The following is a 144179-nucleotide window of genomic DNA, read 5'->3' on the forward strand; positions in this document are numbered from 1 at the left end:
GTATTATTGAAATTTAGACCCAGATTGGTCAAGGCATTGCCCTGAAGAATGAGTCAGTGAATGGCTTTGTCTCTGTGATTGCTTATGCACACAACTCTGTCCAACACCAGACTGACCTCAAGATGCAGGTCATGTGTTCTCTTACATCACTGTGTGGAGGGATGCTGTACTTAGTCCCATGTTAACCCTATATGTACCAGACCATTATGTTACATTTGTCATTTTTATTTACAGTTAATACTACCTGTCCAACATGATTCTCCCACATTTGATTTTTTTTTTGGGAGGGCATCTTTCTTGTCCCCTTTTCAAGTTACACTATTTTGCAAAATTCTTAGAAATTCTGCAAGGGCTTCTCAATCCCCTATTTAAGTTTAACATGAACTCAGAAGAAACTTCTGAGAAACAACTAGCCATGCCAGAATTCCAGCTAAGGAAGTACATAAAAATATATAATAATTCAGGGAAGGAAGTAACATAGTGCTAGTGTCACAGGACTAGTAATTCAGAGATCCAGGGAAATGCTCTGGGGATTGGATTTGGTTCATTAATGCCCTTTTAGGAAGGAAATCTGTCTTCTTTAGCTGGTCTACATGTGACTCCAGATCTGTAGCAATGTGGTTGATTTAATTGGCTTCATGAATGAATAATAAATGCTGGTTGAGTCAGCAATATCCACATCCCTTTAATGATTTTTTTTAAAAAAGCATATAATAAACATAAAATAAAACTAATCACAATAATAAATTTAGTGTGGTCTTCAAAAATGGAATACATTTGCTTCTCAGAAATTGAAGTAGCAATGATCAGGCAGCATTCAATTTTGAATTATACCAATCTGTGTAAATGGCATAAGTCCTGATATCATCAGGGGAATAGAGAAGAAGAGTGCAATGTTTTTACTGAAAAGATTTATTAAAGGTTTTTGTGCCTTTGCAGCATTAGCTACAGCACCAGTGACATTTGAGATGACTGTGAAATGAGCTTTCATCTGAAAAATAAATGTTGATCTTACTAATTTGCAGCTTGTTCAACTTGTAGCCTTGATTTTGCAAAGCTTTGCTCGTGGGCTTGAGCTGATGTGGATTTTGCATCGTTTTTGAAATCAGGCACAGATTGGACTGATTAGTAATGTGTGCTACTCATTAACTAAGCAAAATATCGGCTTTTGCAGTCCACACTGGTGATTAGAGCAACTATCAATTTACCAACATCTTTGAGGTTACATATCACCTTTAACATTGAAATACTTCCCAATATGCTGGATAGAAAATTGGCCATGTTTGCCACGAGCACAAATGCAACATGAGTGCAAAATCTCAGAAAACGAGAACCTTGCCAGGGAAATCTTGCAATGCCATCATCCCCACACTTCCACCAGTGATGGAATGAGGTCCACACCCAGGAAGGTCAAGAGCTTCATTTGAATGCATTGTTTTAGAATTAGCAGGTAGTCCCACTGTAACCTCTCACTCACTGTAAATTCTAACCGCACTCGTGTGAAATCACAAGCGCGCAGTTCACAACAGGATTTTAGAAATGTGAACCTGGTGACCTTGAGGTGCTGGGGAATGGGGAAGGATGGGGGTTGCTTGCAGGTTCAAGTACGGTGTTACCCATGGGTTCAAGAGTACCCACTGGGGGGGAGGAGGGAGTGGGTTGAGGGGGAGGGGGAGGGCAATGGAGTCTCCTGAATGGGAATGTCAATCTGGGTGTATTAATGGAGGCAGGGTGAGGGGGAAGCACTGGGTGAAGACCAAGAAAGGGGAAGAAGAGGGAGGAAGGTGGTGTCATTGGCATAGCTCTGTGAGAGGGGTATGATATGGCCCTATAAAAGGGGAAAGGAGATTCTCAACAAGGGGGCAATAAAGCCTTGAATAAATATCCACCCTGAGACTGGATCCACTGCTGAAGAGCCTGTGTAATCTTGAGGGACCCTGGCATGGGCCGAGAAGTCTGCGCAGCTGGGCTGTGTGAGTGGTTGTCACAATACCAAGTTTGTAGGAGCCACAGCTCAGGGGGTGAAGAGGTCTGCCAGTGATGTTACCTGATCCTGTTAAGTTTAATTTGGAGGCTTGACAACAATGAGCTCATCGTGGAGGTTTATTTTAGAATTCAAATTTAACCATTTACCATGGCGAAATTCAAACCCGAAACCTCAGAGCATTGCTAGGTTTAGTCAGTTACCAGTTCATAGACCTATACCACTAGCCCACACCAGGAACCCAAAACATTTTCAGCTCACTCATGCCTGCCACAATGGAGGATTTGTATTGAAACCATCTACCATGGGATTCGAACCAGGGACCCCAGACCATTGTCCTAGGTTTGTGGGTTATTAGTTCAGTGACTTATACCTTATTTTGAGGTAGATCAAGTAGCCTGTAAACCCAATCAAATAAACTGCACTGCAGCAATTCACCAAAGATCCCCAGACAGCACCTTCCAAATGCACAATCACTTTTATATTGAAGGGCAAGGGCAGCAGATGCATGGGAACACCTGCAAGTTCCCCTCCAAGCCACACACCATCCTGACTTGGAAATATATTGCTGTTGCTTTGCAGTCGCTGGGTCAAAATCCTGGAATGCCCTCCCTAACGGCATTGTGGGTCAACCCACAGCACATGGACTGCAGCCATTCAAGAAGACAACTCACCATCACCTTCTTAAGGGCAACTAAGGATGGGCAATAAATGCTGGCCAGCTAGCGATGTGCATGTCCCATGCATAGAAAAAAAAAGTAGGTGATGATAAACTTATATAAGACACGAGTTAGGCCACAACTGGAATATTGTGCACAGTTCTGGATGCCAAAAATGGGAAGGCAAAGAGGAGATTTCATAGAGATGTTCAAAATCATTAAACTGACTGAACAGAGTAGATAGGGAGAAACTGTTCCCCTCATTAAAAGATCAAGGATGAGAGGGCATAGATTTAAAATGATTTTCAAAAGAAGCAAATGTGATTTGGAAGGAAGCTTTTTCACACAAGTGGTTTGGGTCTGGAATGCACTGTCTGGAAGTGTGATGGAGACGCATTCAGTCAAGGCATTCAAGAGGGCATTAGATGAATATCCAAAGTGAAAGAGACTGTTCTGAGAGATTTCCTCTTTGCCACTGCACCCTGTATGCTGGCTCAGAGCCAGAGATGCAAGTCAGTGTGGACAAATTTTCCACGGCTTGTGACAACTTTGGACTCACCATCAACATTAAAAAGACCAAAGTCATGCACCAACCTGCTCCTCATGCACCGTACACAGAATCCATAATCACAATCAAAGGGCAGAAACTACAGGCAGTGGACCAGATCACTTATCTTGGCAGCACCCTCTCCCAAGCAATGACTATTGATACAGAAGTTAACTGCAGAATAGCAAAGACAGGTTCTGCTTTCGGTAGACTGTGCTCCACTGTATGGGAACATCAAGGAATCATCCCAGCGAAAAACTGAAGGTCTACAGTGCTGTGGTACTCACTACCCTCCTGTATGCCTGTGAAATGTGGACTGTGTGTCGAAGACATGCAAGACAGCTCAATCATTTCCACATGACTTGTATTCGCAGAATATTACGCATCCGATGGCAAGACAAAGTACCAGACACTGAAGTTCTCTCTAGAGCAATTCTACCATCAGTCCACACACTGCTGATGAGAGTGCAGACCCGGTGGGCAGGTCATGTCATCCATATGTCAGATGAGTGCATACCCAAGCAGCTCCTTTTTGCGGAACTGTCTGTTGGAAAACGCTCGCATGGAGGGCAGAAGAAACCAATCAAAGACATACTCAAAGCCACCCTAAAGTCGCTTGACATTGACACAACCACCTGGGAAACGCTGGCACAAAACCACCCTACCTGGCGCTGCCTCATCCACAAAGGCTGTCAAGCTTACGAAGCAAGGTGCATTGCTGAAGCACAGCTTAAGCGCAAGCTGCGCAAGTCGAAAGCCACCAGCACAACAACTACAGTGTCTACACAAGTCTGTCCAATATGTGCCAGGACAGTCCGTGCCCGAATTGGCCTGATCAGTCATCTTCGGACACACCGCAGCCAGTCTCAAAATGACTAATGGTGTCGAGGTCCTCATCGATGATGATGGACAAACAACAACAACAGATGAATATCTGAATAGAAACAACGTGCAGGGGTACAGGGATTAAAAAGGGGAATAGCATTAAGTAATAATGCTGATTTGGAAAGCCGGTGCAGACATGATGGACCGAATGATCTCCTCCTGAGCCCTAGCACACCTGTAATTTTATGATAGTGAAGCTTCAGGATATGAAGTCCACCTCAGACAGCAATTTCCTGATTTCCATTTGTAACTGAGACCATTATCAGAAGTTGCTCTTCTATTTACTCTTTAATAATGATGAATGCTGTTAGCCTTGCATTATTCTTGCAGCAAAAACTGGGCCAAATTCTCTTCTTATTTTGCTCAGTTCCTGATCATGGCCAGGATTTTCCAGTTCTAAATTCCTGCTGAAATTCAATGGGCCTTTTGCTTTTACCAAATTTTCAATCCAGCCAATAGTGGGTCCCTCCACAGGCAGGACTGGGAAATCTCACCCGATGCATGAAATGTTCTCATTATTTTTGGCCAAGTGTCATTTTGAGCAAAAAGTGAGTAACCTGCTGGCAGCATCAGTGAGTTTTCAGATCATATTTTTAGGCACTTTGGAAAAAGATTTGTACAAGTTTTACATTATGCCCACGGTGGGCTGACTCTGATTTACCTGACCCGGTATCACTGGAGCTCTTCAATCAGGGGACATCCTTTAAAATGTCCTCCCAGCATTTATTCCAAGTCCAGTCAGGACGAAGGCTGCTTGGAATGCTGCTCGAATGTTTTCTGAGGGAGCACTGACTCGAATGCTGGATGGGGTGGAGGTGAGGCAGGACATATTGTACCCTCAAACAGGATGAAGGCCCTCCAGTGTGGTGACCAACCCCACATGGGGAGGCATTGGCAGCATTGGTAAGTGTTATCTCCCTGCAGAAAAGGATGGGCATCCAGTGCAAGAAGAAAATGAATGACCTCCTCCTTCCAGCCACAGTAAGTCACTCTTCTCATTTTTCAACACTCAGCCACTCGCACCCCCATCCACTGGGACCTCACTCACCTCACAGGGCTCCACCACTCACTCTCCCATCCCCTTCCTTATTTCTCCTGTGACTCCTCTCCTCATCACAACCTAGCTACCACTCACCAGCGTACATGCCAGACATCTTTACCATCTGACCTGGCAAGCATCCTGTTTACACTCCCCCCATCTGTCTCCTTGCAGGATGTGCTGGCTCAGATAAAAAGAAAAGAGCACAGACAGGCAGAGGCATGTACAAACTGAAAATCCTCCCACTGTTTGAGAAGAAAGCCCTCAAACTTGCCAGGACAACTCCGAAGCTGAGGGCAAGGTGGACACAAGAGGAGAAAGTGATGACTCACAACACACTCATCCATTTGACCAGCCTCACATGAATTTTCTCTCTTCTACTCTTATGCCCCTACCATGCACTAATGCCATCTTCCTCTCTATGCAGGAAAATCATGGATCAGCCTTGTCCATCCACAAGGGCAGCTTTGGAGAAGGACAGAACAGCTCTGATGAATTCTCAGATATTCCCAGTGAAGAGGTATCATTCTCACCCTCCGCCAGGGCAGAGACTCATGCCTCGGTGGGAATTAATAGTAAACAGGCCTTTGGGTCACTCACTAGTGAGCTCCTTATTTCTGATGATCCACAGCAGGTGGAGGCTGGGATGTCCCAGGAAGCTGGCACTTGGAGGACTGCTGGAAGCCAGGAGTCTACTGAGTCCCAGTCAAATGATGTGACTCTGGACTCACTTATTTCCCAGCTTTTGCAGTTACAAGGTAAAGTTGTAACCCTAGCTCCTCAGATTACAAGGCCAACAGGAGGACCCCTATCATCTTCTGTCCAAGGAGAATGTTGACACTCTGAAGCAACCAATCCAACAGTACGAGGGTAGTGGCCGTAGCAGAAACTTTGATGCAGGACATTCACTTCATGGCGGGGAATGTCCACTCAATGGTTCAAACCATGGACTCCATGATTCAGGGCACTTGAGGGCATTTATGCATGTCAATGCCAGAGGATATTCTTGAATCTCTCGCCAGTGACCCCTTCACCCCAAGGAGGAAGCCAGGGGGCCTGGATAACCATAGGGAGGAGGAAAAGCACATGCATAGCCTGGAGCTTTTCACCCCAGAGACCAGGTGGAAAGTCCCAGGCCTTCTACCTGGTCTCTGGGGTGGGTGTCCAGCCCATTGGAGTCCCTTCTTCATGTAACTGAGACAGTTCCAACCCCACAGATCGAGAGACCACACCTGTGCTGTCCAAAAGCACTCTAAGGCCTTCCAGGTCTTGGCTCTCCAAAAGGAGTTCTCCACAGTCATCTCAGACAACACAGAGTGGCTGAAAGCAGTCTGCCTCCACCTCAGCTGCAGACCCTAGGGATACTCCAAGATATAGTGGCAGGGTTAGGAAGATAAAGAAGTCATGTATGTATGTAGGATGTATGCACATTTAGAATGGAACAATCTCATTAGTGACAGACAGCATGGTTTTGTAAGAGGGAGGTTGTGCCTTACAAATTTCGTGGAGTTTTTTGAGGAGGTGACAAAAATAGTTGACGAAGGAAGAGCCGTGGATATCGTCTGTATGGATTTCAGTAAGGCGTTTGACAAAGGGTATCAGTTGAAGGGTCTTTTTCTGGCTGGAGGTCTGTGACCAGTGGTGTTCCACAGGGCTCTGTACTGGGACCTCTGCTATTTGTGATATATATATAAATGATTTGGAAAAAGGTGTGACTGGCGTGATCAATAAGTTTGCGGATGACACAAAGATGGCTGGACTTGCTGATAGCGATGAACATTGTTGGACAATACAGCAGGATATAGATAGGCTGGAAAATTGGGCAGAGAAATGGCAGATGGAATTTAATCCAGATAAATGCAAAGTGATGCGTTTTGGTAGAACTAATATAGGGGGGAGTTATACAATAAATGGCAGAACCATCAAGAGTATAGAAACACAAAGGGACCTACATGTGCAAGTCCACAAATCCTTGAAGGTGCCAGCTCAGGTGGAGAAGGTGGTGAAGAAGGCATATGGCATGCTTGCCTTCATAGGACGGGGTATAGAGTATAAAAACTGGAGTCTGATGTTGTAGCTGTATAGAACATTGGTTAGGCCACATTTGGAGTACTGCGTCCAGTTCTGGTCGCCGCACTACCAGAAGGACTTGGAGGCTTTGGAGAGAGTGCAGAGGAGGTTTACCAGGATATTGCCTAGTATGGAGGGTCTTAGCTATGAGGGGAGATTGGGTAAACTGGGGTTGTTCTCCCTGGAAAAATGGAGAATGAGGGGAGACCTAATAGAGGTGTATAAAATTATGAAGGGTATAGATAGGGTGAACAGTGGGGAGCTTTTTCCCAGGTTGGAAGTGATGATCACGAGGGGTCCCAGGCTCAAGGTGAGAGGGGTGAGGTTTAACTCAGATATCAGAGGGACATTTTTTACACAGAGGGTGGTGGGGGCCTGGAATGCACTGCCAAGTAATGTGGTGGAGGTGGACACGCTGGGATCATTTAAGACACCTGGATAGTCACATGATCAGACTGGGAATGGAGGGACACAAACGAATGGTCTAGATGGACCAGGCTTGGAGGGCCGAAGGGCCTGTTTCCTGTGCTGTACTGTTCTTTGTTCTTTGTTCTCATGAGAAGCCAGCTATCTGGACGGCTCTGGCATCCTGGCTAGCCTGGTCCTGGTCAAAATTGTCAAGAAGAGCACATTGATTCACTTATGTGTGGAGGGTTTGGAGAGGTCACCAGTGGAGCCCTGAAAAGAGCCACTTGCTTGGAAAGTTAGTGTGACTGTGATCCTCAAGGCAACAGGCAAAAGTGGCCCCTGAGTCCATGTGGTGGTATGGAGAACCTGGTAAAGGTGAATGGTGCATCCAGAGTCTCATCCTGCACTTGTTTTCACTTACCTCTGGGTAACTCAGCTGGCCCGATATTGTAGCCTCCAAGTGACCACTCTCTGTGGACAGCCTCTGGCAGCTGAGAAAGCCCAGTCACCCCTTCCTCCACAGGGGTCTGCTTATACCTCTGGGAAACAGCACGTTGATGGTGCTGATGTCTCTCCTGCCTCATGGTTAGAAGGATTACCGCCAACTGTACTGGCTCCATATGTGTACCTGTGAAATTACTGAAAGAGAATGAGTGACCACTGAGGAGTCCCATTGCCTCTCCAACCCCCTGAGCATCCTATTGAGGTCAGTGACTACTGCAACTAACTGACACACCAGCTTTTATCACAATTAAATGCATGGACTTACTGGCTCATCCATAATGGCTAAGAAATGTTAACAGGCAAGTGGGTAAACACGATCAAACTTGCCTGAAAACACTCAATCTCATCAGATCCTGAAAGCTAAGTAAAGTTAGTCTGGTGAGTGCATGGATGAAAGACTGCTTGGGAATGTCAAGTGTAGTGGGTTCCCCTGTGGCCAGTTGGTATAAGTAACTAAGCTGGTAATCTACAAACCTACCTCAATACTCTAGGTCCCTGGTTTGAATCTCACCACAGTAGATGTTTGAATTTGAATTCTGAAATAAACCTCCTGTGGCAGGTGAGGCTCACCTGATTGCTTGGGAGTCAGGATGACCAAGTGTTCTCAGGTGATGTGTTCAGGATGCGAGTGGTCTAAGGAGCTGTGTTCAGGTTACAATCACCCCGAAGGTATTGTTAGTTCAAGTTCCACTTACTAATATTTTTCTTTGAATTTGGGTTCCTTATGTGGAACTTCACAGATTTTGGCCTTGCCCATTGAATGTAATAAAGCGAGTGTTGCACATTTTACCTTATTGTCAACAAATAATCATATGGAAAAGGAATGCAGTAATTTTTTATCCAACTTCATGGATTCTTGCAATGACTCTGGCAAAGTTCTCACATTGATGCTAATCCCCATAAGCATCCAATGTTGGCAGTTGTAATCATGCCACAAGCAACATCAATGGAAGGTGGGGGAGTAGTCATTAATTTGTGTTAAGTTTTCTGGACTTCATGCTCTGACTTTCCTTCCTAAATCCTTTCATATCATAGGAAAGATCATAAGAAATAGGAGTAGCAGTGGTTTATTCAGCCCATCAAGCCTTCTCCACATTTAAATAAGATCATGGTCTGATTGTGGCCTTCACTACACTTCCCTGCCTATCCCCCATAACGCTAACTCCCTTGTAAATCAAAAAATCTGTCTGACTCAACCTAGGGTATGTTCAATAACCCAGCATCCACTGTTCTCTAGGGAACAGAATTCATAAAATAGAACCCCAAAAGTGCAGAAAGAAGCCATTCAGCCCATCAATTCTGCACCAACCACAATCCCACCTAGGCCCTATCGCCATATGTTTACTCACTAATCCTTCTAACCTATACATCTCAGGACATTAAGGGGCAATTTTTGCATGGCCAATCAACCTAACCCGCACATCTTTGGACTGTGGAAGGAAACCGGAGCACCTGAAGGAAACCCACACAGACACAAGGAGAATGTGCAAACTCCACACAGACAGTGGCCCAAGGCCAGGAATAGAACCCAGGTCCCTGGAGCTGTGAAGCAGCAATGCTAACCACTGTGCTACCGTTCCACCCGAATTCCAAACATTAATGACCCCAGACAGAAGAAATGCCTCATACTCTCCATCTTAACTCAGAGACCCCTTATTTTTAAACTGTGTACCCTCATCTAAATTCTCTCACAATGGGAAACATCCTATCAACATGTACCTTGTCAAGATTCAGTAAGGGAATCAAGGTTTATGGGAATAAGGCAGGAAAGTGAAGTTGAAGATTGTCATATCAGTTCAGTCATGATCGCATTGAATGGTGGAGCAGACTCAATGGGCTACATCCGCTCCTACTTCTTATGGACTCCAAAAATAAGACTATCTCTCATGCTTCAAAACTCCAATGAGTATCAGCTCAAACTGCTCAACCTTTTTTCATAAGACGACCACTTCATCCTAGAAATCAATCCAGTAACCTCCTCTGAACTGTTCCTAATGCAAGGATACCCTCCTGATGTATGGAGATCAAGAACGTAAACAATACCTTAGATGTGGTCTCATACCCTAGATAATTGTAGCAAGATTTTCATGCCCTTCCCCCTTTCAAAATAGGCCATCATTCCATTTTCCTTCTTAATTGCCTGCTGCATCAGCACGCTAACTTTTGTTATTCATGTATGAGGATCCTAAGGTCCCTCTAAGAAGAATTCTGTAGTCTCTGTCCATGTAAATAATATTCTGCTTTTCTATTCTTCCCACTAAAGTGGACAGCATCACATTTTCCCACACTATACTCACCTGCTGATTTTTTTGCCGGTTCACAATGTACCTACATCTTCTTGCAAACTCTTCATATCTTCCTCACAATATGTTTTCCTACCAATCTTTGTATCATAAGTAAATGTGGCTACACGTAATTAATGTAGAACATAAATAGTGGAGGCATTGGCACTGATCCCTTTCATATTCTACTAATTACAACTTGACAAATTGAAAATGGTGCATTTATCCTGACTCTATTTCCTGCTAGTTAGCTTCTGTCCATGCTAATATATCAGCATGAGCTCTTATCTTGTGCCACCTCATCAAATGCCTTTTAAAAATTAAAATACACCACATTTGCTGGTTCCTTTTATCCACCTGCTTATTATATCCTCAAAGAGATTGAATAAATTTACCTAACATGATTTCCCTGCCTCAAAATCATTTTGATGCTATCCAATTGTATTATGATTTTAAGTTCTGTTACTACCTCCTTAATTATGTATTCTAGTATTTCCTCAATGGCAGAATCATAGAATTCTCACAACTGAGTACGGGCCTTTCGTATTCATTTTATATCCAATTCACTTACCTCCATCCCCGTGTCTTCTCATAACCCTTCATATTCTTCCTTCTCAGGTAACATAGAATCCCTACGGCGCAGAAGGAAGCATCAAGTCTGCACTGACTCACCAAAAGAATATCTTACCCAGGCCCACCCTTTGCCCTATCCCTGTCACCTATGGCTAATTTACCATGGCTAATCCATCCAACCTGCATGTCTACGAGGCCAGAATTGAACCCAAGTTCCCAGCACTGTGAAGCAGCAGTGCTAACCATATATCACCGTGCTGCCCTTACATTTTGAATGCTTCAATTGAACCTGCCCCACCACCCTCTCAGGTCATGTATTCCAGATCCTAAACACTCACAGTGTTAAAAATCTTTTCCTCATGTCTTCTTTTCACAATTTCTTCAAATCTGTGCCCTCATTTTACAAACGGGGTCAGCTTCTCCGTATCTACTCTGTCAGACACCTCATGATTTGAGTACCTTTAAAAACCTCCTTTCAGGCTTTTCTTTAAGGAAAACAGAATTGACTTCTCCAATTTACATTCATATCTGAAGTTCCTCATCCCTGGAATCACTCCTTGTCAATCTTTTTGATCTATTTATTTATTCATGGGGTGCAAGCCTTGCTGGCTAATCCAACCATTCTTAATTGCCTTGAGAAGGTGGTAATGAGCTGCTTTCTTGAATTGCTGTAGCCATGTGGTGTAGATACACCAACAATTCTGTTAGAAAGCAAGTTCCAAAACTTTGACACAGTGACAGTGAAGTATGGAGATATAATTCCATGTTACCATGGTGTATGGTTTAGAACGGAATTTCTAGGTGCTGGCATTTCCGTACATCTGCTACCTTTGTCCTTCTAGATGGTAGAGGTTGCAAGTTTGAAAAGTAGTCTCAAAAGAGCCTTGGTGAGTTTTTGGTGCGTACTGCTACCAAAGTGCACAGTGGTGGAAAGAGTGCAAATGTGAGATATTGCATTTTGGAAGGTGTAATAGATAGTAAATATACAGTAAATGGAAGAATCTTTAAGAGTGATCTGGGTGTACAGGTACACAGGTCACTGAAAGTGGCAATGCAGGTGGAGAAGGTAGTAAGAAGGCATACAGCATGCTTGCCTTCATCGGCTGGGGCATTGAGTTTAAAAATTGGCAAGTCATGTTGCAGCTTTATAGAACCTTAGTTAGGCCGCATTTGGAATATAGTGTTCAACTCTGGTCACCACACTACCAGGGGATGTGGAGACTTTGGAGAGTGTACAGAAAAGATTTACCAGGATGTTGCCTGGTATGGAGGGCATTAGCCATGAGGAGAGATTGGAGAAATTAGTTTGTTCTCACTGGAGCGATGGAGGTTGAGAGGGATCTGATAGGAATCTACGAAATTATGAGGGACAAGGACAGAGTGAACAAAGAACAGCACAGCACAGGAAACAGGCCCTTCGACTCAACGAGCCCGCACCGCCATTTTAACATTGTGAGTTCCCTCTTCCACCCATGACCTTTGTCTATACTTCTGGCAATCCACATTGGAAACCAGATTGAGAGGGGACAAATTTAGGGACAATTTGTTACACCAATCAGCCTAAGAGCACATCTTTGGGGTGTGGGAGGAAACCGGAGCACCCGGAGAAAACCCATGCAAGCAGGGGGAGAATGCGTAAACTCCCACAGATACTGGCCCAAATCTATATACCTGCACTGCAAACAGTGATAGTCACTGAGCTGTCGTGTTGCCCATCAGCTTGTCCAGTTTAAGCATACACTAACGACGTGAAGCACTAGGCTACTCTCGAAACATCCAAGAGCAGGCCTCGCACGACCCACCACATGTATGCCCCTTGTTGGACAAGTGAAGTGGATAGTCAGAAGCTTTTTCCCAGGGTGGAAGAGTCAATTACTAGGGGACATGGGTTTAAGGTGTGAGGGACAAGGTTTAAAGGAGATGTACAAGGCAGATTTTTTCACAGAGAATAATGGGTGCCCGGAACTCATTGCCAGGGGGTGTAGTGGAAGCGGATACGATAGTGACTTTTAAGGGGCATCTTGACAAGTACATGAATAGGATGGGAATAGAGGGGTATGGTACTCTGAAGGGTAGGGGGTTTTTGTTAAGTCAGGCAGCATGTTCGGTGAAGGGCCTGTTCCTGTGCTGTAATTTTCTTTGTTCTTTGTTGTTTTTTCTTTAAGTGAATGTTGAAGGTGGTGATAGGATGCCAATTAAATGGATTGCTTTGTCCTGAATGGTGTCCAGCTTCAAGTATTATTTGAACTGCACTCAGACTGACAGGTGGATAGTATTCCCTCACATTCCCTGACTTGTGCCTTGTAAATGGTTTACAGGCTTTGGGAACTCAGGTGGTGGGTTGTTTACTGTAAACTTCCCAGCCTCTGGACCTGTTCTTGTAATGATGTGGAGATGCCAGCGCTGGACTGGGGTAAACACAGTAAGAAGTCTGACAACACCAGGTTTAAGTCCAACCAATTGGTTGGACTTAAACCTGGTGTTGTCAGATTTCTTAGCCTGTTCTTGTAGCCACAGTATTGATATGGCTAGTCCAGTTCATTTGCTGGTCAATGGTAACCCCTCAGGATGTTGATTGTGTGGGATTCAGTTATGGTAATGCTATTGAATGTCAGGGAGAAATGGTTAGATTCCCTCTTGTTGGAGATGATCATTGCCTGTGTTAATATCAGGTGAGGAGTCATTGGATGGCTTCCCCTTTTGCCCTGAATATTGATATGGCTAGTCCAGTTCAGGTTTTGGTTAATAGTAATCGCCAAGATGTTGATAGGAGGAGACTCAGCAATGATAATGCCAAATGAATGTCAAGGGGAGATTCTCTCATGTTGGAGCTGGTAACTGTTTGGCACTTGTGTGGTGCAAATGTAAGATGCCAGTTGTAAGCTCAAGCCAGAATGTTGTCCAGGTCTTGCTGCATGTGGACACACCTCAGTATCTGAGGAGTTGCAAATGCTATTGAACATTGGACAATCATTTATGAACATCCCCATATCTGACCTTATGATCAAAGGAAGGTCGTTGATAAAACAGCTCAAGGTGGTTGAGCAAAAGCATTAACCTGAGGAACACCTGCAGCGATGTCCTAAAGCTGAGATGATTATCCTCCATAACCATCTTCCTGTGCTATATGTGATTCCAACCAGTGGAGTGTTTGTACTTAATTCCAGTTTTGCCAGGGCTCTTTGCTGCTACACTTGGTCAAATGTGGCCTTGCTATCAAGTATTGTTACTCTCACCTCCTCTTGAATTCAACTCTTTTGTCCATGTTTGAACCAAAGTCAAGATGCTGAGTGACCCTGACGGAACCCAAACTGAGCATCCATGAGCCGATGTTTTGCTAAGCGGCTGCATTTTGATAGTGTTATTGATGACCCCCTTCCATCATTTTAATTATGATCTAGAGTAGATTGATAAGGGGGTAATTGCCAGGTTTGACAATTTTCCACTTTGCTGGATAGGTGTCAGTGTTGCAGGTGTACAGAAACAGCTTGGCTAGGGGTGTAGACAGTTCTTTTCTGCACTCTCGCCAATGCCTTCACACCTTTCTTAAAATCTGAGTGAACTACTCCCACTGAGGCTGAGCTATGGCAGATGTTAGGCCAGCTGGCTATGGTTTCCTGCTTTCTGTCTCCCTCCTTTCTTCAATATGAGTGTTACATTTACAGTTTTCCAATTGGCTGGGGCCTTCCAGAATCTAGGGGCTGCCGCCCCCTGCCAGTGTATTTGAAGGGGGTCTTGTAAAATAGAATGGGTGGCCAGCCAGCTGCCTTCCCACCCACTCCGTTGAGGGAAATAAATCATCAAGCAGCCCATTTGCCCTTACACCTATTAAGGCCTTATGTGGACAATTAAGTGCCACTTAGGGGTATCAATGTGCCTCTGCCACTTGGCCTGCAGGATATTCACTGTACCCAGTGGGAGCATCCACACATCCACACTCCGCCCACCCCCCCCAAGATCATAACCCCCCCATCCCTCCCCCTTGGCCTCTCTAACCTGATCACCCACCTCCATTGGGATCTCCCAATACAGCTGCAACACTGACATAAACAATCACAACCTAACGTCAAGTCTGGAGACATCTTATCTTTAGGGACTGGTTACAGTTTCAGCAGTGGCCAATACCAACTTCTGGTGCTAGAGTCATGGAGGTTTACAGCATGGAAAGAGGCTCTGCGGCCCAGCTTGTCCATGCTGCCTGTTTTTTTAAACCCTTAAGCTAGTCCCAATTGCCCACATTTGGCTCATATACCTCTAAACTCATCTTACCTATGTAACTGTCTAAACACTTTTTAAAAGGTAAATTTGTGCCTGCCTTTATTACTACCGCTAGCATTTTGTTTCAGATACTCACCACCCTCTGTGTAAAAAAAAATTGCCCTTCTGGACACATATCTCTCCCCTCTCACCTTAAACATATGCCCTCTAATTTCCGACTCCCCTACCTTTGAGAAAAGATATTGACTTTCTAACTGATCAATGCCCCTTATTATTTTATAGAAATCTATCATAGAACCCTACAGTGCAGAAAGATGCCCTTTGGCCCATCGAGTCTGCACCAAACACAATCCCACCCAGGCCCTACCCCCATATCCCTACATATTATACCCACTAATCCCTCTAACCTACACATCCCTGGATACTAAGGGGCAATTTCTTAGCATGGCCAATCAACCTAACCCACACATCTTTGGACTGTGGGAGGAAACCACACAGACATGAGGAGAATGTGCAAACTCCACACAGACAGTGACCCGAGCCAGGAATCGAACCCAGAACCCTGGAGCTGTGAAGCAGCAGTGCTAACCACTGTGCTACCGTGCCGCCCATAAGGTCACCCCTCAGCCTTCTGTGCTCCAGATAAAAAAGTCCAAGTCTATCAAGCCTGTCCTTATAAATCAAACCATCAAGTCCCGGTAATATATATAAACAACTTGGAAGAGGGCATACGTGGTGTGATCAGCAAGTTTGCGGATGACACCAAGATGGCAGGATTGGCGGATGCTGAGGAAGATTGTCAGGTGACACATAGATAGGTTGGTATACTGGGCAGATAGATGGCAGATGGAATTTAATCCTGACAAATGCGAGGTGGTGCATTTTGGAAGGAATAATGCAGGGAGGAGTTACATGATAAAAGGTAGACCAATTAAGAGTATAGAAATGCAGAGGAACCTGGGAGTGCAAGTGCACAAGTCTCTGAAGGTGTCAACACAGGTGGAGAAGGTTGCAAAGAAAGCTTATGGAATGCTAGATTTATAGGAAGGGGTATAGAGTATAAGAGCTGTCGTCTAATGCTTCAGTTGTACAGAACATTGATTAGACCACATTTGGAGTACTGCATCCAGTTCTGGTCACCTTACTACCGGAAGGACGTGGAGACCCTGGAGAGAGTGCAGAGGAGGTTTACCAGGATGCTGCCTGGTATGGAAGGACTGGGTTATGAGGAAAGATTGGAAAAACTGGGGCTTTTCTCCTTAGAAAGATGGAGATTAAGGGGGGGATCTGATAGAGGTGTATAAAATAATGAAGGGTCAAATAATGATAGAGTCAACAGTGGCAGGCTTTTCCCTAGATTGGGGACAACTATCACGAAAGGTCACGAGCTAAGGGTGTGAGGGAAGAAGTATAATTTCGATACTAGAGGGAGGTTTTTCACACAGAGGGTCGTGGGGGTATGGAATGCGCTACCAAGTAAGGTGGTGGAGGCAGGCACTCTGGACTTGTTTAAGGTTTACTTAGATAGGCACATGACTGAAACAGGGATGGAGGGTTATATAAGACAGTTTTAAAAAGGGTCAGAGCCTCGGGTTGATACTGGAAATGTAACAGTACATGTTAATGTTTTGTCTCTTTTAATCCACAGGTGTCGGTCCACCTTGTTGTCTAACAAGGGGCATGCACATGGTGGGTTGTGCGTGGGCTGCTCTTGGATGTTTCGAGAGTGGCCTAGTACTTCGTGTCGATGTGTGTGCTTAAACCTGGACCAGCAGACGGGCACCACAACAGCTCAGTGACTATCACTGCTGGCTGTGCAGATACATGGATTTGGGCCAGTGTCTGTGGGAGTTTGCGCATTCTCCCTGTGGTTGCGTGGGTTTCCTCCGGGTGCTCCGGTTTCCTCCCACACCCCAAAGATGTGCTCTTAGGCTGATTGGTGTAACAAATTGACCCTACACTATTCTCCCCTGAATCTGGCTACAATAGGGGTACCATTCGCATACACACGGGGCAAGGTAGGTGTAGGAAAATGCTTTAAAGTGGCAGCGCGGGCTCGTTGGGCCAAAGGGCCTGTTTCCCGTGCCGGGTTGTTCTTTGTTCTTTGTTCTCTGTTCTTTGTTCATCCTAGTAAATCTCTTCTGTACTCTTTCTAGTTTAATTATATCCTTTCTATAATAGGGTGACCAGAACTGTACACAGTATTCCAAGTGTGGCCTTACAACTTGTACAACTTCAACAAGACGTCCCAATGCCTGTATTCAATGTTTTGACCAATGAAACCAAGCATATTGAATGCCTTTTTCACCACTCTGTCCACCTGTGACTGCACTTTCAAGGAGCTATAAATCTGTACCCCAAGATCTCTTTGTTCTGTAACTCTCCCCAATGACCTACCATTAACTGAGTAAGTCCTGCCCTTGTTCAATCTACCAAAATGCATCACATCACATTTATCTAAATTAAACTCCATCTGCCATTCGTCAGCTCACTGATCCAATTGATCAAGACCCCATTGCAATCTGAGATAACCTTTTTCACTGTCCACTATGCCACCAATCTTGGTGTCATCTGCAAACTTACTAACCGTGCCTCCTAAATTCTCATCCAAATCATTAATACAAATGACAAATAACAGTTTGTCTGAGAAAGAATGGCCTGCTGCAGAGACTACAGAGCTGCTAGCCAATTAGATTGGCTGGCAACTCTCTCGGGTAGGACTTCCTGTCCCTGAGGGGCAAGAGCCCCATTCTAAGCCTATTAAAGCTATCCCCAGCTTAATATTACTGTGGGGCAGTCAAATTTCTTGTCTGCGATGTGCCAACTGACCTTTACCTTGCAGGGAGGGGGGAGTGCAGGGGTTTGCGTGTAACTGCCAACTGCCCCCTCATAAGATGAATCCCTTGGAAATTGTGGAAGATTACAACCAAGGCATTCATTACCTCTGCAGTCACTATTAAGACTCTAAGATATAGGCCAGCAGATCCGAGGAACTTGTCAGCCTTTAGTCCCAACAGTTTTTTTCTCTAGTGACTGCAATTGTTTTAAGTTCCTCCTATCTGTTTTTATATTTCTTGCTGTTTTCTCTCATAATTTCTGGCTTACGATTAATCTTTACAGCATTGTACATCTTTTATTTCAGTTGAATATCATCTTCAACTTCCTTAATATTCATTCTTCCCCCTAATGTTGGATCATATGTCATGAGAAGAAACTAGGCAAACCTAAACATTAGTTCTCAATCTGGTGAAGCTACAACACCGGACTATATATGTTCTAAACAGTGGAATCAGCAAGCTATAAACAGAGATAAGCAATCCCAAACTAATGAAGCAGATCGAAGCTCTTCAGTTTGCCACATCCAGCCATGAATAATTGTGGATAACTAAACAGTTAATTAACATCCCTCTTCTGAACAGTGGCACAACCCATGACAGGAAAAAGCAATTACAATGTCTTCAGATAGAAGTGCTGAGTAGATGATCCATCTTGGCCTCATCCTGAAGACCTCAGCATTTCAGAAGGCAGTGTCCCTAACAAACCTGTTCCACTACAACTACAACACTGGCATAAACGCAACAATGTCCTTCGATCTTCTTTAAGGTCCATCCCTTTGACCATGCCGTTGACCATTCTTTCTAGTATATCTTTGCAGTACATAATTGATTATTATATTTATCCCTCTGAAGTGCTTTATGATAGTTTCAAACATTAAAGGTACAATATAAATGCATGTTTTGTTGATTATTTTTGTGTTCACATTGTAGAACTCTAAGAGTACAAATCTTTGAGAATGTCTATCTTTACTTTAAGATCCACAATTAAGATTAATAATATCCTCAGACGAGTGCAATACAAAACTCTACTATTAATTACTTTTTAGGAGTGAATGCCTTTTTAAGATTTCTTTGGTCTTTGAGGAATAAATATAACACCTATAGGCCTAATTTTAACAGAGCTTTCTTAACCAAAAAACATCATTATTAGCCAGTTACATGTTTAACAATAAATATCATTTCACCTAACACCTTGAGTGAAGAAATGAAAATTGTAATTCTATGTAATTGGCTTTCGCATTAGACACTACTTGAAAAAGGATAGAATTCTCAGTGTCCTGAGCACTATCCCTTAATCTGAAACAGATCATGTAGTTATATAACCCATTGTTATTTGTGGAGCTTTGTGTGTCCACATTTGTTACATTGTTCCCTAATCTACAACAATGATTATATTTCAAAAATACCTAACTGCATGAAAATCATGCATGTATTTTCTTTTGCTTAGTCCATTTTTTAGGCAGCTCTTCCTCTTAACTTTCCTATAAATGTAAACATCTGTATTTGGCTTGGACGTGTGAAGCAACTTTTCTTTATTTTCTCAGCAGTTTCAACAGACCAGTTCCTTTCTGCAGAGATTGTCAAATTGACCAGCAGATTTAAACAGAACAGCTTATAACAATACTGTGTCTTTAAGAAATGTATTTATATCATGTGTCCTGCGAGGAGTATGTTTAACATTCAGCTCTGTTTATACATGCTGACTTGTCTGCACCAGGCAACTCACATGCTGAGAATGCAGTCTAATAATCAATCTTAGCTAATGAGATGTCTGTCTTAATCTGAGTTAATACATTTTTCTTTATGTTTGGTTTTCCCCTGGGCTTTCAGAGTAAGTTTTGATTAGGTTAATTGACCAGAGACAGAATCATTTGCTAATGAGCAGATCTAAGTTTACAGGGAAAAACAAACAGTTTCTGCTTGGTCCTAAAAAAAGCTGGAGGTGTCTCTTCCTCTCTGTTTCTGTTTTGGACCCATCAAAAATCAGCTGTCTCTCTCTCTCTCTCTCTCTCTCTCTCCAGAGGTATTCAAAAGCTCTAGGACAATTAACAAATAAAAACGCGTACGCCTGTGTTGTTTGTTTATTGATTTTGAAGTGGAGTTTAAGACTGTAAGAGGAATATTGCTTGAATTGAAGTTAATAGAGATAGGTTAACAATTAAGAATTGTATTTTGTGATGTTTAAGTATTGCTGAATTTGGTAAAGTTAAGCTAATTCATTTGTTATAGTTAAACTGTATTGTTAAAAAAAGTTTGTTTTGATAAATGTTTCCTAGTGTGCCAATAGAATCACACCTGGAGTGAAACCCCTCACCCTCACAATAGTGCCAAAATAAAAAAAACTTGGGGTCTATTTGGGTTTCATAAAATAATTTGGGGTTTCTGATCAGCTATCCAACAAGCTACTTTTTTTTATTATATTCCAGAAGAGTTATAGGGACTTCCTGTTTTAAATAATTCACCACTCAAATGTAAAAAGAAACTATCCATCACTGATTATTGGAACAAATCATATAACATTGTTCGAGATTAAATTATTTCTCTGCCAAGACTACAACTGATGAAAATTGCAGATCTATATTAAGATAGGTTTGGTTTAAGCATCTGCAGTACAGTTTTTAAACTAGACTTCTCATGTGCTGTGGCTAGCTTTAAGCCACACGACACCAAACCAGGGTGTGTATAGCTGTAATGTGACAAATTCCCATAGGAGGTAACCAAATTCCCATAGGTAGTAATCACATGGGATTAATGATTTTTACTAGTGCTTGAGGAACTGAATTTTGTGATTGTACATTTTGCTGTGAAACACAAATGATTCTAACTGATCATTCTGCACAAAATGCAGTTGTCATTCTGTATCCTTGGCAGAGGAATAAAGGTAGTCAAATGTGTTGTTTAAAAGAAGAATCTTCTTAATGAGAATAAATAAAAATAAATATAACAGTAATAACTGAGAAAACAGGAACAACTAGCACACAGGTTTTGCTTACAGAACATTCTCTTGCAGACTGAAAAGCCATACATACTCAGACCCGTCAAAAGATAACATAAGATAATCACATTGGAGAAAACACTAACAAGAACACTCTGTAGTTAAAATGACACCCTGTAACAGTATAGAATTTATAATTGAAACATTTGACAAGAATCAGCCCTGGGTGGTGGTGGAGGGAAAATTTTCAGACTGGAGGCCAGTTACCACAGTGTACCACAGGGATCAGTGCTGGGTCCTCTGCTATTTGTAATTATTGTCAATGATTTGGAAGAGGGGGCTGAAGGGTGGGTTAGCAAATTTGCTGATGACACCAAGATTGGTGGAATAGTGGATGAGGTGGATGGCTCTTGTAGGCTGCAAAGAGACATTGATAGGATGCAGAACTGGGCAGAAAAATGGCAGATGGAGTTTAACCCTGATAAGTGCGAGGACAAACTTGAATGCGGATTACAGGATCAACAGCAGGGTTCTGAAGAATGTGGAGGAACAGAGAGATCTTGGGGTTCATATCCACAGATCTCTGAAGGTTGCCACTCAAGTGGATAGAGCCGTGAAGAAATCTTATAGTGTGTTAGCGTTTATCAACAGGGGGGTTGAGTTTAAGAGCCATGGGGTTATGCTGCAACTATACTGGACCTTGGTGAGACCCCATTTGGAATATTGTGTGCAGTTCTGGTCACTTCACTATAAGAAGGACGTGGAAGCATTGGAGAGAGAGCAGAGCAGATTTACCAGGATGCTGCCTGGTTTGGAGGATAGGTCTTATGAGGAAAGGTTAAGGGAGCTGACGCTTTTCTCTTTAGAGCGGAGGAGAATGAGAGGTGACTTAATAGAGGTTTATAAAATGATGAGGGGGATAGATAGAGTGGATGTGCAGAGATTATTTCCTCAGGTGGATGTAGCTATTACTAGGGGGCATAACTTTAAGATTCATGGTGGGAGATATAGGAGGGAAGTCTGAGGTAGATTCTTTTCTCAGAGAGTGGTTGGGGTGTGGAATGCACTACCTGCTGTGATAGTGGAGTCGGACACTTTAGGAACTTACAAGCAGTTATTGGAGAGGCACATGGAGTACACCAGAATGATAGGGAGTGGGATAGCTTGATCTTGGGTTCAGACATAGCTCAGCACAACATGAGGGCCAGAGGACCTGTACTGTGCTGTACTGTTCTATGTTCTATGTAATCACATGTAAAAATAATATTAATAAAAAAGAAATTGATGTGACCCATGTGTGAATGGTACATATATATATATGCATGTCTTTTAGACATATGAGTATTATTGATATTTTAGGGATCCAATTCTACTGTTATCTATTGAGAATTAGGACCAATGGTTTGTAGTGACAAATACAGAGCAGAGTGCTTCACAGTGGTAAGGACTCAAGTTCAATTCCAGCCTCTAAGCAGAGTTTGCACATTCTCCCTGTATCTGTGTGAGTTTCCTCCCATAGTCCAAAGATGTGTGGGTTAGGTTGATTGGCTGTGCTAAATTAATCCTGGGATCAGGGGGATTAGCAGGGTAAATATGTGGAGTTATGGGAAAAGGGCCTGGGTGGGTTTGTGGTTAGTGCAGGCTCGATGGGCTGAATGGCCTCCTTCCGCACTATACAGATTCTATCATCACATGGGATTTTATAATTTTTATTAGTGCTTGAGGAGCTGAATTTTGTGACTCTGTATATTTTGCTGCGAAACACAAACCTATCGTTCTTGCACAAAATGCAGTTGTCATTCTGTACTAGAAGTGACCACTTGGGGGCAGTATTCACACCTCTGGGTCAGATTTCTCCGTTCATTCTCTTTTTGTGAGAATATAAGTTCGAGCATGCTGAATTTCAGAAATCATGCATCTTTTAGAAAATATATATCACTAAGTATCGAGTATATCTTTCGAAAAGAACAGTTGGCTCACCAGCATAAGGATGAACTGTGCCCCAGTGTTTTAATACTTAAAGAATCTGCACATTGTGATGCATGTACTTTATTATTCAGCAAAGCAGAGAATGGGAGAACATTCCGACTTGCGTTTGTGACAATATAAATGTGGGAATTCTTCAGTTAAAGGATTGAGAATCCCACAATTGAAAGCTGGCCTCAAAGCTGCAAACAATAAAGTTTATTTGTCCACTCAGCCAACATTCAGGTGGTTTAACACTCACCTTTAAGGACTAAAGTTTCCATTCTCCATAAATCAAATGCATTTAACTAAAAATAACATCCTGCTCAGAACCAAGATCCCGGATACGTCGCAGTGCAGAAAAAGGAAGAATAAAATGCATTGGTCTGTCATCTTTTCAAAGGAAATACAACGTTTGAGATGCATGGCACTATGAAACTTCTTGCAACAGTTTCATTTATGTAATATTTCATATTACCTCGTAAAATTTCGAACAATTCATGTGTTATTTTCACCAGCTTGCTGATCAATCTCATCTTACCAGTCCTCAGACCTTGCAACAAGAAAGAAAAACAATTAAAAATAATTTTGAGAATCATGTTATTCTTCCAAGGGAACATTTCAGTTTTTGAGATCTCGCCTATGTAAAATAGGTGTGTGGAGTTCTTGGCATTTCTCCTGGAGCTGTCAGAAGTGGATAAGCTCACTTATTTCAGCAGCACTCTGAGCTGTCCATATAGATGACGTGACACATGCAAGAATTGCCAAAGCAAGTATAGCCATCAACAGACTCTGAACATCAGTCTGGGAAAGAGGAGGAGTGAGTGTTTCCACCAGACTAAACATCTGTAGAGCAATAGTCCTGCCCATTCTGCTCTATGCATGTGAGCCTTGAATTGTGTGTCAGCATCACGCCAAGAAGTTCAATCACTTTCAATTGAGTTGCCTTCAGAGGCTTCTGGAGATCAGATGCAGGACTAAATACCAGACACTGAAGGTGCTCCGCTGAGCTGGCATGCCAAGTATCCACACTATATTGAGACAGTCACAGCTGAATTGGGCTGGTCATGTGGCCAGGATGCCTGACGTTCACTTAGTGAAGCAAATCTTCTGTGGGGAGTTTGAGTCTGTGATGCGCTTTCAGGGCAGTGAAAGGACACTCCGATGGCTTCACTTGGGAGTTTTAATATTGACTTCAAGTCCTGTGAGAAGCCCACCCGGGATCACTGCACCTGACACAAGCAAGTGGAAAATGGTGCGGTCTCCTTCGAAAACAAGCGTTCTTCAGAGGCAAAGTGAAAACACAAGGAAAGATAATCCCAAACCAGTGACTTATCCAAAAACTCAATCTCGTGTAGCATTCCATCCAATTTGCAGCAGAGCCTTCTAAGTCGGATTGACTTTAACAGCCGCATGTGTACCCACTGGAACTGTACCATAAACACTCCACAAAATGAACATGGCCATCTTCACTCCCAAGGGCAAACCAGAAAGAAGCAATCATAAGACTGGGCTGGTACTCTCTCGATTTATTGATTTTATGTGATTTGATAAATAGACGTTTTACTTAAGAGGTACCATCAAACAGCTAAACAAATTCATATGTATTCCTTTCCAAGAGCCATCACAGAACTTGCATGCCGATTGTTTTCTTATATGGTTAGCCTTCAAAGGAATGGAATCTCCACAATGCAGATATTAATCCTTCAAACTTAATCTATCGCTGTAGAGAAAACATTGAACGCACTTTCGCAATGATTAGATTGGAAAATCGATAAATGCAAAAATTGTTCGGTTATCTTAAAAAAATAAATAATTAAACGAAGCATGTAAATAATAGATTATTCTGGGAGAAAGGGGAATTGTGCTGGAAGGAGTTTAACAGTTAAAGAGCAATGACTTTTGTTACCTTAAAGAAATCTTATTCCTACTTGGGATTTTGACCGTTTACATTTGTGATATAGCAGGGGACGTATGTTCTGTTATTTGGACTCAATTAAGATGCATTTGTCTGTGTGTTAGCAATCTTCAGAACTGAACTGAAGGATATAATGACAATAACGAATGGTTATTACTTTTGTTTTAAGGTCACACACACTAGCTTTTAAATATCAGTGAACCTCAGAACTAGTAATGCAAGTCGTAGTATATGAATGTATGCACAATGGTCCTGAAGATTTTTAACTTAATTCTGAACTCGCAAAATGGCAGTGGAAAAATACAAGAATGAATGACTCTGTTTTACTGAGGTCTGTACAGATTAGCATTAAAAGCGCACCTCAGAGTTTTAGGCGCAAATAGGAGCTGTAAACAAGACTAGGGATAAGGCAAACACGTGTTTAAATAGCCATTCTCATTTTCTGTTTGTAATCATGCGGTTCAATTGCAAATTCGCCATGCTGTTTGTGAGTTTAACCAGACATGGGATTTAAGGAAAAGTAAACAACCTGCAAAACCCCCTACTTTGCTAAATCAGCGACGTCAATAATTTTACTCCAGTGCCGCTGTGAGCTCCACCTCTTTCCCACATCAAAACAACAAAACTCCGGGGTTGAGTTCGATGCTAGGGGGCGGACTTGTTTTACTTTATATTTTGTTTACTCGTAACTAATATTAAACGGGCAGGCGGGTACAGAAACAACAATATCAACAAAACCCCCCTGCACAAATGTGTACAACAACTGTAATAGTATTAATAGTCTTTTCCTTGCTGCAAATTGACTCAAGGCTGAAGGGGTTTATCCCTAAACCAGCTGAAGTCAAGAGAACATGCCACAGGTTTCGGTATAGTCTCTGCATTTATATATATATGTGTATGCATGTATATATTTGTGCATATGTATGTATGTATGTCTATGTGTGTATGTATGTGTGTATCTGTGTGTCTATGTGTCTACGTGTGTATGTTTGTGTCTACGTGTGTATCTGTGTGTATGTTTATGTGTGTTTGCGCGCGTGTGTATGTGTGCTCATATGTGTGATTATGTGTGAATGTATGTGTCTCTGTCTATGTGTATGTGTAAATGCATGTGTGTGTGTGTATATGCGTGTGTGTGTACGTACGTGTGTACGTGTAGCTTGGCCAGAGAGCGGGCAGTTAGTTGTGACTTTGCTACGTGTTAAGAGTACAGGAGGCTGATTTGGCTGAGATGAAAGTGGGCCGCCAGCGTCCTGCTTTGCTCTTGCAGCTATGGTAACGCTATTGATCTGCAGCTCAATCTGACGCAGTGGTGATAAACAAGGAGCTCCCTGTCTCAGAACAGCAACCAACTGGAAAGTCAGTCCCACACAGTGTGCTCCCAGTACCTGGTATTAACTTAGAATCCCAGCAATAAAACTAGAGAGAGAGAGAGGAAATGGATGGGTATTTGTATCTCTAGAAACACGGATTCATTTATCTATTTAAGATCAGTGCACAATTGCTTTGTTTGGAATTTAAAGAAACGCGCTTTATAAAAAGACCCGACGTCTACTACGTGCCTTTTATTAACTGCCAGACAGAGCAACACTGAAGGCCAAAAGGTGCTGGCTGGGGCCTCCCTCCCCCATCCTTCTTCTCTCCCTTTACCCAGACCCCTTCCCTTCGACCCGCATCTCCCTGACCCCCTCCCTCACTCCTCTCCTCCCTGACCCTCTCCCCCACTTCCTTCTGACCCCCTCCCTCCCCTCTTTAACCCCTCACTGTAGCCTTCTTCTCCCTGACCCCCTCCCTCCTCTCCTCCCTGACCCTCTTTGACCACTTCCCTCTTCTCCTTCCTGGCCTCCTCCATTCCCCTGCCCCCACCCCATCCAGACACCCTCTCCTCAGACCACCTCCTGCCTTTTCCCTCCTCTATGACTTATCTCTTCCCCTTCTCCCTGACCCCTTCCATCCCCTCCTCTTCAACTTACTCCCTGACCCCCTCCCGTTCCTCCTCCCTGACAGACCCTCTAACAGACCTCACCCCCCCTCCCCCCAGCAACCCCAAACATCTAATCCCAACCTTCTAGCTACAGAAGGTGGACAACTCTCAGGGAGGGTACTGCCAACTAATTGTCCTGCTCTTTGTGTGGGCTTGTCTGTGTGTGCACACTGTGCTGACTCTGGATTGTGCATGCAGACACCAGAGATGCTCAGCAGTGGCATGAGGATACTGCCCAGAGGAATCTGAGACAATTAGTATCCTGGATAGCCCACACGCTGGACAATCTCTGAAAATTCAGGACGCTTAGTCACTTCGGCAGGGCAGTCTCTGCTGAATTGCTACAGAAGAAGTCACTTAACTACTCCCTTAACCTATCTGTGTGCTTTTGCGGACTCTTTGCCTTCTCTACAGGTTAACCCTCACCTCCCCTCTTATATTTTGAACCCTCACCTACCTTCTTATATTGTTAATCCTCACTTCCCCTCTTATACTGTAAATTCTAAAGTCTGATCCAACCCATCTGGATGGAGGAAATGGTCAAGGCTCACAATATTCCCACTGAAAACCTCAAACATTAATGTCCTGCTTCTTCAAGATAAATCAAAGCTAACAAATGCTGCCCCCTTAACATGTGAAATGCAACCATCCTGTTGATCACCCAGTTTATGTGCAGATGATTAATTTTGCCCCTGGTCACCTTGCAAGTCACTGCCCCATTCCTAAATACAAGTCTCCTCCAGTCAGCTATCATGCCCATGACAAATGATTGTTTGTACCTGCTTATATCTTGCAACAATCCCGCATCCTGCGGTTGTGGATAGCCTATTAACATATGAAAGTGCTTTGGTGGTGTAAATTCTGGTTCATCAGAATCATCAGATTGGTGGTTGAATTTCACTCCAATGAAACAGTTTCTGGGATCAGCATTCCAAAGAATATGGAAGCACCCAGACATACTAAACTCCGCAGCTTGTTAGTTTATAGATTCAATTTACAGTTCCATGATTTGGCCACAGAACTTCAATGGTCAAGCCCTTTTTTATATAAAAAATATACTTTATTCGTAAAATATCTGAAAGAACATAAACATTTCAAAATGGCCATCACACAAAGTGTAATGATATTCAGGTTTTCTACTGAGATCAAGTTGCACTCTGAGCTGCTTCTATACAGTCAAAAGAACATTAGACATTTAAATATGGTCATTACAAATGGTGCAATGGTATTTAAGTTGTATACATAGATCGTGTTGCAGTCTGAGGTGATTCCATACAATTGTGATACATGTAATAATAGCCCAGAGAGTTCTATACAATTCCATTCCTCTCAGTTCACTATGGCTGAAAGGTCTCAGACAGTTACCTTTCCCCATTATGCCTATATGGTGGCTGCCCTAAGCTATAATACATCCCATAGCAACTAGTCCTTGGTTTTGAATGTGTCAGTCAGGATAACTCTTTGTATCAGAATACCAACAAGTTTTGAGCAAATCAAAGAATGTCTTTTACCTAGCTGATGATCCTGAACTCAATGGTCAAGACAATTTTCTTTGTATGCCTTTTGGTACTTTATTTCCAATCAAAATCATGACAAGGCAGGCCATCTTGGGCTTGATCAAACAAGATCCAAGCTGACAGGATGAGGTATTTCACCTCCTCCTGGGCTTGGTCTGAACTTTATCTTAGCCAAAAGGTCCAGATGGCTTTTTAAAAAACTGCTTCAGGTGAAGAATCAGCATAACTGCATTGGCCAAGATCAGACGCAGTATCAAAACTGCACTTGATCTTAGCCAAAAGGCCAAGAAGCGATGTTCTTTGAGATTGCATTGAGCAGGCATGGATAAAGGGGAACCAGTAGGTATCTACTATTTGGATTTGCAAAAGGCATTCAATATACCACATAACACTGCACAAGATAAGAACTCATGGAGTTAGAAACAATATATTATGGATAGAGGATTGGCTAATTAACATAAAACAGAGAGTTCGGAGAAATGGCCATTTTCAGGTTTGCAAACTATAACAAGTGGAGTGCCACAGGAATTAGTGCTGGAGCCTCAATTATATACAGTCAATATTAATGGCTTGGGTGACGGAACCGAGCGTATTGTCGTCAAACTTTCTGGTGGTGCAAAGAATGAATCCAAATTAAAATGACCCAATGTTTAAAGTTCACGTGAGTTCCATTGAATAAAAAGACTTATCAATCCTTAGTTCCCTTGTACTTGTTCTCCCTTCCTTCTGTCCTTACTCGCTTCCTTCTGTCCTGGATTTCTATTATTATTGGGATGCTTTTTGTGTTTTCTACCAGTTGTCCCCAACTCTCTCCCTCCTTGTCCTTCCTCCTCCTATCTCGCTTCGTTCTCTCCTCCCACTTGTCCCACTCCATCCCCCTCCTCTATCCCCTCACTCTCTCCTTATTTCTTATCCTTTCTTGCCTCTCTCCCATCCTCATTACTCCCTCCCTCAATCTGCCACCATTACTTTCTCCTCCCATCCTTTGTGCCTCGGCTAACTGGTTCCGCTGTCTTCCCTTCTTCCTCTCTCAGACACTGCTCTTACTCTTGATTCTCTTTTCCCCTCACTCCCTTATCTCAGTCTCCTCTTTTTCCATGCTCCTTTTCTCCCTCCCCAGTGCTCTCCCTCCTCCCCCTCTCCCTACCCCATTTCCTTCCCTCGTCACCCTCCCCCATTCCCTTTCCTCCTCACCTTGCCCCATTTCCATCCCCTCATTCACCACTCCTCCTCTTCCCCATTCCTCCTCCCCATCATCCTCCCTTCACCATCTCTTCCCCTCCCCCCATTTCCCTCCCCTTTCCCGCTCCCTCCCTCCCTCCCTCTCCACCCCCTCCTTCCATGCCTCCCCCTACTTCCCCCTCCGCACTTCCTCCCTCCTTCCCCAACCCCTCCTTCCACCCCTCCTCCTCCTTCCCCCCTCCTCCTTCAGCCTCTTCCCTTCCCCTCTCCCATTCCCCCCCTCATCTCCCCCACCCTCCCTCCATCCCCTCTCACCTTCCCTCTCGCCTCTCCCCTCCCCCTCCTGCCCATCTCTCTCCCACTCCTTCCCCTCTTCCTTCCACCCCTCTCCCCCCTCCTTCCATCTCCCTCTCCCTTCCTTCCCCCTCCCTCCGATCCCTCCCCCTCTCCCTCCCTCTGTAAATTCCCCTGCCCCAGCCCCCTCTTGCCCCATTCTTCCCCTCCCCTCCTCACCACGCCCCTCCCCCACTCCCTCCCTCCCCCCTTCCCCTCGCGTTCCCTCTTCCTCCCTCTACCCCCTCCCTCCTCTCCCTCATACTCTTCCCTCCTCCCCTCTTTTCCTCCCTCCCCCTCATCCCTACCTCAGCCCCTTCCCCACTCTCCCTCGTTCCCCCTCCTCACTTTCCCTCATTCGCCCACTTTCCCCTCCCCCCTCTTCCTTTTCCTCTCCCTCTCTTCCCTCTCCTTTCCTCCCCCTCCTCTTCCCTTCTTCCGACCTCCCCCACCTCTTCCATCTTCCCCGTTTCCCCCTCCTCCTCCCCTCTCCCCCTTCCTCTTCTCCCTCCCCCTTTTCCCCTGCCTCCCCATTCTCCCCTCCCACTTCCCCTCTCTCTCTTGCCCCTCACCCCACCGCTCACCCCGTCCCCCTTCTCCCTCCCTTTCCCTTCCCTCCCTCCCCCTCCCCCTTCCCCACCACCCTCTTCCTCCTCCCCTTCCCTCTCTTGCCCCTTATCCTTTCCCTCTCTCCTTCCCGTCTTCCCCATCCCTCTGCCTTCACCTCCCCATCTCCCCTCACCCTCTGCCTGTCCCCCTCCCCCTTCTCCCATTCCCCCTCCCCATATTCTTGTCCTCCTCCTCTCCCCATCCCCCGCCCCCTCCCTTGTCCCCCTCCCCCCTCCCCCTCCCCCCTCCCCCTCCCCCCTCCCTTGTCCCCCTCCCCCCTCCCCCTCCCTTGTCCCCCTCCCCCTCTCCCCATTCTCTCCCCCCCTCTCCCCTCCCCCTCTCTCTCCCCCTCCCCATTCCCCCTCTCCTATTCCCCATCCCTCTCTTCCCCCTCTCCCCGGGCTGTGAGTTCTCTCTCTCTCTGTGTGAGGGGGTGTGTGTGAGGAGCTGGGTCACATGTTGTTTTGCTGTGCAGCCTCTCAGTGTGTGTTATTTACAGCTCTCACTTCCACTCTGCTCCCGGCACCGAGAGCAGCAGAAAAACAAGAGCAGAGCAGCAAATCTGTCCGCGAATTGCTGGAGGATTTCCCCTCTTTGAAAGGATGGCCAGTCCGCCTGTATTAAAGGGGGGGCTTGGGGGCTCCCCCTGCCCCGCCAAGGTGAAGAAATGCGGTTACTTGAAGAAGCAGAAACATGGGCACAAGAGATTCTTCGTGCTGAGGGAGCGAAGCGGGGACTGCCCGGCCCGCCTCGAGTATTATGAGAACGAGAAGAAGTGGAAAAATAAGTCGGTGGCAAAGAGGATCATCCCTTTGGAGAGCTGCCTGAATATTAACAAGAGAGCAGACGCTAAACACAAATACCTCATCGCCCTCTACACTAAAGAGGAGTACTTGGCGGTGGCAGCAGACAGTGAGCAGGAGCAGGAGAGCTGGTTCCTCGCCCTCACCGACCTGCTGAACAAGGACAAGTTGGTGCCTGATGTGTCCTCTGTGTCTGTGCAGCAGGAGCTGGCCTATGGGCTGCTCAGCCCCGCTTCTGCCCTTTACAAGGAAGTGTGGCAAGTTAACTTGAAACCCAAAGGCTTGGGACAAGCCAAAAACCTCACTGGCTTTTACATGCTGTGCCTTTCCAGTAAGAGCATGGGCTTTGTGAAACTCAATTCCGAGGTCCCTTCTGTCAACCTGCAGCTGATGAACATTCGGCGGTGTGGGCACTCAGAGAATTTCTTTTTCATTGAAGTGGGCAGGTCAGCATCTACTGGTCCCGGGGAGCTGTGGATGCAGGTGGATGACTCAGTGGTGGCTCAGCATATCCACGAAACCATCCTGGAAGCCATGAAAGCGATGAAGGAGTTGTGTGAATTCCGGCCCAGAAGCAAGAGTCAATCCTCAGGTTCCAATCCCATCACTGTACCAAGCAGAAGGCACCTGAATAACCTGCCCCCCAGTCAGACCGGTCTGCAGAGACGATCACGGACTGACAGCATCACAACCCCTTTGTCAGCCAATAAAATCACATCGTGCCGCATGAGGACAGCCAGCGAAGGTGATAGTTCCATGTGTCGACCAGAGTCTGTGACTGGCAGCCCCATCAGTCCCAGTATGGTGAGAACACACTTCAGTCGCTCAAATACTATGTATAGAAATTCAAGAGTGCTCCAGCACAATTCTCTTCACCATAGTCGATCAATGTCTATGCCAATGTCTCATTCCCCCCCATCTGCCACAAGTCCAGTAAGTCTGTCATCAAGTAGCGGGCATGGATCTGCTTCGGACACCATACCTCGGCCATCCAGTGCCAGTGCATCTGTTTCAGGTTCTCCAAGTGATGGTGGGTTTATTTCCTTCGATGAGTATGGTTCTAGTCCTGGGGACTTGAGACATTATGTGGGGAACAGAAGTAACACACCAGAGTCATTTACTGACACACCACCTGTTCGAGAAGGCAGTGAATTGTATGGGTATATGTTAATGGAAAGACATACTAGTGGTCTGTCTAATTGCAGCTGTTATCAGATGGCTAGGGATGAAAGTGCAGAACTTGAGAAGGGCTACAGGAAAAGAACTTGCTCTTTAACAACTCCATGCCGACAGAGAGTCATGTCGCAGGTTTCTTCAGTTTCATTAGATGAATATACTTTAATGAAAGCTACCTGCATGGGCAGTTCAGGACATCTTTCACATACTGCATCCCCCAAAGTTGCCTACAATCCTTACCCAGAAGATTATTGTGACATCGAAATAGGATCCCAAAGGAGTTCTGGATCCACTAACCTTGGTGATGATGGCTATATGCCAATGACTCCTGGCATAGCACCTGCACCGAACAAAAGGGATGACTACATGCCAATGAGCCCCAAAAGTATTTCTGCCCCAAAACAAATAATTAATCCCCGATCACATTCCCAACTGAATGCAAATGGATACAAGAACATTTCTCCAACTGAGAGCTGCTCACCAGACCCAAGTGGATACATGAGAATGTGGTGCGGATCAAAGTTATCAGGAGAAAGTTCAGATGGAAAGTTCACCAGTGATGAGTATATGAACATGTCTCCTGTTGACTGTTGTGCATCAGTTACTCCTCCAGACTACTTTTTCAACCCTGTAAGTGAAGAACTTACCAAACCCAGCTACTCATTTTACTCCTTACCCCGATCTTATAAACCTCAGTGTCAGAAGAATGGAGAAAATGATAACTATGTTCCGATGAACTCGCCAGGTAATGTGATTCTTGAAGAGCCGACATTTAATATGAAGTCTAGCACATCTTGTGCAGTCAGTCATGTTCATTCACCAGTGCGGCAAAGTCGGACTGACTACCTACTGTCAAGAGGAAGAGCTATGAGACCCACCAGGTTGTCACTGGACAAGCTAGGAGCAAGCACATTACCAAGTACAAACGAGCATCCTTTACCGGATGAACCAAAGAGCCCAGGAGAATACATTAACATAGATTTCAGCAACAAATTTGTCTATTCCCCCACACCTGTGTCACAAGAAGGTCCCTTATCTTCCATGGACTCTGGCAATGTTCAGGGGAGGCCCCCAGTGTCTGACTACATGAACCTCGATCTCAACTCTCAGTCACTAAAAAATGGAATTGTTCCCGTTGGTTCCTTTGATGCAGTGGCTGGATCACCAATGTCGTGCTCTAGCAGAAGTCACCCAGCTGATATATACCTGAAAGGTCAGGTTGGAACATCCCGCCTCCCCAACCCTTTGGAAAATGAGACTGATTATACAGAAATGACATTTGGAATCGCCACAACATCTCCACTACCAGTTTCACCAAAACACGAAAGTACACAAGTGGCTAGCTCAACCACTGGCGTGAAAAGACTTTCTCTGATTGATCAGATGCCTGGAGTAGAGGTTTTCCTGCTTCCGAGTCTGCCACCAGATCCCAATCGGGGGGCAAAAGTAATCCGTGCTGACCCCCAAGGAAGAAGGAGACATAGTTCAGAAACGTTCTCATCCACAACAACTGTCACACCTGTTTCGCCGTCATTTGCTCACGATCCCAAGAGGCACAGTTCTGCTTCATTTGAAAATGTTTCTCTCAGAAAGAGTGATGAAGCTGAAGAGGAGCAAGAAAGCCCAATGTGCCGCAAGACATCCACCGGTTTCCAGAACGGGCTGAACTACATTGCCTTAGATTTAATGGATGACGATTTGATGAAATGTGAGAAAATAGTACGATGTCGATCAACTCCTCAAACCAAAGGAAGTATTAATGGTACAGATGCAAACTCATATGCCAGAATAGACTTTGTGTCAAAGAATTTTGACCAAGTTGCTGCTGTGGAAGGTTTGTCAACTGTATATTTTTACTATTAATTTTATTTTCTACGCATTTATTACTATAGCTTTGAATGTGCTGGTAATCAGGAGGAGCCTCCTGATTTTACAAACATTCACAATGAGTTTTGGGTATGAATTTGGGATCTTGGTAGGTGGGATTTGAGAATTTAGAACTGTTTGGTTATTCCTGTGTCATTTTACAGAGGAGAATTGAATGCATGTTTGCACTTAAACCTGTCCCAGCTCCCCCCCCCACCCACAAAAAAATCTGCCTACACTTTTTATTGCTGAACTGACTGGAAGCACTTGGTAATTGCAATTGATTCTCAAAGATGAGGAATACAGATCAGATACAGCATGCAAGATAAAATATAGAAAATGAAACATCTTGTACTTTCAATATTCAGTTTTACTTTGGTTTATTTGCAAGAACGCTGCAGCATTACCAAGCATAAAGTTCTTCTTAAAATTAAGTATCCTAGTTCAGCTTGATAGAACTACAGAACAGCATTGGCTGTTGCTCTTTTATATTGTGTGAACTTGTATTTATCTTACCAGAGGAGAAGAGTTCAAAATACAAGGGGCAGAAAACAAAAGTCAGAGATGGAATACTTACTTTGGATTTAGCCAAGCAGAATTCATCTTCACCTGTTTAGAATTTAGGCACAGCATCAATTGAAAGGGAAGGGAAAGAAAGGGTGTGTAGGGGCATGGTGGCCTGAAGAGAAGGAGAAAGAATGTCTTGAGTGATCTGTTTCATATTGAAACCATTAACATAAGTGGAAAATGCAGATACTTTAATGCAAAGTTTGAACTGTGGTGTAGATTTGTGACATTTTGTGTTGCAAGTATTCATAAGGGTATTTGTTAGTTTATATTTGTCTTTGGGACATGCAGAGTCTGAAGCACAAGTTCGATAAATGAAAACAAATCAGTTGGTTTCTCATTACAGATTGATTTTTTTATTTATTTTGGGTTTTTCGGTTGTGCTTTTTAGATAAACTGAAAGCAAAAGCTGGAATAGCAGCTGTCTTTTTGGGTTTATTTTTATACTTGGAAGCCACTACGATGATAGCCTAATTTCATAGCAATTGTGCATGCGTGTTAGGGAAGAAATTCTAGATGTTTAGATACACAATTCTAAAAATAATTGAGAAAGTAAAACGTGTCCAGCTAGTGGTTTGAATGTTTCAACATTGCTGTATCAGGATATTCCACATTTTTAAAATTAATATCACAGTTCATATGCTTTTCGTTAAGGTGTATGACATAAGCAGTACAACGGATTTAAGAACATAAGATTTGTGAGATTAACTACTGTGGACTTGTCTCCAACTCTGCTGAAATATAGTTACTTTGGTTATTTTGATGGAAAAACACACAATATCTCGTGAATATACTTCTGAAAGCAGTTTCGTTGGGTTAACAATAATACTAGGACTTCCTATCAGGATGTTCACATTCAGAAATGTGGAACACTGGTGACATTATTGAAGTTAAAAAAACACACAAAGTGAAATGTTTTGAGTTTGTTCGTGGACTAGTTGGCACAGGTATTAGATGAAAAGAAAATCACTCTCGACAAGCTGAGTCTTGTTCAACATGATGTCAGTATGTTATTGTAAGATTCCCAGAACACATTTAATCAGGAAGTTGTATTATTTTATATAGTGGTTGAATTGATCAGGGTGTCTGATTAGTCACTGGAGTGATCTGTTGCAAAATTGGATCAGCACCACCCTAACAAAAAGACACCACATTCTGTTCATTCATGTTAAATAGCACGTTTGGATGCCAAAAGGCACTGAAAAATGTAGCTTGTTTGTAACTGGTAGTCTAGTACAAGCTGCCAGCCTGTCTGTGATTTATTTACTTTATTAGCTGATTTTGCTACGGGCAACAGGAAAGCTGCTCATTTCTGTACGTGGCACTAGTTGGCGTGTTTTCAAGAAGTCATTGAAATATATACAGATAAATTGCCTCATTTTATAGAAATTAATATGAGAAATAGATTGTTGCTTGGACATTGATAGATTGGAATGTTAGCCACTTTCTGCATTAAGGCTCTTTTGTTAGTCTGTTAATCTGCTGAGAACAAAACGTACAAAGTACATGAAGTGTGTGCGTGAGTTCCAGGGCAGTGCTTAATAACTTGTTTACGAAAGATTCCTGAGAGTATTAGAAAAGTACTAAGGATGGAAGATAGTAACCAGAGGAGTATTCTGAAGAAAACTTAAATCAGTTGTATTTAGATTCGCAATCGTACGAAGAAGAGAGAATGAACTCACCACTCCACCTCACATAAAAACAATAATTTCATAAAAATTTAAAGAAGCTTCTCTGTCTAGTCTCTCATATTTCCCCCCTCCTGCCACATTCGTTTTCAGCTGCCACACGCTGCAATTCAATCTCTAAAACTTCTCCACTTTTTTCAACCTCCAAAACCTCTCCACTTTTTTCAATCTCTAAAACCTCTCCACTTTTCTTTCCTTTAGCACTTGATTAAAACCCATCTTTTGACCAACTTTTTGACTACCTCTCCTAAACTCCTCTTTGACTCGGCATTTATTCTTTGACTCCACTTCAGTGAAGCACCTTGGGACATTTTTCTTGGTTAAAAGCAATGTATAAAGAATGTTTGTTGAAAGGGGTATTTTAACTCATTCATTTCCAGCATATTTTGAAGAGTTGGTAAAATAAATTTGAATATGTTGACTTTTCACAATTAGAAAATAATTTTTAAAACACATTCTTGGTCTAAGGACAATTTTAATGCATAATCTTTTCATAGATAAGATAATCTAAATCTAACCAAAAAATGTTAATTTTGTTATCAAAAGCAAAGGCAATTTACTATAAACTGAATGATAGGCCTTAATTTACAAACATGACAGTCTAATAGCACTCAAAATGGAGGGTTTTGGGGCATATTTAGACTGATGTGTTGCCTATCCCAGAGCAGAATTAAAATCCCCTATTTTAGTTTTGTTAGCCTGTGGAAGAGACTCAAGAAGCCAAGTGTATTCGGGTCAACTATTGTATTCAGAAAGGCCTGTGCCTCGCTAACACAACTATGAAAATATCAGTAATAACATATATTTCCGCATTCGTGATATTTTTCTGACACCGACAACACAGTCTGGCAGCCTGAACTAGTAAGGATTTTAATCCTTCTGCTAGAATCTCTCCCTATCGAGGCCCCATGCATTTGATGTTTAAAAATCTTTAGATTCTTGGATCCCACGATCCACAAAGGAATCAATATCACTACCGGTAATCATCTCTGTGCAGCAGCTACTGAATTGAAGGTACTGCTCTATTCCAGTCCACTCAGCATCCAATACCACCCACCCCCCCCTTAATAGTGTTGATTCAGTGAATCAAGAAGTTTTCCGAGTCCTTTGTCTGTGCATTTTGCTGCTGCTGCTTCAGAAACACTTAGCTTCCCCTGGTAGCTCAGTAGGGATTCACACCAAGCAGTCTGGTAGTGAGATGGACAGGAACACTGCACTGGCTGTAATGCCCCCGAACTGGGAGTGGTAGCCAAAATTCCTACTTCTGAACATTATCCAGTAATTCTAGCTCTGCTGGAGAAGTGCCAGTATGTGGGTGTCAGATGAGGACAGACACAAGGCTAGCTGGGTGATATTCAAATTCCTCATCCAGGCTCTTGGTATTGCCTCTCGGCACAAGGAGAGCAGCAAGCCATTTAAATCTGCTGTCAACTAGCCAATGTGATGGAGAAAAATATGTGGAAATTGTGAAAATGCGATTGGCAAACTTTTAGCTGAAGGAGAAAAAGAAAAGCAAGTGACACAAAATGTCTTAAGGCTTTTTTATGTTATCTAAACACTTGGAGGAAAAACAAGTTTTTAATGAAACATATATCTTTTGATCTTAAAGAAAAGACGTGTAGAACACGTGTGTTTCACATCCCTGGGATGTCCCAATGTTGGCTCACAACTAGTGAATTATTCAACAGCTATGGGGTATGAAAAGAGCCGATTGGTAAACTATGAAATACAATTTTTATAGCCATTAAAGGAGTCTCTGTAATTAATGACTAGTACTCTGGAGCTGTCAGGCCTTAAGTTATTTCAAAATATGTCAACTGGGTTTATCCCCAGTGACTCAGCACATTGTCTCTGGCCTCTGTAGTGTTAAGCAATGCAGGTGCTTAACACCACAGTTGAATTTCCCACTTTGTGCATTTTGCTGCTGTTTCAGAAATATTTAGCTTCCCCAGGGATTCACACCAGGCGGTTTGGTACTGAGATGGACCGGAGCACTGCACTGGCTGTAATGTATCCAAACTGGGAGTGATAGCCAGAATTCCTATGCAGGTGTCAGATCATGTGGATGAGCCGGCGTTGGACTGGGGTAAACACAGTAAAAAGCCTGACAACACCAGGTTTTAGTCCAACCGATTTATTTGATAGTAATCAAATAAATCGGTTGGACTAAAACCTGGTGTTGTCAGACTTTTTACGGTGTCGGATGAGGACAGACACAAGGCTAGCTGGGTGATATTCAAATTCCTCGTCTAAGCTGTTGGTATTGCCTCTTGGCAATGGGTTTGTCTTTGTCAGCTTTTGGACTTGCCATTATTGGAAGGATGAAGTAATTATCCCCTGTTGCTCTTATGAAGCTACTGGTTGCTGTTTATTGGCAGTCTTAGGAGCAGGTCATCTGCCTATCTTGTTATGGACTGATCAGACCAGATAATAAAGGAAAGTGAATAATTGAGAAGGAGGAAACATTTATCTTTCTTCTAGATATGAACAAGACATTTTGGTAATTTTAACATGGTTGTATTCTGCATCTTCATCCAAAATTTATGCTGATAATGAAGGGTTAAAGCTAATATGTCATTCTTGAAGACCAGTTACCAGTCTTGGATGTCTGTGAGTCCTCTGATATATCCTATGGCTTGTGTTGATTTCAATTACTTTAGCTAATTGCATGGACAGTATTAACTAATTGGTGCAAAAATTACTAATTGGAATTCTTTTACCTCTGGCATTTTTCTGATGGAAATTAATTTTGTCTTTTCATTTGGGTCATTAGTGTGATATTACAAGTGTCTTGCTATTAATGTCAGCAAAGTTCCTTGATAAATAGTTACTAATGAGGTAGACGGCTACAAAAATGACTTGCTTCACGCTTGATGAGACATTGCCCCCATTTTAACTATTGAACTCAAATTTGGCTCTAATCGATTTAATAATATCTTTAACCTGCCCTTTTCCCTCTTTCCTCCAACTTCAGTGAGGGCAGGCATCTGTCATTCTGTTCCTGCAACAGCAGGATAGCACTGGTAACAATAAACTTTCGTTTACTCCAATCGTTAAACACCAAATGCAGAGGGAGTAGGAAAAAGCTGATTCTACAATGATGGTCTTCATTATTGATATCATGGGATCAGGTGTGCTGGAAACTGAGATTCTTGAGAATTTCAGGACTTGTTTTTTTCCCATAAATCCAGTCTGCCTTGAAAGAACCAGATTGGCGACAATATGAAAGGAAAACAGCATCATGTGGTGACTTTATGTTAAATAGCATCTGAGTGAAGAGCTGCATTAATTTTAGTTAGTTCAATTCATTGTATTCTGTGGCTCCTGTTTCAGTTATACCTTGAGTTTGTGTGTAATTGTAATGCATGTTAATCCAAACCAAACTTTACAAGAATTTAACACAAACCTGATGGAAGCAGAAGTAAATAAAAAGGGTGTACTCAAAATGTTAAGATGCTGATGAACCTGCAGTATATTTCCAGCATTATGTTTTTACTTTTACTATTTAAACATCTGTTATGCATTTCCTCAGCATTCATTATTTCAGCAGACCCCTGTTAATTGGAACTCGTAGTCTCTAAATTTGTGCATGTACCTTGAAATGCACGTATGTTTTGAGTGTTTTTATTTAAAAGCTACAGTTGGTTTCATGTCTTGAGTCACCGTGGGCTGTGATTAAAATACTTTACAAAAACAAGTGAGTCAGCTGCTTGCCAGTTGTCAGGTACTCTGTTTTCTGACTGGAATGTAGACTGTTTGTCCAAAGGTTGAGCTGCTCACTTGTTTTTTTGACCTACAGAATTAGGCAATGGGTGTTTTTGAAATGAGGCTGTTATCATTCTGGAGGGCCAAAGCCTTACCCTATGTCCCATAAATATCACAGCCATAGTTTGAACACTCCTGTCAAAGTGAAGTAAGGAAAGACTTGGTTAAAATGTTCTCCATCCAGAAGTTACTTGATTCATTCGAAGATTGTAATTTAAATTGATAGGAAACTTTCAGATTTCTCTTCTGGTGGACCACTCTTGCCATGATCCTTTTAAAGTCTGAGAATCAGTGTAGCATTTCTGCATTAAATTATCTTAGTACAATATGAAAAACAGGAGTATTGAGAATGAAAACTTAATCAGTTTCTAATTTTGTGTTCTGAGTAGCCAAACTTCTGTGATATGATGCAGTTGATCAAAAAATTTATTCTTCCCTACTCCAGAGTTCTGCACATAATTCATGGGAACTCCAAGTGAGAGCCTTATCAGAGAGCTGTCCTTTAGATGAGATATTAAACTGCCTGTTTTACTGAAGATGACTTTCATTTTCACTGTATTGCTACTTTTGAAGTTGGCATTCTGGATGCAGTGTTATAGCTTAAAAGTAAGTGTGAAAGAAAATGCAATGAATTTCATTAGTTCAGTTTTGGGGGTAAATTAGAATCAATTAATTTATCTGATGACGGTTCAAAATGGCACAGCAAGTTAACTATTTGGAAAGAAATATGGATGAATTTAATGCTGATCAGGGAAAGGGTAATTTAATGGATTATTCTGGCGGTGTCGTGAAGTTATCTAACACAGTCGATGAAATGATAAATTGTGTTGAGTTCCCTTTCCTCATCTAGTAGGATATGATGCAGGTGGGTTTAATATGATTTTGGGGGGAGGTGGAGATACAAGTTTTCCCATCATTGTGAAGTTCTCCCTGCCCCCATCATGTCTGTTTAATTTCTCCAACTTCAGGCACAGGAAGCCTGCCTATCCCAAAGGAGTGGGGCATAATTTAAATGGCAATGCTCCATCTGTTTCAGCTCCTGCACCCCTGAGTTAAAATTGGCCCTTTGGTCTTTTGTTGTCTTTTGTCCTAGATTAGTAATGTAGTTTGATGGTAAGAGAGTACAATAGCTTTCCTGTGAGACAAGGATGGTATTTATAGGAAAACAGTGTTGTGTTTACTTGCAGCAAGGGTAATAAACTGAATCTAAGTAGTGAACACGCAAGCATTCAATTCTAGCCATGACCTGGTGAGTTCATCCTTCCAGAGTGATATTGACCTAAAGTTGGGTGCAAAAGACTCACAGCACACAGTCATGTTGGAATTACACTGCAGCCAGCCGTCTGGCTGACCTCAGCAGCTGCAGTGTAGGTGTCAGCTAGACACAGCTCACTTGTACTGCCTGACTGTGATTAGAATTGAGCCTCCCAGTGCATGGTTACATAGTCGAAACTCTGCCCTCAGCAGCTTCCAAATGTTTAAAAGCCTCATGGTCAAGGGCTTCTGGCCTGTGTAAACATTATAACTTCAAAAGTGCTCAGGAGGTCAAGAACTCCACCAGTATATTTTCTAAATGAGATTTGACAGAATACTGGAACCATAAACCTTTTCAATGATGCTAAGTTACTATATAAATGCAGGGTTAAGTCAAATGAGGGCACTTTGTTGACTGTAAATAGCTTTGTAAAACACAGCTTTGGTAACGCTTCAGTTTAGAACTGATAGGTTTAAACTGGACACCTTTGCTTTCATTTCTCAATGGCTAGCTTTCTTGTGCCAATCCTGAATCAAAGTAATTTGTGTTTTGAACACTTGACTGTTTTGATATGCCTTAGCATTTATCCAACAGTAGCATTAGGATTTTTACAGGACAAGAACATTTGTGTAACAGCAGGGCATAAATTTACAGTAAACACAAGATTTGAAGAGGCCAGGGAAACTCCTTAACACGAGTGGATAGAATCAGAATTTGCTGTCCAAAGCTTTTGTTGAATTGGAGCTAATTAGGTACTTTCAAGGGGGAATTGGGTGAATTATTGAAAATATGCATATTAATTGATATGAAAATCCATTAGGAAATGAGAGTTTGGCTTTGGGAAATTTAAACTGGCACATACTTGCTACAACAGATCATTGCCATGATTAAATTATTTTTAAAAACTGTTATAAATGTTTTTAACAAGAAGAAAACTGTTTTCTTTGTACTGCACCTTGAAACAATCATGAGAAATTGCTCTTTTTTTATTCTGTGTGGAATGATAAGTTTTGTATCTGATGAGATAATTCAAAAAAATTCATGTGTGGGGAGAGAGTGCTAACTTCCCTTCTGGTTCTTGACCTGTAAAACTCCTAATGCTATTATCGGATAAAATGCTAAGACGTATCAAAACATTCAAGTGTTCAAAACACAAATTACTTTGATTCAGGATTGGCACAAGAAAGCTAGCCTTTGAGAAATGAAAGCAAAGGTGCCCAGTTTAAACCTATCAGTTCTAAACTGAAGTGTGTTTTACAAAGCTTGCCCTTCCCTTCACAGTATATATATATATCTTTAAACTTGAATTGTACCTCCTTGCAAAAGCAGTCCTTGTTTTGTAGAGTTGTTTCCGAATTACGAGTAAAGATTTATTTTCTGCATGTTACTATATTGGCTCAGGCCTTGGCAAGTGATAGAAGCTCTATTATTTCTGTGTTGGAAGGTTTTGGGCTCAAACGCAACTTTGTGTGTGTCTGTGCCATGAAACACATTCTTGAGGCATCCTGCATTTACACTGTGGCACGTTATAAAAGCAGGAAGTTTCACAGGCTGATGTGAATCCACACCATTTGAAACAGCCTCTGATGATTTTCCTAGGGCCTCAGCCAACTATCTGCTGTCAAATAGAAAGCATTCCTTTTAGCTTGATGAATGGGTCCTGGCAGACATTCCAGGGATCATCACACAGTAAGGTTTGCTCTCTTTTCAGATATTGATTATGGATTTGTTTAAGTTTTGTTGTTTTTCTGCCTGAAACGGGTACTTAATGATCTATTTCAGGCCGAAACTTGAAGATACTTAAGGATATGTGACGCCTACTGGAATATAGAATTAGCACAACTTTAATGGAAGTTATTTTCGGTGTAATCTCAACGAACTGAAGAGCCTTTTCTGCACTATATGATGTATTTTGATTTCTAAAAACATTTTTGAAGTGAAAATCTGTAAACACTAGCCACATCACGAATGACAACCTGCTACTTGTCCCATGTTATTTTAGTGGTCCATTTCTATTGAAATGGATGCAGGCACTATTTCCTGTGGAGCCCTGTAACTAGTTAACAGACCAGCAGAAGGAACAAGCAAACCAAATTGACTTTTTGTTGAGGTAAATAAAACTTGTGCTTGATTTAACATTAATTGCTCTGCCATTTATTTATTGGCAGTAAAACCGTTTCCACAAAGTTTTTATCGCTTGATCATTTTTCATTTTTTGTTCATATATGTTGCAGAGAATTCTAACTCTACCTTAAACTAAGATAAGATTCAGTGTTTGTGCTGCTGTCATTTCAGTCATGTTATTTATCTAGCTCACCTGTGTAATCCAGCTTCAGTATTGTTGGGTTGTCTACATTGTCAACACAAGACTCGTTCAAAACAAGTGGTGTCCTCTCTTTACATTTTCAATCTTTCCCACACAGGCGAGGATTCTCTGATCTGATTTGCCTCACCACCTCTGCCAGCGAGAAGGGAGAATTTGGTGCTCAGCTAAAACTCCATTCATTGCGCCAGAACTGGAGAATCCCAGGTGTGGGTGAGGTTGGAGAATTCTGGTTGTACCGTATTTAAAGAATAGTCTGAACTACTCATATTTCCTCTCACCAGACAAAGAATTTTCTGCCCTTCCACCTAAATGGACTATCAAGATTGATTATTCTCCTTTTATTTTGTAAACAGTATTAGTTTGGAGATAAACTTGTACTGTTCCTGGCATTGGTTTGGTGACATCTGGGCAGCCAACATGCCCAAGAATACTAGCTATTTACCACTTTAACCAATAATGGGCTTTTACCCTTTCAAGATGAAATTGTGCGATTTCCTACAAAAAGACAGAAAGTATGACTATCCCCTTTTATGAAATTACCAACAGACATCACTTGAAGCCTCAGCTATATATTGCGATAATATTGTGCTATTTTGATACATTTTATGTTTTAAGATGGGGCTGCTTTTGTTACAACAGTCAGTTTGTCTGAAAAAACACATAGCTTAAATGCTAAGAGCAGAATAACTGATTTTGGCTAGGGATGTGTTACTTTTTGAAAGTTAGTGAACATTTTGTTTACTTATGTTCTGCAATTTTTAGACTAGGTAGACAGTCATGTGAGTTTTGATTAGGTTGATTGACAGGGACAGAGTCGTCTGGTTAAGGGGAGGACCTAAGCTTGCAGGAAAAAACAGTTTCATTTTCATTTCAAACCAAGAGCACCTAAAGCTGGTGGGAGAAAGACTCTCTCTCTCTCTCTCTCTCTCCAGAAGCTTCCTAAAAGTCACAAGCAGTTATGCCTGTGTTTTAGAGGGGTTTAAGTCTATCAGAGAAATATTGCTTGATTGGAACAAATATTGATATGTTAGCAGTTAAGAATTGTATCTTGTCCTCTTTAAGTATTGGTCAATTAGTCAATTGTTAAAAGTTAAGCTAATTCATTTGTTATCATTAAACTGTGTTGTTAAATAAGTTTGTTTTGATAAAAGCTCCTTAGTTTCAATAGAATCACGCCAGGAATGAAGCATCCTATCCTCACATTAATGCCAAAATAGAAAAACTGTTGAGGTCTAGTCTATCTTAATAATATACTTTGGGGTTTCTGATCCGGCATCCTAACAACATGTTTTCCCCAGAAGTTGCTGCAGTCTTGGAATAAGGCCTGCATGGAAATAAGATCTTGACATCCCCATCTGTTTTGTAGTGATTATCTAAGGTACGTGATAACTATAAAGCTCTCTCAAGCCTGTTTTTCATTCAGTTGTATCATTGCTGATCTGGATCTTAAATCGATTTACCCACCTTTCTCCATTTTCTTTTGTGGCTGTGGAAAATTTTCCGTGCCAATGTTAATCAGAACTGAAATTTCCCAGGTTATCTTGAGGTTTGGTTTGCGTCAGAGCTGAATGGAAATATAAGTTTTAGATACAAATAAAAACAAATCCCTTGTGTGTCATAGTAGCCTTTGTCACTTACATTCATTGCAGTTGTGATTGGAGGTTGTAAACTGATGTCACGATGGCTGAAAATTGCCTGTTATTATGGAGCAGTTTAAGAATTTGCCTCTGAGGCGGAATAAACATAGTCTCTCCGATTTTGGTTTCTAAGTGGATGATTTGTTGATTCAGGCCTAGTTTGGGCCAAAGAAAGAATAACTCTTTACAGGAGTGACTAGGTATGCAATGTAAAGTTTTACAAGGTGAAGGATTGAATAACAATGAGCAAAAAAAAGAGCCCCCTTCGCATTATTTTAGGTTAAAGACAATAATCATCCATACATGAATTTTGTTTGAATGTTCGTGGGGCGGGGTGCAATTTTCACAGCAACTTCACTGCAGTGTTAATGTAAGCCCACTCATGACACAAATAAATAAACTTATTCTGTTACAATTTATAATGCACTGTTTGTAGCCACTGTTGGGTGCAAAGATGTGTAGGTTGGGTGGATTGGTCATGCTAAATTGCCCTTTGGTGTCCAAAGACGTTAGGTGGATTACCCATGGCAAATGTGCAGGCTTATAGGGATGAGCTTGAGGCAGGGTGAGGCAGGCACCGTGCTGGGTAAGGTGTTCTTCTGGGGAGTCAATGCAGACTCAGTGGGCCAAATAGCCTCCTTCTGCACTGTAGCAATTCTACAGAATGTGTGTATATAATTTATTGTTTTCCTTCTCTTTTTGAAGACCACCAAATGTGAAATAGTCTCTGATCAGTTTAAACAAAGAGTATTATCTGTGTGGCATTTTATTTAGATTATCCGCTGTTCTTTTCTGTGGGAAATCCTTTAAATCCAAATTAAAATCTCACGTACTAGAGAAGTAGCATTCAATATTAATCCATTAATGCATTCCAGTTGCATTTGTTTTCTCACTGTTTCAAAGAACAAAGAACAAAAAAACCACACAGCACGGGAAACAGGCCCTTTGGCCCAAGGAGCCCACAACGCCATCTTAAAGCATTTTCCTACACCTACCTTGACCCGTGTGTATGCTTATGGTACCCCCATTGGAAACCAGATTCAGGGGAGAATAATTTAGGGACAATTTGTTACACCAGTCAGCCTAAGAGCACATCTTTGGGGTGTGGGAGGAAACCGGAGCACCCGGAGGAAACCCACGCAACCACAGGGAGAATGCGCAAACTCCCACAGACACTGGCCCAAATCCATGTATCTGCACAGCAAACAGTGATAGTCACTGAGCTGTTGTGGTGCCCGTCTGCTGGTCCAGTTTTAAGCACACACAACGACGTGAAGTACTAGGCCACTCTCGAAACATCCAAGAGCAGCCCACGCACGACCCACCGTGTGCATGCCCCTTGTTAGACAACAAGGTGGACCGACGCACCTGCGGAGTAAAAGAGACAAAACATCAACACGTAGCATTAGATTTCCAGTAATGTCCCGAGGCTCTGACCCTTTTTAAAACCATCTCCTATAACACTCCATCCAGTCAGTTCTGTTGCCTTAATTTGTCAGATTATCATTCTGATATTGTGTTAAAATATTTTCTTTGTATAAATTAAAAGTGTGCAGTTGTTTAGAAATTGCACAAAGATGCCATTGATAGATTTAAAATTGTTGAATATCTTCGCATAAAGTTGCTGAATAATTTAATCAAATGGACCTCCTGTTTGAAACTGAATGAATCAGTTTAATGTAATCATTTTCATCACTTTGGATTCTTCACTTCTGCCACTTTGCTGTCAGTTCAGTTGCTCTGGGAATCAGCCTTTTCCGCATTTAATGATACTGAATGTTGTTCCTTTTTCACAGTGCTGACTGTGTGTGGTTCTCACAGTACCTTGATTGTGATACTTGGTGGGGGAGGGGGGCATTAGACTTGCTGTAGCCTTCCACAATTAACGCCAAACTCATCCTCTTTCAACCCTTTAGTAACATCATATGAACATTTACACATACAGCTTAAATGATTTAGATAGTCGCCCCCCCCCCGCCACCTCTCCTCCCCTTCTGATGTCCAATTACAGTAAAACTCTGGCTTCAGAAGGCAGCTGCGTCCAGGCTGAAACCATGTCTGAGTCATTTTGCAATCCCCACCCACTTCTTGTGCTGTGAGCTTGGCATATAAATAGGGATGCTTTAATTCATTTAGAAGATAACAGCCTGCACTAAGTGTTACAAAGAAGTAATAATGAATGGAACATGCGGTTATTTTTAGGCACTGCGTCACACCCATCAGGCAGACCATAAAAGGCTGAAGGGAAGCGGTAAAAAAGAAGTGTTACAGGCTTCTACTTTGTTGTGTAACGGAGGCACAACCTCTTCAGCATCTCTGCAGAATAAACATTTACTTCCCAGCAGATGGCAGTCCCAGGGCTGTGCACCTGCCATTATGAACACAGCACACAAGTAATCTACCCTTCATCACTGCTGACAATGAACTAATGATTTCAGACCATCTGCCTTGCAATTCAAACAAAACGGGAAAAATATTTGTCTTTCAGCTGGGAAATAACAACACTTGGGAAGACGTGGTGAAGAGGAGGGGGAAAGTTTTAGTAAAGGACTGGAAATTTCACACTTTGATCTATCAACACATTGTGCTTGTTTTCAGTTACCATAACTAAGTTAATCAAAATACTGCACTTCATTTGCACCCACCATAATGTTTCCAATTGCATCATGCAGGCAAGTGCAGGAGTTTCCGTCAGATGTCTTGGTCTGGATGTGACTCCTGGCTATTTGCTCTTTGCTTTTGAATTGTATTTTAATCAAGCTAATTATCTATATTTTGGGAGTATTTATTTGTTGTATCACATTTAAGTCATAAGTTAGGAAATAATGATTTAGCTGGGTCAGGATGTTCTTGTTGAAGATGAAGCTATTCATTGCATAGAATTAGCACTGTATTAGGAAAGATTACATGACATGGAGATTAGACAAAGTGGAGCAGCCTGCTTTTGTTCTGTGGTTAGTGAAGGGAGGTATAGTGCTTTTGTGTGTTGCCAAAACAACAGTGGGACTTGCCATGACCTAGTGATTTTTCTGATGAGAGGTCAGCTCTAAAGACAGAGGCTTTGGTAGTGGTCAGCGTTTCCCTTCACCCTGCTAGATTCAGACAGTTTGCCAAGCAATGTAAATAGAAATAAGATTAAGGTCTAAGTATAGTAATCAGCTAACTATGACTGGCAACGGGATGATAGAATGTCAGTGTTTTATCTACATAGCCTCATACTGTGTGGCAATGTATTTGTTCCTACAGTGATGTACAAAGATTGAGAAAAGCCAATATTAAATAAAGTATACAATTCTGAAAGGTGTGCAGGAGCAGAGAAATAGGGAGATATAAATGTACAAATCATTGAAAGTGGCAGATTGGGAAAATATTTAATAATGCATACAGGATCCTGGACTTTGAAAATAAGGACCTAAAATATAAAGACAAGGAAGCTATTATAAAAATGTATTAAACACTGCTGCAGGCCTTGTGGTATTGTGTCCCATTCTGGGCACCACACTTTAGGAAGAGTGTGAAGTCTTTAGAGAGGATGAAGAAAGATTCATGGGAATGGTTTAAGGGATGTGGAATTTAGTTATGTGGCTAGATTAGAGAAGTTGGCGTTGTTGTTTTTCTTTGATTCATTCATGGGATATGGGCATCGCTGGCTGGCCAGCATTTATTGCCCATCCTTTCTTGTCTGAGGGCATTTGAGAGTTAACCACATTGCTGTGGCTCTCAAGCCATGAGGCCAGACCAGATGAGGTCAGCAGATTTCCTTCCCCAAAGGACGTTAGTGAACCAGATGAATTTTTTTTGATTTCAGATTTTTTTTTATTGAATTCAAATTCCACCAGCTACCATGGTGGGATTCGAACCTGGGTCCCATTACAGTAGCTGAGTTTCTGGATTCATAGTCTAGCAATAATGCAACTAGGCAATTGCTTCCTGTTGTGAAGAGAAGATTAAGGGGAGATTTGATAGAGGTGCTCAAAACCATGAGGCACCTGCTCAGAGTGGATGGGAAAAAAGTTGTTTCTGATAATAGGAGGATTGAAAATTAATGAGTATGGAATAAAAGAGATTGGCAAAAGAGGCAGTGGGGACATGAGCAGAACCTTTTTACACAGTGAGTAGTTAGGATCTGAAATACACTGCCTGACACTGTGATAGAGGCAGATTCAAAGCAGACTTTAAAAGAGAATTGAATAATTATCTGAAGAGAAAGAAATTTCAGGGCTGTAGGGGAAAATGTCGGGAAGCGGACCAGCTGAGCTGCTCTTGCAGGGAGCTGGCACAGACCTGATGGACTGAATGGCCTTCTTTGAGCTGGAACCATTTATCTGGTGACTCCTGGTTGCACTACAGGGATGGGGTGGAAAGGAAAGTGGTATCACAGAATTGTGGCAGTGCATAAGGAGGCCATTTGTCCTATCATGCCTCTGGCTCTCCGCTTGAACATTATGACTTGGTGCCATTCTCCTGCCTTTTCCCAATAACTCTTCAATGCCTCGATTGAAACGGCCTGCCAGGGAAAGCATTCCAGATCCAAACTCTGCAAAAAACATTTGCTTTTGCAAATCATTTTAAATCTGTGCCCCCTCATTTTTGATCATTTTACAAGTGGGAACAATTTCTTCCTACCTACTCTGTCCAGCGCCTTCATGATTTTGACCACCTTTATCAAATCTCCTCTCAGCCTTCTCCTTTCTGAGGAGAGCAGTCCAACCCCTTCAATCTATCCTCATCTGATGTTTCTCATCCCTAGAGCCATTCTTGTAAACCTCTTCTGTATTCTTTCCAGTGTGTTCACAGCGTTCCCATAGTGTGGCACGCACAACTGGACACAACATTCCAGCTGAGGTCTAATTAATATCTTGTATAAGTTCCGCATAAACACTTTACTCTTGTACTTTATGACCCAGTTAAAGCCCAGAATACTATATGCTTTGTTAACTGCTCTCTCCACCTGTCCTGCCACCTTCAATGATTTATGTATGTATATACCCAGATCCCTCTGCTCTTGCTCCTCATTGAAGTTCTATCCTTATTTTACGTTGTCTTGCCATGTTCTTCCAATCAAAATGACTCACCTTGCACTTCACAGTCCAAAAATGTGCGGATGAAGTTGATTGTCCATGTTAAATTGGCCTTGTAGTGTTAGGGGGATTAGCAGGGTAATACATGGGGTTACGGGGATGGGTTCTGTGTAAGGTTGTTGTCAGTGCAGGCTTGATGGGCCGAATAGCCTCCTGCACTTTAGGAATTCTATGATTCTCCTTATTAAACTTCATCTACCACCCACCTGACCATTTCAGCAACTTGTCTATCCCCTTTTGAAGTTTTGCGCTGTCCTCATTACTGTTTGCAATGCTTCCAAGTTTGTATTATCTGCAAACTTCAGAATTGTCCCCTTCACACCAAGACCTTGATCATTCATATATATCAGGAAAAGTAACAGTCCCAAAGGAGGACAACAAGAGGTACAGAGTAAGGGTTAGATACTTCCCTGAAATTGTGGGGGGACAGACTGACACCTCTTCAGAGGAATACTCAGTGATCTAGTGAAGAAGTACACTGATGGAGGGCTTGAGCCATGCAAACATCTCTTTTAACTGAAAAGACACCTGTAAAAACAATTGAAAGCAAGGAAAGGCTTTGCTGAAGTTAAATAATTTTGTTTTGTGGATGTTTGCACAGTGTATCACAAATGATGGGGGAATGAACTTGTCAGGTGGATAAATAACATATTGCCTAAGGAGCTAGCTCTAGTTAAAATTCTGCAAACAGGAACAGTTGTGAATTTTACATTCTGTCTGCTTCTCATCATTAGATAGAAGTTTTCAGTATTTCTGGTTTTAACTGTGCAGTGTAGAATTTCTGAACAGTAACACGAATAGATAGAATTTTACTACACTTGGGTTCTACATTCTTTACACAACCAGTAACCTGTTTCTCTTAAACAGATGGGATGTTTGTGTTAAGATGCAGTGTACAGTTAAGGTTTCAGATATGAACTTTATTTTCTGCGCTAGTATGTGTTCAAATCTTAATTGCTGCAGAATCACAAAATGAAATTTGTCCACGCTTAAAATTTTTAATCAATTTTTCTTCTACCTCATAGAAAATTATCAACATTTCTATTCATCAGTTCAGTCTCTGTTTTAAATGACTGTACTCCTCTGCTTTTCTTCGTGGAGGTTTCAGGATGATGTGCTAATTCTATATTTGACTAAAGCAAATGATAACTTGAAAGGCTTGGAACTTTGTTATTGTGCTATGTATGCTAATGTATAAGTAGGGAGAGTGGTACCAAAGCAGATGGTCTATGTAACATTAAAGTGCTGTTTTTTTTTAATCTCAAGACAAAAAGGTGATTTTAAACTCAACAGTGTAGGGGAGCTCCTGGTAAACATGAATTTTGAGTCCAGTAGACCTTGAAAGCAATCTAGTAACATTAGCTATTAGTGCAATGCTCTAGTTCTTTATCAATTTCCACAGACCAAAATCTTATAAGTGGTGAATATTGCTCACCCCACTGGCACACTTCTACTGAATTGCTGTTTGAGAATGAACAGACAGAACCAAAATGTTTCTTGTACCCCTTCAATGTGGAAACCACTGTTGTTAAAATCCTATAAACAAATGCAATATGATAAAATTATGAGCTGTTAACATTTCTAAAAGACATTTTATTTAAAATTGTATGAAATTGGATCAAATTGCATAGATGTGGTACATTATTGGATTTATTTTTGTTCCCTGTAGTGGATTTGTACCTTCTGAGACTTTTATTAATCCTAATACGACTGAAGCTGTTCTTTTGATTTGACACTTTTTAAACAAGTGATTAATCTCCTTACTGAGCTACATATTGGCCGAGGAGTTTTACAGTTCCATGTTAATCCACAGGTGATTGAAAAATTGAGAGCAAAGAAAGAAAAAGCTGTTAATGCATTGGCAGAAAAGTATTATTGTCTTGACCACTAAAAGATCAGAACTGTGGGAAATGTTTCTAAAATTATCACTGCTTATTGTGGGCCACCTTTTTTTCCCCCTCCCGTTAAGACTGTCTCTTTAAAAAGCTACTTCTTGACCAAATATTTGGTCACCTCCCTTATTTCTAACTATATTAAAGATGCTATGCAAATACAAGTTGTCATTATCATCACTGCCATCATCTCACCATTCCACATTGCCACAAGCCAGCTGTGCAGTGTTGATTACATTTTTTTGGCAATGGGTAATGTATGTTGTTAACCAGGAAATTGTTGTCTTTGCTGATGTAAAATCCCATCTGGCACTTTATGCAAATCAGCAATATCAGAGTTTCATTGAAGACTTTCTCATGCCAATTTTTTTGAGTGGGTAACATTTTTAAGTAGGTTAAAACTGTGGGCTGTTTTCCGTAATGGGACTCTGGTTTAATTGTAGCCCAGGGAAAAATGCAAACCTTGGATGGCATTTGGTGGAGTTGCTGAGACTCTATTTTTGGTTTCATCTTATGACCTTCAAGTTTCAACTACCCCACCTCCAAACTGTGCCCTCCTGTTCTTGATCCTCTAATGAGCAGGAACTGTTTCTCCCTATTTTCTCTGTCCAGATCACTTATGATTATGAACACCCCTATCAAATCTCCTTTCGGCCTTCTCCTCTCCAAGAAGAACAGTTCCAGCTTCACCAATTTATCTTGATAACTGAAGATTCGCTTACATTCTTGTAAACCTGTTCTGCACTTTTTCCAATGTGTTCACATCCTTTCTAAGTGTGGCACCCAGAACTGCACACATTGTTCCAGCTGAGACCTAACTAGTGTCTTATAAGCTCAGCATAACCTCCTTGCTTTTGTACTCTATGTCACTATTAATAAAGCACAGGATGCTGTATGCTTTATTAACTGTTCTTTTCATTTGTTTTTGAACCATTAATGACGTGCACAAATACACCCAGATCCCTCTGCTCCTGCACAGTCTTTAGAGTTGTCCCCCTTATTTTACATTCATAGAATCTCTACAGTGCAAAAGGAGGCCATTCAGCCCATCAAGTCTGTACCGACTCTATAATAGAGCATCTTATCTAAGCCCACCCCTGCCCTAACTTTATATCCCACTAACCTACATATCTTGGGAAACGTAAGGGGCAATTGATCATGGCCAGTCCACCTAACGAACACATCTTTGGACTCTACATGCTCTTCCAACCAAAATGAATCACCTCACATTACTCTGTATTGAACTTTGTCTGCCACCTATCTGTCCATTCCACCTTTTCCATATCCCTTTGAGGTTCTGCAATGCTTCCAAGTTTTGTATCATCCACAAACTTTGAAATTGTCCCCTACATACCAAGATCTAGAACATTAATATATATCAGGAAAAACAAGGTTTTGAATACTGACCCTGAGGGAACACAACTAAAAACCTTCTTCCAGCCCAAAAAACAACCATTAACCGTGACTTGCTGTTTCCTTTTACTCAGCCAATTCTGTATCCACGTTCCTACTGCTTTTATTCCATGAGCTATAACTTTGTCTTCCAGTTGATGTGAAGTCTACTGATAATTTCAGCAACAAGTTGAAGCTGCCTGAGATTGTTTCAGAATGGTATAGTATTTTGTTCACTCTGTTTATTTTGCTGCTCACGTTATATACAGTTTGCCTATCTTAACTTCACTTGGTAGTGAAGCAACAGTTTCCAATCTATTACATGCATAGTTTTCGCAATTGATTGAAAATGGCAAACTAATAGTTGATTCAAATAAATTACTAGTTCCTTTTTTGTGCTGGGTTCAGATTTGTATTTCATTGTACCTTAAAGCACAAAAGTGAAGAAAAAAGCCAGCCTCACAAAACCTGGTTACATAATATCCAGTTCTTCAGTGTTATGGATGCCATTTTGTCCCCAGAATGATGTTTGTGACACACATACTCTGGTGGTATCGTTTTAGTGAGAGTGTTAGCATGTGTGTTTAGGGATTACCTGCTGGAAGTATGCTAAGTAGCCTAGGAGGTCCTCACTGAAGTCTGCCACCTGCTGGAGGCTGAACTGCAGCCTTAACTGGATATTTTGAAATTCTGCAAACGTTATTGTGGCCACGTGTGTTTAACTCCTTCCAAGCTGGAGCAGACGATTGCAATATCTCGCAGTCTCTCTTCACTGTTCCATAAACGTTATCACTGAGTTCTGTTTTCTTAGAGCTGAATAAATTTCATTATCTCTTGCCAGTGAGAAGCAGGCAATGTGAACATTGGAGGGATTGCAGGCCTCCCCCTGATACAGAGGGATACTGACTGCAGGCACATGACAAAGCTGTAACTTCTCTTTCAAATGAGCGATGTGTCACTTTATTGAATGCCATTTGGAAGTCCACAAACACTACATCAACTGCATTACCCTCATCAATCCTCTCTCTTCAAAAACTCCAGTTAAATGTGGTTTTCCCTCGAATTCCATTTTGGTTCTCACTAATCAACCCACATTTTCCACCATGGAACCTGGTTAATTTTGGCAGCTACAATACTCCCTATCCTCCTCTTTGTCTTAGTGTTTCTTGTGAGTCGACCTAGAATGAATCAGGAGAAGAAAATGTTCTGTTGATTTTCCTTCTGTCTCGCTCAGATGAATTTTCATGAGACTTAGACATTCCAGAAAGGTTGGTGACCGTTCCGCTTGGGAAGATTTAGTCTAGTTCCTCGTGGTCGTGACAGAGAAGTCCATAAATGACCCTTGGGAAGCTATTCTTTCCAGCAAGATCACTGGACTAGATGGCACACTGATACAGAAATTTTGGTCAATACCTTAGCTGGTGATACTGAAGCTAATGATATCACTGTGAAAAGTATCCCAGTGAAGACTTGAATATTGGCCAGAACGTGCAGCAAAGTCCCTTATTGTTCTTTATTTAGTTCCAAGGTATCCTTTACATCCATCTGAATGGGAAAAAATGACGTTAGTTAAATGTTTTATCAAAAGGCAATTTCCCTGGTAATGCAGTACTAACTACCCAAGTACTGAACTGAAACATCTTCTTGGGTTACTTAAATTTTGGAAAGGATCTTGAATTTTCAACCTTTTCAAGCAAGAGCATTGTCAGTTGAATCAGACTAATAGTCAAACATTTTATATTTCTATTTCATATGGATAGTTTTACATTTATCTTGACTGTAAGGATTGCTGTGGATGGTGGATTCTGAAAACTTGTCAGTTGGCTTAATTTTTCACCTTGTTTTAGTGATGTAGTGACCTTCATTCCATGAATTCCTCTGCAGTCATGAATTTTATGAGTACAACTGATCTATTGATCTGCAGGAACAATTTTACTGTGTAATGCGACCATGACTTCATTGAGAATGCTGAGAGGATGATCCGTTTTGTCGTCCTCAAGTCCCCAGCACCACTGATGCCAATTTGATAACTCTATGTGATGTCAAGAAATGGCTGAAGATACTACATACTGCAAAGGCTACGGGCCCTAACCATATTCTAGAAATAGCACTAAAAATTTGTGCTTCAGAGCTAGCTGAACCAATACAGCTATAATGCTGGCATCTCCCCAGCGATGTAGAAAATTGGCTGTACTTCCCGTTTAAAAAAAAAAACAGGACATATCCAACTTGTCAAATACCACCTGATCAGTCTATTCTCGATCATCAACAAAGTGATGGAAGATAGTGTCGACACTGCTATCAAGCAGCACTTATTCAGAAATAACCTATTCACATATTCAGTTTGGGCTCCAGCAGGTCCACTCAGCTCCTTTGGTCCAAAAATTGATAAAAGAGCTGAACACACAAGGTGAGAGTAATTGCCTTGATATCTAGGCAGTAATTGACAGTGTACTGTTAAGGATCCCTAGATAAACTGAAGTCAATGTGAATCATGGGGAAAATCTATCAAGTGGTGGAACCATATCTGGCACAAAGGTAGATACTTGTAGTAATTGGAGGTCAATCATCTTAGACCCACTGCAGGGATTCTTCAGGGTGGTGTCCTGGGCTCAATCATCTTCAGCTGATTCATCAATGACCTTCCCTCCATCATAAACTGAACCAAACCAGCTACTAGTTCAGCTCAGAAGCTGAGAAGTTTGCAGTGTGTAACTCCCCTGGCTTCCCAGAACCTGTCCACCGTATACAGGCACAAGTCAGGAGTGTGATGGAATACTCCCATTTGCCTAGATGAGTGCAGCTCTGACAACCATTCAAAATGCTCAACACCATTCAGGACAAAGCAACCCCATTCACCACCTTCAACATTCACTCTCTCCACTTGCTGCACAGTGTGTACTATCTACAACATACACGGTAGCAACTCACCAAGGTTCCTTCAACAGCACTTAACTGCAACTTCCCCCACCTAGAAGAGCAGGCACATGGGAATACCACCTCAAGTTCCCCTCCAAATCACAACCATCCTGACTTGGAAGTATACTATTCTTTTGCTGTCATTGGATCAATGCCTTGGAACTCTCTTCCTAACAGCACTGTGGCAGTACCTAAAGACTGCCGCAGTTCAAGAAGGTAGCACTCTAATACCTTTACTTGGGAATGAGCAATAAATGCTGGTCTGGCCAGTGACACCCACATTCCATGATAGAATAAAATAAACTCTTGTTAGTCAAATAACTGAAGGTTAAAAAAATCAGTAAAATGAAATTGTGAATAAGTTTGTTATTGATTAATCACAAGTAAGGCTTACATTAACACTGCAATGAAATTACTGTGAAATTCCCCTAATAGCCATAGTCTGGCACTTGTTCAGGTCAATGCACCTAAACAGCACTTCTTTCAGAATGTGGGAGGAAACCAGAGCACCTGGAGGAAACCCACGCAGACATGGGGAGAACATGCAAACTCCGCACAGACATTGACTCAAGCCGAGAATTGAACCCAGGTCCCTGGCACTGTGAAGCAATAGTGCTAACCATTGTGCCAGCCTGCCACCCGAATAGTAAGACGATGTTATTTATGTATGACTTGTTTATATTTAGATAAATATAGAAAATGGAGGCCAGGAAGTTGATATGTTTTGGTGGATTGACCTCTGACCAGATTCAGCAGAAATAAATTAAGATTACACACTGTCATCTTTTCTCCCCGAGTCCTTTTTGAGTAGAGATTTGAATTTTTGTTTGAGAATGTCAGATCTGTAAATGGAGTTTTGCATTTTTGTGTAGCAGGTGGTGGAGGGATTTGCACTGAAATCCAATTGCTTGTTTTGACATTTGTTCTAAAACTTTGTACTTTTCTCTTCCTGCATGGAGATGTAAGACTTAATTTACTTACAAAATAGGTCTTTTTTTTAATAGAACGAATGTTGACGGTGAATGGTTTTGACTCAGTATTGTTGGGCTGAGCCCATCTAGATTTTTTTGGGGGGTGGGGGTTCTCCGAGTCCACTAGCTCCCAAAGAGTATTGCGATGGGCCGGAGAATTGGGAGCCGGCAGAAAAACAGGTCTAGCACCGGACGCCAAAGCCAGTGTGACCCTCTGTGCTGCCGGCCCCAATCAGGTTCTCAGCCAGAGTGGGAGGGATCCCTATAAATATCCAAACTGCCTTTTTAGTATCTCATTAAGGGGCTTGGAGGCTGATTCAACAGCCATTTGAGATGTTGCCATCCCTCCAGCCGGAAGTCACATGGAGGTGAATTGTTTCAGTTCCAGAAACATGGGGACCTGGTGGACTGAGCACCGAAGGGGAGCAAGGAGCCAAGACACCGTTTGAAAGTTATACTGGGATGAATGGAGGGAGGCGGGTGGTCTTACAAAGCACCTGTTGGTGTCCATGCTGATGGCGAGAGGTTTTTTTTCTCCCCCATGCTCCCCAGGACGTGGAAGTGGTCTGGCTAAATCATAGAATCATAGAACCCTACAATGTAGAAAAAGGCCCTTTGGCCCATCGAGTCTGCACTGACCACAATCCACCCAGGCCCTACGCCCACATCCCTATATATTTTACCTGTAATCCCTCTAACCTACGCACCTCAGGACACTAAGGGGCAATTTTTTATCATGGCCAGTCAACCTAACTCGCACATCTTTGGACTAAATATCCTGGTGCTGTGGGGGAAGAGTTCAGAGCAATCACTAAAATGCTGTTCTCAGGCATCTAACCTGCTATTATGTAGCGTGGTGTCAGTTGCATGTCTCACCTGTGATGTCTCCTCCCTCAATTATAATGTCATGCACTCTGTCCCGTCTGCATTACTCTCAAAGAATCCACAGGTACACTGGATTTGCTCATGGTTCAGTCAGTGACCCTGAGCTGTTGGCACACCTCCATGAAGTGCTCCTATTCACAGTCGTCAAGTGCATTTATGATCTTGCCCTTACAAAATGACGTCTAGTGAGGTTAGCAATCACAGGACCCAGAGGCCATGGCTGTCTGAGGGAGCAGAGGCCAGTGTCTATAATCCTGCAATTTCATCCTTGGAGGAAGCAGCTTTTGCCATCTGTGTTGGTCAGACTTCCAATGCTACTTGCCTCAGTGATGAGGGAGGACTTAAGGGCACCAGGCTGCTTGACGATGATGAGTGTCTTGTCTTCTGCCCCCGCCTGCCTCCCTGTATCCCTCTGCCCTCGCCCACCCTGGCGCCTGGTCACTCACTCGATTCATCCTGCCCAAAGTGAAAAAGATTAATTTTGTCTTGCAGCCAAGCCAGCTACCCTTCATGGTATCTTCTGCTGCAGAGGCAGATAGCTGTTGGCGACAATGCCAGGGCCATCCCATGTCTGACCCAGCACCACAGGAGCCAAGCCCTGAACATCAGGGGGCCAGTGCAGAGGCTTGGGTGCCAGCCACCCATCAGGCTGAGGAGGGGGTTATGAAGACAGGCCGTACATAGGCCATGGCTGTACTGGAGACACTGGTCATTCAATGAGCTGTTGAACAACATCTGCTGCTGAAGATGCGCCTTCGTAGGGAGACAATGCAGCAGTTGTGCAAGGTTTTAACTCACCTGGCACCTCAGAGGAGGAGGAGGACATCCTCGTCTGAAGGTCACAGCTCCCTAGCGTTTTAAGTATCTGGAAGAGAATGGCCCTCTTCTCCTCCATAGCTTTGAGCATCCTCTCCACTTCCAACTTAATGAATCTGGGAGTAGACATTTTCCCAGCCATATTGCTGCTGGAGTGCTGTTGAAGGGAGCACTAAAATACTGTTCCTGCTTAGAGGGCTAAGAGCTGATTCCCGACTGCAGCAAATCAAGCCCCAGGCATTGGAAAGTCTACCTGAAACGTCGGGGCAGAGAACTGGCTTGTTAATATATGTTGAATTATGAGTGCAGATCCCTGATAGCCCCAGCAGGAAACCTCTGGCTTTCCCACTGGTGTCGGCACTTAGTCCCAATCACGGCGTTTGTCTTTGCCTTTTCAGTAGTTAGTTGAAGTTCTGTTAGTTCAAGGACAGTTTGACAATAAAACTACAAAAGAGAAGGGGACTATGAATTTAACCTGTCTACACAGAATGAGAAACAAAAGGACAATGAGCAGTTCTTAATATAATGTGTGAGGAATAGAACATAGAACATTACAGCACAGAACAGGCCCTTCGGCCCACGATGTTGCGACGACCAGTTAAAAAACAATGACCCACTAACCTAAACCAACCCCTTTTCGTCCATAAACCTATCCACGGATCTCTTAAACGCCCCCAAACTAGGCGCATTTACAACTGCAGCAGGCAGGGCATTCCAATCCCTCACCACCCTCTGGGTAAAGAACCTACCCCTGACATCCGTCCTATAACTACCCCCCCTTAATTTAAAGCCATGCCCCCTCGTGCTAGATTTCTCCATCAGAGGAAAAAGGCTATCACCATCCACCCTATCTAAACCTCTAATCATCTTATATGTTTCAATAAGATCCCCTCTTAGCCGCCTTCTTTCCAGCGAAAACAACCCCAAATCCCTCAGCCTCCCCTCATAGGACCTCCCCTCCATACCAGGCAACATCCTGGTAAACCTCCTCTGCACCCTCTCCAAAGCCTCCACATCCTTCCTGTAATGTGGGGACCAGAACTGCACACAGTACTCCAAGTGCGGCCGCACCAGAGTTGTGTACAGTTGCAACATGACACTGCGACTCCTAAATTCAATCCCCCTACCAATAAACGCCAAGACACCGTATGCCTTCTTAACAACCTTATCTACTTGATTCCCAACTTTCAGGGATCTATGTACACATACACCTAGATCCCTCTGCTCATCCACACTATTCAAAGTCCTCCCGTTAGCCCTATACTCAACACATCTGTTATTCCTACCAAAGTGAATTACCTCACACTTCTCCGCATTAAACTCCTCTCGGCCCAGCTCTGCAACCTGTCTAAGTCTTCCTGCAAACTATGACACCCTTCCTCACTATCTACCACAAATGTAAACAAAACTGAGTTTTATGACAGGAAGCCTTGCTGGTGGGCATCCATTGAATGTATTTACATGAACAGCAAATAGTTGGTAAATTTAAATTAATTTGTTTCCAGCCATGCTATCCATTTTGGCAGAAGAAATAGGCAAATTATTACTTAAATGAAAAGCAGATTCAAAATGCTTCTGGGCCGAGGGATCTGAGTGTCTATGTTCGTGAATCACAAAGTTGGTATGCAGGTGCAGCACATAATAAAAAATACAAATGGGATGTTGGCATTGCAAAGGGGCTGAAGTATAAGAATAGAGAAGTGTTGTTGCAATTATATAGGGTGTTGGTGTGACCACATCTGGAGTATTGCATCCAGTTTTTGTCTCCTTATTTGAGGAAGAATGTAGTAGCATTGGAGGCAGTTCAGAGGATGTTCACTAGATTGATCCCAGGGATGAAAGGTTTGACGTATGAGGACAGATTAAATAGTTTGGGCTTGTCCTCACTGGAGTTTAGAAGGATGAGTGGTGATCTGATTGAAGCATATAAAACTTTAAAAGGGATTAACAAAGTAAATGTGGAGCAATCTAGAACAAAAGATCACAGGTGTAGTTTGCAAGATGCTAGTTTTAAAACTGAGATGAGGAGGAACTATTTCTCTGAGGTTGGTGAATTTGTGGAACTTGCTGCCCCACAGCATGGTGGAGTCTGAATCACTTAATGGTTTTGAGGGGGAGATAGACAAAGAGGGTTATGGGCAACAGGTGGGGATGTGGATTTGAGACCAGGGAGAGATCAGCCATGATCTGACTGAATGGCGGAGCAAGCTTGAAGAGCTAAATTTGCCTACTTCTGCTCCTAATTCCTATGTTGCAACGCCATCCTGGCATTCTGCAAAGTTGCTTTAAAATTCTACGACAATTTTTTTTTAATCAGTTGCAAGTGTGTGCAGCAGTTCATATTGTCTGTGATGACAGTTAAACCCATCGGATTGTCAGGATGAAAGAGCAATGCCTGAAAACTTTACATTGTGTGAGAATCAAGAGGAAACCATGAGTTATTGAGCAAGAAAATAGTGCCTTATCGACTGTAATGGTAGCCAGACTGTGGGTCTCGTAAACTGAGTTGAGAAATTTGAGCATATTGCTCCATTTCGTTACTGTTATCAAACACACTCTAAAAAGGGAATTCTGGATAAAGTTACTCAATAAAAGTTCTAGTTACAACTTGGCATTGTTACCTCCAGCCCAGCTGAAGCATTTCGTCCATTATAGTTGACAACTTAAAAGCTATAAAAATTCAATAATTTGAGTTAATTAAAGCAAGAATTTATGGTGAAATAAAATTATTCAGCTTTAAATTTGCTTTGTAGAATGTGAATATTGCTGTCAAGGCAGAATTTATTTTCCATCACTAATTGCCCTTGAGAAAGTGATGATGAGCCATCGCCTTAAACTGCTGCATTCCATGTAGTATAGGAACACCCACATTGCTGTTAGGGAGGCAGTTTCAGGATTTTGACTAAGGAATTAGCATTTGGGAATGCTGATATAGTTCCAAGTCAAGATGGTGTGTGGTTGGAGGGGAACTTGCAAGTGGTGGTGGTGGTGGTCTCTGCACCTGCTGACCTTCTAGCTGGTAGAGATCACAGGTTTGGAGATGCTGTCAAAAGAGTCATTATGCACTGTGATGGAGGGAGAATAAATTTAAGACAGTGTACTGATCAAGTGCTCTGCTTTGTCCTGGATGGTGTCAAGCTTCTTCAGTACAATTGGATTTGCACTCATCCAGGCAAGTGGAGAATATTCCATTAAATGTTGACTTGTGCTTTTTCGATAGACAGGCTTTGTGGGATTGAGGTGAATAACTCATCACAGGATTCCCAACCTCTAACCTGCTGTTGTCACAATATTTATATGGCTAGTCCAGTTCCACTTTGGATTAATGGTAACCCCTCCAACGTTGATGGTAATGCTGCTGAATGTCAAGGAAAGATGGTTAGATCACCTCTTTTTGGAGATGATGGAGTGCATAATGGTTAGCACCGCTGCCTCAGAGCAACAGGAACACAGGTTCAATTCCGGCCTTGGGTGACTGCCTGTCTGTGTGGAATTTGCACCTTCTCCCTGTGTCTGCGTGGATTTCCTCCGGGTGCTTTTGGTTCCTCCCATAGTCCAAAAGATGTACGGTTAGGTGAATTGGCCACGCTAAATTGCCCCTTAGTATCAGGGGGATGAGCAAGGGTAAATATGTGGGGTTATTGAGATAGGGCCTTGGTGGGATTGTGGCTGAATGGGCTGAACAGCCTTCATCTGCATTGTAGGGATTCTATGATCATTGCCTGTGTTATGATCAGGTGAGGAGGGGTTGAATGGCTTCCTTTTTTGTCCCCTCCTAGTTTGATCGCCAGATGGTTTTTTGTTTGAAAATGATATTCTTACCAATTCAGTGAATACTTAAGTGCTTATGTGCTGTGATCAGAAAAAAAAACAATCGGACAGGTTTTCTTGCCATTAACAAAGAAAGAGATTAGCTTTGGTATACTTTAAACCAATCTAAGTAAGAGAATAAAATGTGCATCGACTTTTGCACTCACGGACATGAAGTGCATACACAAACAAATGCAAATTACAGGGAAGACTAGATTGACCAAATTAGAATCTATAGAAGTTAAAGAAAATTCACATTCTGTGATTTGATGACTCGGTTGAACCTGATGGTCTTGCTGCCTTCACTCAATATCTGCTTTCAGTATCGAGATGGCCTAAAACATCAGCTAGATGATCTACCTGTTCTGGAGATGCAGCTATAGAGTTGAATTATTTATTCCAGTTGTAACTATCAATCAGGACTCCCCCTCTTAGCCAGGGTCCCATTGTTCAGATGATTCAGCTTGATGGCTTATCTCCACCCAGCTGAATATCTGAACATTATGCTTATTCATCCAAAAAGAACTCTTCAAATGTAGACAATAAAAATGTAACAAAACTTACTCCAGCTTATAAATCAAAATAAAGTTTTAATAAGGAAAGTTCATTACTCCAAACCTGAGGCTTCACCCTGGGCCATTCCAAGCTCCCCACAATTCCAACGTGTTCTAATTTATTTTGAGTCAGTTGATCATCACATCATTCTGTTATTGGTTACATGGTTTATTGGGTTGGCTGACCCTTACAGCTTGGTAATGTAATGTTACCATTAGTCACATTACAACAGATCCAATGTTATCACCGGTTACATTCTAACAGTGTTAATGGAAAAGGATGTGGAGACGCCGGCATTGGACTGGGGTGGGCACAGTAAGAAATCTCACTCTAGTGAGACTTCTTACTGTGCCCACCCCAGTCCAATGCTGGAATCTCAACATCATGACTACCACTGACACCGCAAACTGCTGGCTCAAAGTGGAGAGGATCTCCAAGAGGCCACTCACCTCATGAAGGAGTAGTGTTACGAAAGCTCGTGATATGAATTAAACCTGTTGGACTTTAACCTGGTGTTGTGAAACTTCTTACAATGGAAAAAGAAATATGGTGTATTCACATTCCTCGAAGATAATTGTCTTTGGGTGTTGGCAGACATCCTATCTCCATCTCAATGCGATTGAAATGTACAGTGACGAAAATCATGTAGTCTCACCTTCGCTGTGAATTGAGACTTTTTAGATTGTATTTTTTTTTAATTTGCTTTTTAAAAGTTTAATTCATGTTTACAGCCGTTTTTCTTCCAGCACATCTTCATGCTGCCTGGCACTGTGTGGCATGAATATTACTTTTTGTGATTCATGCACTAGAACATCTAGATTCCTCTGCACCTCAGAATTCTACAGCCACTCTCTGTTTCAGTAATAGTCTTTTATTATTCATCTTGTCAAAGTGAACAGCTTCACATTTTTCACTATCAGCTGGATCTTGCACGTTGCTCAGATCTTGCTGCATCCAAGCATGAGCTGCTTAGGTATCTGGAGAGTTGTGAATGGTACAATCTGCAGTCATCAGCAAATATAAGCAGTTCTGGAGGGAAGGTCATTAATGAAACCATTAAAAATGGTTGCACCTAGGATGTTTCCCTGAGAAATTCCTGCGGCACTGTCCTGGAGCTAAGATGATTGATGTGGTCACTCTTGCCTCAACCCTGGAATTCATGCATGGACTAAGCCTGTAATGACGAGCAGGGTGAACCTGCTCGTTAGATAATGAATATGAATATACGAGATAGGACTAGAAGTAAACTATACAGCTCTTCGAGCCTGCTCTGCCATTCAATAGGATCACAGCTGATCTGTTTCTGATTCAAGTTCCATAATCCTTTCCATTCCTAATAGCTTTAAATTCTTCTTGGGCAAGGGAATCAATCTACCTCTGCCTTAAAAATATTCAAAGAACTTGCCTCCACCAACTTCGGAGGCAGAGTTCTAAAGTTGCACAGCTCTGAGACAAAATTCTCCTAATCTCTGTCCCATCAGGACGATCCCTAATTTTAAAACAGGGCCCCCTAATTCTGGACTCCCCCAAAAGAGGAAACATTCTTTCCATGTCTGCCTTGTCAAAACTATTTAGGATCTTAAATATTTCAGCCAAATCACCTTTTCTAAACTCTAATGAAAAAGAAACCCAGCCGGTCCAGCCTATTCTCATTAAGACAAAACTCTCATTCTAAGTATTAATCTAGTGCACCTCCTCTGAACTGCCTCCAATCTATTTACATCCTTCATTAAATAAGGAGGTCAAAACTGCCCACAAATTTAAGATGTGGTCTCACCAGTGCTTATAATTGAAGCATATCATGCTTCCTTTCATGCTCAATTCTCATAATAAAGGTTAGCATTCCATTATCCTTCTTAATTATTAGCTATACTTGTATAGTAACTTTTTGTGACTCATGCACTAGAACGTCTAGATTCCTCTGCACCTCAGAATTCTACAGCCATTCTCTGTTTCAGTAATACTCTTTCAATACACTTTTTTATTCATCTTGTCAAAGTGAACAGCTTCACATTTTTCTTCGTATTACTCCATCTGCTAAATTTTTGTCCGCTCGCTCAGTCTATCTAAATGGTTTGAGCTTCGCATATATTTAGGCCACCTGCTGAGCCACATAGCTGCATGCCTTTGCCATTTAAAAATTTGTCAGCGCAGTGGTTAGCACTGCTGCCTCACAGCTCCAGGGCCCCAGGTTCAATTCCAGCCTCAGGTGACTGTGTGCAGTTTGCACATCCTCCCCGTGTTTGTGTGTGTTTCCTCCAGGTGCTGCAATTTCCTCCCACAGTCCGAAGATGTGCGGGTTAGGTTAATTGGACATGCTAAATTGTCCCTTAGTGTCAGGTGGATTATCAGGGTAAGTATGTGGGGTTACAGGGGTAGGGCTTAGGTGGGATTGTTGTTAGTGTTGACTCATTGGGCCAAATGGCCTCCTTCTGCACGAAGGATTCTTTGAGCAAGTAGCTGCTTATATCACTATGAATAGAAATGCATTGCAATCCTATTTTTTCCAACCTAATGTAGTTTTCCCACTGGTCTATATGTACAAGGTACACCAGCGATGGCAAAAGAAATAACTTGCACATTACAGTTTTCAGCACATCCAGATTTTCCAACGCCCTTACAGCCAATTAAATGTTGTCGTGTAGAGAAACCGCAGCAGCAAGGACCAGCAAATCTGTTTGTGTTTTTAAATAAATAGTAAATATTGACCACAACATCCCTTGGATGCACTGTCATGGTACAGACTAGGCCTCAGTTTAGTGTCTCACTTAGAAGTTAACAGTCCTGCATATTATGCCTGAGGCATGCAGTAATATGTGCACTTCCTAAGATTGGAAGACAATGGCAAACCAACACTGAAAAAAGCAGCGAAGGAAATAGCTCAGGATGAAGCATCAGCAGATAAGGAGCCAAAAGGACCTGCCTTCAGGTAGCGCACATCAGTGAATGAACATGATAACCATTGGTTCCCTTCAGAAACCATTGCTTGGTTAAAAAGTCTTGTTTGGGATTCCACATCATGTGAGTGTGTGGATGTGCTCTCCACTTGCTTGGATGAATGCAGCTTCAATTTGTGAAGCTCAATGCCATACCGAGAAAAGCAGCCTTGATCGACATACGTTAAACATTCACGACCTCCACCACTGCTGTACAGTGACAGCAGTGTGTAGCTTATGCACTGCAGCAAATTGCAAAGGATTGTTCAACAGTCCTTTCTAAATCTGTGACCTCTAACACCTAGAAGGACAAGGGCAACGGAAGCTTGGGAACACTATCACCTGCAAGTTCCCATCCAAGCCTACACCATCCTGACTTGAAACTGTATCACCATTCCTTCACTGCTGCTGGGTCAGAATCTTGAAACACCCTCCCTATCAGCACAGTGGGTGTGCTGGTCCTTGCTACTACACCACATGGACTATAACAGTTCAAAAAGTTGGGAGTACTGTGCTGCAGTGACATTCCAGATTGTGAATTCAAATGGGCTTGAAGCTATAACTTTCTTGGACCAAACTGGTACTTGCAGAAGTATGCTATTTACTCCCTGTTGATGTGACGGCTCCTTCTTTGTTTCATAGAATCATAGAAATCCTACAGTGCAGAAAGAGGCCATCTGGCCCTTCCAGTCTGCACTGACCACAATCCCACCCAGGCCCTACCCCTGTTTGAAACTGATGGGACCAATTAGTGGCTTAATGCTGCATTTACAAGACCAAAACCTTTTCATTCTTTCACCCAAGGAACAAAACAAAAGGAAGGCATATATCATTAAACCCTAAATTTGGAATCTTAAAGATAAGCTTACAAAACTTTGCTTCCTCAAGTTAATATTATAGTAAATAGAAATATATTTCATAACTGAACATTTATTTATAAAAGTTGTCACGAATCACATGAAATGGCCGACGTGATTCTCCCATCCCGACGCACCAAAAAACGTGCATTTCAGGATGGGAGAATCGGGCCCCCATTACTGAAATGGGAAATCAGCCAACTGGGACTCATCAGCGATAATTATTCCTTGTACATGTTTAGCATTTTAAGTTGGATTTTAAGTTTATTTATTAGTGTCATAAGTAAGCTTACATTAACACTGCAATGAAGTGACTGTGAAAATCCCCAAGTCACCATACTCTGCCGCCTGTTCAGATACACAGAGAGAATTTAACATGGCTGATGCACCTAACCAGCACATCTTTCGGATTGTTGGAGGAAACCAGAGCACTTGGAGGAAACCTACATAGACACGGGGACAACATGCAGAAACCGGTAGTTGAACCCGGGTTCCTGGAGCAGTGAGGCAGCAGTGCTAACCATTGGTCTATAACCAGCATATATAACAAAACTTTGTTTGTTCATATGGTGATGCACATTTTACCATTTTGATTCCAGGTGCTGGGTGGACTTGAAACTGGGAGTGTTTCAGATCCAACTTTTAGACCTGTTCTGAGGTGCCCCTCATACTCCCTCTGTCTGCAAAAATATCAGCACGCTGGAATCGTGTTGCACAAACCTGTGGGCTTAACACGCCCAAAACCCTGCAACTTTGATCGGCGTCTCTAACTGTGCATGGGCAGAGAAAAAATGATAGACTGGTGCTCCCCACCACATCCCTCCCGGGCTGGATAATGCCTCCCCTGGCCCCCACAGACATTGCCCCACCCTTACAACATTATTGACTCCCTTATCCCCCTGCCACCCAGACAGATTGTCCCCCCGCTCCCCACTTCCCACCCACTGATCTCAGGCAGTGTGTTCCATACTCAACCCCCCACCCCACCCCCCAATCTCGAGTAGAGTGGCAGCAGACCTTTCCCTCCGACTGATCTGAGGCAGAGTGGTAGTGGACCCCCTCCCCCTCCCCCCCATTGATCTCAGGCACAGTGGCAATGGACCCCCTTCTCCTCCACTGATCTCAGGCAGAGTGGCAGTGGACCCACCTTCCCCAATCCCCTCCAATGATCTCAAGCAGAGAGCTGTTTGACGTTAAGCATTTACCTCCTTACTAATCCCTCCTCATTGATTGAGTGCTGAATCAGACTTATTTGGTGTATGTCTGTTTCACACTGATTCTGGATGGGCAAATGTGGTGGTAAAGGGGGGAGTGCTGGTAAAGTTGGGCGTGCAGTCCATTAAGTCAATTTAAATGTATGCAAATGTATTTAAATACCATCACACCCGTTTCGGGCATGGTTCCAATCGCGGCCATTTTCAGACCTTGGCAAGGGGGAGCAGGTGCGGAGGTGGGCACAGATCGGGCTACACAACCGACTTTACCAAGTGTTCACGCCCAAAAACGAGTGCAACGCAATGGTAAAATCAGGCCCTGAATGTCCCAGGAAGCAGTTCCTGAATCCTGTTTTATAGCCTCTCCTACAGATATCCTGTTAGATATCCAAAACGCATGATGGACAACAAGCATCTAACAATGTGACAGAAAGCAGTCTGATTTAGATTGCTCAACTGAAGTAAAATACAAGTTTTCAGACATGCATGTTTGTATCTTGAGTGACAGCAAACCAGTGATTATGTCAGAAGCTGTATTACCTTTTTCGAAGATGGATGTGGGTCTAAATTCTCTGGCTGTTCATGCCCTGTCACCACACCAGTGAGAAGGGAGAATTTGGCACTGAGCCAAATCTCCATTCACTGCAGCAGCACCAGAGAATCCCAGTTGTGGGAGAGGTCAGAGTGTCCAGCCCATTAGGTATTGGTAAGCAGATGTATATTGTGAGCACTGCTGGAAGTCAATTCTTAGATGCAGAAGAAAATATGGCTTTTAAAGCTATCGTGGCTCTCACAGTTTAGAAATTCTTTTCATCTAATTACAGGGATAGAATGAGGTGGAAGTGGGGAACATTGGATAGCAGAAATGCAGACCCATTTTCTGTTTTATTGACAAAGGTTCATTCTCACAACAGCTAATCACTCTGGAATTTGTAGGTGCACACAGATGTTTTCACCACACCATCCATTAGAGAGCTGTGCATTATTAGCCCAAGGTCATTTTTAGAAGATCTCTTGAAGTTCAAATTAGGAAAGTAAGGCTTTGAAGAAATCTGAGGAGCCACAGTTAATTTTGCTTTAGCAACTTGAATGACTTCCTAGGCCACTTCAGCAACATGTTTTTATAGAGCACCATTAACAAAATAAAACATCCCAGGGCATTTTGCAAGAGTGATATTAAGCAAAATTTGATACTGAACCACATAAAGTATTAGGGCAGATTTCCAGAAGAAAGGAGATAGGTTTTAAGCATTGTAGTAAAAGTAAGGCTTAGGGATGGAATTCCAGAGTATAGGGTCTTTGTAACTGAAAGCACCCCACCCCACCTTCGTCCAGCAGTTTAAAATTGGAGATGCTCAAGAGCATGAACTGGACAAGTGTAGATACCGCAAAGTGTTGAGGCTAGGGAGGTGACTGGAGAGATTTGAAAACAGGGATAAGGGTTTTAAAATTAAGGCATTGCTGCGCAAAAGCCAATGTAGGTCAGCAAGCCTAGAGTGATGGGCAAACTAGATTTAGTGTGAGTTAGGTTGTATCTGTTGTTTGGAAAATGAGGAAGAGCCGTTGCGCATAGGATATGAGAGATAGAGGAGCTAGAAACAATTACATATAACGATACAATTTGAGTTTGAATTATCAAAACAAAAAATGAAGATTGTAAATTGAGAGCATTCATTTACTTCAGTTTAATTTAACCCACATACTTTTTGTGGTATATTTGCAAACATTTTCAGTCTCTGAAAGCATCCTAAAGAAATGATTGCAAAAATAGCTCAAATGACTGCATAGGGAAGTTAGCCATGCTGTTGGACTTCCTGTATTAGTCTATGATATTCCTTCTGTTTTGAAACCATTTTCTAACTTTGATCGATTCCTGCTCAGAATTGCATCACAAAACGGAATAGTCATTTCATGATTTTATCTGGTGCACAACCTGATGAACTCTTAGGTAATTAGAAGTCAGAGAATCAAAAAATATGAAGGAAGCTGATTGGACTGTTATCCCTGGTATTAACTTTAATTTAATTGAAGTTTCATTAGAAACATGAGAAATTGTAAATGAACAATTTCTCACATTTGTTCTAGAACATTCAATAAAACTGCAGCACTACAAGATTACTAAGTCCTTTGAATCAGAAGGTAACTCTACTTCGATTGAGCAATTAGGCAATGCTTAGATTGCAATATAATCCTTACCTGCTACAAATAAAGTAGTTTTTCTCTTTCTACATTTATTTTCAGAAGATAAAAGCTATGTCCTCCTTATTTCACTGACATTATTCAGACCTACAGTTGTCCTCGAGCTCTTTATTTCTTTTGACTCTGATTTCTTGGGCACCCCTCTCTCCCTCACCCTGCTTTTGCCAGCTATGCTTTGAGCTCTGAGTATCCTTCCCAGATGTGGGTATGCCGGCGTTGGACTGGCGTAAACACAGTAAAAAGTCTGACAACACCAGGTTTTAGTCCAACCTATTTATTTGATAATATACTCACAAGCTTTCGGGGTTAGCCCCTTCGTCAGGTGAATGGAGAGTTCTGGCCTCAGACAGAGCATATAAAGCACAGACAGTTTAGAGATTACTGATTAGAATGCAAATCCTTACACCTAACCTGCTGTTCAAGACCTGAAGTGGCTCATAATGTGAGTGGAGGAGCATTGATCACAGTTTAAAGAGATGTGTATTGTCTCCAGACAGTACAGTAAGTGAGGTTTTGCAAACCCAGGCAAGTCACAGGGGTTACAGATAGTGCGACATGAACCCAAGATCCCTGTTGAGACCGTCCTTATGTGTGCGGAACTTGGCTATCAGTCTCTGTTCAGCGACTCTGCGCTGTCGTGAAAGAAGCCATTCCCTATGGACAAGCCCTCCGTATACACAGGATTTGCTCAGATGAGGAGGATCATGACAGACACCTCCAGACCCTGAAAGATGCCCTCATAAGGACAGGATATGGTGCTCGACTCATAGATCGGCAGTTCCGATGCGCCACAGCGAAAAACCGCACCGATCTCCTCAGAAGGCAAACACAGGACACAGTGGACAGAGTTCCCTTCGTCGTCCAGTACTTCCCCGGAGCGGAGAAGCTACGACATCTTCTCCGGAGTCTTCAACATATCATTGATGAAGACGAACATCTCGCCAGGGCTATCCCCACACCCCCACTTCTTGCTTTCAGACAACCACACAACCTCAAACAGACCATTGTTCGCAGCAAACTACCCAGCTTTCAGGAGAACAGTGACCACAATACCACACAACCCTGCTACAGCAACCTCTGCAAGACATGCCGGATCATCGACATGGATACCATCATCACACGTGAGAATACCATCCACCAGGTACATGGTAAATACTCTTGCAACTCGGCCAACATTGTCTACCTGATACGTTGCAAGAAAGGATGTCCCGAAGCATGGTACATTGGGGAGACCATGCAGACGCTACAACAACGGATGAATGAACATCGCTCGACAGTCACCAGGCAAAACTGTTCCCTTCCTGTTGGCGAACACTTCAGTGGTCACGGGCATTCAGCCTCTGACCTTCGGGTAAGCATTCTCCAAGGCGGCCTTCACGACACACAACAGCGCAGAGTCGCTGAACAGAGACTGATAGCCAAGTTCCGCACACATGAGGACGGTTTCAACAGGGATCTTGGGTTCATGTCGCACTATCTGTAACCCCCGTGACTTGCCTGGGTTTGCAAAACCTCACTTACTGTACTGTCTGGAGACAATACACATCTCTTTAAACTGTGATCAATGCTCCTTCCACTCACATTATCAGCCACTTCAGGTCTTGAACAGCAGGTTAGGTGTAAGGATTTGCATTCTAATCAGTAATCTCTAAACTGTCTGTGCTTTATATGCTCTGTCTGAGGCCAGAACTCTCCATTCACCTGACGAAGGGGCTAACCCCGAAAGCTTGTGAGTATATTATCAAATAAATAGGTTGGGCTAAAACCTGGTGTTGTCAGACTTTTTACTATCCTTCCCAGTCCACTCTTCACTTTCCTCTTAAAACCCACCTCTGACCTTTATTAGCATGGCATCCGTTTTTTGTCTGACTTTGCTTCAGTGGAGCAGATTGGGATGTTGTTCGGCATTGAAGGTGCAATATAAATTCAAGTTATTGTACTTGATAATTAAATCTTTGTTGTCCTCCTTGCCCTTATCCTTGTCTTTTACTTTTGTCCTTTCTTTCCGTTTGATCTTTATTTCATTCTTCTTTCCCCAATAGTTTTGCATTGTGATATTTTTTCTCTGCACATGGTTATTCTCGTCATAATTTTGTTAAGCCTATTCTATATCATCTATTTCTTATGTCTTTCACATTATTTTCTCTTTCCAACTTCCTGATCAAACCCTCATGCTAATACAGAAGGCACCCGAAACCTAATCTTGATAAAGACAACAAATAAAGGAAAAAAGCCCTGAGATTGTTGCTTTTGTTTGAGGTTTCATTGTTCCCACTTTGTTTTTCTTATTCAAGGAGATATAATTTTACATTCTCATAGCAGGGAAGAGGCATTGCTAGATTTGGTTCTTGGGAATGTGGTCGGTCAAGTAGCAATAGGGGAATATTTAGTGGACAGCGAACATAGCATCATCAGGTTTAGGTTCACTATGGAAAAAGGCAAGAAACAATGTAGAGTACAAATAATTAATTGTGAGAGGGTCAATTTCAAAAGGGTGAGGACAGATCTGGACCTGGCCTACGTAAATAGGAATCAAAAATTGGCAAAGAAGTGGTTCAGATAGGATCATGATAACTTTCCATGTGGTAGAAAGGTTGGCCAAATAGAACCAATGCTTCCTGGATGACAAAGGAGATGGTGAGTAATGGGACTCAGAAAAATGTGTATGACAGATGTCAGGATGATAATATAAATGAGAACCAGGCTGGATGTAGAGAGTGGTGGACAGTTTTTTATTCAGATTTCAGGAAAGTATATAATGGAATTCCCCATGGATTGATATCGGACCATTGTTTTTCTCCATTTGTCTTAATGTCACAGATTTGGATGTAGATGGAGAGCAACCTTTTCATTGGTGGAAGGGTCTAGATCCAGAGGACAATTTAAGATAATTGTTAAAAGAACCAAGGTCGACATAAGGAAATCTTTTTAAAGTAGTGAGTGGTTAGGATCTGGAATGGGGTACTGCCTGAGAGTGTGTTGGAGTCAAATTCAATCATGGCTTTCAAATAGATATTGGATAATTACCTAAAGAGGATAAATTTGCAGGATTGCAGAGAAAGGGCAGTTGAGTAGGACTAGCTGAGTTGCTGTTGCAAATAGTTGTCACAGACATGACAGGATGGATTGTCTCTTTCTGTGTTGTAACCATTCTATAATTCTGGAATAATCAGTACAGTACTGCAATATGTCCAGGTAATTGTTAAACCTTATGCAAACCAACTCTGATTTGTATTTAGTAGCTCAAGTAGTAAAAGGGCCACAAATCACAATACATTATTTTTGGAAAACCCATCCATTCATTCAGAACTATTGGATTTATGTACTATTTATTTCTCATCAGATAAAATTGCAAATCAATTTGCATATCCTCAAACCTTTTCAATTATAAATTCCTATGTCCACATTTATAATAGGAACAGCTGTGTAAACTTATCACACCTTAATTACATTTTTGGACCTGTAGTGCTTTGATTATGCATCTCTCAGCCTATACTTCTAAGAAGCCCCTATGTTGCAACCAATTCTGCTTCCGAAATTGCTACAGAGCTATAAAATAGCAATATAAAATCAAAGTATTGTATAAGACTGAGGACATATGTATTATTTTGTAAGAGTGGTTGCATTTTGCCTACCCTCTCAGTCTGCTCCACTCGAACACTACATTTGGTTTGGAATATCCATATGCTGCTCCATGGGAAGTTAGTTTGCTTCCTGTACATTTCAGCTGTCACAGTTCAGTGGACACGCAGACATAACCATGAGCAATTTCATGCGTGAGCTGATAGTGTAACAAGTACAAAATAACAAACATTCAAATGCAACATAACTACGCTATTGGACAAAATAGAATATGATACAGAATATACTTAAAACAGTTATAAACCAGCCTTAGTCTTTGATGGGGAGAAAAGGCTGTGTTTAAGTATCTTTCATGACCACTTGATACAGTTAATGAGTGTAGTCACCAATATGTGTACAAACAGCAATGTGATAATGTCTAGAGTGTGCATTGTTGTGATGTTGATTGGCTAGGGTAACACTCCTGCTCTTCAAAGTTAATGTCATGGGATTTTTATTGCCTAACAGAGGAGGCAGACCAGGCCTTTCCAATACTCCTTGAGAGTCAGCCTTGATTTTTATATTCAAGTCTTTGAACGCACAACTTTCTGACTCTGGTGTTTTGCTGATCAGTGGCTGGCATTCCAAATTTCATTCATTAAGGACAGAATAGTTTTTCTGTGTCAACACTAAAACTTTTTTGTGCTTTGGGTTGTCATGTCATGATTTAAGGCATTTCCTAAGAATTTGCCCATTAAGTACCTTTTAAACTTTTTTTCTGACGACCCACTTTTACCAAATAGCCAGCCCTTGTGACGCACGCCATGTTCACTTCCTTCTTAATGTGACAAGTGAACCTGCTTGGTCCCCATGATCTCACTCCAGTCAGGTTCACAGCATGAGAGGACAACGCGCGGAGTTCAGCTGGTTCATTTGTACTGTCTTCATACGTGAGAATGGAAAATCCCACCTAGCACACATAGGTCATCATGAAGAGCAGTAATAACAAGGTGCTAGTTTTACTCAACTAGCACTGGATACTCTTGGGAAATTGTAATTCAGAATGATGATAACCTCATGAACTTGTGGTGTGGTTTTAACATGCTGTCACAGGTCAAGTGCAGCAACTTATTTGGAGTCAGCCGTAATAATTGACTCTAGGAGTCTTGAATTCAAACGGATTTTTTACCCACGTTGTCTTCTCTTTCAAATGTCAAATTTTTCCTCTGATAAGTAATGACTTATTCAGGTAAGACTGAATAAGACTTGTCAATTTATTGACAGTTTCCTTACACTCAATGTTAAATGCCTGCTAAGAGCTTGGGCTGATGATTTCATTTGTTGCTACATCCATTGAAAAAAAATCTGAAGGTTTGGTCTCTGGATCACAGTGCTTCAAATAGCTTTGCAGTTCAAGGGTTTTAAATTCCCATTCTCCAGTATTTCCCTCATGTAACACATGGACTTTGAGCTCTAATTTGTGCTGGCACAATTGACAAAGATGTGGAAATGCCGATGTTGGACTGGGGTAAGCACAGTAAGAAGTCTCATAACGCCAGGTTAAAGTCCAATAGATATATTTGGCAGCGCAAGCTTTCAGAATGTCACTCCTTCAGGTGAGTCTGAAGAAGGAATGACACTCCAAAAGCTTGTGCTACCAAATAAACCTGTTGGACTTTAACCCGGTGTTGTGAAACTTCTTACAATTGACAAAACCATACCTCAAAAAAAATCACCTTTATATTGTTTTGTCCCCAGTGTTAGTTTTCTCTTTGTAGGCTGTTCACTGGAGGCCCTGGTGCTCTGCTCATAGCTAACATTAGTACTACTCTGTCCTGTGGACTCAACAGAATAGATAGCGTTCTCTCCAACACATTCAGTTGTGAGATCCTAGCCAGTAGGTTTATCAGTTATTCGTGTCTCTGGCCCTCTCCTTCTTGTAACAAAGCAATCTGTGTCTACAATCTATTTACTGGAAAGGGAAAGAAAATTGGCTTCAAGTGCATGTACGTATAGGACACTTGGCACCAAGTGCACTTATAGCGTGCACTGACCTGCTCATTCTTGCCTCGTGGTCATACACTGTACCGCAGTGAGAATTTACCCAGAGAAAAGGGAATAAAAGGCCAAGTGATCTTTGGGGACCGTTTTTGGCAACTCCATTTCAACATCTTATGACCCAACCACGGATCGTGACATCCACTTTCAAAAACACTGATCTAATTTGACTTGATAATAAAAAATTTGCTTACATTTTGCAACTATCTTAAGCCTAAGACTATGTCTTAAAATTACTCTCTGGTTACTCATGAGAAATGTATGAAATCACACAGAACAATAGTTTTGTTTCATAACAACCTTTTATGTCTTTGTTGTCAAAAGCTTAAGTGAAGCGGTTATTAATGCTGCAAATGAACTAGTTAGGGATGAAACAGGAAGTGAATGAGTAGCTTGGTAAAGGCAAGACAAACAAATGAGTTAGCTATCTATCTGTGCTGTGCAATGGAAATCTGACAGAAGTGAATGATGACTTATCAGCTGGGTAACAGTTGCAACAGCACTACAGTCATCTACCAAGCAAATGCGTGTGTTTGCTTTCATGCCTCTTTAAATGCTTTGTGCTTGAAATACTTGAGCGGTTGCTAGGCTATTTGCCATGAATTAATCATGTTAATAGTCCTCTCCTCACCTCCCTCTCACTGCCACTTTGCATGATCTTTCCTAAGAATCTGTAATTATTAGATGGGCAAACATTCTTTTTTAATATTTAGGGAGGTTCTGCCATAAATTTGCCTTTCAAATGCTGTTGATCGAACTCACTCCTTTCTGCCATTCTCAAGTGTCACAAGGTACAAAAAAAGCTATTTTCACCATGGTAAAATGCCCCAAAATAGAAAAGGATAGGGCACCATGGAGTATCTGACCTTGTACTAGCATCTGTCAGCCTCAGTAAAACATGGAGTAGAAACAGCTTTAGGACATGCTGGGAAATGCTTTTTTCCATAAAAAAACTTAATCAAAACTTCAAGGACCAAGATCTTTGGCTCACCAGCCTGCAATATTCTTTTCGTCCACATGATTTTTTTTTGCTTTTGTGCAGAGTTTCATAAAAGATGAATTCATGCATTGAATTAAATCATTTTTAATATCAGAACCCCCTATTAATACTTTTAAGTGGGATTTGGAATTAAAATTAATTGAATTTAATCATCTGTTAAATTAATGTCTTGGCATTTTTCAAACTTGCCTTTTCACAATACTTGTGCTCTAATCAAAAATGCCGCTGCAATCTTACGCTCAGGGCTTTTTTCATTTGTTTTATTAATCCCTTCTTCCATTATACAAGTTGTTCTACCATTAAATGAAATTCTAATAAGCGCAGCTTCAAAATAGCTATTCCTTTATACTTTGAATGAATATTTACCGTGAGACTGAAATTTTTTCTTTAACAAGTAGGAAGGGAGAAACATAGTGGAGAGAAGAAGGGTGGTGATTGATCCTAATTTAATATATTCTGTTCACACTCTATAAAAGATGCTATGCAATTTAGAAATTGTTCCATCCTGTAAAATGTGATCCTTCTGTTAAAACTGTGAAGTAACTGAGCAATACACTTATATCTTCAAGTTTTGTTCTCTTTTCTTTCATACAAGCTAACATAAGTAAACAGCAGAGGGAGGGGTGGGGAAACAAGCAAATAACTTGGGTATATGTAGAGAAATAATTCTGGACATAAATATGTCTGCAGATGAAAATTGAAACAATAGAAGGAAATGGGTCATTTCCACCTGCTTTAATACTAAATCTCGTACCTTCCTAGTAGTGGCTGTTACTTTTATCTTTCATTTTTTCATTCAGGGTGGGTGGGTGTATCCCCGACTGGGCTAGTATTTATTGTCCACCCCTAATTAAACGTGTGAAGGTGGTGGTGAACTATCTTCTTGAATTATTGCAGTCGATGAGGCTTAGGTACACTGATTCAAAGAATGGAGTTCCAGGATTTTGACCCACTGACAGTGAAGGAACAGTAATATATTTTCAAGTCAGGATAGTGTGTGGTTGGGAGGAGAATTTGTAGGTGATGATGTTCTCATCTGCAGCCCTTGCTCTTTTAGATGGTAGAAGTTGTAGGTTTCAAATTGCTGTCAAGGGAGTCTTGGTGAGTTTCTTCAAGAAATCATGTGGATGGTACACACTACTGCTACTATGTGTTGTTGGTGGTGGTAATGAATGTTTAATGTGATGGAGAGAATGCAGATCATGAGGGCTGCTTTGTCCTGAATGGTGTCGAGCTTCTTGAATTTCATTGGAGCTGCACTCGTCCAGGCAAGTAGAGAGTATTCCATCACACTCCTGACTTGTGCCATGTCAATATAAACAAGAGTCTCAACTCTACTTGGGGAAATCCGTTGGCAGGAATTCTTTGGCTGTTCATGTTGGCGGGATCTTCTGGTCACGCTGGTGGCAATTTCCCCCCCTGAGGGTTTACCAGTGCTGCAAGGTACAGTTAATAAGAAATTCCATTGACAGTGCGGGACCAGAAGATCTCACTGCCGATGAATGGCATGCCACCTCTCACCACAAGAAACACACTGTGGGGAGGCCACACTATCCCTCCCCACTACAAGTGTACCTCCAGAATGAGAAAACATCCATTAACCACTACTCTCTGTTTCCTGTCACTGAATCAATTTTGTATTCATGTTGCTTCTGCCCCTTTTATTCCATGAATTCTAATTTTGCTCAAGTCTGTTGTGAAGCATTATATCAGAAGCCTTATGGGAGACTATATACAACACATCAAGAGCATTATCCTCATTGATCCTTTCTGTCACTTCCTCAAAAAAACTGCTGCAAGTTAATTAAACATGATTTTCCTGAGTAAATCCATGGTGGCTTTCCTTAATTAACCCACGTTTGTTCATGTGACTATCAATTCTGTTTTGAATTATTGGTTCTAGAAGTTTCCCTACGACTGACGTTAAATTGATTTTTTAAAAATTACTGAAATATTAAATTTTCAATTTCTCTTTTGCTTCATCGCTGTATCATTTCCACCTCCCCCAACCCAATCGGGATATCAATGTTCAAAATTGTTACTTTGTAATACAATGGTGTGAAAAAATTGGTTTTACAAACATCTATTCATCTTATACTTCCAGTAAATAAAACTTAACTTCTAGATCAGCAGTCTCCAGACTTTTCAGTACGAGGTCCACATCGTATATTTTACACATTTTCATGGGCCAAAGAAAATAATTAGTTTTATAAATGAATAAAATAAAGTTGCTGTGGGCCAGATATGGCCTGTAGGCCATAGTTTGAAGACCCCTGTTCTAGATGATATGCAATGTCAGCAGAATTGTTATAGTAAAATTATATACGATAACCATTTTGAAATCAAATGTGAAAATACAGTTTCCAAACTGACCAAAACATTATCTCATTCTGAATTAGGCTACAGCATAACTAACACATCTATCTGTATTGAAACATCCTGTTCTTTACCGTGTGACCAGTTGACTACACCAGTTGCACTGTTGGAGCAAAAGCTTTATTTCTGCATCCTCCTCCCCATATGAAATGTTAAATATTGGCTACTTTACCGTAACTCTACAATTGGTGTTTATCTGAACCCAGTTTCAGCATATTACAGAAATGTAGCCGTTGTTCTACAGTGCAGCTGTAATGTGAGATCTATAGGAAACGCCTGTGTTTCCGCAGTTGCAGATGTTTGCTGGTGATCCGTTTTCCTGGAGTTTAGCCATTGTTTTGCAGTGTTGTGTGTAGTAGGAGTAAATGTTCCAAACTTACGCAACGATGTAAAATTGATTTTTTTCCTAGTTACTAGTAATTTCAATATACACAAATACTGCCATTACCACATTGCATGCGTTTCCAAACTAGGTTGCTGCAAATACATGCAGATATTTTTTGTTTGCCAAATTTTCCAAGTTCGCCCCTATGCCTGGAGAGGGGCACCTTACTGACTCAAGTCCAGAATGGATAACACTTGAATATGTCTTGGGGACCATCAAGTGGTATTATGGTTCATATTATAGGAGCTTAACCAGCTAAGACCATGCCACCTACCAGCATAGAACCAGTGCTCGTCCAGCTAAGACAATTCACTCATTGGGACATTGACTTTCAGGGTTATCTGAGGCTAAGTGGGAAGACTCCCTTCCTTTAGAGACAAATGTACCCCAATAGATCTGAGAGTTGATTCAAGTCAGAAGGTCTGTGGCAAGAGTCCCTAGAATTTTCTGAACCTGACTGTCTCTGATATCAAATCATTGAGTCGAACAGAGAGGATTGACTTGATTGTGAACTTTCATTGTGTAACATCGTGAGATCTACTTAGTTATATGTATAGATTTATGAAAAATGGAAACTTGAATTTTAAAACAAAATGGAGAATGGGAAATCTGCTTTGAAACAAGATGGCGTTGAGAGGTGAAAGGGCCCATTTGTTTCTGCCAGTATAGATGTAGCTACACAAGGCTGGAAATTAGCTTGCTTGTCTGGACAGAGCATTAAAATGCAAAAGACGTTTCAGAACATTCCATTGAGAAGATATTAAAATGCAACAGATCTTTCCTGTGGAATTAATGCCTGCAATTATCCAAATATCTGCTGAAATAAAGAAAATTTTGGAAAAACTCTGGAGAGGGTGCAGAGGAGGTTTACCAGGATGTTGCCTGGCATGGAAGGACTGAGTTACGAGGAAAGGTTGGAGAAACTGGGACTTTTCTCCGTGGAAAGACAGAGATTGAGGGGAGACCTTATATTAGGTTGATTGTCCTCTACACCCTAGCAATGACTGTAACAGTACATTCTGCACCCTCTCCTTCTTTGAGTGGTATGCTTTGTCTGTATAGTGTGCAAGAAACAATAATTTTCACTGTATACAAATCAAATCAGGGCAAACCATCCTACCATTGCACCCTTGTCTATAATGACTTTTAGAGCTACCTTGGCTCCAACATCTGTCCCTTTCCCCAAGGATAATCGTCATTAGACAACCGGTGAGCACTAATTTGAATCTTCATTATGTGCTCAGCAGGTACAAACAAATCCTCAGGAGCAGCACAGTCAGCAAAATAATTCACCATGTAACAGTACAGTGTTTTCCCACAACATTGACATGCACTTAAAGCATGGAATTCTGATTTCAAAAGTAGAAGTTGCAGTTTCAACAGTTCGTTGCTGTGGATAGACAAGTATGCATTTCTGTATTTGACATCCAGGAAAACCCTCAGGTAGCTGTACAATTTCATCACTTCCTATAAGACTAATATCTGCTTTCATTGACAGTAGTCTCTGCATCCATGGTAGGACAACAATAAACAAAGAACTTAGATGTTGAATCACATTAAGTTATTAGGTGCAAGCTTCTGGCTTAATGGTAGCATTGTTACTTCTGAGCCAAAAGATACAGGGTTCCAACCCTGTGCTAGACACAACTCTGAATTATGAGTTGACATATATTTGCACGACCCAAGTATCCTGGAATATATGTATTTTTCTGTGTATATATGTTTTTGTTTGTGTGCGCGAGATCATGTGGATATGGGATGAGTCAACCGTTTGGTTAGTATAATGATGGCTATTGCCATGATGGTCAGTCTGACAAGCATCCTGTGAAACATTCTGCTACTTTACACTCCCAAGAAAAGATCACATGAGTGTGAAAAACACAACTAGAGCAGAAATCAAAACCTGTTTTTGCTAGTGTCAATTTTAATATTGTACAGTGTTGGTTGCAAATGAAAACTGTGCATTAGAAGAGCTGCAGAATTGATTAACTTTATGAAAAGATTGAGTTTTGACAGAAACTTGGCAAAACTCTGTAGATGAATGAGTGGAAGCGTTATAAATTATAAAGAGGATTCAATTCAATAGTATCAGAAATGCTAATACTGGTGGACCATCAACATCAAACTGACTCCTTCAACATGATCTTCTCGTTCAAGTAGTGAAGGTAAAACCTCCAGATTTATTGACGATCCCATTAGAACATTTATGTGACTTATTGGTTAGACTTTTTGACTGGTGTTCTTTCATGTTTGGTTTAAAATCTAACCAGTCAGAAAGTCTAGCCTTAAATGCCTGAAAGAATGGCTGAATGGTCAATCCCTTTGATATTAATTTTGTGACCGTGAATTGTGCTACCTCATCATTTTGAATTTAGACCGGCTGACAGTGCTGTGACTGTGTGTTTCTTGTAACTTGATCTTGCTCTCACCATCAGTGAACAGGAAGATCTACTGAATTTATTTACTGACTTCAATTAGGTGGTGGGCTGCAGAATCCAGCAGGAATGTCTTTACAAACAAACTTTGCTTGTTCTAGTTCTTTGTTCAATTATTTTGGTGCCATTGTAGTTTAGTGCTTAAGCAGAAGTAGAATTATACTAATTTATATTCAACAACTTCATTACGTTGCAGGTGCTATGGAAATTCAATTGCTCTAGGGCACTCCAGTGTTATTTTTAAAATGATCCATGTAAAAAAGGGTAAATGACTAAAAGCTTGGTCAGACGAAAGGAGTACCTTAAAAGAGGGAAGAGAGGTAGCTGCAGAGAGGTGGAGAGAGGGAATGCAATAGCCTAGGGCTCAGGCAGTTGATGCATCAGCACCAATACTGGTGTGATTAAAATTGAAGATGCTCTGTATTTGCAGAGGCGATTACTGAGATAAGGAATAGTTAAGATATGGAGTGATTTGTAAACAAGGATAAGAATTTTAAACTCAAGATGTTTCTTAACTCGGAGCCATTGTATGTCAGTAAGTACAGGGTAATGGGTGAGCCTAGCCTTAGATGATAGGCAGCAGAGGTTTGGATGATTTTAAGTTTGTGGAAGATTGAACATGGAATATTGGCCAGGAATGTCTTGGAATAAGTTGAGTTCAGTAGTTTCAAAAACATGAATCAACATTTTGGGTATGGATAAGCTAAGGCGATATTACTGAGGTGGAAAGTGCCAGTGACTGCATGGGGTTGTGAGTGGTAGTTGCTCATGGCTTCTAATATGACATGAAGGTGACAAACAGTCTGATTCAGCCTCAGGTAGTTGGCGGAATGGGATAAAAAGGGAAACAACAAATTGTCTTGTTTTACCCCAAAGCAGGTTCACTTCAAAAGAACTTGTTTGCCTGAAATCACCATTGTAACATAGGTAAACATGGCAATTAAATTGCATAAAGCAAGCTCTCCCATGAACAGAACTGAGATAAATGAGCAGTTAAGTTATTTTAATAATGTTGGTTATGGGATAAAAGCTAGTCAGGACACTGAGGACTTCAAAACAATGCAATGGAATATTTTACAGCCACCAAAGAAGGTAAGTGGGTCCTTGGTGTGACATCTCATTAAAAACACAGCACCTCTTGGTGTTGTAGCACTCTGAGGGCCAGATTTTACCAATTGGAGGCTAAGTGCCGGATCCGGATGTAAAACGGATCCGAGCGCAGAATCCCCTTTCCAGCACGCCCATACGCTTTTTGACAGCTCCGGTCCGGTCCGCGCTGTGGGGCGGGGCTTAGCGCTGCTGGAATGATTGGAGCTCTGAACTGCGCATGCGCAGTTCAAAACAAAACTGAAACAGCGTGCCTGGGCGCAAAAGCCAAAAACAGAGAGAGCCGGGGTGGGGGGGTGGAGGTGGGGAGGGGTGGTGGGCAGGAAGAATGGGGGGGAGGATGAGGCGTGATCAGACCCCCCTGGGACGCAGGCCCCCCCTGGCAGATGCCCCCCGATCAGACCTGTCCTGGGAGGCAGCCAACCACCCCCGCAATCAGACTCCCCTGGGAAGCAGTCCCCTGGCAGATCCCCTCCACCCCATGGTCAGATCCCCCCAGGAGGCAGCCCCCACCCCCTCTCCCCTCCCGCCCTCAGATGGATCTCTGGTTGGGGGTTGAGGGTGGTGGAGAATTGGGGGAGGATGGACTTGGGAGAATCTCCACCACCCCCCCCCCCACAACCAGAGATCCATCTGAGCCCGCCACCCCCCCACTTCCAGCAGACGCCAGTGGAAGGCCAGGAAGGTGCTGCAGGCTGTCCAACAACTGCAGTAAGAAGTCTCACAACACCACTCCAACAGGACTTTAACCTGATGTTGTGAGACTTCTTACTGTGTTCACCTGAGTCCAATGCCGATATCTCCACATCAGTGAGTGCAGGTCAGAAGGATAGTGGAGGGACAGCAGCAATCGAGGTAGGTTGGGGGTGTACTCTGCCAAGGGGGGAACCTGCCTCGGGTGGGGGGGGTGGGGAGGGTGCGGTGGCTACCTCCCTCCCGGGGTGGGTGGATCGCAGGGGAGGTGTGCTCTGTCAAGGGGTCTGCCTCCCGAGGGGGGTCACATTGCGGTGCGGGGGGGGGGTTGGGTCTGCCAGGGTGGTTAGCAGGGGTCTGCAAAGGGTGTTTGAGGAGGATGGGCTTCGGAGGTTCCCCTGCAGAATCGGAATCGGCTTCGGATTTTTATTCTGTAGGTTGGTGACAGTGCGGATCCGAAACGGATCCGAAGGCGGTGAAATGGGATTTGGCAGTGGAGTTGGGCGCATGGTTCATTAAGTCGATTTAAATACATGCTAATGCATTTAAATTGTCAGGCCGCCCGATTGATGCGCAGACCAGATCCGCGCCCAAATTGGGTGTCAGTAAAGGCGCGATCTGCTCGGTTTCAGGTACAGATCGCGTTACAGGCCTGCGCCTGAATTTACCGTGATTTTGCGTCCAAAAATGGGCACGAATTTGTGGTAAAATTGGGCCCTGAGTGTCAACCAAGATTATGTGCTTTGCCTTCTGACTCCAGATGTGTAAGTAGCACCGTTCAGTCAAATTCATGTTTAAAAGAATATAATAGCCGTTAACAAGTCAGACAATACTGATTTCACATTGTGTCACTGTGCACTAATTAATCTTGGAGCTGCATTACCAATTTTTTTGGGGGTGGTGATGATAAGGCAAAATCTTTTATAATCCAATTAATGCATGTTTTCTGGTGGTTTTCAACATTTCAGGCAAGTGTGTGTTAAGTGGAACATCTTTTAGCTACTGTATGAGTTTATTGATATCCTGCTTCGTCATGCTAAGCAATACATAAGGCTCCCTTACAGTAACTCTTATCCATGCATAATGTGATAACCGTGCAGCAAATACTTCCTTACGGTGATTTAGCTTTGGTTATGTTATTCTCAGATTTTAGAATCATAGAACCCTACAGTGCAGAAAGAGGCCCTTTAGCCCACCGAGTCTGCACCAAACACAATCCCACCCAGGCCCTACCCCCATATCCCTACACGTTATACCCACTAATCCCTCTAACCTACGCATTCCTGGACTCTAAGGGGCAATTCCTCAGCACAGCCAATCAACCTAATCCACACATCTTTGGACTGTGGGAGGAAACCCACGCAGACACGAGGAGAATGTGCAAACTCCACACAGACAGTGATCCGAGCCAGGAATCGAACCCAGGACCCTGGAGCCGTGAAGCAGCAGTGCTAACCACTGTGCCACCGTGCCGCCCAATTTTAGGTGAACTTCTGTGAGCTGTCACGATTTTATTTCCTTACGTTCTCAAATCTAGATAATTCCAAAGGTTAATTCAAACAGGCAATTGTTGTAATTGAAGTAGATTAATGGAACATGCAAATAATGTTAGACTATGATAGGTTGTGAGTTTAAATTGCAAGGAAGTATAAAAGTTGGGAAGTTTTGCTACAACTGTACAATGTATAGGTGAGAGCACACAGAGCACTGTGTAGTTTTGGTCTTATTTAAGCAGTGATATACGTGCATTGGAAGCAGTTCAGAGAGTGTTCCTTTGGCTGATTTTGGGACAAAAAGATTGTCTTATGAGGAAAGTTTGAGCAGGATGGGCCAATACTCATTGGAGTTTAGAAGAATAGGGGTGATCTAATTGAAACATAAGATTGTCAAGACGTTGACATAGTAGATGCTGAAAGGACAGTTCCCCGTATTGAGAAATCTAGGATCACAGTTTAAAAATAAAGTCTTAAAAAAAAGGTCTTATTTATTGAAGACAGAGAGTTCTGAGGGTCGCTGGTCTTTGGAATTCTCTTCCACAGAGGGTATTGGTGGTTGGATATATATTCACAGCTGAGCTAGACAGGTTTTTGATCTACAAGGCAGTCAGAGGTTATGGGGGAAGTTAAGGCCACAATCTGATCGGCCATGATCTTATTGACTGGTGGAGTAGGCTTGATGAGATGACTGGCTGACTCCTGCTCCTATTTTTCATCACGTTTAAATTTAGTAACTGATGATTTAAATACCTATGAATTGGGGTTTTGCACCAATTCTGTTGGATTGTTGCAAAACCCCAGTTAATGCCCCTCAGGGAAGGCAAACAAATCATCTTGACCTGGTTGATCTATATGTAACTGAATCCACACCAAATGTGATTGCCCATAAATACCCTCTAATGTAGATCATATACTGCGGCAATGAAGGATGGAGAAATTTGCCACCTCCTGGGAACAACTAAATGAAAAGAAGGTGTTATATGCTCATATTCTTTATTTTCAAACCATGTTCTTCAAAATCCATGGAATAAAAGTCCGCTAGGGATCTCTTTAAGCAAAGGAAACATATGCTGCATTTTATCTTGAAGGCTGCATGCTACCGTGAAGGCAATGGGTTGCCGGCCCATAATTATAGTGATGTACTCTAAAGGCTGAATTTTATACAGGAGTCAGGGTTCCACCCTCTGGTATAAAGGTCAGGGGTCAACCCACATGTAGTTCGCCAGTTCACCCATAGCCATCTCACATCTATCAAGGTTTTGATAGGCTTGAGGTGGCTAGCCAGTCAACTTGCAGGCAGTTCTCTTGTTCCAGAGTGCGAGTAGGAGTGATGACCACTGCTGGATCCCCTGCTGAAAAGGACCTGTGCAGCGCAGATGAACCCATGTCTGGTGTCTTGCAGGGCCCCCTCACTGAATCTTTAGGGTGGGTGGGAGGGGAAACCCAATGGGGAGAATTACCTTGGGGGAGGAGGGGCTGAAAAGAAGGTGTCCTCCCTTGTCCAGCCACCTGTCTACCAGGTTTCACATGGTAGGCCCTGACCTTCCCAGCTACAGTCAAAATCCCAAGTTTTCAAGTTGCAAGTAATTGACTACCCTCGGGGCCTTGATGGGTCCATGAGTGAGCAGATTGTCCTGTCTCCCCACCACTGGTAAGATTTCTCCAAGGGCCTGTAGATGACAGGCATGGCACCTCTACCATGGTGCCCAATTTTAGACAACCCCTCCCCCCCTGCTATCCCAGACATGGTGGGTGGTGGTGTCAGGTCACATTGGTCCATGCCAGCAGCACAGAATAAACTCCTAGTCAATGAACCACCAATATTTCACTTGCAAGGTTTTTTTTTTAATTGTCTTAGAAAATATTGCCAACTGTTTTAATTTCCAACCCAATAAAAGTGGCAGTGAGACTAGAAATCAAGGGTCTGAAAAAAAAATTGTACTACCATTCTGTGAACTTAGTGACAAGAAGAGTAGGCAAGGTGAAAAAAAAGTTGCCAATTGACTACGTAGCCATTTCATGTTGTTGATGTGAACTAATGTCACCCCTAAATGTTTCTTTTGTGGCCACACACTTCAATAACTCCTTTTCAAGGGTTTGATTTTCTAGCGGCAGATTGTTCTGCGTCTGATACTCATTATGTTCTGGATTTCTTTTGTTAAAATTTCAGTAGGATGTTGAAAAACAAAAGAAGCCTGTGTTCAGGCTCCTGATAACTGTATTTTAGGAAATTGAAAAGAGCTGGTGCCAACAGTAATATTTAGAGCACAGTATTCCCATTGTAAACACCAATGCTATACTTTCCAAAAACTTCTCTCACTGCTTAGGCACTGTTTTTGTTCATTTGGTTTAAAGGTCAGACTTGAATCTTTTTGAAACTTTAACCTTTTGTTTTTAGACATGGTTGCACTTATTAAGTGTCATTCAAATGGGCAGAATGGAATCTAATGTTGAAGTACGCAGTGAAACTGAACATCTTAATGCAGGAAATTTACAGCACCGGGTTCATGGGTTAGATGCAATTGCTCCACTTTGTAACTCCAGTCGACCTCACATTTCACTTTTGTTTTAATAGTATGTGCCCTCAAAGGTAGAGCAGAGAGATTTTGGAGATTATACTTTGAAATCACATTCTAATCAATGCATAGGCCTGACATCTGGCTGCATTCTGTGTCAGAGTGGCAGGTTACTCAGAGAGCTCTGTTCATCTGGATTCCCTTCCCAGGATCATGAAATTGTAGCTGAAGTTATACAAAAGTATATTTTGCATTCTGCGTCCCACCCAGTTGCACAGATCTCTAAATTCCTGGTCTTAATCCTTAAACTTCTGTTCTGCAGCAGAAATAAACATTGCCTCGAAAGCAACATTTCCCATGTGAATTGTTGCTGTGCTTAGATAGCTAAGCAAACAACTTTTAGGAGAGGGATAAAGGATACAGGCTCCAACGCTAGAAATAGATGCAGCTTGATATCTGAGCCTTCTGTATATTTAAATTGTTTATTAAGTAAATAAAATAATTGCAAAGAACCAGCTTAAGCAAAATCGACATGTGTGACTGTCTTAAGTTGCTAAGTTTATGTTGTTTAAAAGAGACATATTGCCAAAGCTTTTCATCTTGCACTCAGTAGGACAAATACAAGATTGCCAAATTTCAATTAACCATATAGGGTGCTGCATGTTTGACAGACTGTTGTCAGGAGAAAACAATAGACAACTACAGGCTTCCTGTGCTTCCACGTAATCAAAAAAAGACACAAAGCTTGATCATACTCCCATTGTTTGGAGAGAACAGGTCCTTGCATGTGAATTCATGTCACTTCTAGCAATCCTAAATGAGTCACAATATGAACTTGACTTAAAATGGTTGTTGGTGCAGCTATTAGTGCACACAGGATTGGTTAACAAGTGCTGTCCAATCGGGGAATCACATCTGACAAGTAGATGTTTCGTTTTAGGTTTTGCAAGTGTGGGCTGGCAGAGTACAGTCTGTGCTTTGCCTATTACAGATAGCCAAAGACCAATCAGTCAATTTGCCAACCAATTCTGGCAAACTTTATTCCTATAGTATAAGTTGTTGTGATCATTTTAAATTTGGCATTCTTCTATTTGTCCTAATGAGAGCAAGACAAAAAGCTTCAGCAATAATCATGGTCTGTATTAGCAAGTGACTAAGTTTATATTGTGAAATATTATTTCAGGCAACGTTTTTTTCTTTTCTCTTGTTCAGACTGACAGACCCTTCAACATCTCTGGAACCTCAAACAAGCGATGCTGCTCAGCAAACACTTTTGTGGAATGCTGCTCAAGTTTACCTTTTTTCCTCATTGTGAATGGGTAACCAATAATGCCTCGAGACCGTTATAACACTGCAACGCACAGTATACCTTCAAGGACAAGGAAGCTTTCTGCCTCATTAGTTTCTGTTATGAATATTGATCATTCTCTTCCTTTACTAGGTGGAGTGCACTGAAGCAGTACTTATTTAGCTGTATCTTAGTTGTTGCCAGTTAGGCCTTTCTTTAAGCTGGGATATGGCCACAATTTCTATTACTTAATTTTCCTAGTCCGGTAACACCTTGACCATATTACCTTTCTGAAATGTTTCTCACACCAGGAACAGACTAAAGTGGAATGTTACTCACCTGGTATAAATCCTACCTCATTTAAATACTAAAGTCAGCCTTTTATAGGAGACAGAGCACAAACTTAGCTTTATTGCTGCTGAACTCCTGAGACATAAACCCTAGGCCTTAACACCTTGTTTAACATATTGAAAGTAGTTTAACTGTGTGACAAACCAGAATTTTGGGCTTGTCATGTTCAAGAAGGATCCCATGTTGTATCGTTTGAGCCTAACTTAAAAAAGAAAATGGTCTGATAGATAGGAAGAAAGAAAAGTGCAATTTCAGGACATTGGATTTGGTTCAGAAGACCCATCAGGATGCAGTAAAGTGTTTTCAGTAAAATCAGAATGGTAACCTTCCATAAATCATTATAAGGAGAGAAAATGTCATATTACAAACGTGGGCGATAGTGATCTTCACATTTTGAGCTGCATCAGAATATAAATATTAAACGCAATTGAATACTTAACTGTAGTTAACTGTACAGCTTATTTAAAATGTAAGTTTGATTCCTTCAGAGAGGAGTCAACAGGTTTTGTTTAAAAGATATATAGAAGATATAGTTCTTGCTGTTTCTTAACCATGAGTGCTTTTATGTTGAATGCAGAACTTGGACTGCTTTGGTGAATGTGGCTCCTCAAGATCTTTCTGCTGACTTATTTATTAATATTGAACAGTTGATGAAAGTGCCAGAAAATCCTGAATGTAGATGTGATTTTCTGCGATGCCAGTAACTGAAGTTTCACTACAGACTGGTCAGGTCTCTGTATGACCAGAGATCAGTTCCATTGTAGTTACGCCTAATGGTGTGTGTAAATAAACTGTACAAAGAAGATCTGTACTGTGAGCATTACTAATTTTACATTATGTAAAATGCATCAGAATTAATCTTGATAAAGTGGCTAAATCTGTATTATCAGCCACTTTCAACCATGGCACTGAAAGAAAAAAATGCTGACCACAAATTTCATTACCTGAAACAACAGCAGAGTATGGAATGTACTGAGATAAGTGACACTTGCCACTAAATACAGTTTTCTTAGCTTCACTGTATCAAATTATTTAAATGTACAAATCAGAAACTGTATGCAATATTTTACATCCTTAGTTTACAGTTTGGAACACAATTTAATATGTATCTGTAATGCTAGTTACAAAGTTCATTAGAATGTACAGCAAAGTTTGCTATTTGTAAATTTTACCCCTTTCAGTTCAATGTGTGTGTTTTCCTTTCTCCTGATGCTGTATAAACTCTAAACAATGTAAGAGCAGTGTTTTCATGTTACCTCTTTTCAGATGTTGGGAAATATAACATTATGTAATATTTCTTCTTGTGACCAGACAAGAGATAATTGTAACTTCAACATATCTTGCTGTGTCTTCCGTTGTATATATTGTATATAAGGTTGAATGTAATGCTGCCGGAAGATGAAAAATTAATTTAGAATAGTATATTGTACTATATCTGTATTGATCTTGAATGCTGTCTCAATAGCCATATGCAATAAAATAGCATACAATATTTATGAAAACTATTGTTACTCAGATCTCATTGCATAAAATCATTTTCACACCACATTTTCACATCACATTATCCAATGTTTCCATCAAGTCCACACTGGCAAAGCATATGCGTTAATTGTGGTTAATGTTTACTGTAAAAAAATCACCCCCAGAGAGTAGATAGTGGTGGAGAACGAAACATTGTTTTGTTGAGGTTGGGTGGGATGAGTAAATAAAAAGTCATTGCTGCTGGCAGGGACCGTCAGCAACTGACTATACATATCAGAAATTCTAACATGCACAACCACCGATTTTCCAAATGTTCCATCTAAAACACTCCTCTGATATTTCAGACTCATAGGATTGCCCTGTAGGCATAATAACTGGTGGTTATGAATGATGTATTCAAACAGCATAAAAGGAATGGCAAATCTGAACTCACTCAATTTCATAGTCATCTTTGTCCTGTTTTCGGTTGCTGTGTTTTTGAATAAATTGTTTTTTTTAATTCAGGAAGTCCATGTATATAAAGTTTTGGCCTACAAATATTTCATCGTTTTTTTGATGTATTTTCTTTTCCTCTTAATCACTTTTTCTTCTTCAATAATCTATCATTGTTTTCTTTCTGCACCACATCCTTTTTAAAGACTTTTCCTTATCTAAAGGCTACATTCTGTTTTGTTATATTTTATTGAAAAAATAGTGATAAATTGTGGGCTATCACCAAAATAACAACCATGCAAGGTCCTGCATTGGTTAACTATTCCTAGAAGGAAGAGTATCTTTCACCCTGACACAGTGTAGCCTACACCTGACTCCAATCTCACTCTATGTGGTTGATTCTTAATGAATTGTGAAATGGTTTTGTCATTTACTCAGTTGGAAATAGATGCTCCTTAGTTCAGTAGTGAGAATCAAATTGTATCATTCCAACATGGATTTCAGCAGTTCATGGACAATTCTTCTCCTCATCCTAATCCAAAACAAACTAAAGATAGGCAATGAAACTAGTCTTGCCAGCATCATCCACATAACAGAAAGCAATTTAAAAAGCACTAACAAGTTACTCATATCTGTACAGTGTTGTTCAAAGGATCCCTACACCTTCAAAATTTGAATAATAGGAAAAACTTGATGAAATTTGAGAAGGAAAAGTTTCCTTCTAGCTTAGCGCCCTCACATCCTGCTCTACCTGCCTCATGGAAATCAGTTTACCAATACAGAATACTGATTATCATAACTTCACATTTAAGGCAACACAATGTTACATTTAATGTTGATGTCTACATCAATGAAAATGGATAACAATTCACAAAACATTTTATTTGTATAAATTATAACATGGAACAGTTGTGTTCAGCCTCCACACAAGCAGCAGTTCCTTGATTTCAACTACGTATTAAACTCATTTTCAAATGTTGATTGAATGGGAGAACTTCAAAAATTTGTCAAGGTAAGTGGGAACTTAAAACAGCTGAAGTTTTCAGCGCATAAGGGAGCCAGCAGGGCATCCAGTTTTAATCTGACTGTCATCTTTACCTTGTGGGAGAGTTTTCTGGGGCAGTGGATCTGCCATTTAGATGTTAAATGCTCACTATCAGCTGTTTTACTCCAGCATTCTGACTTAACTCTCGGTTTGCTAGGCTTTTTTGAAGCACACAATGTTATGCACAGTGAGACAATATAGGAATTAATGGGGTTGAATAAATGACAAGCAACAAAGATTTTAAAAACTGATACCTGACAGCTGCTTCCTTGCCTAAGTAAAAGGCTATTTTTTTCATAGCATTTGTTCTGAGTGTGTGATTTTGTTACTTTGCAGATGTTTTCCGAAACTTTGGAATTTATTCCTACCACCTTGGAAGTTATGCTTTGATTTTCATTTTCCAGTTGTCAACGTTTACACCATGGAACCATTCATGCAGCAGGTCAGGGACAAGAGCAGCAGCAACTATCTTCTCAACAACCTGTCACTGCACAGGACTGAGGGCATGAGAACAGAATTCCAGCTCCGTATCAATATAGGTACACGGACAGAAGATAAGTTTCCTGGACTTGATTGAATACCAGAAGTATCTAAGGGGCCTCATACGAAAGAGGACAACATTGGAGAGTCACAGATGAAGGATGCCTGTGACAGGATGTTAAATGAGAATAAGTGTCCATCATGGCTGTTCAGATGGGGAAGTGAGGAGGTGCCTTGAGAGAGAAGGATGGGTGAACTTACAACTGGCAGGTGCATGCAGTAGTAAACATGCCTATCACTCTAACTGGTCAGGAAGTCTCAAAGTCAGATGCAAATTTGGTGGTCAGGCTAAAACTTAGAAACACACTGCTGAAGAATGTGAATTATCCATCTGGGGATATCTTGGCACACTCTCAACTTTACCAGAAGTAATCACTGAGTCTTCAGCTACGCAATCATGAATTCAACTAAAAAAGTACGCAATTCAACCTTATCACCCCTGTTGCAAGGTTGCAACTGTGGATGATTTATTGGGGTGAGAAGTACCAGTTAACTCAGATATATTGATCTATTCATAAGTATCATTTTTACAATAACTTAGGAGCAGGAGTTGGTTGGTTCGACAACAAGCTTGTTCCACCATTTAGTGAGATCATGACTGGTCTGTGAAATGAACTCTATTGCCTTTGCCCCATATCACGTAAAAGTCTTTGACTTATCAATCTTAGTTTTCAAATTAACAATTCTTGTTTGAAAAAACAAGTTCCAAACCTTTAGCACCCTTCCTAAGAAGAAGTATTTCCCAATTTCACTTCAAAACAAACTAGCTCCAATTTTAAACTATGTTGCAGCCCGTGATACCCCAACCAGTGAAAATGGTTTCTTCTAATTCACCCTACCTTTTCTGATTAATACCTTGAGAACTTTGATCAAATGACCTTTTGACTTTCAAGTTGCAGGAATACAACCCTAGCTTTTGTAATCTCCCTTCATAATTTAACGCCGAATCATTCTCGTAAACCGACTTGGTGTGTTCCCTCTGTAGGCAATGCATCCTTCCTAAAGTGTGATGCCCAGAACTATTCACAGTACTAGTGCAGTGATAATTAGGTCTTTGTACAGCTGAAACATAACTTGTACCACTTCAATTCTAGTCCAAGTTCCATGAGCCTGTTTGAATATTTTCTGTACTTGTCCATGACATTTTAATGATCTATGCACGAAATAGCCTTTAATTTGTGTTGTTCAATTTTAGTGGTTCAATTGGCTGCCCATTAGACAACCCAGTGCTGGCAATCTGCCAAGGTAAGAAGTCTCACAACACCAGGTTAAAGTCCATAGGTTTTTTTGGTAACAAACACCACTAGCTTTCGGAGCGCTGCTTCTTCGTCACGTGAGTGGCGAGTTCTGATCACAAACGGTGCATATAAAGGCACAAACTCAGTTCACAGAATACTGATTAGAACACGAGTCTTTTCAGCTAGTCAAGTCTTAAAGGTTCAGACAATGTGAGTGGAGATAGCATTAAGCATAGGTTAAAGAGATGTGTATTGTCTCCAGACAGGACAGTAAGTGAGATCTTGGAGTCATCTTGGATTCATCTTGGATTCATGTCACACTATTTGTAACCTCCATGACTTGCCTGGGCTTGCAACATCTCACTCACTGTCTTGTTTGGAGATGATACGCATCTCTTTAACCTATGCTTAATGCTATCTCCACTCACATTGTCTGCACCTTTAAAACTTGACTAGCTGTAAAGACTCACATTCTACTCAGTATTCTGTGAACTGAGTGTGTGCCTTTATATGCACTGTTTGTGATCAGAACTCCCCACTCACCTGACGAAGGAGCAGCGCTCCGAAAGCTAGTGGTGTTTGTTATCAAATAAACCTGTTGGACTTTAACCTGGTGTTGTGAGACTTTTACAGTGTTTACCCTAGTCCAATGCCAGCATCTCCATTTCAAATCTGCCAAGGTGGCAGGAAAATATTGGGCTCCTGTCCTGTTGTGCTCTATCGCTACATTATAAGCCTCTTGCCTCCCAGTCCTGAGAGTCAGTGTAGTCTTTGTTCTTCATTTTTTCCTGGATTTGAGAGCTGTCATCGGAAATTCCAGTCCTACAATTTCCTCATTTTTAAATTAGTTAGTTAACACTAACTAATCATTACTTATTGATGGCTGATTTTTAAAAAACCTTTCAACCATAATATTGTCCTTTATTAAGGGCTTTGACCTTTCACCTGAATTGTTTATTTAAACAATTGCTGGCTTTCTTTCGCCATTTTAATTTTTTAAAAAACTGGTTGATGATTTTATTTGTTCAAGAGGATAATAAAGATTGTGGAGAAGAAACTAGTCTGAATGTAACACAATTGTGTCCTGGCCTTGTTCAATTCATCACATTGGTGCCTATCCTTCCAACTCGCAAAAGTCTTTGTGTCATTCACATACTTGAGATCCTGGCCATCCTTGGAATAGGATCTGGAACTTCCTTCATACAATCTTACACAGACTTAGTTCCATATGAGACCATTATCGATAGTCAATGCAATGAGGGTTCAGGTGGAAATTCTACAGAAACCTTACAATGAGGCATGAAAATCATTCGAATATGACAGCTAGAATCAAGAACTGAGAAAACAAAGGCTAAAAATTTTTCCACATATTTTAGAGTAGCCAACATGGAAGTATGCACTGCTGAACTGACTATCCACTAAGAGGAAAAGATGATTCAGCTATAGACAATAGAGGAAACAACATGGGTTTGAACGGCACGTATGGTAGTTATACAGGGCTGAACTTACACGGTGCAAAGAAAGGCAGCGATTCAGGAGGGGAAATTTCAGATTTTCATCAATTGTTTTGTCTTCACAGTGGAGAACATAAAAAGCATCCAAGAATAGTAGAAAAGAAGTGGAAAAATGGGTCATAACTTCCTCAGTGTGGTGATTGGCATCAGATTACCAGTCCATATCCACTTGCTTGTCCCAAATTCTGTCTATGTCTGTCTCACCTGACCTTCTTGAATCAGGCTGGAGGAAATCCAGCAGTGCGTGTCTCCAGGTCCAGCATCAGAGTCTAAAAGAATCAGAGTGAAGGAGGACTTTCCCCTGAGAATGGCAGTGTTATACAGGAGCAATGGATGCGTGTCAGTTTGAGAGGGAAAAGGGGGTTTGGGAGTATGGGGAATGTATTGGGAATGCTGGAATTGTTATCTGGTGCAAGGAGTAAGAGCCCCTCTGAACTTTATTCTGGGGTGCAGAGGGAGATTATGCTAATCACCTGGGGGTAGGGAAAGTTTCGGCTGGTGAGAAGGGGCTGACCTCAAGGGATCCTCCCAGGATGGGTGTGTCTTTCAAGAGATTGTCCATTGTGTACTCAAACACTAGCAATGCACTCAATCCCAATATGTTTGCTGCAACAATCCAGTCACAACGTGGCTTTGCCCTGAGTTCATTTCATGAGTTACAGTTTTGGCACTCTTCCCTGAACTCCTTTCCCTCATAGCATATGTTATTTTCACTAGGGCTCTCTTAAGAACATAAGAACACAAGAAATAGGAGCAGGAGTAGGTCATCTAGCCTTTGAGCCTGCCCCGCCATTCAATAAGATCATGGCTGATCTGAAGTGGCTCAGTTCCACTTTCCCGCCTTCTCCCCATAACCCTTAATCCCCTTGCCTACCAAAAACCTATCTACCCGCGTCTTAAATATATTTAGCGAGGCAGCCTCCACCACTTCAACGGGCAGAGAATTCCAGAGATTCACCACCCTTTGAGTGAAGAAGTTCCTCCTCAACTCCGTTCTAAACTGCACCCCCCCTTATCTTGAGGCTGTGCCCTCTAGTCCTACTGTCCTTTCTGAGCGGGAAGAACCTCTCCACCTCTACCCTACCCATCCCATTCATCATCTTGTACGTCTCAATGAGATCTCCCTTCATCCTTCTAAACTCTAACGAGTACAAGCCTAGTTTATTCAGCCTCTCCTCATAGCTCAACCCCCTCAACTCCGGTATCAGCCTAGTGAACCTCCTCTGCACTCCCTCCAAGGCCAAAATATCCTTGCGCAAGTGCGACGACCAAAACTGCACACAGTACTCCAGCTGTGGCCTCACCAGTGCCCTGTACAGTTGCAGCAAGACCTCCCTGCTTTTATATTCAATCCCCCTCGCTGTGAAGGCCAGCATCCCATTCACCTTCCTGACCACCTGCTGCCAAATCTGACCACCTCTTCCTTTCAGGTTTTACTGAGCTGCTGGCAAATCTCCTTGATCTTCCTTCATTCGCAGCCCTCCTTCATCACAGTGGGCCATAAGATTAAAATCAGGTTTGTTCACTAACCATGACCCCATGAATAAGATTAAATATATTTAATACATGCTGAAAATTTCATGAGTTACAGAAAATGGTTCATTATTTTTATATAAATAGTACTATCATCAACTTCAAATGGTAAAACAAAATAAAATATTTACACTTTGGACACAGGGAGTGCATGCCTCTCACAGTCAATGTTGTAAGCAATCAATATGCACCTCAACTCACTTGCTCTTGCTTTATGTGCATATCATTTCAGTCATACCTGTAGAAAAAAAATATGGATGGCACAGTGGTTAGCACTGCTGCCTCATAGTGCCAAGGACCTGCGTTCAATTCCAGCCTCAGGTTACTGTCTGTGTGGAGTTTGCACATTCTCCGCGTATCTGCGTGGATTTCCTCCAACTGCTTCGGTTTCCTCCCGCACTGCAAAGATTTGCAGATTAGGTGGGTTGGCCATGCTAAATTGACCCTTAATTTCAGGGAAACTAGCTAGGGTAGATGCATGGGTTATGGGGATAAGGGCCTGAGTGGGATTGTGGTCGGTGCGGGCTTGATGGGCCAAATGGCCTCCTTCTGCACTGTAGGATTCTATGATTCTCTGACAGAAATCAGCAGAATGTGGCGAGCCTGTGTGTGGCCAATGGTCAACAAAATGTCTCGTGGGCTGCATTCAGATCCTGAATAGACGCACATGCCCCCTAGCCACAGGTTGCCTCAGAAACATTTAGGTTTCAATAAGACCATCTCTGATTCTTCTAATCCCCAGCAAGTATAGGCCTAATGTATTTGTATTTTCCTCATAAAACAAACCCCCTCATCCCAGGAATCAGTTCATTTGAACTGCTTCCAATGTAAGGATGTACTTCCTTAAGTAAGGAGGCCTGAACTGTGCACAGTATTGCTGTATATTGATAGCAAGATATTCCTAATTTTATACTCCATCCTACATGCAAAATAGCCCAATATTCCATTAGTCTTCCTAATTACTTGCTGTACTTGTACAGTAACATACACTGATTCATGTACAAGGGCACCCAAATTGCTCTTGTACATTCTGCAGTCTCTGTCTATTTAAATGATGTTTTGCTTTTCTACTCTTTCAGCCAGAGTGGATAGCTCCACGTTCTACGACGTCTACCTAATTTTTGTCCACTCACTTAACCTATCTATGATATCACTTTGTAACCACTTACATCCTCCTCACACTTGCTTTCTTTCCACCTTTGCATTATTAGTTAATTTGGCTACAATTAGTCTCTTCATCTAAACCTTTCAGAAAGATTATAAATAATTGAGGCCCCGGCATCGATCTCTGTGGCAGTCCACTGGTTACAGTTTGCCACCTGAAAATTACCCACTTATCCTACTCTTTTTTTTAATTCACCAATACTCAAACCAAGCTAATCTCCAACATCATGAGCCCTTGTGCAGTGACTGTTTATGTGGCACCTTATTGAATGCCCTTTGGAAATCCAAAAATACTGCATCTACTATTTCCCCTTTATCTACCTTGCTTTTTATATCTTCGAAGAACTGCAATGAACTTGTCAAATTTCTCTCTCACAAAACCATGTTCATGCTGCTTGATTCTGTTATGATTTTCTAAATGCCTGTGATTACCTCCTCAATATTTCTAAGCAAAAGATGGAAATTTATTGAGGCATCAGAAGTCTCACCTGCCAGCTGGAGAACTGCGAGAAACAGGTGCCATCTCCTTTCCATAAGATCTACCAAACGGCATGCTGATCAGGGAGTGGCGTGGGATCTCCCATGAATCTGTTTTGCGGATGCAAAAGTCTCACCTAGGGAGAGTTCCAACCAGTCAGAGGCTGGCAGCTCTTGTGTTCAATAGTGCCAAGAAGGTGGCTATGGCTGTTGCTGGAAGTGTAGACACTGGAACACAAGGATTGTGGAGCGATCCAGGACAAAGGTAATTAATTGGGGGCGAGGCGGTGGGAGTGTTGGTTTGCAGGCTGAGGATTACTGGAAGAGCGGTGGGTATCCAGAAGATAGGGCAAGAAATGGTATCAGTGCCCCCCACTTCCCCATGCCCAGTTTCTCCATCAGAGACACTGAATGCCTTTGATTGAGGAACCTCCCTCTCAGAAGGTGACAAGCATCCCTACAGTGGCTGTAGTGCATGCTGCATGATGACAAGCATACCTATAGCTAGGTTAATCTCAGCAATGGTGGTATGAAGTCCTTAGGTTGCCCTTAATTTCCATTAAAGGGTTTCAATTGATGGTGGGACAGAAAAATTGACCATGAAACATCCTGCCCAGAACTTAATTTCACTGCAAGGCAAAATGGCATCTTGGCTGAGCCACTATTGACATGCCATTCCTGTCTCCAAGTTCATCACCAGTAAGAGAATGAGATTCTGTCTGATAGATGTTACTCTAACTGGCTCTTTGTTTCTTCCTTTCCATCCCTCTGCTTTCTTGAACATAGGTACAACAGTTGTGATTTTCTAATCTGCTGGAACTTTCCAGAATCTCTGGAATTTTTTAAAAACCTAGGATGCAGACAACGAGGTCCAGCAGACTTGTCAGTCCTTAGTCCCAATAGTTTATTTCTTTCATGATAGTGATTGTTTATCTATATAAACAAGAGCAAACATATTAGGAGCATGAGTAGGCCCCTTGAGTCTGCTCCACCATTTGATAATATCATGGCCTACATTCCTGCCTATGTCCAATAATATTTGACTCTTTTCTCAATCAATAATCTATCTAACTCAACCTTTAAAATATTCACTGATCTTGCCTCCACTGTTCTCTGGGGGAGAGAATTCTGATGACAAAAGACCCTCTAAAAAAAACTCCTCATTGCTTTTTTAAATTTTTAAACTGCATCTCCTCTCTTTTAAATGTTTGTGGAATGATTCAATGTTTTCTGTGAAGTTATACCATGAGTGTCTTACTCTATGTTGCTGCTTCTAGATCTGACTACTGTATTAATTATAATCTGAATGTGACAATCAAACATTGTGATATTTTCCACCTTATTTATCCATGAGGAATTTAATTGGCTTTGGATCTTCGAAAGATCACAAATTAAACATGTTGGCAGTAAGCAAGAATCATGACAAGGATATTTTATATTTTTATCCTCACTCAATCCCTCAACTTTCCATAACACAGCACACATGTAGTCAGTCAGCAATTTAATAAGGCAGGGTTAAAAGTGAGATAGTCCATGGAAAATTTAAATGAAGGAAATGTAAACCAATCAGAGATAACCGATGAGCATGTTCAACAGCAAAACAAGGAAACTGACTGGATGAAGAATTCTCTTTTAGAATTGATTTTCCTCTGTCCTGCTCCAAATAGGACCTATAATTAAAGAATAGAGAGAGGTTGAATATTCCTGTCTGTGTCTGAATAGTACTGTCTGATTACACTGGAAGAAGTGCAGTCATGTCAATTACTTTCAAATGGATGCTAAATGGACCAGCACTCATTTTGTCCGTGACAGCTAAACCCAGATCAGGGGTAGTCTGTGCTCATGCACCACAGTCCTTCTTTGTAGCCTCTCATCAAGGCTGACTGAGGATTCCAGATCTCTGCTTATTGGAGTAACTGAGGAGTGAAAGAGATTACAATGTATTGGGGCTTGTGGTGGAGTTTTGCTGACCATTGTCCTGTGTGGGATTGGAAGAACTAAATCTGAGACATTTCCTTTCTGTTTTATTTGTTGATGAAAGAAGAGTTTTTATTGATTCTATATTTCTTCCTTACATAGCTACAGCAATTCAAAGTTTTTTTTACAGATACTGCAACGGGTACATCTTCAACCAACTGTATGGGGCCTAAGTGAAGTCAGATGCAGCAAATAAACAGGCACATTAATCACTTCATATTTTGTGCATTCCTCTGATACATCGGGGAGATTTTTAATCAATTGTTCTCCCAATTTGTCCAACTGTTCCCTGTGGACAGAAGACTGGGAAGTGCTAGACAGCTGGTGCTCTGCCATTTTTAGTGATTGACATGGCATTCACTGCCACTTCCTTCCACATTGCTCTGCATTTCTACCAGGTTGTTTTGATTCTTATTGACCCTTGCCTTTCCTCTGGCTCTTCCATGGGAACCACTATTGTAGAGTCATAGAGGTTTACAGCATGGCAGGCCCTTCAACCCAACTTGTCCATGCTGCCTTTTTTTTAAAACCCCTAAACTAATCCCAATTGCCCATATCCCTCTGTATACATCGTACCCATGTAACTATCTAAATGCTTTTTAAAAGATAAAATTGTGCCCACCTCTACTACCACCGCTGGCAGCTTGTTCCAGACACTCACCACCCTTTGTGTGAAAAAATTGCCCCTCTGGACACTTTTAATCTCTCCCTTCTCACCTAAACCTATGCCCTCTAAATTTAGATTCCCCTATCTTTGGGAAAAGATATTGATTAGCTATTTTGTCTATGCCCCTCATTATTTTATAGACCTCTGCAAAGTCACCCCTCAGCCTCCTATGTTCCAGAGAAAAAAGTCCCAGTCTATTCAGCCTCTCCTTATAACTCAATCCATCAAGTCCTGGTAGCATCCTAGTAAATCTTTTCTGCACTGTTTCCAGTTTAATAATATCCTTTCTATAATAGGGTGACAAGAATTGCACACAGTATTCCAAGTGTGGTCTTACCAATGTCTTGTACAACTTCAACAAGACGTCCCAGCTCCTGTATTCAATGTTTTGACCAATGAAACCAAGCATGCCGAATGCCTTTGTCACCACTCTGTCTACCTGTGACTCCACTTTCAAGGAGCTATGAACAAGTACCCCTAGATCTCTTTATTCTGTAACTCTCCCCAATGCCCTACCATTAACTGAGTAAGTCCTGCCCTGGTTCAATCTACCAAAATACATTACTTTGCATTTATCTAAATTAAACTCCATTTGCCAATCGTCAGCCTACTGGCCCAATTGATTAAGATCCCGCTGAAAGTGGAGATAACCTTTCTCACTGTCCACCATGCCACCAATCTTGGTGTCTTCTACAAACTTACTAACCATCCCCCCTATATTCTCATCCAAATCATTAATATAAATGACAAACAACAGTGGGCTCAGCACTGATCCCTGAGGCACACCACTGATCGCAGGCCTCAAGTTTGAAAAACAACTCGCTACAACCACCCTCTGGCTTTTGTCAAGAAGCCAATTTTGTATCCATTTAGATTTGGAAAATTGATTGCCCCAGTCTTTTCGTCCTGGTTCATATTTTGCCAAGATACTACAAAACACAAAGGAAAATTTTTTGGAAGAAAACTTTTAAAGGCATCTTCCACTTACCTTCAGCTCTTAGTCTCAATCTGAAGAGTCTTTTTGATTTGCCACCTGCTATAACCTCCCATCTAGCAACCCCTGGCCTCTATCAACTGCCCTGAAATCACATTGTCAACTTGACCCTAATTAGTAAATTCTTCTGTATGCAATTTTCTCTTATTGAAATTTCAACACAAATTGCAAAATAGGTGTGATAGCAGACCCAAATTCTTCTGCAACCTGCTGGGTATGCTGTTCTGGACCACAGGGTGGATTTTATGAATTTCCTGGTTTGCCATTTTAAGGGAGGAGTTTAGTTGCAGAGGTGAATCTGCCAGAAAAGTCCCCTTTGTTAATTTTAACGGCTATGAAATTTCATGAGACCCACTGAGCTCCAGGGCTGAATTCCTCATGGGTTACTGCATACACAGTGTTCTACACTGGGAATTGAAACTTGTAAAATCTACTCTTAAATGGTACTGATTTATAGATATGATAGGAATTATGTTAAACCGTGTATTGATTTATTTATAATATAGTGACAATAGATCAACAAAAAGTTATGAGTTACATAAAAAGTAAATTTAATCAGTGATCTAAGAACATTGCAACAAACAGTAACCCCATTATTTGTAACATTGAGACATCTTTTTGTTAATTTTTATAATGACTTTGTCACAAAATTAAAAGGGTAATATCCAAATGGATGTAACCTATCTGAGATGTTCTTTCGGATGAATTCACTGGAATACGAGTTACCTTTGAATTGTGTTTCCGATATGTCAGATTAGCTTCAGACTTTGGAGATTGCCTAACATTGGTGGGAGATATTTTCATCACTGATGTTGGATTGGTTTCCATTCAAACATGTCAGTGGGGGACTTAGCTAAACAGACAATAGAGCTGCCATCGCTCCAACATTCAGCAGGAGTGGATGTTTCTCATTCAAGGTGGTAGCTTTGATTAGTAGCTTGGTGAGCCAATATGAAATGAGGGAGGTAGCAGAGGTCAAGCTTTTGTCTTTGTCTCTCTCTGGAGGAGTCAGGTTGCAGGCAAGCTTGAATTGAGCGTTCCGGATTAAATATGTAGGTTTGTAACGGTTTGTTCAGACATTGGCGCCTTCTAAAGTGAATTCAACCTGTATCAAGTGGCAAAAATTGTTTAATTTATTATTTTCATGTAATGACGAGTAGAAGAAAATTGATTGAAACTGTTTTATTTTGTGTAAGGTGATTATCTAGAACATACCCAAAGCTTGCAACCTATTAAATTAAACAGCCCTAAACCATGTTCAGGTAAAAGTCCAGCCTGTGTCCAGCGTGTGTAGACACATGGAATGTGTGAGCTTTATAGCAGGTATTAGAAGAAGTAATTTAATTTACAAGGTTACAAGTAGAATTAAAAGTAAAAATGATTGTCATATTCAGGATCTTGTCACCTTATTCCACTGATTCTTTGTTTGAATAACTAATCCAAAATTCACACCCTTGCAACGTGTTCTCTTCATAAAAAGAAATTATACTGAATTACAATATATTTTAAAGGGACTGATTAATGATCAGGATCATTCCAACTCTTCAAAATCAATCAATAATACTTACCCCTCTGAAGATGTGATGGAAGTAAAGCAAACAAGAAGGCAGAAATGAAAATTAGAACCCAGAAGGTGAAACAGATACACAGGACAGGATTGTTCATTGGAATTTATCTGGAGTTAGTTTTCAGGTTGATTCCCTGGTAATTTTCAAAGCATAATGTCCCAGAAATGCTACTTGAGGAGGCAGGAATCTGCAATCATTGATAATAATCCATGGTTTTATGTCAGTGTTCACATTGTGAATGGCACAGAGAAAGAATCCTGGCTGAGCTGAACTATGAAGGTGTCTACAAAGTAATCAGAGTGGTTCAGGTATGTCTTATCAAGATTCAACACTTATCATTTGCATTTCACATGCTGAGAATCATCACTTGAAAAGGCAAGGGTAATTTTATGACATTTAATCATTGAAAAATCATGGGCAATGCATGCTTGAATTTCCATTACACATTCTAAGCAGATAAGGTTCCCTGCTGAGAATGGAATTACCCCCTTTATGTATTTTCACGCCTTTAGCAGTCTGCTTAGTAAATTACTGTTGCAAAATAACAACCTGCTTCATCAAAGGGAAAAAACAAATTTGAACAAACAACTTTGGCAATTCCATATGACAATACCATAACATATTTTCTGAAATTAAATATCTCTATAAGTCATATCCAGCTCATAGTTACCTCACAACACAGGGCTGATGATTGAGCCTGGGAAACATCTTTTCCTAGTCCTGTGAAGATAGTTAAACTGGCTTAACAACAGTTTCCTGAAATCACTTCCACTGTTTGCTTTACTTTCCCATGTCTGAAAGCTGCAATTTCAGAGAGTAAGAACATAGACAGCAAAGAGAAGCTCTTTGCTAGATGTATAAAAAGATTACCTATACAATTATGGTGCGGTAACAATACCAGACACTTTTGTTTAATATTAATTTGTTTATAATTAGTGCTGATGAAATTGTCATGTACATAGTAACCACATTTCATCACCAACCAATAATAGGTTATTACAGTTCACTGATACATTTCTGCTATTAAACTTCCAGTTTAACTGTGAACATTTGTCCAAACCATACAACTCCGAAAATTCATGGCTAATCCTTCTTCTCAGCACTTGACTCTTCCTGTTCAGGAAATGGCTATCATGTCTACATAACAATAGTCACTGCACTTCAGCATCAGATTGACTCATCTCTGAGACAGAAGGTCCCAGATTCAAACCCAGAGCAAAAGTACATTTATCTGAATGGACACAGGGCAGTACGAAAAGTTTGCTATTTTCTGAAAGTGCTATAATTCCGACAAAATCATACATCATTCAACTAATTAGATGGAAATAAAAGATCCCATGTCATTATTGGAAGATGAGCAAAGACTTTTCCTTATGCTTTGGTCAACATTCTTTCATCAATCAACACAACCTAAAACAATCCATCTACCTGTTATCCTTGAGACCTAATTGGCTTATGTATTTGCCTACAAAATAATAGTGGTTCCATTGGTTATAAAGTGTTTGTAAATGTTTTCAGGACATAGAACATGTTATAGAAATGCAAAATCTTTTATTCAAAGTATTGCAATGCTCATGAAGCACTTTGAAGCATTTCTAATTGGTTTCTGATTAAATATATACACTCATATATATTTTTGCTTTGATCCAAATACGTATTAAAAGAGACAGGCTCCATTTAAAATTCTCCCAAATTACAGAAGTAATTTATTGTAAAATACTTCCAATAAGTATGGATTAAAATACAGCACCTCCTCCTTATTGTTAAATAGTCACTGAATGATTTACAAAATTTGAATGAACAAATTAGGACACTTAAATTTACCCACAAACAAATTGCACTGATGGACAACATTGATAATAAATGCCAAACACATATATCTATCAACACATGGATATTGAATTACAATCTCCTGTTATGTCAATGTTGCTTAATTCATACCGTTTGATTATTTAATTTCTTAAATCTCTGAGTTGTGCTTTGCGTGTTCCTTTCTGTCACAAACCATGCTGATGTTACCTGCTAGAGTGTCCCAAATTGAAACATTGGTTTGCAGTGGAGCATAGTTTCTTTTGAATAGTGTGACGAGTCACGTAAAAGAGCCATCTGACCTACCTTCCCCCCCCCCACCAGAGAGCCATCTGACCTACCTTCCCCCCGACCAGAGAGCCATCTGACCTACCTTCCCCCCCCCCACCAGAGAGCCATCTGACCTACCTTCCCCCCGACCAGAGAGCAATCTGACCTACCTTCCCCCCCCCCACCAGAGAGCAATCTGAACTACCATCCCCCCCCCCATCAGAGAGCAATCTGACCTACCTTCCCCCCGACCAGAGAGCAATCTGACCTACCTTCCCCCCCCCCAATCAGAGAGCAATCTGACCTACCTTCCCCCCGACCAGAGAGCAATCTGACCTACCTTCCCCCCTCACCGGAGAGCCATCTGACTACCTCCTCCCCCAAAGCCGGAGAGGCATCTGACCTGCCTCCTTCCCCCATCAGAGAGCCATCTGACCTGCCTCCCTACCCCCCCCATCAGAGAACCATCTGACCCACCTCCCTTCCCCACTGCCAAAATGCATTTAAATTGACATTATACCCGATGGCAGCCATTTTCGGCCCTTGGTAAAGGGGGAACACACACGGAATGGGTGCGGATCACGCTACTCACCTCACGCCCGACTTTTCCAAGTTTTTGCACCCAAAAATGGGTGCAACTTGATTTTAAAGTTGGACCCATTATTTCTGTTTCTCTCTCCACAGATGCTGCCAGAGAGCTGAGATTTTCCAGCATAGACTGGATAAACCAAATTGTAGTAATAGGGTGGAGGAAGATGCAAAAAAATGTATTTGGGATAATTTTCTACTTCAGTGTGTCAAGGAAGCAATTAAGAAGCAGGCTTTTCTATATCCAGTATCATGAGATGAAAAATGACTATTTAATAACCTTGTAGTAAATGTGCCTCTGCAGAAGTGTGGCGATAGTATAACAAGATTTTATATCGAGTTTGAAATTGATTTAGTTACATAGAATCCTACAGTACAGAAGGAGACCAGTCTGCCCATCGAGCCTGCATCGACCACAATTCCACCCAGGCTCTATCCCCATCACCCCTTCATTTACCTTAATGTCCCATTGACATTAAGAGGCAATTTTAGCATGGCCAATTCACTTAACCCACACATCTTTGCAGGAGGAAACCAGAGCACCCGGAGGAAACCCGTGCAGACAACAGGAGAATGTGCAAACTCCACACTGACAGTGATCAAAGGAATCGAACATGGGTCCCTGGCTCTGTGAGGCAGCAGTGCTAACCACTGTGCCACTGTGCCATTATATCCAAAACTGGGACCTTATCTTTAAACTACATCGGTAACAGGAACAAGTTGGCTAAGGCAGGTTGGGAAACTATATTAAATGATATGCTAATAAATAAGCAATAGCAAAGATTAAAACAAAAATAATTCTTAATACCCAATGAATATACATCACCTTGAAAAACATAAAAACCATGAGGAAAGTGCTCACAAGAGAAGTCAAAGAGATGAGATTAAATTTCATTTGATTTGATTTGACTTATTGTCACATGTATTAATGTACAGTGAAAAGTATTGTTTCTTGTGTGTTATACAGACAAAACATACTGTTTATAGAGAAGGAAACAAGAGAGTGCAGAATGTAGTGTTACAGTCATAGCTAGGGTGTAGAGAAAGATCAATTTAATGCAAGGTAATTCCATTTGAAAATCTGACAGCATCAGGGAAAAAGCTGTTCTTGAGTCAGTTGGTATGTAACCTCAGACTTTTATATTTGTTTTCCGAAGGAAGAAGGTGGAAGAGAGAATGTCCTGGATGCGTGGGGTCCTTAATTATGCTGGCCGCTTTGCTGAGGCAGTGGGAAGTATAGACAGAGTCAATGGATGGGAGGCTGGTTTGCATGATGGATTGGGATACATTCACGACCTTTTGTAGGAGGCTTACAGTGTTCCAAATATAGTAGTAAATTTGAATTGGCAGAAATTTTGAACTCAGAAAAGAATAACTCAAGAAATTACAAAAGAAAGAGAAAGCAGAATATAACAGTTAAGTTGCAAGAGTCTCTACAGATATATAAAAAAGGAAAAAAAATGGGCAAAAGTAAACAAGGGTTCTTCCTTAATGGAAGAGAAAGTTAGAAATTGCAGCGGCAATGAGGAAATGGCAGAAATATTAAACAAACACTTTGAGGGAAAAGTTTGTTCATATAGTGCCACTTCTCGCTTTAAGCTTCCAGAGCTCATGGATTGAAAGGTGGTAATCTAAGCCTGCTAGTCAAGAAATATGGGAGAGAGAGAAAACAGGGAATGATAGGCTAGGGGCATGGAGACTCCACCCAGAGTACTGTGTACATTTTTGGTTTCCATACCTGAGGAAAGATTTGCATGTCTTAGAGGGAGTGCAAATTAATGTTTCACTGGATGTTTCCTGGAATGAAGGTTTTATTCTATGAGAGATTGAATAGGCTAGGCTATAGTCTCTGGAATTAAGTCTTATTACAATTCATATCTGTAAGTGTAGTTTTGATCTCCTTACCTAAAGAATAACATACTTTCCACAGAGAAAGTGTAATAAAGGTTCACAAGACTTAATGCTGGGATGAGAAGATTGTCCTATAGTTGAATAGATACAGCCTATATTCCCTGAAGTTTAGAAATATGAGAGGTGATCAACTGAAACATACATGGCAGGATTTTCCAGCCACACTCGCCCCAAAACCAGAAAATCCCATCCGAGGTCGACAGACTTTTCTATGGTCTGCCGCTTACCCGCTACAATTCCCTTGGCAGGTGGAACGGGAAAAGTCACCCCATACAATTCTTACGGGACTCAATATGATAAATGCTGTGAAGATATTTCCCTTGGGATTTTAAAATGAATGGTTATAATCACAGAATAAGAGGCTGGCCATTTAGGATGGAGATGAGAAATTTTTTCACTCAACAGGATGTGAACCTTTGGAATTCTATACCATGAAGAATGTTAATGTTCAGCCACTGAATATATTTAGGACAGAAACAAAAAGAGAAAACACTGGAAAATCTCAGCAAGTCTGGCAGCATCTGTAATGAGAGAAAAGGGCTGACATTTCAAGTCCAGATGACCCTTTATTATATTTAGGATCTATATTGATAGATTTTTGGATGCAGGCTGAGAAAATTAAGGGTATGGGAATGGTGCAGGACAATGGAGTTGAAGTAGAAGATGAGAATGGAGCAACAAGCTCAAAGGACTAAATTGCCTACTCCTGTTTCTATTTAGTTTGTTTTTATGTCTCTGCAAAAGGATTTCCCCTGTCGCATGACTGCAGTAGAACTCCTACTGTAGTTTGATGGTAATAGGAATACTACTTTAATTTGACAGCAATAGAGTTCCCACTACGGCGTGTCAGTGATAAGAGTACTTAAACATGACTTCAATAAAGCTCCCATTGTTGTGTGGTTACATCTGAGCAACCACTGAAGTACAAAATCAATAAGCCTACAAGTGGCAATGTGATGGCTCAGGGGCCGACACAAGAGTGCGAATGAAGTAGAGGTACCACTGTTGTGTGACAACAGTAGTTATATCACTGCAGTGCAACTACAATATGATTACAAAAAACAGTGTGACTACAACAATATTACTATTATGGTGTAATTGCAATGGGACTATATACTGTGTCATGCAAGGGCAATAGGACTCCAACTGCAATGTGATTGCAAAGACCAACAACTTTAATTGATTTCTCATGCTTTTTGTGTGCAGGACACACCTGGACAATTGTCCGCATTGTTCTGTAAATGTCAATCTTGTAACTGTGCTTGAACAGTATGGCTAGCAGGACTGACCTTATTAGTAAGCGTGTAGAAGACTGTGTGCCCAAGAAGCAAATCCACATATGTCCCAACCTGAAACCATGGATGAACAAGAATATTCATTGCTTGCTGAAGTCCAAGTTTGAGGCGTTCAGGAGACCCTGGTCTATCCAAGAAAGCCAGATATGATAGAACATAGAACATAGAACATAGAACACCACAGCACAAACAGGCCCTTCGGCCCACAAGTTGCGCCGATCACATCATCACCTACCAACCTACAGACCTATCTATAACCCTCAATCTCATTAAACCCCATATACTCATCCAGAAGTCTTTTAAAAGACCCCAGCGAGTTCGCCTCCACCACCACTGACGGCAGCCGATTCCATTCACTCACCACCCTCTGAGTGAAAAACTTACCCCTAACATCACTTCTGAACCTCCCTCCCCGCACCTTAAATCTGTGTCCTCTCGTAGCGACCATTTCAAACCGGGGAAATAGCCTCTGAGAGTCCACCCTATCTATTCCTCTCAACATTTTGTAAACTTCTATCAGGTCGCCTCTCAACCTTCGTCTCTCCAGGGAGATCTAAGTAGATCCATCAAAGATGCCGAAAGACAGTACCAGACCAAGCTAGAGTCCCAGGCTAGCCACACAGGTCCTCGCCAACAATGACAAGGTCTGCAAGGCATAATAGGCTACAAAATGAAGGCATGTAAAATTGCTGGCACCAATGCACCTCTCTCTGATGAACTCAATGCATTCTATGTTTGAGCGAGAGGTCAGCGAGAGCACGGCCTCCACCCGGAAGCCTCAGTTGAAACTGTACCCAAGGTCACCACTGCAGATGTCAGAGCAGCCTTCTCAAACATCAACCCACAGAAAGTGACGGGAGTTGATGAGCACTCAGATCATAAGAACATAAGAACAAAGAGCAGGAGTCAGCCATCTGGCCCCTCAAGCCTGCTCTGTCAATCAAAAAGATCATGGCTGATCTTTTCATGGACACAGTTCCACTTATCTGCCAGCTCACCATAACCTTTAATTCCTTTACTGTTCAAAAATTTATCTATCCTTGCCTTAAAAACATTCAATGAGGTAGCCTCAACTGCCTCACTGGCAGGGAATTCCACAGATTCACAATTCTTTGGGTGAAGAAGTTCTTCCTTAACTCAGATCCTGCATAGACCAGCTGGTAGGGGTACTTGCACTTATTTTTAAACTCTCTTTACAGCAATCTGAGGTCCCTATGTGCTTCAAGAAGATGACCATCATCGTGGTACCAAAGAAAAATCAGGCAGCGCACAATAATGACCATAATGGTGGCTCTGACATCCATCAGTATGAAGTGCTTCAAAAGATTAGTCATGGCACCAATCAATTCCAGCCTTCAGATTGCCTGGATCCACTACAGTTCACCTACAACCACAACAGATCCACAGCAGACACCACATCCCTGACCCTGCACTCAGCCCTGGAATACCTAGAATGCAAAGACACCAATGTCAGAATCCTATTTATTGACAATGCCCAGCCTTCAACACCATTATTCTTATGAAACTCGACTTCAAACTCCACGGCCTGGGGCTCAGCTCCTCTCTCTGTGACTGGATCCTGAGCTTCCTAATCCACGCACTGCATTCAGTAAGGATAGCCAATAACATCTCCTCCACGATAATCCTCAAACGGGTGCCCCAAAACACTCTATTCTCAGCCCCTTACTATAGTCCTTATACACATGTGACTATGTGGCAAAATTCCCCTATAACATGATTTTCAAGTTTGCTGATGATACCACCGTAGTGGGTCAGATCTCAAACAATGATGAGATGGAGTACAGGAAAGAGTTAGAGAATCTGGTGAACTGGTGTGACGACAATAACCTCTTCCTCAATGTTAACAAAATGAAGAGATAGCCATTGACTTCAGGAAGAGTAGTGGAGGACATGCCCCTGTCAACATCAATGGGGATGAAATAGAAATTGTCGAAAGCTTCAAGTTTCTAAGTGTCCAGATCACCAACAACATGTCCTGATCCTCAATGTCCACATTGTAGTTAAGAAAGCCCACCAATGTCTCTACTTTCTCAGAAGACTAAGGAAATTTGGCATGTCTGCTACAACTCTCACCAACTCTTACAGATGCACCTTAGAAAGCATTATTTCTGGTTGTATCACAGCATGGTATTTCTCCTGCTCTGTCCAAGACCAGAAGAAACTACCAAGAGCCGTGAGAGAAGCCCAGTCCATCACTCAAACCTGTCTTCCATGCATTGACGTTGTCTATATTTCCCGCTGCCTTGAAAAAGCATCCAGCATAATCAAGGACCCCATGCACTCCAGGTATGTCTCTTCCCACCTTCTTCCGTCAAGAAGAAGATACAAAACTCTGAGGACACGTACCAACCAACTCAAGAACAGATTTTTCCCTACTGTATTAAGTTGATCTTTCTCTACACCTTAGCTACACCCTAGCTTCTGCCCAGAGTGTGTTTCAGATTATCGAATTGTAATTACTGATGTACCACAGGGATTAGCGCTGGGGCCGCAACTATTTATGATCCATATTAATGACTTGGATGAAGGAACCAATTATGCTGTAGCCAAATTTGCTGGTGATATGAAGATAGATTTTAAAAAAGCAAGTTGTGAGGAGGATACAATCTGCAAAAGAATATAGATAGGTTAATGTAGTGGGCAAAATTTGACAAATGGAGCATAATGTGGGAAAATATGATGTTGAAAATGATGGAGAAACAGAATGTTATTTAAATAGAGAGAATCCTACAGTGTACATTATGCATATATATCAGGGTGTCTTAGTATATGAATCATAAAAAGTCAGCATGAACGTATAGCAAGTAATCATGAATGTGAATCATTGGTCTTTATTGCTAGGGAGTTGGAGTATACACATAGGAAAGTCTTGCTATAACTGTACAGGGCATTGGTGAGTATTATGTATAGTTTTGGACACCTTACTTAAGGATACTTGCACTGTAAGCATTTCAGGGAAGATTCGCTCACTTGGTTCCTGCAATGATGGGTTTGTCTTATGAAGAAAGGTTGAGTATTTAGGGTCTACTCTCATTGAAATTTAGAAGAATGAGAAATGGTCATATTGAAGTATAAAATATTTTGAAACAGTTTCAAGGGTACATATTGAGATATCTCCTCTCATGGGGAAATCTAGAACAAATCTAGTAAAAGCCCTTTAGTTATCAAATTTCAAACTGTTTTCACCAGAAAACAGGAATGTTCCGTGCAGCCAGCTGGTTCTCAACTAAACTGCTTGAAAACAGAACCACCACAGGACTCTAGCCCCCTCTGGAATTAATTTATTTTTCACCATTTGCTTTACCATTTGTTGTCTCCCAGGCAACTTGGTCACATGGTCAGTTACTGGAGCAATTTGTCTGTTGTGAGAAATCATGGGGACAATTCTCCCAAAAGTGTTGAATTGGTGGGAAAACTATTCTAAATCACGACTGTTTTCTCAGTTCAACTTCACACTCAAATCGCCTCACTCTGTGCACTACAGAGGTCACAATCATGAATATCATTAAAAACCTGTCGGGTCTATTTGCGCCAAAGAGTCTGAAATCGGCGGCTTGAGCGGGAACCCGCGCACGCACACATCACTGGGAGATAGCTGAAGAGACCACCAGCATCCAGATCACTGCCATCCAACCCTCACAGACATCGCTGGCCCCATTGCTGGCCACCACAGCCCCCCCACAGACATCACTGGTCTCATCGCTGGCCCCCAAAACCTGCCATAGATATCGCTGGCCTCTTTGCTACCCCCCCACTGTCTCCCCGCTAACACAGATATGGCTGCCCGCTCACCTCATGCCCCCATGGATCCTTAGTAAGCGGGTACCCCTTCCTCCATCCCTTGAACATACTGTGCACACTGCTGTCCTGCAGACAACTAGCGTCGTGCTGACATGCAGAACCTCATCTTGTGATCATTCCCTCTTTTGAGTATTACACATATTGCCTTCAAAATTTCTCACAAGTATTTGTTGCCAAGTGCCCTTGACTGGCTGCACTCACTGCAGCTGCACTCCCCTAATAACAGTAAAAAGTCTGACAACACCAGGTTTTAGTCCAACCTATTTATTTGATAATATACTCACAAGCTTTCGGGGTTAGTCCCTTCGTCAGGTGAATGGAGAGAGAATGGTGAATGGAACTCTCCATTCACCTGACGAAGGGACTAACCCCGAAAGCTTGTGAGTATATTATCAAATAAATAGGTTGGACTAAAACCTGGTGTTGTCAGACTTTTTACTGTGTTTACGCCAGTCCAACGCCGGCATACCCACATCATGACTCCCCTAATAAGCCAGAGCTGTGTATAAGCTGCAGGAATGGACACATAGCCAGTCACGCCACAAAGATGGCTGTGTGGAAACCTGCTCCCAAATTTTCAGAGGCCGACCAGGAGCACCCGCTGGATGCCACGGAGGAGAGGCATCATCATCTGTCCTCCGGCCAGGGCCCTAACCCAAGGGGTGCATCTGCCACGGCATTGTGTGGGGGACGTGGCAGAGGCAGTGAATGATAGAAGCCTGACACCACGGTCTGGCAGGCTGTATCAGAAAAAAATGTACGACCTTCTTCGAGCAGCAAGGGTTGGTGAGCATCTCACTTGGAACTGCACACATGCTTGGCACGGATTTCCAACTCTGCTTAGGCAGCTGAAGGGCATGCAACAAGTGACCCTTCCCAAAGGAACAGGATCTAACCCCTTCCCCTCACCCCTCAATGAATACCTTTCAATGGTGACTGCTTTCCTCGAAAATGTCAGCACCACACCCGAGACACAGGTACACATTGTGCAGCATGCACTGTAATATGTTAATGCTTGCTATCCACCTTATGTTCCCACAGGAGAATAACATCCACAATGCACAGGAAACAACACAGGCTGGTGGTGGTGTGCCTGACCTGCAGCACCTGACCAGCATGGAGAAGCATGCCATGGGCCTGGCAGGGGGTGATGGGGAATCCTGAATAGTCTAAGATGCAAGCGAGCAGAAGCATATCCTCAATCTAGGTCTTCCTGTAAGTAAGCGCGGTGCTGCATGGAATGTTTTGCCTCCCTCCCTCAATGTGTGTGGATGTGCGTTGGCTGCACCTTCCTCACTGCACAGCACCAGCTAGGTGGAGCGGGCTGCCATCAAGGTGTCCCTCGCTGCCCTTCCCTACCGGACTCTTGCCTTCACCAATGGCCTCTTTCCTCTGGCTCTTTTATATGGCAGGCGTCCACCTCGCCCCCTCGCTGCACCTCCTCCTCCTCCTCCTGCTCCAGCTGGTCTCCCCGCTGCTGGGCGCTGTTGTGCAGAGTGCAGCAAACAATAATGATACATGAAGCACGCACAGGGTCAGACTGGAGGTCCCCCCTTAGAGCGATCCAAGCACCGGAACCACATCTTCAGCAGGCCGATGCACCGCTCAACATTGGGCTGGGTGGCAGAATGGGCCTCATTGTTGTAGGTCTCCGCCTTGCTCTCGGGCCTCTGCACAGGCATCATCAGCCCATGACCTTAGTGGGTAACTTTTGTCAGCCAGAAGCCATCCCGGGAGCCTGGGCTGGTCTTCAAAGAGCCCAGGGGTGTCCGACCGCTGATCACAAAGCTGTCATGGACCCTCCCTGGTTGGTGTGCATCGACCTGCATGATCTTCAGCTGATGGTCGCAGACAATTTAGATGTTCAGGGAGTGGAATACCTTCCTGTTCAGAAATTGCTGCGACCTTGCATGGGGGCAGGGCAATGTATGTCCCATCCACTGTACCCTGCACATTTGGAATCCCGGCGATCGATGCGAAGCTGAGAGCCCAGGCCTCCTGCTGTGCATGGCCCACACTGAAATTAATGAACTGCCCTGCCCGGGCATACAGGACATCTGTGACTTGCTGCACATATCTGTGCACGGAGGTCTGGGAGATCCCAGCTAGGTCATCACTGGAAGCTTGGAATGATCCGGAGGCATAGAAATTGAGGACCGTCGTCACAGGCAACGGGTTGCCGCCCCTCCCCTGAGGTATCAGGTGTGACAGCATCTCACAAATGTGTCACACCGTGGTCTTGGACGGGCATAGCCAGCGACGGCACATCTCCTCTGAGAGGGCCTCACAGGAATTGCAGGCTCTCTACCTCCTTGCTCTTGGCACCCTCCACGTTCTGTGCACCCTGTCAGAAGTCTGCTCATTCAGCTCCTGGCCCTCAGAGGAAGCCCTTGGCCCTCCTTCCTTAGGGTCCGGTGGTGACTATTCTTGTGGAAGTCTTTCCATGCCCGTCACTTCCTGAGCCGCCTCCTCCTCCGCCCATGCTGCCACCAACATGGTAAACTACCTGATACGTTGCAAGAAAGGATGTCCCGAAGCATGGTACATTGGGGAGACCATGCAGACGCTACGACAACGGATGAATGAACATCGCTCGACAGTCACCAGGCAAGACTGTTCCCTTCCTGTTGGTGAACACTTCAGTGGTCACGGGCATTCAGCCTCTGACCTTCGGGTAAGCATTCTCCAAGGCGGCCTTCACAACGCACGACAGCGCAGAGTCGCTGAGCAGAGACTGATAGCCAAGTTCCGCACACATGAGGACGGTCTCAACAGGGATCTGGGGTTCATGTCGCACTATCTGTAACCCCCGTGACTTGCCTGGGTTTGCAAAACCTCACTTACTGTACTGTCTGGAGACAGTACACATCTCTTTAAACTGTGATCAGTGCTCCTACCACTCACATTATCAGCCACTTCAGGTCTTGAACAGCAGGTTAGGTGTAAGGATTCGCATTTTAATCAGTAATCTCTAAACTGTCTGTGCTTTGTATGCTCTGTCTGGGGCCAGAGCTCTCCATTCACCTGACGAAGAGGGTAGCCCCTCGAAAGCTTGTGAGAATATTATCAAATAAATAGGTTGGACTAAAACCTGGTGTTGTCAGACTTTTTACTGTGTTTACGCCAGTCCAACGCCGGCATACCCACATCATGGCCACCAACATGGCCAGCTCCAGATTGAGCAAACCGAGATTCATCTGCAGAGTGGAGTTTGGAAAGAGCATAGAATGACAGATTATTCTCATTGGCTGCATAGACCCAGCACCACCCCAATCCCTCACTTGGGGGCCAGAACCCACACTTGTGGGAGCTGGCAGCACCACACAATCCATGGTGCCGTGTGTGACCTGATTAGGGTTGTATGAGATTCCCATCATGACAAATGCTGGTACAGATTATGCAGGTCGGTGTGCAGCCATGGGCACTACACATCCTTGAGCCATTGCAATGTGTGCAACAGCAGCATCAGTTATAGGCATGTGTTGCTGGTCCGTGTCGCAGGGCAGGAACAGACCGCAAAGCAACACCAGATGTGTGCTCAGTGACAGCAGATTCCACGCAGTCCATGCCTGAACCCTTGCATCCTGGTCAAGAGCAGCGGCTACTTCATCTGGTTAGGTCTCAGTCAGCACATGGTACGCTCCTCCTCCACCCCTGAACACCAGTTGAATCCCTGACCACACCCTGTGGAAGACAATGCCAATGCAAAGCGCCGTGGAAGGGGAAGGTGAGTGGGAGCCATCGAGGCTGCCTTCTACACTGTGCTACAGCGCTGCCTGGGGGGTGGTGTCTCACCTGAAGAAGGAGCGACACTCTGAAAGCTTATGCTACCAAATAAACCTGTTGGACTTTAACCTGGTGTTGTGAGACTTCTTATTGTGCTTACCCCAGTCCAATGCCAACATCTCCACATCAAAACTCCCATTGTAATGTGATAGGGATACCTTGTAGTGTAAATGTAATAATACCCATTTCTCTCCATTGTTACATGCTTTTATGGCATCGCTGCACGCCTTTAAATGCAAATAACACACAGGCATAGTTTGCAATTGAAGTCCAAGGTGTGCTTGGGAGAATGGATATACAGAGGTGCTGGGGGATAAATGTGCATGAAAGGAATAAAGAAGCAGATACTAAGTATGTTGCAAGAAATATGAAAACTGACTGAAAGTTTGTTTAAATAAATGTATTTTGTATTTGAGATTAAAGCTCAAGTGGAGTGCAATGACGGCGGCTGGATGGGAAAGATAAAATACTTCCAATGGAAGTTATTTAATTTTCTGTCCTTTTAAATTGATGGGTTGCTCCAATACAGGAATGTGATCCCTTCCACTTTATTTTCTTCCATATTCTCGCACTTGAGCACAGTACGAGGAGATCCTGGCCCTGCAGCTCTGTGCTTTCTGAGTCAGTACTTCACTAGCTGTGACAGAGCTATGATACATCTTGTGAATAAGATGGAAAGAGATTTTGCTGAATGTTTGCATAAATGACTAAATATATAAAAAGATCATGGCTGGAAAGTTCTTGAAACTGCAAACTAGCCTGATTCCTATGGGCTAGCCCACAGCAATGGAAGTTCTTGGTGGTGCAATAATTATGAACTGATAGTCATATAATTAACTTAGTAATTGTGTTTTCCTAAGCTGTACATTGTAGACTGTTTTTTCATTTATTGGGTTAGATATGTAAGAATTTAATTACAATCGGCCCTTGTCTATCTGGTACTGCTTTGTGCAATCTGATAACATGAAAAATAAAGTTACCAACATGAATGGTGAATTAAACTGATCACAGACAGCAGGTTCAAACATCAACATTTGTGAAGGAATTGACCTGTGCAGCATGAGATAAGATTGAACAGAAAATAGGAAAATCAGGGCTGTGACCAGAAGAAAGCCAGAAAGGTCAAAACTTAGTGAATTGAAACATTTTCATGGCCATAGTTGTTAAGTGTCAGGCAGAAGGCAAGCACAAAACAGCGATCAACTTCTCAAAGTTCTGTGAAGTTGATATAGATGAGAGTTCGCCCTCAACATTCTCCAAATTCCAGGTCTTCACTGCTTTGTCAGAGGAATGTAGCTTGTGGATCCCAGATACTTTGTCATAAAGCAGGTCACCATGTTTGCTCTTTTGGCCTGGATATGTTGTGTTGTGGGGAGACCAAGAAATCAATGTGCCTTGTGAGATGCATTTGAAATTCAGTAGCATATCTTACCCCAGTATGCACTTCCTATCTATCTTTTAAATTTATAATGGAAACTGCCTGTGGAAATCTGCACCTGACCATCAGTCATGTAGCACCTCAGTTACATCTCCCATATCTCAGGCTATGCTGCAGGGAAACTTGTATGCTCCAACCAACTGGACTTTTTTCTCACAGAAGTTATACTAAGTGCTGTTATTCTGTTTGAAATAGCAAATTACATCCATTTCTATTATTATGGGAAAGTAAGGAGAAAGCCTTGTGATTTTAATATATGGGTCATGAAAACCATTAGATCAATGTTTCCAGAGTATTGAAGAATCAAATAGAATGTGTGGATACATAGCAAAGAATATGAACTATGATGCCTAAGAAGTTATTTTAAATTCTTCTCACCCTGGTCAGAACTTTCAACTTCAGCTGGGATATATGCTGGGCAATATCAGGTTTTCTATCCATTATACACGCCTCCCAATCTAATGCCTATGTAAATCTGCACCTGATCTTCAGTTATATTGCCTTGCAATCTGCCTTGCCTTGTCTTTCATCTGCCCTTGTTTCAAAGGTTGGTTGCACTAGGAATGAGCTTTCTTTACTGATTTTTGTTCTCTGATGCCCTTAGTTCCTTCCCCAAAGGAAAGCCAGTCCATGTTCTGATACTATCCATTTATGCCATCTTGGGTCTTCCTTGTGCATGTTTTACAGGTGTTTTGCACCTAGATGTATTATTTATTTTTTTAAACACTCTCCTGTTTACACCTTGGGCACAATCTTACCCCTCAAAGAACAAAGAAAATTTACAGCACAGGAACAGGCACTTCAGCCCTCCAAGCCTGCACTGACCATGCTGCCCGACTTAACTAAAGCCCCCTACCCTTCCGGGGTCCATATCCCTCTATTTCAATCTTATTCATGCATTTGTCAAGATGCCCCTTAAAAGTCACTATCATATCTGCTTCCACTACCTCCCACAGCAGCGAGTTCCAGTCACCCACAACCCTCTGTGTAAAAAACTTGCCTCGTTCATCTCCTTTAAACCTTGCCCCTCACACCTTAGACCTATGCCCCCTAGTAACTGACTCTTCCACGCTGGGAAAAAGCTTCTGACTATCCATTCTGTCCATGCCCCTCATAATCTTGTAGTCTTCTGTCAGTTCACCTCTCAACCTCTGTCGTTCCAATGAAAACAAACAAAGTTTCTCCAACCTCTCCTTATAGCTAATGCCCTCTATTCCAGGCAACATCCTGGTAGATCTTTTCTGTACTCTCTCCAAAGCCTCCACATCCTCCTGGTAGTGCGGCAACCAGAATTGAACATTGTATTCCAAGTGCAGCCTAACTAAGGTTCTATAAAGCTGCAACATGATTTGCCAGTTTTTAAACTCAATGCCCCGGTTGATGAAGGCAAGCATGCCAAATGCCTTCTTGGCTACGTTCTCCACCCACGTTGCCACTTTCAGTGACCTGTGTACCTGTACACCCCCATTCTATCCACTGATTAGTTTGGTCGGGCCGGAAAATTGTGTGTGATGCTAAAAATTACATTTGTGCCTAGCACCAAGCTGTTTGCTATCTTCTCAGCCACTTCTCCCTGGCATGAACTGGCATTTGGCCCATATCCCTCTGTACCCATCTTATCCATGTAACTATCTAAATGATTTGTAAAAGAAAAAATTGAACCAGCCTCTACTACTACTTCTGGCAGCTTGTTCCAGACACTCACCACCCTCTGTGTGAAAAAAATTGCAGTAAGAAGTCTCACAACACCAGGTTAAAGTCCAACAGGTTTATTCGATAGTAAACGCCACAAGCTTTCGGAACGCTGGTCCTTCATCAGGAGAGTGAGAGTTCTGATCAGAAGCAGGGCATATAAAGACACACAGTTTACAGAAAACTGATTAGAATGCGAGTCTTTACAGCTAATCTGTTATTCAAGTCTTCAAGGTGCAAGCAATGTGAATGGAGATAGCATTAAGATAGGTTAAAGAGATGTGTATTGTCTCCAGACAGGACAATAAGTGAGGTATTGCAAGTTCAGGCAAGTCATGGGGGTTACAGATAGTATGACATGAACCCAAGATCCTGGTTGAGGCCGTCATGTGTGCGGAACTTGGCTATCAAAATTGCCCTTCTGGACACTTGTATCTCTCCCTTCTCACCTTAAACCTATGCCCTCTATTTTACGCTCCCCTATCTTTGGGAAAAGATATTGATTATCTAACTTATCTATGCCCCTCATTATTTTGTAGACCTCTATAAGGTCACCCCTCAGCTCCAGAGAATAAAGTCCAAGCCTGTTCAGCCTCTCCTTATAACTCCAGCCATCAAGTCCTGGTAGCATCCGTTTTCTGCACTCTTTCTAGTTTATAGAATCATAGAAACCCTACAGTGCAGAAAGAGGCCATTTGGTCCATTGAGTCTGCACCGACCACAATCCCACCCAGGCCCCAGCCCCATATCTCTGCATATTTACCTGCTAATCCCTCTAACCGACGCATCTCAGGACTCTAAGGGGCAATTTTTAGCACGGCCAATCAACCTAACCCGCACATCTTTGGATTGTGGGAGGAAACCAGAGCACCCGGAGGAAACCCACGCAGACACGAAGAGAATGTGCAAACACCACACAGATAGTGACCCAAGCTGGGAATCGAACCAGATCCCTGGAGCTGTGAAGCAGCAGTGTTACCATGCCGCCCTAATAATAGTTTCATAATACCCTTTCTATAATAGGGTGACCAAAACTGCACACAGTATTCTAGGTGTGGCCTTACCAATGTCTTGTACAACTTCAACAAGGTGTCCCAGCTCCTGTATTCAATGTTCTGACCGATGAAACCAAGCATGCCGAATGCCTTCTTCACCACTCTGTCAACCTTTGACTCCATTTTCAAGGGGCTATGAACCTGTACCCCTAGATCTCTTTGTTCTGTAACTCTCCCCAACGCCTAACTCCCTAACTGAGTAAGTCCTGCCCTGGCTCAATCTACCAAAATACATCACCTCGCATTTGTCTAAGTTAAACTCCACCTGCCATTCATCAGCTCACTGGCCCAATTGATCAAGATCCCATTGCAATCAGAGATAACTTACCTCATTGTCCACTACGCTACCAATCTTGGTGTCATCTGCAAACTTACTAACCATGCCTCCTATATTCTCATCCAAATCATTAATATAAATGACAAATAACAGTGAGCCCAGCACTGATCTCTGAGGCACACTGCTGGTCACAGGTCTCCAGTTTGAAAAACAATTTTCTACTACTACCCTCTGGCTTCAGTCAAGAATCCAATTTTGTGCCCATTTAGGTACCTCACCCTGGATCCCGTGAGATTTAACCTTATGCAACAATCTACAATGCGGTACCTTGTCAAAGGCAATGAGAACAGCAGTGTCCTCTCTGGCCGCATTGTTAGCCCAAGCTCTGGATTGTTGCCCTTTGCAGGGGAAGAAAGTGGCCATCTTCTCCACAACCGCATCCAGTAGATAGTTTCGCTCTCCCTCCATGAACTTGCTGTTCTTTATGGTACCACCTTCCAGGCACAACTGACTCTGAGTGCATTGTCAGCCTGCCCTTGTTAATGGTGCACAGTTGTGGCCACTTTGGGCAAGGCTCACACCTAGAGTGTCCCTGCCAGCATGAATCACACCGAGGCTCATTTATTGCAATTAATGTTGAAAGATTTCAGTGCAAGCATGCCAAAAAAACCTGGCATAGGGCTGCATTTTCAGACTTCTATGACAGTTTGAATTTGTTTGGGAAACTCACATCCCATAGGCCCTTAATATGTCAGCTTCGGTGATTTCTCTGCGTCTAACAAGTTTTCCTCCATACCAGTTTTTGAGCACCCACTTTTTTTTAATTTGCGGGATATAGGCGTTGCAAGCTGCCCAGCATTTATTGCCCATCCCTAGTTACCCTTGGAAGGCACTTGAGAGTCAACCACATTGCTATGGCTCTGGAATCATGTGTAGCCAGACCAGGTAAGGACAGTAGATTTCTTTCCCTAAAGGATATTAGTGAACCAGATGGGTTTCTCCAACAATTGATAATGGTTTCATGGTCATTGGAAGATTCTAAATTCCAGATTTCTTTTAAATTGAATTCAATTTTCACCATCTACCACGGTGCAATTCGAATCCTGATCCCCAGAACATTATCTGTGCTCTAGAATACCACTAGGCCACCTGTCTCCCTTGTCTCTCCTTGTCTGCTGCTTGGCTGTTTATTACGTACGTAATATCCATCTGAGTCCTTTCATTTCAAATTCCAGCCTTGTCACTCTTCTTGATGGCCTAACAAGCCAGACATTGTCATCAATCACACAAGGGCTTTCAGAGACAATTTTGATTATAATTGAGATGCTTTGGTTACTCCATATTCTTTAAGTGACTTCACAATGCCATGATCCTTATTAAGTCTTGCCTGAACCTTTTGGGTAGACTCTGCATCTTGCGTGATAAGTGACCCAAAAAGGTGGAAGATATCAACCTGGTTAAACTGATCGGCATTAATCAGAATCTTGCAGGTCTTTTCACCATCTTTATCTTGTTAACATTGATCAGAAGACTGTACTTCCTGTTAACCTGATCAAGATGATCCACCAATTCCTGTAGCTCCTCCACTAAGTTAGTCAGCAGAATAGTGTCATCAGCACATCGAAGTTTTGAAACTTGCTGCCTGCCAATTGGTTTCCTGCATTTGTATCCACCGACTGCCTCTCTAATAACAATTTCTGATAGGAGTTTGAATAAATGTCAAATGTGTCCTTGCCAAAAAGTTTGAAAATTCTCATGTCAGGAGTGCTTTTGGGCAGTATTTGTCTTCCTATTTCCAAAAGGGTTTTAATTTATTGGAGGGGGTATAGAGAAGGTCATCACAGTTTACTACAAAATTTAACAAAAGATTCACAAGTGTGTGTTCTTAAATTTATGTAAAGAGATAACTGAGACAAAATATAATAGAAGTGTTTAAAATTATGAAAACAGTGAGAAAATTGGATCCAAGTATGCTTTACTGTTCTGTTTTGAATTCAGGCATCAAGAGTCATATTTACAAATTAACTGTCATTGAGGTGATGACATTCTGAAACTATTGAAGTCCATGTGGGTGCCATAAATTGTGACGGTACCTCCATGGTTGGCTACCATGGCGCTAATATGGATCTATGCTCCAAGGAGTTAAAGAAGGTTACTTATCTCCTTGAGCAGATTGACAATAAATGCTGGCCCAGCAACAACATCCATATCCCATCACAAATACATTAAAAACATCCAGCCTGTGTCTTCCTTTGTGAGTGTGGACCTCTATGGTCAATGGAGTGGTTAGGTATTTGCAGCAATCTGTGCTGCAGCAGGTAATGAGGATTGCTGGGGTGCTGCCCCAAGGCAGCGACAGAGCTTTTTCTGTAGTTGACATCTGGATGATAGCACTCATGCTCTCACCATACTCACTCTACATCAATGTTTGTGCTGGCACCTCTCCATCAGCCAGTCTAGACTGTTGCCGCATGTGCTAACGTGATGCAGTCATATGGGGTGCCACATCCTAGAGACGCTCCAGAATGTCCTGCAAGGCAATCTGTAGACCCTAGCAAGGAAAATCAGCAGACTTTCATCAGCTGTAGTGTAGCAATTGAGGAGCAATGTATTGGAGCACTCAGGCATTGGCTAGACAGACACTAAGGGAATGCACAAAGTTCCTTAGTTCTGTATTTTTGTATTAGTGATTTGTGTGTTATCAAGTTGCTGATATTGAATGATGTGGAAAAAGAGGACTTACTCCCTGAGAATCTGAAATGGATGTATTTTTAGGGCATGATGTGTTGATGTTGCTGTGGGGAAGTTCTGTTCAAATATGATTTGTGCCCCAGTCCAATTATTATTTAATCTTTAACTCTCAGCTGAAACCTTAGTACATCATATAGTAAATTGGTAGATGCACTTGAGATCTGAATTATTGTACCTTATTTTTGGGTTTGAATTACAAACTTAATTTTAAATGAAAAAATTTTAGAGAAACACAACGCAATTGCAGATTTTTATTTCTGACCTAATTGAAAATAAAGGCCATATAAAGCATTTTTAGGATAATACATCCAAAAGAAATTTTATAATGCTGAAACAAAATTTTAAATCTATACTTAAAATTAGGTATTGCATTTTGGAAATGTGGGTGGCACGGTGGCACAGTGGCATAGTGGTTAGCACTGCTGTCTCACAGAGCCAGGGACCAAGTTTGATTCTGTCCTCGGGCGACTGTGTGGAGTTCCCCTATATCTGTGTGGATTTCCTCTGGGTGCTCTGGTTTCCTCCCACAGTCCAAAGATGTGAAAATTAGGTGGATTGGCCATGCCAAATTATCCATTAGTGTCAGGGAGATTAGCAGGGTAAATGCGTGGGGTTATGGGTCTGACTGGCATTGTTGTCGGTGCAGGTTTAATGGGTCAAATGGTTTCTTTCTGCGCTGTAGGCATTTTATGAAATGGCTCCAGTCGGCCTGCAACCTGAATTCTGCTGTGTGCTACAGGTTTTATTCTGAAGGGGTCGAACCAAATTCCAGCCTCACTGAATTTGCTAATTTCACTCTGCATGTCATGTTGATGGACCGCAATTCACCAAGCTCACCAGCATTGACATTCATCTTACACTCAACTTAAAACTCTGAGAATATAATATAAGCATGCTGTCCTCAATTGTGTCTTGCTGGACATTGATGAAGGAAGAAAACAGGAAAACTATGAATGGACAATCTTATTGTCATTCATCATTTAAAAAATTTGAGCAATACTCACCCATAAGCTTCAGCGACTCGAGTGCCTGGACCATGTTGCATGAATAAAAACTTCCAGCAAAGTTGGTTGCCTTGGTATTAAAGGATGCTTAGCTCAAGAAGAGAATGGTAGGGGGTTGGGAGACGCAAACAGTTATAATAAAGAACCGTACTAACCACTAGAGGAAAAAAATTACATTCTAGCATTTAGACCATAAGATATAGGAGCAAAATTAAATCATTCAGCCCATTGAGTCTGCTCCACCATTTAATCATGGCTGATAAGTTTCTCAACACCATTATCCGGTCTTTTCCCTGTAACCTTAGATTTCCTTACCAATCAAGAACCTATCTCTTTCCGTCTTAAATACACTCAATGAGCTGGATTCCACAGCTTTCTGTGGCAATTAATTCCATAGATTCACCACCCTCTGGCTGAAGAAATTCCTGCTCATTTCAGTTCTGAACGGTCAGCCATTTACTCTGAGACTGTGCCCTTGGATCCGCGTGTCTCAGAGGAAACATCTTCCCCACATCCACTCTATCTAGGCCTTTCAGTATTCTGTAAATTGTAATCTGTCAGAAAAGTCAACTGACTACAAATATTAAAAGAAGATAATCAGAATACAGAGACAAATCAGCTTAATTATGAGGTATAGAAATAGGAATAGAGTATCTGGGGACATAAGTCATTTGATGTAAAGGAATAAAACAGCCGATGTTTGTAAAAAGATGCAGATGATATCAATAGTGCTTAACATCAATAGTGAATGACGTTAATAGTGACTGAGAATGTCATTACCAATTTATAGTTGTAGCTGGAATTAAATTCAATAATTTTCTTATTAACTCCAGGTTTGCAAACTGTAATAACTAACTTATTTGGGAGCTATCACCACTTTCACTCTCAATGGTGCTCTGGTAACAGGAGCACAGTTGTTAAACAGCTGCAGTTGCATTGTGGTGCAAAGGAAGCAAACTCTGTGCCTTCAGTGGAACTAGAAGACTTTTCAAATGTCCCAGAAGAAGAGTTCTGTGGTATAGAAAACAAAGCCCTTTGTCTCTTCATTCGGAACATAATTACTGGCAAAACTGATGCAACTAAGATGATTAGGTTGGTGCTTGGAGATGACTGGTTTCCACTGGAGTTCCACTCTCTTGTGCCTGAGCAGAAATGTAAAATTGTCCAGCAACAAAAGTTTTTCGTGTCAGCTTCCTTCAAGGTCCCATCCTGAATGGCAACCAGGTTTTCCTGAATTGTAACAAATACTGAGTGATCAATAAATGTTGCTGTGCTACACACAATTGGTTGTGATTTACTTTAAACTTGGTCAGCCTTGATAATGTGGAATGACAGCACACACTGGACATCCTTATCTTAGAATCCCGATAGTGCAGAAGGAGGTCATTCAGTCCATCGAGTCTGCACCAACCACAATTCCACCTAGGCCCTATCCCCCTGTATTAACCCTTCTAACCCCACATATTTACTCTTCTAATCCCCTGATGCTACGGGGCAATTTAGCATGGCCAATCCACCGAACTGGCATATCTTTAGACTGTGGGAGGAAACCGGAGCACCAGGAAGAAACCCACACAGACATGGGGAGAACATGCAAACTCCACACAGACAGTCGTCTGAGGCTGGAATTGAACCTGGTTCTTTGTCCTGTGAGGCAGCAGTGCTTACCATTGTGTCACCGTACAGCCCTGGATTATTATGTTCCATTATTATTGTGCAAACCATCAAAGTAAACCTACTGGATAAGTATAGAGGCCTGGCTCAATTTCTAACGTTATACTAATTCTTCATTCAGACTTAATGTAGTAGAACTAATGCTGACAAAGGTGGACTTTGGCATGGAGTAAGCCACATGAACAGTGTCCTGGTTCGAATGGCTCAGGGCTTTGATGGGCCTGGAACAAGTTCCAATTTCCTAGCGTCTTCCCAACAGAATTTCATTATTGGGAGAAAATGAACTTTCTGACGTTTCTGATGGTGAGTTCTAACATTCTTCACCATTTCCACACCTCCTCCCTCTTCACCAATTTTTCCGTCAAATTTTGCAACTTGTTACTCGAGTCTTGTTTGGATTTCATTAGCAATAGATAAAGTTTCATATGCATAACGGAAGAATGCTGGATATGAAGTAGCAAGTTAAATTGGGTTGACAACATTGCAGCTAAACTTTGTTGATAAAGTTGCTGACTTGTCTTTCAGTTTGCACTGTATGATTAAATCTAGGGAAGAACTTTTTTAAACACCTCAGTGGACTAAAGCTCTGAGGTCTTGGTCTATTTAGAGAAATATGTGAGGAATCCAATGAAAGTCATTGGATACCAAGTTGGTAGCTATTTCACTACAGTTTGTGATACAGATTAAAATCCTTAATAGGATCTACTTAGAGACTAAAATCCTTAATAGGATTCAGTACTTTCCATTTATATGAGATTGATAGTAGATTTGAGTGCTTTTTAGAGACGATAGAGATTAATCCAGTTCCTTTGGGAATCTGAGGAATTTATAATATTCTTGAATTGATGATAGTAGAAACAAAATTGAGCAACCGTTAGCTGGAGGCTGGAGGATACATTTGAGATCCCATCTGTTTTGTAATGTTGGAATGAAAAATGCATTCTCTTTTATATAGATTATTTTCTAATCTCTTTGGCCTTTTCCTCACTTAGGGAGGTAGGACTGTCCTGTAACTTCTCCAGTACATTTGATGAAAGTGACAACAGAATGTTTCAATTACCCGAGTATCTTTAATGTGCCTGCAATCTGATTTATGCTTTTGGGCTTATTGTATGCCTTAATTTTATTCTTCATTGACTAATACTGGATTTGCAGAGGCTATTTCCATCATTCTTATCTGTTGCTTGTGACTTTGATTGCCCTGCTCATCTGCTTATTTTTCTTGCAACCTGTTTTGGCACTCATTTTGTATCAAAATTTAACTGGGATGTTTATCAATTGTATCTTTTTGTAATGTACATTACAGATATAAATGTAAATGTTCTAAAAGATAATAAATGTCTAGTCATATCCCATTCCTACTTCAAGAGGCTAACTCATCTGCCTCTAGGGTAATTGCCAGTAATATTGCTAATTAGTTAAATAATTAGCAGATACTGCATAACCTGTTGGTGTTAGCAACAACTATTGAGTGAATATGAGTATCCTGTGGTGCTCAAGTTGGTGAAAAAAAAGCACCAGGAGCTGTCAGAAACTTGCTGATTGTCATAACAACTACAGTATTTATGTGGAGACCAGAGGAATCAGTGAAATTAGAAATAAATAGCTTGCATTTTTATGTTCAATTTTCCCAACTTTTTGAGACATGGATTGATATAGACAGATTATTTGTCTCTTATCAAGGGGTAGCAGGTGGAAAAGTGGATTAAAGTTCAAGATTAACTATGATTGTTTTGAACGGCAGGGTAAACCATATGGTATACTTCTGCTCCTCTCTTCAAAGTGCTTTACATCCAGTCTAGTTCTTCTGATGTTTAATCATAGTCATATTGCAGAGGGTCTAGGCAGACAATTTGTGAACAGCAAGTTCTCATAAATAATTAGATGGTGACCAGATAAAGCTATGAACACAAAAAATAGGAGCAGAAGTAGGCCATTCAGTCCAGCCCGCCCTACCATTTGATAAGATCACGGCTGATCTGATTGTGGCCTCAGCTCCAATTTCCTGTATACCCACTACAATCTTTGACTCCCCAGTCAATCAAAAGTATATTTTACTCAGTCTTGAATATATTCCATGACCCTACCTCCAATCCTCCCTAGAAGAGACTTACAGAGGCTCAGAGAGAAAAGAAAATCTCTTCATCTTAGTCTTAAACAGAACATTAATTTTTAAACTTTATCCTCTAGTTCTAGATTCCCCAAAAAGGGGAAACATCTACTCAGGATTTACATTCTCAAGTCTTCTCAGGATCTTATATGTTTCACTAAGATTACCTCTCTTTCTAAACTCTGATGAGTATTGGGCCATTATGCTCAACTTTTGCTCGCCAGATAACTTCTTAGTTTAGGAATTAGTTGGATGAACTTTCTCTGAACTACTTCTAATGCAATTATACATTTTCTTAAATAGGGAAATCAAAACTGTGCACAGTATTTCAAATAAAGTCTCACTAAGGCCCTGTACTACAACTGTAATAATACTTTCCTACTTTTATACTCAATTTTCCTTGCAACAAACACTACGTTCCATTTGTCTTCTTCATCACTTGCTGCATCACTTTTTCTGATACATGTACCAGGACACCCAGATCTCTCTGTATCATACAGTTCTGCAGTCTCTCACTATTTAAATAAAACACTTTTTCTATTCCTTCTGACAAAATTACCCATATCCCTGCTTCCTATTACTAACCAATCCTCTGTCCATGCTAATATATGTTATCACGCACACTACGAGCTCTTATTTTGACCTGGTAACTTATCAAATGCTGTTAGGAAATCCAAACGCACCACATCTACAGTGTCCCCTTTAACCATCTTGTGTGTCACTTCCTCAAGAAATATGGAGGGGAAGGAGGCCAAAGAGGAGTCAGGGGGTGGAGGACATGTAGCACCAGGTGGTCTGAGGGCAGAGAGGTGAGGGAGACCCTCTTCACCACAAGGTTCAGTGATTAAGGGGCATGTGATCTATCTCTTCCTATCCCCTCGCCCGGAGCCTGCAACCTTCCCAACCCTTGTCCACATCCTCCGCCATGGGTCCCATCCATTGACATCACACCAGGGTGATGGGCCTGGGTTGGGGGTTGGCCATATTAGTGAGTTACTGTCCTGGCAGGAAGGTGATGATGACTCGCTATGCAGTATGTTGTGGTGCTGCCGTAGTGCCATATGAAGAACAAAGAACAATACATGTCTGACTCCTACCTATTTTCTGACTGCAAACTGGCACCTAGGCCCACATCTGAGTGAGGGTCAGGGGCTCAACCGTCTCTTTCAATTGCTCCTGGTATGGGGAGGTGGGATAGTTTGGGGGAAGGAGGGACAATACCAGGGTCTAGCGGGTGCTGGGGATGCCATGCCAGGCTGTGTGGCACAGTGGACCTACAGGGCACCCACTGCTGGGACAGCTTGGGATGAACTCTTGGAGTCCCATGCCAGTCAGGAGTCTGGCACAGGTGTTGCAAAATAGGGATCACATTCTTAGTGGGCTGAAGGGCCTGTTCCATACAGAATGATTCTCTGAACCCCTCTGGGTATGATCAGGGTATGGTCTTCCCTGTGTGAGGTGAATCACAGACATATTAGTCACAGCTGTGGGGTGCAATTACATTTATTGGTGAAACTAACAGCGCAATAACATGATATTTAACGGTGGGATAAAACAGATGTACAAGATTATACACAGTGCCTATTTCCCTAAACTCAGTGCAGTCCTTCACTAATGCCCACTTGGTGACTTTACAACTTCTTAATTCTTTGTGGCCGACCGTTATGTTGAGGTGTTCCCCAAGATTGTACACCGGAGTCAGAGGGGCGAGCAGCATTCCGTAGCCCATGGTCTGTGATGCCCTCGGCAAGTATTCCCTGAAGAGCCAGGGACCTGGAGGCCCCCGGCCAACTTTTTGGTGTCATGAGCAAATGCATGCACCCTATTTGTCCTGCTGCTCATCAGATGCACTGGTGTCAGCAAGGAGTGATTCACAAGGCCTAGCAATGGTCAGAGTCTCCCAGGTAGAAGGCCCCAACTCGGGCACCAGCACTTCCTCCTCCCTTGGGGGCCCAATAAGTCCCTGGATTGTTCCATCAGATGGTGGAGCAGTTGGACTGAACTCCGGAAACCCTGGCTTCACCTGGTCCTGCCAGTTCTGGAAGTTCAACCGCGTTTGCCCCGTGGGTGCAAGCACTTGGCAATGGCTCTCTGAATCTGGGCCAAGCTCTCAATGCCCACAGCAAGGGCCCTCTGAGACTTGGCCATGTTCTGCAGCCCCTTGGCTATGATCCATTGTCACTGGGCCATGCTCTCAAAGCCTGCAACCATAGCCCATTGTGTCTTGAGAATGCTCTGAGCCCCTCAGCCATGACCCACTGTGTCTCAGCCGTGCCTTGGACTCTGTCACCCATGGAGACCATTTCCTGTCACAGGCTTTCCATTGTGGAAGCCACCCTTGCAGTGTTGGCCTAGATACCATGCAATACCGGCAATATCTCCTCCAACTGTAGTCTGTGGGACTCTTCCCAACTGTCTCGTAGTTGCTGCAGTGTTGTTGACAGCTCCTACTGCCTGACTCTGCTGCTGCATCACCAGCAGTTTCGGAGAACTAATTCCGACAGCCTGGCACCTGCCTTGGGACCAGCTGATTTTTTTGCCTTCAGCAGACCTTTGTGTCCCTGAGACCTTGGGCATTCCCATATCCGCCCAATGTACATCAATGGATTGTGGGTTTACTATCAAATAAACTGGTTGGATTTTAACCTGGTGTTGTGAGACTTCTTACTGTGTCATGCGTACCAGGAAGTGACCCAAAGGCCTCACCACTGACATGTTCTATCATGGTGATAGTATCTGCGCTGGTGGATTGTTTGGTGGAAGCCTGTGCCGAATGACTGGTGCTAGCCTCAGAGTTTTCCTTGGGGCCTTTCTCTGAGGTTTTCTCTAAGCTGTCATAGGGCATCTCAGCAGGAGCAGCAAGGGGTGTGGCGGCACCAGGTGGGCCAGGTGCATCAGGGTTGTCTCCCGCAACAAAGGATTCAAGGGAGGGACAAGTGTCTGGGGGAATGCCACCAGGAGGTCAGAATCTAACATTCCTTTCTTCATATGACATACCTCAAGTCAGTCACAGACCAACCTGGCTGTCATTCACAGCGTGTCCTCCTCCACACAGCCAGACACAGGGCTCTCTCCTCAAAGGGACTGAGGAATCATAGGCGGGGACCCAACCCCTTGTTTTCCCTCATTCCTGAAGGTTATGGACCAGCTTCTGCTGTGGGGACATGTGGGAGGGGGAAGGTTAAAAGCCTAACGGCTGGAAAGGCACGGGGAGTTGGATTAATGGGGGGTGGTGGGGACAATTGAGTGACATATATTGGGACTGTGCCTCGGCAGACAGGGGCTATGGCGGGGGTGCCAGAAGGGTTGGAAGCAGAGTCTAGGGGATTGGGTTTTGGAGAGCCATGGGGTGTCAGGGGTGGATCAGTAGCACAGTGGTTAGCACTGCTGCTTCACAGCTCAAGGGTCCTGGGTTTGATTCCCGGCTCGGGTCACTGTCTGTATGGAGTTTGCACATTCTCTTCGTGTCTGTGTGGGTTTCCTCCGGGTGCTCCGGTTTCCTCCCACAGTCCAAAGATGTGCGGGTTAGGTTGATTGGCCATGCTAGGAAATTGCCCCTTAGTGTCCAGGGATGCATAGGTTAGAGGGATTAGTGAGTATGATATGGGGGTAGGGCCTGGGTGGGATGGTGTTCGGTGCAGACTTGATGGGCCGAAGGGCCTCTTTCTGCACTGTAGAGTTTGATTGATGACATGGACATGGCAGACACAACAGATGAGTCTGATGTCAGGACATGATGGCCACTCACCCTTGCTGTCCAACAAGGTCATTTATTGCCTTTCAGAAGTGGTGGCTGGTCCTCAATGTCAGAGCGCAGGCACTCACTTCCTCCCACCTTATTGGCAGTGCGACCTCTGGCTTATTGCCCATTGATAAGGAAGAAAATGTCCCTCCTCTCCTATACCGCATCCAGCAGCCAGCCCAATCCTTCCTGTAGACCTTGGGCACGACTTTTAGGTTCATCTTCCTGACATGACTGCATGTGTGTTCATCATTATTGTTTACATGCAGCTCCTCCTTGCTAACACTGTAAGGCGGCAGCCACTTGGGTGAGTCAATTTGCACCCAAAGGAGGGTCCATGGTGGTGAGAAACAGATTGAAACTCTTTCATTGCACTGAGTGTCGTAAGATTGTGACTCTCGGCTTGCTGAAAAAAACAATACTTCTGTTTCCTTGTTCATTTGGCACTTCAAACTTTTTTCAGAACGTCGCAACCTTAGTTTTTTTATGGGACAAGTTTACCTATTCCCTTATGGGGGATGGGCAGTCCCTTGAGTAATTGTGGAGTAAATGTACACGCTTCTTTCAGTAAGCATGACACTAATGAAATGGGAGTTCCTTTGAGATTCTATTTTTCACAAGGACATGATTAGTGGTGATCCTGTCCTGCAGAGTGGGTGGCATGGTAGCACAGTGGTTAGCACTGCTGCTTCACAGCTCCAGGGTCCTGGGTTCGATTCCCAGCTCGAGTCACTGTCTGTGTGGAGTCTGCACATTCTCCTCGTGTCTGCATGGGTTTCCTCTGGGTGCTCTGGTTTCCTCCCACAGTCCAAAGATATGCAGGTTAGGTTGATTGGCCATGCTAAAATTGCCCCTTAGTGTTGTGAGATATGTAGGTTAGAGGGAGTAGCGGGTAAAATATGTAGGGATATGGGGGTAGGGCCTGGGTGGGATTGTGTTCGGTGCAGACTCAATGGGCCGAAGGGCCTGTTTCTGCACTGTAGGTTTCTATGGTTCTCTGAAAAGTCCATGCCTCCCAGCTGCTCTGCCATTGGTGCCCACCTCACATTCTGGAAACTTCTGAATGGACAAGGGCTTCCTCCACCTCCTCAGATGTTGGAGGTCTGCCAATGGTATCATTTGCATCAATATGTATGGCCCTCTGCTGCACAATATTGTGCAGCATGCCAGCTCTTAAAACCCTAGCTGGGGCATATTGCAAAGCTTCATCTGTGCAAATGAGGCATCCGAAGCACATCTTTAAAATGCTGTGCCTGCTTGACTCCTGACCACGACATGGCTGCTGTTGTAGTTGCACTTTGCCTCTATTTATCGGCTCCTAAAAGAGCCATTAGCTAAATTGTTAAGGGATATCCCTTCTCCCCTGGAAGCCAACCACAGGTCTGTGTTGGTAGCTAAAATAGTTAAGGGAGTTGAGAACTGCTTATTGTGGCAGCCATCAGGGAACTGGTGCCCACGCTTGATGTAAGGCAGGATTAATAGTTTAGTTCAGTTTCAGTTTATTTATTTCAGTTCAGTACATTTAGTTCAGTTTAGTTATTTCCATACAATACAGACACAATACAAATGTTCAAGTCCACAGAAGTTATGACAACTGTGAGGTTCGGTACATATATATTGTGGCCAGGATTTTCCCCAAAATATTTTAAGTTCCCAACACGTGGGAAGATGGGAGTAAATGCCACTGATTTTTTAGCATGGTTTCCAGAATGAAAAGAAAAACTTAAAAGCTATAACAGAGCAATAGTCAGATATTTGCACTAAGAATACCTATGAAGCAACAATGTTTTCACTCTAGGCTTGAATAAAAATTTTGTCAAGCTAGTTAGTATGTCCAGAATTCCTCACATCTGGGCCAATGCACATTATTGATTTATGCACTAGAGCAGTGCATAGATTGGCCAGAGATACATTACTAAAACTTCTGTCAAAGTTGGAAATCGATTGGAATTAAATTGAAACATAAGGAGGGCATTTTGTACAAAAGTATGTATCTTCAATATTCAAAAGCTTAAAAATGAATAAATAATGGATCGGTGTTGTCAAAATAGTTTGCACCTGCATAAATTCCTAGAGATTTCTAATAGTAGAAGAACAGAATGGGTCTTTGATTTGTGGCATTATTGCTACAGTAAGTTATATGCTGCAAAAGAACAGAATTATATACAGTAAACAATGTTTGAACTGGCAAATTTTATATCCATTTACACAATATTCCTATGCAGTGGGAAACATTATTCAACACTTTCGCTATTTGTTCATTCTAATTTAATAAATTGTCACTCACAATACCCAGGAATGTTGTACTTTTCTTTCCCTCAATAACTACTCCACTTACCTTAGTTCCAAACTGAGAACAATTCAGTAGTGATTACTTTATATTTGAAGTGGATAAAGCTTGTCTTTTGTAAATTTAGGGATAGCCTGTTAGTTTGAAACTGTGTGGATAGTTTGGGCAGATCACAATTTAAAATAAAGAACAGTTCTCTATACAGGAACGTGAATGAAATATCTTAGTATAATCAGCAAAGAGAATTGTGTTGGATAGAAGAAGCATTTACTCTGCTATTAACATATTTAATAAGTAGACCAGGAATGGAGTTTGCAGTTCTCCACATTTAGCACTCAACACATCAGAATCAGTTGAACAGTAAATTACTTTCTGTCTGTAATATAACTTGAAACTATGAAGAGCCTAACCTGGCAATATTTTAACTGAGAAAGGAAAGAAAAAGAGAAATGACCTGGCTAGATTTAATGAACAGTGCGGCACTCACTTGCATGATTCAATGGTTGATCATTAATTATGAAATCCTGATGAAATCTCTTGAGTTAATTTGAAGGATCTCAATGCATGGGTTCTTATTACTATCTTAATTTCTACACACAGTTTGAATTAATTCCATACTGATGGTTTACGATCCCATTCTAGGATCCTTCAGAGCAAATGGAGCTATTTCCTGGGGACATTAGAATCTCTTTAAGAGTTCTATGCTCTGTATGCTATGAGAGCTGTGTAATTTCTGGCCCTTATTTACTTCCTATTTTGAAAGAACCTTCTTGGGCCATTTGCCTCCTCCCTCTACATCAAGGAAGAGCAAGAACAGAGGAACCCCTGGAGTTAATGCCATTCTCACTGAGAATTCACCTTTAAGTGATTTTGAAGATCTTGTTTAAACCCCTCCAGGTCTTGAGTAACAGCTTTGATCCTAAGGAATAGATACCATAAAGTTCACAAACTAAAACTGACAATTAAAGATTTCTTTATAGAAATCTGCAAACAAATCTTGCCTTGTTCAAAAAAATTCCTAAGCACTTTCTTTGAGTGCTTAACCAGTGCAAACTGTGTCAACAAACTTGGCAAGAGCATAATAACAGAATTTTGTGTAGGAGATAACTTCATTATCCCAACCTTATTTAAATGCTTCTGTTAAATTGCATCTTACAATCCTGGGGCAGGTGACTGCCCTCGAAACTAAGGCAACATTTGATCAAGTGAAGCATCAGGAAACCCTGTGAGAAGTCAATGAAAATCAAGGGAAACCCATTCACTGATTGGAGTCATATTGAGCACAAAGAAATATAGTTGTGGTTGTTGGAAGTCAACTGATATCTTGCAAGTAACATTCATTCCACAGAAGTGCCAAGTAAGGGTCATCTCCAAAAAAAAGAGAACATAACCATTTTCAATGGCATTACTGTTGCAGATCTTTTCACCATCAACAGCCTGGGGGTTGCCATTGGTCAGAAACTAAACTAGACTAGCCATATACATACTGTGGCTACAAGAACTGGTCAAAGGCTGGGAATTCTGAGGTGAATAACTTATCTTTTATATCTCTAAAGGCTGTCGACCATCTACAAGGCATGAATCAGGAGTTTGATGGAATACTCTCCACTTGCCTTGATAAGTGCAGTTTCAACAACACCCAAGAAAACCAATATCATCCAGGACAAAGCAGCTTACTTCATTGACTTATATATCCATCACTTACATATTCGCTCCCTCCGCAACCAATTTGTACCATCTACAAGGTGCACTGCAGGGGTTTATCAAACCTCCATCGACAGCGCCTTCTAAACTCACAACTTCTATCACCTAGAAAGATTGAGGCAGCAGATGCATGAGAACACAACCAACTGCAAGTTTCTCTCCAAATACACACTATCCTGGCTTGGAACTATATCATCATTCCTTCACTGTTGGGTCAAAATCCTGGAACTCCCTCTCTAGTAGCACTGTGGGTGCACATACACCACATGGACTGCAATGATTCAAGAAGGTAGCTCACCACCACCTTCTCAAGGGTTTGGACTGTAGATGCTGTGCTATCCTATGAAAAAAATAATTTTAAAAATGTTGAATATTCCAATAAACATGTGAGTGGAGCTTCTCCCAGCTGTCACCCATTTTAGACAGGCAGAGGGCAGAATATCTGACATATATAACTATGCAACATGGCAATAAATTATCAACTAAGGTTATGAACTCAAATCCCTATTGTGGAACTTGAACCTTATGATTCCTGAGCCATAATGCTACCACTGAATCAAGTTGACACACATACAAGTTAATTCATTGACATCCTATCCTTCTTGCTCAAAACAGTAAGTCTGGCTGGAGAAAGAGTGGGTCAGAAAATCATGGCTTCAGTGTCACAGCCCCTTCTCTCAGCCACTCCGCTTTTGAGTCAGCAACACCACCCCCCGCCACTCCCACAGCACCCCACCCCCCCCCCCCCCCCCCACCCCCTCCACCCCAGGATTACAGGTTCACAAAATTAGAATCCTAGTGTGAAGTACTGTCCTACTTTAGCTTGTTCTATTTTCAGATGCTTACATCGCAACTGTATTCTGCCAACATTTTACCATTTCATTAGACACAAACATACCTGGCCCCCATTGGAGAATGGAGTAGGAGGTTAGAAACTGTAACGTTCATGCCCATAGCTCATAACATTATTAAAGAGCAATGGAGATTACATTAATATGGCTTCAAGATCTGCTTTAACAGGGATATGCAGGCACACCTCAGAAGGCAAATTACTAATGTCTTTAAAAAGCTTTCCACTTGTCTTTTGTAAATTGTAGTTCTTCTGAGGGAGGGAATTAATGCCCTAATCAAAGAAAAATAGAAACTTAAAAACTTTAAAGGCTGCAAATGTGCAATAAGAACCAAAATTGCTGAAATATGGAAATTATGGCCTAGTGCCGATTGAGAGAAAAGATAGGTTATGACTCTTTAAGCTTGTATTCTTCAGCACTAAATAATAAAAGATAAACCATTTTAATGAGGCTGGAGCAAGAAATGAAGAGAAAACGGCAGGAAAGAGATGAGATTCAGCAAATATACCAATCACAAGTGTTACATATGCAGTTTCTTTTTTTAAATTCAGACCTGGTGCATTAGCAGCTTCCTTTCTCCTTTTAACCTTTTTTTTAGATTTTTGGTTTTATGGACAGCACGTCCTATGATCCTCCACTATTTAAATACTTTGTCCTTATTGTACCATCCCACGAATGATGCCTGCTAACAGTCTTCTATTAAGCACTTTGCAGCCATTTAACAATTAATTTATCTCAGCTACACTGCTCCCTGTATTCTAACTTGACCAGTCACAGCCACTTATCATCCACGTGGTTGCTGACTTACGTCAGTTCCCAGTCCAGGAACACTTCAATTATAACATTTTCAACCTTGTTTTTAAATCTTTCCAGGGCCTGTACTCTCCCATTTCTAATAACTTTCGGTCAAGATATGTGCACCTCTCCAACTCTGAACTCTTCAGCATCCATGATTTTAATTGCTTCAACTCTGGTTGCCATCCTTCAGGTGCTCAGCTGTACAATTTCCTCCTTAAACTTAAAGTGGCATGGTAGCACAGTGGTTAGCACTGCTGCTTCACAGCTCCAGGGTCCTGGGTTCGATTCTTGGCTCAGGTCACTGTCTGTGTGGAGTTTGCACATTCTCTTTGTGTCTGTGTGGGTTTCCTCCCACAGTCCAAAGATGTGTGGGTTAGGTTGATTGGCCATGCTAAGAAATTGTCCCTTAGTGTCCAGGGTAGCTAAGGTTAGAGAGATTAGTGGGTATAATGTGTAGGGATATGGGGGTAGAGCCTGGGTGGGATTGTGTTCGATGTGGACTCAATGGGCCGAAGGGCCTCTTTCTGCACTGTAGGGTTCTGTGGTTAATTGATTCTATTAATCAGGCTAATACTGCTGCATGCAGAATTGGCAGTCACTTACTGGGATATTGTTCAGAATGTGTCAGTGTCTTGATGAATTTAAACTATATTTGCAACATAATTTGATTGTATGTGCGTGTTTAAATCTCAGGAAGTAGTTGCTCAACATCTCAAATCCAATTAATAATGTGACATACAGATCCCGAAAAGACACATGTTTTGGAGTAAATATTTGTATCATTTTTGGAATTATTTCTTAATGGACAAAACAAATTAAAACAACATGGTTTGAATCTTACTGAGCTAAACTCTTTGAACTCAAAAAAAAACCAGCTGATCCAAAAGGTTACCTTTGTCTGATAGAAATCAATAGCATACAAAATATAATCAATTGAGTTCATTATTTCCAGCCAGATATATCCAACTCTTGTCATTTGAGAATAAACCTGAGGATATCTGTATTTGGAACAAGTAATGTTCATGTGATCCAATACTACTTTAGTCATGACAATTATTTTTCAGAATAAAACCCCATGAAGAATAGGCTTTTATCCTAAAGTTCAATATTTGAATTCCTGGGTGGATATTGTACTGTGTAGAATGGACTATGATCATATTGCATGCCTAAACTCCTGCTGCATGAAATCATTAGTCCTACATTAAGGTGGGTATTTTCTGCCCCTCTTTTTGGCGAGTGGAATGGGCAAGGAGAATTGAGGGGGACTCCAAAACCTGGCTTTCGCATTAGCAGGGCTTCCCTACTCAATTGCCCCTGCCGCCCCCACTATTGATGCAATGGGCTTCCTGCTATGAAAGCTTGGTAACCCAATTCCCATACATTACTATTACTTATTGGGCGGCCTTGCTGCATCATCCCCCCACATAGGGATTTCCCACATGCCAGCGTGACGTCATGGGTGGTTGAGTTTACAATAGGTTTTGTGGGAACCTGGCAAATGGTACCCATCAGGGGTATACAGTTCCCAAGGGAGAGCAGGTCATGTCTGGGCAGTATCCTGGCAGTGTCCTGGCTCTGCCCACTGCCATTATGACAGTACATAGGCATTTGTGGAGTAGCTTCCGTTAGGAGGTCCATGAGGCTCGAGGGGTGGGGAGGAGGGGGTTGGAAGATAAGATCCCATGTCCACTGTGGGGGGATTTCCTCTGTGTGTAGGAGGTGGGTGGGGTTCCCTATGTGCATGAGAGAGGGTGGGGATCCCCATGTGCATGGGAGGAATTGGGGTTTACCATGTGCATGGAAAGGGTGGGGTTTCCCATGTGCATGGGAGGGCTGAGGTTTCCCATGTGCATGGGAGGGCTGAGGTTCCCCATGTGCATGGGAGGGGTGGGTTTACCATGTGCATGGTAGGGATGGAGTTTACCATTTGCATGGGAGAGGTTTCAGTTTCCCAGTTTCTGTGGGAGGGGATCTTCATGTCTCTGGGGGAACCTTGCGTTTATGTTTTTAGACTGGGATGCCCTTTAAAAAAGATATCCTGTTCTCTTGAAGGCTGAGGCTGTTCTCATCTGCACTATGTCATGCGACCAGCCTTCAGCGTTATTTTAAACTTAGTTTCAAAAATATGACGTGAGAAGTTGGAGGTAGAGGTGGCGGGCTACACAGTCTTTCCCTCCTGAATTGACCATTTAAAAAATGAGAAAATTCCACCTTATTTCTTAAACATCCAGCTTGTCCTTGGTAACCATCTCCCAAACATTAAAATAAAATCCTTTCTGTCTTTTTAAATGCGCTCCAAGGGTTCAGCATATCCCATTTGTGGAACAATTTTCTCTCCCTGACTGGTCCTCTTGTTTTTCTTTTTATCCCTCTTTCCTTTAACCCAACTAACAAGCAGAGTCTACAGGTGACTCCGTCTTTCTCCACTCAAACTCACCAAATAAAAACCTCTCAGCATTTCTCGTCAACTTTAAAATCGCTACAAAATTCACTTCTTTGACCAGGGATCCTACTGATTCCTCCTTCCTGGCTCAGTGCCCATCTTTACTCTGGCTTAATGTAAAGTGTTTTTTTTAATATGAATATGTCATTATATTGCAAGTTGTGGCACCTGATTCATAGGCAATTCTAGAGAAGATAAAATGTTGGTGTATTATGCAGATATATTCAATTGCAAAAATGTCAGTATTAACAAATGACTGAATATATTGGGTGAGAGAGAGTCAAGAATTTAGAACTGGGCATGAGATAGATTCCCTTCATAGAACACCACTGATATAGAAAAACATCCCAGGTACTTGACAGGAGTGTTATCAAATAAGATTTGACACTGTCACCTGTATAAGGAGATATTAGGGCAGATGATGAAAGGTTTTGTCAAAAAGGTAGATTTTAAACGTCATCAAGGAGGAATGAGAAGTATAGATGCAGAGTGTTTTAAGAGGGAATTCTAGAACTGTAGGGCTTGGGCAGCCGTAAGCACAGCTTCAAATCATGCAGCGATTAAAATTGGAGGAGTATGGATATCTCAGACAGTTACCAGGCTAAAGAAAGTTACAGGGGGATAAGCAGGTGACGCCATAGAGGGATTTGGAACAATAATGAGAATTTTAAAATCAAGCATTGCTTAACTATGAGTCAATGTGAGTCAGCAAGTATATAGAGTAATGAGTAAATGGGACTAGGTTTATGTCAGGATTTGGCAACAGAAATTTGATGATCCCTAGTCTACAGACAGTGGAAGATGAATAGCTAACAAGCTGTGTACTAGAATAGTCAGGTCTACACATTTCGAATGAGACAATAAATGTTTCAGCAGCAGATAAACTGAGGCGGAGTGAAGTCTGGTGATATTATGGCAGTGAAAATAAACAGTGTTTGGGGTGGCTTTTGGGTGGGCTGGAAGCTTCTTTCGGAGTCAGATATGATACCAAGTTTGCAAATAGTATGGTTCAGCTTCAGATAGCTGTCAGGAAGAAAGGTGAAATCAGTCGCTATGGAGTGAATTTTATAGAGAAAACTGAAGACAATAGTTCCCATCTTCCCAATATTTAGTTTGAGAAAGTTCCTGATATCCCAGTAATGGAGGTCAGGCAAGCAGTTAGACAGAACAGAGACAATGGAATGGCCAAACAAGGTGATGGTGAGGTACAACTGTCAATGTACATATAGAAATGGATGCTGTGGTATGGTCATTTTGATTACCCTATATCAGTTGTATCCAGTACTTTACTCAGTATAAAGTGACTGGGACTTCATTTATTTGTTTGATTGCTTCATTATGATATACCAAAATATATTACAGAACAGTTTTCTCCTTATTTACCAGGGTTACTGATGCTTTCCTGATTTTTCCCAGTGCATGTACGAGAATATTCAGAGCTTTTTCTGTCCTTATCTGTAACTGCATCTTTTTGCCCTTTCCCATAACTCATTATTATTGGATACCTTCCAAATGTTCTGATACTATTTAAAAACAAACTAACATTGTGATCTGAATGAATCGGCAGTGCTGTCCAACCTTTGTTTGTTGCTCCATGCAGCCACGCTCCCTAAAGCTTTAATTTATATTTTGGTTCATCCTGTATATCAAGAAGTCACCCACATGCTGCTCACAATTTTCCATTCAACAGTTTTAAGAGGATAGATTATGTTGTGCACAGCCACGATTTCCTGATAGAGTGCATTTGTAAAATTTACTCAATAGTGTTTACAATTTTGAAGAATAGTCAGTTACTATGCAACTGTGATCATCCCTTAAACTCTCCACCCCAATTTTTACTGAACCAAGTTTGCAAGAAAGCCTTGACATTTATCCCTAACAGAGAGATATAGGTGATAATAGCCTGAGAGACA

The 144179-nt window shown here is 42.1% G+C and overlaps 1 protein-coding gene across 1 annotated transcript; it reads left to right on the top strand.

The window, feature by feature from the left end:
- Nucleotides 1–30922: 30922 nt before the first annotated feature.
- Nucleotides 30923–91810, top strand: irs2b (insulin receptor substrate 2b). The gene is made up of 2 exons (XM_080196873.1): nt 30923–34262; nt 89899–91810. The coding sequence occupies exons 1-2, from the start codon at nt 31052–31054 to the stop codon at nt 89901–89903; spliced, it is 3216 nt and encodes a 1071-aa protein (XP_080052999.1). The 5' UTR covers nt 30923–31051; the 3' UTR covers nt 89904–91810.
- The last annotated feature ends 52369 nt before the right edge of the window (nt 91811–144179 follow it).

The sequence above is a fragment of the Carcharhinus amblyrhynchos genome, chromosome 10 (assembly GCF_965287045.1).
Source record: "Carcharhinus amblyrhynchos chromosome 10, sCarAmb.v2.hapA, whole genome shotgun sequence".
Lineage (NCBI taxonomy): Eukaryota > Metazoa > Chordata > Chondrichthyes > Carcharhiniformes > Carcharhinidae > Carcharhinus > Carcharhinus amblyrhynchos.

Excerpts from the sequence above, each read along its gene's own strand:
- irs2b (XM_080196873.1), top strand. The coding sequence starts at position 31,052 with ATGGCCAGTCCGCCTGTATTAAAGGGGGGGCTTGGGGGCTCCCCCTGC.